Source organism: Numenius arquata, chromosome 4 (genome assembly GCF_964106895.1).
Source record: "Numenius arquata chromosome 4, bNumArq3.hap1.1, whole genome shotgun sequence".
In the NCBI taxonomy this organism is placed as follows: Eukaryota; Metazoa; Chordata; class Aves; order Charadriiformes; family Scolopacidae; genus Numenius; species Numenius arquata.
Window position 1 is genome coordinate 65,000,443 of NC_133579.1, and position 144,179 is coordinate 65,144,621.

A 144,179-nucleotide genomic window follows, 5' to 3' on the forward strand; every position below is an offset into this window, starting at 1 on the left:
CACAAAAGCAGGATGCTGGTTCTGAAAGGGGCCCTTTCTTCTCTGCCTTAATGTTTGCCATGTGGTCAAAGAATCCTCCCTTGTCTCCTGTTTCCTCAGGCTCCAGTTAATTTCCTGATGTCTCTGGCAGGCGATGGGCAGCTTGGAGCAGGAAGTTGGTAGAACCCAGTTTTAAATCCATGCTTTCAGTTAGGAGCTGTTAGTATGTGGACACCTAATTAAAGTAATAATAACATATCAAACATTTAGCTTGCACCTTTTCTTAATCCTCAAAGACCTCAGCTACCTTTGAGATGGAGCACAACATGCTGACTGTGCATAATAACGTCACAGAATGGTTTGAAAGGAGGTGAAGAATATCTGGTCCCTGGAAACTGCAAGATGGCATAGTAGAATTGTAGTTATTTCAATGAGACAGACTAATGCTCCAGAAAGGAGAAACTGCCCTACTGACAGTGTGCCTGAAGAGAGAGGCACAGAAAATGACTGCTATAAAGAACCTGGTTTTTTAATTGCAGGAAGTTTTTTGCTGTGTAAGCCCAAACTGAACCTCTTTAGCCTCAATTTAGCAGATATGTCTGCTGGATGTGTTTAAAACAAAATAAATGCAAGATATAATTCCTTTTTCTTTCTATTTTTAACTAGTCTGGTTTGTTTTTAATGAGATGGTTGGGTCCTGAATTATTTTCAGGTTGGATCACCCTGGTTTATTCTGGGAAGAATGACCTTTTGTCAAAGAGGCTGTGGAAAAAGTAGAATACCCTTGCTATAGAAATATTGACTGTGATCAACAGGGGTACAGGGAAGCCAACTGATTATAAAGACCAGGTGAAAAAAAGAAACTGCAGATGGAAGATAACTGCTTTCCCAGAATGTCTGTGGTAAAGGCTTTGTGGAAATGAGCAGTGGGTGCGCAAACGTGTGCCTTCGTGTAGGATGAGACTAGTTTGCGTGACTGGGTGCGGATCCAAGTGTTAAGAAGTGGGATGTTGCACCCTGGGAGCCCCCTTGCTGATTGGTTTATTACGGAATAGTCTGTAGTCTGGGTGGATTAGCTAAAATCAAGAACAAACCATCCTGAAGGAGTTGGCTTTTCTGCATCTGGAATCACGCCACAATCATTTCGTACAAGAGAATCAGTCCTATAGTCATGGAGGGAGTTTTTTCAAGATCTCTTGTTCCCAGCATAGCTATTGTGCTCAGTTGATGGCCATTAAACCAGAGGCTTATTTAATTTTTATAAGAATTTTCTTGCTTGAAAAAAATGAAAGTTATGAGCTGAGTGCCCTATATTTGCTACTCCCTAAGTGGAATACAGAGATGAAGGAGGGAATTTTGGTGATAGCCAACTGCTGATTGAATGAATTGCTTTTAGCAGCATGGAAAAAAAAAAAGTGTGAGAACACCGTGAGCTATTATTTTACAATTATCCTATTTTTGCCACTGTGGGCTTCTTCAGGAATCAGACTCTGGGTAAAACACTTTTTTGTTGTTGTTGTTCCTGTAGCTGCTGGATATAAATACACACTTCTTTTCCAAAATGTGGCTTTCCCCTTATAGCCAATCAAGAGGAGTGCATTAATCTCTGGTTTTGGTTGCACCTTTGTTAGATTATATATATATAGGGAATATCACAGTGGTTTGGCTTCCCTGGTTGGTGAGAATGAGACTATGCCCTTTCTTACTTTGTTTGAACTGGCTCTGAGATGCCAGTCCCTCTTTGACCTTTGAGAGTACATGGGTTCCTACCAGCCCTTGCTAGAGCTACTTTGCCAATAGTGTAACAAGCAGAAGACTTCTTTTTGTAGAAATGTCAGCAGAGTCTTACTGTTACCGTTCTATCGAGCGGTGGTCTGCTGTTGGACTGGGCTAACTTTTTGGAAGGGGGAAGAGACAGTTTTGCCTTGTGATGCATTTGTTTTTGAAACAAGCAAAAACTCAATGCCTAGAAGCTGGGCTTTAAAGCACATAGTAAAGTTCAGCCATCACATAGATCAAGATTACTGGGTCTGTGCTCAAAAATATTAGAGGGTTTGTCATAAAAAAAAGTTAAGATAATTTATATGTCTAATACATTCAGATAATGTATTGAAATCCATCTTCTCTGTTTTTTTGGCTGTGTTTGGAATCAGAAATACCAAAATACCACGAGGGAGTCTGCTCTCATGTTACTTCTTGCCAAGCCAGGGTTGGAAATACTCAAAATTTCATGAGAAAGGGCTTTCTCTAGGGAGTTCAGTTCATTTGTGCAGACTTGTGTGGTGCTCAGATGGTTTAAATCATTTAGATAAGGATCAAGTCTTTCAGATGTTTGACTGTCTCCCAAATCTGAACCTGTTTGAAGGGTGGATCCTCCATTTGTGGTCTTCCTAAAATTGAATACCAAGTTTATCAATGCTGATATGTACCTTGAGCCTACTGCTGCTTGTAGCTGAGATAAGTGAAAGCAATTTAGCCTTGAAGGCAGTGGGAGAGGACCCTTATGCTCTGTGGACTGTGGTGGGACTTTGAGGATGTGTAGCCATCCCGGCTGTACCCACTGTGCTGATTCTTCAACTTGTGTTGGCTAGCAGTGCATTTGCCTTCAGCTAGGCTGACACGGAGCTGGAAGCATATGCAATGGCTGCTACTTCATGGAGTATTTGAGTCAGGCCAGTATGCATCTGTTGTGGGAACAAATGAAAAGCAAGTACAAAAATCTTTTCTCAGTTTGTGTCACGCTCTGTGGTATTTTCTGCCTCCTCTGCCAACTGATCCTGAGAACACATGCTTTGCCTCTTTCCTCTAAACTCTTTCTTTTCCCAGGTACCGAAGTACGCTCCTATTCCTCCTCTTCCTGCACTGAAACAATTCACAAAACCTAAAATCAGGAAGGAAAAGAAAGAGTTGTCATACTTGGCAGGAAAGGGAAGCAGCACCATAATGTTTCTAGTTGTGTCAAACATATGTTATGTTGTGCTGGCACAGAAATGTGCAAATGCAATGCTCAGTTTCTGGGTCTTTCAGATTTTAGGAAGTACTTCATATAAGTGGAAATGAATGAGTCTGAGATTTGGGGTCCTGATTGCTCTGTTAGGACCTGATCCTTATAGCAGGTGTCCATGCAGGCTCAACCAAAAGGAGTCTTCCATGACTACTCCCTCGTATAAAGCTCAAAGCTGCATAAACATGGTCTCCACAAACTCCTGACTGTCCACTTCCATTTTAGAGTACATCATGCATGGGAAACAAAGTGAGTTTTTTTTTAAAATCAGGAGTTACCAGGACTTACCAGGACAGTGCCACCAAAGATTAAAATGAGGATCTTCCTACAAGTTCCTCTGCTACTGTCAGAAGTTATGGCTTTAACGATTGCTCCCTTTTTGGAAAACAATCAGTTGTTGATACTTTCCAAGCTGGTGTGATATTGCCACTGTGTCTGTTCAGTGTGTGGTTTCTCCAGCTGCAGGGCTTACCCTGTCTTTTACAGCAGCTTGCTCACCACAGTCCTGGTACCAAGCAGGTCAACATCACGAGAGATTTAGCTGATAAGGTAAGGCCAGTCACCTTTGCCATGCATACTCAGTCATCTGGATCCAAGGTATCTGTGAGAACAAACTGGTGGCTCGGAGCTTCCCTCCCCCATTTCCAAGATCTTAGTCTTAAAAACCTTGGAATTGTTTGAAATGGGAACTCAATAAAAGTTACACAAAACAAAAAACTGAATTGAAGTTTCCCAGCATACAATGGGAGCATAAAGACTTGTAGACCTTTAACTCCTTGGTCTGACTGCCTGGACAAAGCAGAGAGAACGTCCCCCAAGAGCGAACTCCCTTCACTTGGGATCACACTTATGTTGCAATTTACTCTCTTTGCACTTTAACTTTGCCTTCAGTTGCACACTCTGATTTTGGGGGAACACTTAAATCAAAAGATAAATTAAGTGCTTGCCTAAGTTTTATTAAGGTTGATGGGACTTCAGCATAGGTTGTGCCAACTAGAGCAGGAATTAAGCATGTTTGATTGGGACTTCTTAGTAAGAACTGAAGGAAAAAAAAAACTGGAAAAGAATTCTTTTTCCATGCTTCAGATTATCTTCAATATTCACACACACATTCGAAATAAACAATTAAGCAGTTATGGTTTTCTTTTTGGTCGTTGTTTTAAAGATAGTGCTAGCACTTCTGCTTATCCTTCTTGGTGGAAGATGAAATATTTAAATCTGAAGTAATTTTATAAAGCAGCTTCATCAGAGCTTATTTGTTTATTACAGTGTTCATGATTGTTGTGTAAATAAGATGAGGAAGCTATTTTTGGCTCTGCCTGCTTGTCCTCAGAAGGAGTCATAAGATGTATACACCGAGATGGTGACTGAGTGCAGCTGGAGCTCCTGATAAGTCTCACTTGATGTGAGCTGTATGAGGGGATAATTACCAAGAAGAGGGTCAAAGACGAGACCTCTTACAGAGTGACGGACTGGATGGCATACTTCTGATTGCAGCAGCCAGCTCTGCAATAAAGTGATGAAAACTGCCTCATCCTTTTCAGTTCCATTGATCACTGAGGTGCACTTCTGTCAATCTAACTAGGGCTTCAGCCTGTGCCTTTCTCCTTCCTCTATTTTGTCATAGCCTAGAAAGTAGAAGCTGCTCTGAGGCAGGCTTTTTGCTCTTAAACAAGACACACAGGGTGTATTTTTTTTTTTTAACTCCAAGGTAACTGGTGCCAATGACCTGCCCTGTGACACAGGGACAACAGAGCTCTCTAGTGCTGCCTGTTTGCAGCTGACCTCAGTGAACAGACTGCACTGAAAAGGATGCAAAATGAGTTCTGCGGTTCTAGGGTAACAAATGCAATCAGGTGCGAGCCCTCTGCTAGAGTCAATGGCGTGTGGATGTTGGCGAAGGCCTCGGTTTGCCTTTCTGCTTTGTATGTTCAGACCAGGGTAACACAAGTGTTTTATTTACCCTGAGATAACAAAAATTTGTACACCTGTTTTCTAGCAATGGAGGAAATACCCAAGTGCAAACAGGGTGAACTGCAGCAGAATTGCTAGATAGAGGGTGCGGGAGCTGTTGAATTTGAGGTGGATTTGCTCCCTACTTTGCTCAGGTCATCAATGAGTTAAGTGCCTGGGTAAGACGGCAGATGGGGGGAAAAAATTACTCCTAAGAGTTATATTCCATTCATATCACTCCTGGGCAAAACATCTTGATTTTGTTAGCTGTAGTTCTTAACTTCATGCTCCAAGTTGGATTTGTTCACAGCTTTTTAGGTCCCTCAGTGTGGCTGTGAGTTTGTGGTGTTTGCTGAAGCTGTGATTGCATTAGGGGAGGCTGGAAGGGGAGAGTGTGGACCATCATTGGTGGTCTGTAAGGAAAGTCAGCTACTGATTTCATTGAACCAGTGTCGTGAACCCAATGCAGTGGAGGTGTGTGATGTTCTGGGGTAGCAAACGTAACCAGGTGGGAGCCCTGTGCTAGAGACACTGGTGTGTGGATGTTGCCGAAGGCCTTGGCTTTCATCTTTCATTTTGTGCAGTCGACGTTGGATGCCTGCTCCCGCTGAAGCTTGAAATCGACGCTTCGGGTTTATTTTCCTGCCTCCAAGGATGTTCGCAAACTATTTTATTAATGATATGAATGTTACATACTGCATGGGCACAGCTGACTAACATAGGCAGTAAAAATAAAAATGAAAGGGAGATTGAAGATCTGTCGCTTCCTCTTACTGTCCAAACCCCTTCTCTTTGACGACTGAAGCACCCCAGAATAGTTGAGGAAGCAGAACCCTTCTTTCTAAGAGAAGGTTTATGTGAGTGCAGAGCTGTGAAAAAGATGGGCCTTTCCTGTAAAGGCAGAAGGTCTGCTGCTAGGAGAAACGTAATCGGTATGGAAAGATTTTAATGTATTGATCTGTGCAGGTACTAAGCTTGTGGTGGTAGTTGGCATATCTAGCTCCCCCTCTGTCTGTTCCCAAGTTTACCCTCTTTGGTGATAATAGAAATATTTAGAAAGTGGGGAAAGAGTAAATTATTTTCACTGTATTACCCTCAATATTCTTATTTTATTCATATCTTTCCTGGCTCCACTTAAAGGAGTTAACCTACCAATAAGAAGTTATTATTTAGACCACAGAGGCCACACTATGTATCTTTGTAGCTTCAAATATCCACAAAGCATTCATGTTTAATTTTTATTTTGAAGATGAGGTACTGTTATCAAAGTTGATTAAATATTAAAGAATCAGTATTGCAGTATTTTTAAAATCTTTGATAGACAATTCCAAGCCTCTGCACATGAAGTGCTCTTCTGAGTGCTGTGTTTTCAGTATTAGCTCCATGGGATTTGTCCCACGCTTCCCTTGCAGCCAAGGTGATTCAGGAATTTGGGTGAGCCAGGATTCCTCTGGGCTGCATCAAGGGAAGGGACCAGACACCGAAATCTGTTTTCTGCTGGAAGGCACAGTCAGTCAACCAGGTAGGTTAGTTAAATACATAAATAAAAAGTGTTTTAAGTGTTGAGATGGAGAAAGGAAGAAAAACAGACTTCTGTTTTGACTTCAGTAGTATAGTGACAAATGTATCATTGTAAGCCTCCTGTTAACTTGTCTGCAGACTTAGCAGGGCTTCTGAACTTACCTGTTAAAGGAAGGTGGTAATGACAGTGTGAAAGGCAGATCATGGCAAGTGTTATAATAGGTGTAGACATCCAATCTTTAAGTCTTTATTTCCTATCTTAAGCACCTTAATTGAAGGATAAGAGAAATTAGAAGTCTTAAGTGACCTGTGAACAAAGTGTGATCGGTGGGAATAGAAGGGGAAGCAGATGAAACTGCAGATACAAAAGCTTTCACCTGAAATGCTAAACATAGCTGTGTTCCTGTGATCTCTTGTTTGTGATAGGATAGAAATCTTCAGAAGTTCAGCTGTCTTTCACCTTTTTCCCCCAAATTTCTTACTGAGCAAGAAAATATCTTGCGTAAAGAATTCTTTGGTCGGGGTGGGTGAAGGGAAAGAAAAGCAAGCATTTGGGATGTGGGAGTACCTTGTGAGAGATAATGCATTACTCTGGGATACCATTTAATTTTGGATTTTTCTTCGTGAAGACCAGCTGTGTTCATCAGAACAGTCACTGTATTTTGAGGTTGCCCCAGATAATCTAGGACATCTATTTGCTCTCTACGTGTAGATACCTCCCACTCCTTTTCAAAACTTCTGGAAACGTGAAGGAAGAAGCTGCTTTCTAAACCAACTTCGCTATCTTATTTAAAAGTTAGCTTGATAGGGCTGATAGGCACTCTGCTACCATCTTTTAAATTTAAGGAAAGTTTCAAGAAAGCTTTTGTAGCTCTAATACCTGAAAGACGCTTTGTTTTTCAAATGTTCCCTTTATTACATTCTGAATGGGATGCCCTTCTGTGGTACACAACCGGACTGCTGGTTTGCTGATCTAGATTGCAACCCTGACTTTTTTCCTTAGAGTTTTTCCCCAATGGTGAAGTAGGCTTGAGAAGTTGCCTCTATCTGAGGCTGCTTATGCCACCAAAGTCAGCTGGTAAGAGCTCTGTTTTGGGAAACCCTTGGTACAGACTCCAATTTGTTTCCTTTTCAGTAGGAGAATTACATCTGCTGAAGGGCCTAAACTCTCTCCCTGCCTGCTCTGCCGTAACCCCAGTGCCACGGAGAAGAGCTCGCTCCAAGGAGGAATAAACCCTCCGCTCTGCCCTATTCAAACCCAAGGGCTGCCTTTGTGCTGCAGCTTTTGGATTCCAAAGGCATTTTTTGGTTAGCAGCTCTGCTGGATGCACAAAGGGTCAGTGCACTAATAGGATACAGCACTGGGAAAGGACAGGGCTTTAAGGGACTCTTTGGAGATTTGATGCCCTGTGTGAAAGAGGTCAGCAATACTGCAGCAACAATTTTAATTTACTTGTGGAAAAAAAAAAAGGGCACCATAAAAAGAGGAAGGACACTGGAAATAAGGGTGCCTTTAAATCTTCCTGTCCCGATGATCTTAACCCCAAATCCATCCATTGCTGATAAACCTAACCCAATGCCTTTATAGGACTTAACAACATAGAACAAAATGTCCTCCTGCCTTTCCCCACCCCCTACCAATACATAGCAGCTCCTTATTGTGTGCATTTACTTTAGAGATGCTGGGGGGTGGTAGTAACTTCTTTAGAAGAGACATTGGTCTGCACCTGCTCAAGGGCTCTTTCATGTTGATGCTCGGCATAGCAGAAAAAAAGTCAGCCCTTTGCAGTGAGTGATAACAGCAACTTTCTGGTATGTTGGTGGTTTATGCTGTCCTAGAGAGAATAAGTAATTGATGACAGGTACACACAGAGACTGAGCAGCTCCCAAAATTCATGTGGGATTTTGGGAAATCCTCTCTCCCCAAGCTGTCTTGTCACAAGGATTGTTCAGCTCTGTAAGAGGCTCTTTGATGCTTGGGAATCAGGGAAATGCTGATCATCTGTGCTAGGGTGAATGACATTGGTGCTGTGGGAAACTGAAAAGAGCTATTTTGACTCTGCCTTTGTCAATCTGTGTATGGCTGAAAGCTGTGAGGCACTGGAGCCTGTATCCAAACATAACTCGCACATCTGCAATAGATATCAACAATGCTTACATGAATTTGTGCAGGAAACAAGTTTGAAATGTTCTTAGTTCATTTTCCTTCTTCCCAGCATATCAAAAAGCAAAGGGCAATATTGAGCATCATGCTCCAGTGACAGGGAAAGGATTTGGGGGAATCTATTTCTGAGTGGATGTTTTGATTTATTTATTTATTAAACAAGATTTATTTTTAACTGGGAAGTATCTTTTTGGAGATATATATACAGAAAACCCAACCAAATAGAGCCATATTGAGCACCAACAGCATCATCAAAATGTATAAGAGGGTCTGGTTTAAATCCTTCAAAAAAAAGAATAGGTCTGCCCATTATCTCTAATACTTCAACAACGTGGGCTGATGAAATCTGCTTGGAAGTGGTGGGCAGCAGTGCTCTCTGAAGAGAAAGGTGAGTAGGAGTAGTTAATTTAGGCTGAATTAGTCTGACAGGTGACACTGCCCAGTGCACAGGATACTAGTTTTGAAGTATGCGGGCAGAAGTCTAGGGGTCTCCATCCCAGCAGGATGGATGTGTGTGTTTTTTAAGTGTGAGAGAGAGGAGTGAAGTGTCAGGAATCACCAGGAGTGTGGTCCTGAAGAAAAATGTAGAGTGCTTTTTGGGTAAAAAAAAAAAAAAGGGGGCAAAGAAGTAATTTCTTCAGATTTTTCTACAATGGTCAGGGAAAGGAGACTGTATGCTTGCTTTAATAGATATGTTGACCTTGGAGACCTGTTCATTTCACCACTGATACCTCTTCCTTCTGGAACCACAACTGAAGTATTGACCAGTTAATTTCTAACTTAATGCCCAAACTGTTGCTCCTGTAATCGCAGAGAGAGCTGCTTCAGGGAGCAGAGCTTTCTGCTGCTGGTGGCAAGCCAGCTCGCCACGTAACTGGACAACTCCCAGCACTGGTGAAGGAGAAAGAGGAAATGCACAAGCAGGAGGAGGACTGGCATGCCACAACCCTGGCTTAGACTAATTAAGGTCTCCATGGACCTGCAGACTCAATCCTACCCTTGTATAGTTCTCCAGTAACATCATACACCATTGCAAGATAAGAGAAGGACCCTAGCTCTTCCAGCTGTGAAGCTGGAGTTGGAATAAAATGCAATGAAATCAAAATATAACCAAGCATCAGGAATGACCTTAGACAGCTTTGTCTCTGGACTTGTAAAAATTTGATCTTTAAATACAATGCCTTGATTAGCACAGCAATTCCAACAACAGTGCTGTGGCATTTACCTAATGGAGAGATGGTAAAGTTATTGTAAAGCTCCTCTTTTCAGTTTGGAAGCCTTGATAACCTAGATGTAAAGTCAGAGTGTTACCACAGGTTTGCATGTAAGTGCATTTGTTTGTCTTCTGTCCCATTTTCTTATGTCCTTGATGTGCCTAGTGGTACCATATCCAATTTATTTACTGGCAATATCACTGTAGTCATGGCAAGACTCTTCCTAAATGCAAGAAAGGCAGTGCTGTGCTGTTTCTAATCTTTCCAAGTTCTTAGGAAAGAACTAAGAAAAAGTAAGTAATATGGTAATATAACTATGGTGTTTAAATTGTACTGTGGTCACAGCAGTCTTGGAATTGAAAAAAATGAAGGACTTCTCTTGTCCATGCACTGCCCTCTCCATGGCACATCCTTTAATTAGCATAAATTATTTTCTTCTGTCCGTATTCTCCAAACCATGCACTTTGCTCTGCCCTGCATCCATTGGCTCTTATGGATTTTTGCTCTCTGGCCTGCAGCAATAACTTCCTTGCTCGTTACCACAAAAATCTCTATTTCCATTGTATTTGATAGAGTTTCCACTCTGTTTTGTTACCCACACTTAACAGAAAGCAACAGGCGTTGTGTTGCCTGCTCCTCAGCAAAACCATGCATGCTTGGCACACTGTCAACTTGGCAAACTCCACTTCTATGCAACATTGTGACTATGGAGCCTGTACCTTCATTTCTGGTGTAAGATGCAAAGCTGGGTCAAGGAAGACTGGAGTTGGTCATACATTTTGGTAACTGCACTGGGAAAGCTCCAGTTAGAAGTCTGCTCAGCAAAACCAGAGCTGTTAAAAATATCTGACTTGGAGGGGAGCAGAAATTCAGCCTTTGGTAGTGTAGGCTTTGTGAACAAGGGTTCCTTAAGCCTCCATGAAGATGGCTACAGCTGGAAAACCATGTTTCTCTTACGATAAACAGTCTTGTGCAAATGTTTTCAGACCCTTTGAGTTCTCCCTCTGTGGGCTTGAAATACACCCATGAGCTCTGCTTGGCTCATTTGGTTTGGCTTCCCTTTGAAGCCTAGACCCTTTGTAGATGGGCTCAGATGGCCTGTCTTGGGGTTCAGCTTCTTGAAGGCAGGGAAAAAATGGTGGGCTCATGGCCTATTCACTGGTGGTGCCAAAATGAGCTGTGACTCACACTAATCATGCAGGCTTTCCTAATCCATCCCTCCCCAGTCTTTCTTGTGTGTTTTGCTGAGCTGTGAGCTAACAACAGTGACATTTAAAGTTTTAGCATCTGAGTGAATCATCTTGAGATGAGGGCAGCAGTTCATAGCTCACAGAGGTTTGGTTTCTGAGTGTGTCTCCAGCGCAGCTGGATTGCTGATACATGCTGTACCAACACTGGGCACCATAACTACCACTAGAACCACAAATCTGTAAGACTTCTGGTATCCACAGTGCTCAGCACTGCCATGGTTTCACTTCCTTAAATCATGTCTCCCTCCTTTCTCCTGTGTGCTAGGAAGGTGTTGGCTTGTTTTGGTGGTGAAGAGGTGGAAGGGATCTGATCTCCCACCTGGTTGGGGAGAGGTGGTCCTCTCAAAGCTGAGCTGTCCTATAGGAGAGATGGTTGTTGGGGGAGTCTGCTGATCCTGGAAGTGGAAGAGGGAGTGAGTTGGTTGGTAGGGTGCTATACCCTTGGGGAACATTGAGCCCTGTGGCACCTCCTGTTGCTGCTCTATTGTGAGATGAAGTCCTATAGAAACAGGTTGGTCACTACAAAGTGAGGTCCCATGGGGGTCTTGTAAGGGAAGAGCTGCTCCTTGTAGCAGACACCTTCATTTGCTGTATAATATCCTTGGCTTTTTCCAACAATGTCGGGCATCACTCTGTTTTCTGGAGAGTCTTCTGTCATGAACCCAGGTTCCTTGCTCAGATTTACCTCTGTAGCCACGGTGGTAAGAGATTGCTGGATTTTATTGTGTTTCAGCTTTTCAGTGGTGAGGAAGGCAGTGGGAGGTATCCCCAGAGGGGATAGATGTAGAAAAAGAAGAGTCCAAGCACTATTTTAAGTATAGCAAGCCTACAGTAGTCTTGTGGTAGGCTGTAAAAGAAGATGAATTATAAAGGTGCTTTTGAAGGCTGCCTGCATCTCAGCTCTCTAGAGCTTTTTTTTTTTTTTTTTTAAGAGGATTTAATAGTTGAGAGAGATGGCCAGTCCAAGCAATGTCTGTTGGACGTTTGTTATTGTTGGGGAGGTTTTCTTATGAATCATCTGTCTGCTTTGTGTGTTTTAATTAAAATAGAGTGTCACAGTAAAGACTGAGAGCCAATTCTGTAAAAGTATATGTACGGGGAGAGGGGGATGGAAGGGATCACTCCGTGGCAGATACATATCCCTGGGGGCCTTTGGACAGCTTCGGTCACTCTAATGTATTCTATAGTTGAAATACAGATCTGGGGGCTGCACTGTGTGCCTCGGGGCACGTATGCCAGCTGGGGCTGTGCTGATGTGGTGGTGTACAGCCTCTGTCCTCTCTTTTTCTCCTCTTGCCCCCCAAATATATTTCTTAGGAAACATCAGGACTGAAATTTATGGAGAAGCTCTACGTGTTTGGAGGGGGAGAGGGAGGAAAAACCCACCCAAATGCACTGTTAGTTAAGGTTTGTTCCTTAAATATCTTGTGTTTATGTGAGAACAGTTACAACAAAGCAGGCAACATGTTTTGTCTATGGACTAACCCATGCACCAAGTTTAGTATTAGCTGCCTTTCATTCCATTTAGATAATCTGTTACTGCTATTAATAGAAACTTATGCAAGCTTCCTGGTGTCCGAAATTGTCTCGAGATAACGAGAGGTTTTGTCTTTGTATGTGAAGCTTTTTGGCTATGTTTTTTTGGGCATTGTGTTGGAAACAGCAGAACAATGGCCTTTTGCAGGGGTTGAGGATTTGCTGTGTTGGATAGAGCTGCTGGAAACCTCCAAGAGAAGAGTGCTCTCCTTTCAGGTCTTCCTGAAATGGGACCCACCAACGAGCTCCTTGCTGCCCCCAAGTCTTGCCTGGTGCTCAGCTTGCTGAAGCTCACAACCTTCCCAACCTGCCCACCTCACAGAATCACAGAATCGCCTAGGTTGGAAGGGACCTTTAAGATCATCTAGTTCAACCTTAAAAAAACCCACCAAAAAAACCAAACCACCACCAACACTAAACCATATTCCCGAGCACCGTGTCAACTCGTCTTTTGAATATCTCCAGGGATGAAGCAGCTGCCCTTGTCCCATGTCTGGCTGTATGACCTTGGTTAGCTGAAGCATTTCTAATCATGGTATTTTTTCAACCCGGCTTGTATGAACACAGCTGGCCAAGGAGGTGATTGCATGTGAAGCTGCACTGTCAGATATAAGGGGGTGGTAAATTTTGGCAGGAAGGGTGGTGACAAGCTAGGGGAGAGATGGGGTGGGGTACACCTTTTAGCCTGCATCAGCTGCGGCCAGCACAGCATGTCTAACTGCAGCCAGAGCAGTTTGGCAGTGCTTACAAACCCTGCTAGTGAGGCTGACCACTAATAGAGCTTATAAAGTCAGTCAGATTTTTGGCAATCTTTCAGACCACTGTGTTCCTGATGGAGCTTTTAAACGTCTCCTAAAGAAGTATCCAGCATTATCAGAGAAAGCCCCGTCCTCTGGAGCTGGGCCAGGACCCATGAATGAAACAAAGATGATAGCTCTGAACTGCGGCAGCTTTGCTGGGGGGTGGGAGGGAAGACCAAAAAAACACCTCCCAAACCAGGACTTCAGAAAATAGAATATATTTCTCTGTTTTGAAGTCTCACATCACAGAAGCAATGTTTCCTGCCTACCTCAACATACTTCTGGTAATGTGTTCTCTGCAGAAAAACCTTCAAAAGGAAAGCATGTTTTTTTTTTGATGAAGTTGTGCACCAGGGTTGTTTCTTTATTTTTGAAACATGCATGAACTCAGGAGGGATGAATCCCTAAGTGTTTTTCATTCCTGAGGATTTACATTTGTTGAGATATAGGAAGAGTAACCACAAGAAGATGCCAGTGGTAAAATACAGGGTAGAACCCATGTGTCATGGTCCCAAGCCTCTGGGATAATCAGTGCAATGGTTTTGTATGACAGGGCCGCATTATAGTAGGAAAACCGATCTTTTCAGCATTTTCCCTTATGTGACAGGTCGAGTCCGTTGGTTATGATACGTGCGTGGTGCCTGCTGACAAACTGGGAAGCTGTTCTGATGACCTGTTGTGCAAAGAAAAATGGGAGCTCTCAGCACGGTTGCATTCAGCCTGTCTGTGGGGAAACAGCCTAAAAAGAGGCTGGAATAAATCGGTTCCAGTGCAGGCTCGCTCAGAATAACTGTCGGGGAAGTGGTTGAACGCTAGTGCACACTTTCATGGGTGCAGGAAGCTGTAAAAGTTTAGCACAGCCAGCACATGAAGGAGCAATATAATCACTGTCAGTGCATAGGAGAAATAAACAGATAAGAGAAAATGCTAACCAGTGGGGTTTTGGGTCTATGTGTATCTTCTATACTTTGGTGTTAGCACAGAGCATTACTGGCAGTCTGTCACTGGAGTTTAAGTAGGATATGAGTGCTGTTTGATTGCTTGAGTGAAAACATTTTGCCTTTTTTTTTTTTTTTTTTTTTGGCAGCTACAAAAAATCTTGAAGCCAAAAACCTTAAAGGATTGCACAGTGTTCAACCATTTTATTTGCGTGTGTGTGTGTTCCCCCTCCTTCCTCTGGTCTGTTTATGTGAAATACTGGCAGAAGAGTAAATACAGAGAAATATACATATATTCTTTTTATTAATTCTTGGCAGGCTGCTTACAGAATAGAGCACGTTTGAGGTGAATTTAGATGAGTACGTATATATAAACAGTATATCAATAAATTCTGAAAGTTCAGTTCTGATTTTGTAAGAGCACATTAACTTTTCTTGTGCCTTTATCTGTCTCATTGCTTACATCCATTGAAAAGCCTATTTTCCTTTCTTTTGTTATGTCCTGCCTGCAGCGAATTTGTGACTTCATGTTGATGCCATTACCTGCCACCTTTTCTGTTTTAGCAATTTCTATAATCACCTTACCTTTCTCAATATATTATCCAGGGCAAGATATTACTTACTTATGGACTCAGAGAACAAAATTGAACCAAAGTGCAAAAATTGCCAGTTGTGAAAAGTGCTCAAACAGCACCAATTACATGCTCTGCTCAAGGTGAAAAGTTTATTTTTGTTTGAGGCCCTGGGTGCAGGATTTTATTACAGACATGAGAGTGATGGCCACACATTCCTGCAAAGAGTGAGGGAAGGTCAGTGCCCTACAAGCCAGGAAGAAACTCCATAAAGGGGAACAGCAGCAAAGAACATCGCACTGCAATTACAACCTAAATACCCCTCCATTTCGCTGCTGTGATAAAACCCTCTAATTTCAGCAGCCTGCTCAGTCATCTTTGACTTTCAGGCATTATTATTGTAAAATAATTAATGACTTGTCCCAGATTCAGAAAGTGGGTTTAGCAGGATTTCCAAAGTGCTCTTTTTCTTCCTCCCAACACAAATCCCAGTCCCTGTAGAAAGCATTTCTCATTAGAGGGAGGATGGGGATTGGCATGGCATGGTTGCCCGAGATGGGAAGGTGCCCCTAGCCAGTGCTTCTGCAGGGCAGCGCTGCAAGCTCTTCTGTGTGAAAAGCTCACAGCTGTGCTCTTCCCTCTTAACTGAAGCACCATGGTCTCCCACCAATGTGCAAGGTCGTTGATTCAATGAGGGCCTGAAGGAAGGGGGCATGTCTGCGCCCAAGGTGAGATGGTGGAGGCAGAGAAGCCCAGATCCTACCTCCAAGAGGTGATGCCCTGGGCCCTGCTAGCTCTGCATGAAGCTGGGCAACAAGCCCCAGGTAGCACCATGCTTGTGCTGATGGAGCAGAGTGCAGCACTGCTCATCGGGCACTCCCTGACAGGGAGGAACTTAAATTTGATCCCTTTCTGTCAGGCAAAGAGTTATGTGTGTATTACAGACTTTCAGTACACAGAGTTTGGGGCATTTAGTCCATACCCAGCAGTAGTGAGTGCTCGTGGCAGACCTCATGAAGTTCACTTGGGATTTCAGTATTTCTGCTGACTTCTGTGTGAGAGCTACTGGAGGTGGCTAAATAAAATATCAAACATCTCCCTCTCCAGCCCCAGTAAAATAAAAGAAAAAAAATAGAATTTTGACTTCAAACTTTCTCGCCTGATCTTTGCTACTCACTTTTTCTGATGTGCAGGCATACTTCTTCTAAAAATAGGAAATCTCATTGTGTGGGAGGTGTATTTAAACAGTGTTCTTTAGAATATAAATATTATTATTACTTAAACTAACCTTGCTGTAGAGAAGTTCACAAACTTGTCCTAGGCAGAGGCTGCCTGCTGTCTATAGGAAGTGTCAAATGCTTTCAAACATGGGCTTTCTGGGGACATTTCTGCAATGGGATGCCGTGTTGTAGCTCACAGCTTTCTGTAGGAGGCTGTTTGACACCTTGATGCCTGTGAATTACAATGGCCTTCAAGGACTCTGCGCCTTACAGGCTCTAGCCATTACAATGTTGAGTTAATAATTAGTTTTTAAATACCACAGTAACTTTCATTTGTGATATAGATAATTTGCAATCATACGCTGCTTTGGATGGGATGAAGCTTAAATTGAATCTAAAATGAGGAACATCACTCAAAACAGACTGAAGGAGCTAATTATTTTATTAAAAATACAGCTGTGCTTGCCGTTTTAATAACCTTAACAGATCAAGGCGTATGTGCGTGGGGAGGCCTTTAACTAGAACTTGTATTACCATGAGACTGTAGCCTTTGATGTGTTATTTCTAGTTTATCAAATGGCTTGGTAGTGCTGCTCAGTTTATTTAATGCCTTGTTTGCTAGCGTTTGATTAGGAAGTCAATAATTAATAAATGGGTGGTAAAATTAAGTTTAGAGTTAAGAAAATGTGTTTGACAAGGTGAGATAACAAGCAACAGGGCTCTGCAAAACCTTGTTTGACTGTTCCCTGTTCAGCTGCCCTGCTGAAGCGGGGGGACTATTTTGTGTGGTTCATGTCAAATTTGAATAGCCGAATACCCACCATCTTACTGGGTACTCTGGGATGGGGGTCTTCAAAGGTGGGAGTGTGCGTTCAGGCTCTGAGGCAGAGGAGGGAACTGAAGGTGGGTTCCCAGCCTCCTGGGAGATTGCTTGAATCCCTGGACTGTGGGACGAGAGGCACAATATCATTCCTGTTTCTCAGATGTGTTTTCCATCCCTCTTCATCCTCAAAGACGATGTCTGGGGGTGTGTGGGGTGGGGTGGTCTGAGGAATCCAGCAGGAGCTGTTCCTCAAGCAGAGGAGCTCACAAGTGAGCTGAAACTGCATCTTGTGGATCACTCTGCTTACCTCCAAAATTTAAAGAAACGCCCCTGGTGTGCTAGTAAACCATGCAAGCGCTTAGGTTACAGTACAGCAGTGTGACTAATGTGCATGTGCATACTTTGCATACAAAGGGTGAAATGTTAGCAACAGGGCTGCTTTGCTGTTGGGTGTGTTTTCATTAACTGTGCCAACACACTTGGGACTGAAATGATACAGGCTGAAATCAGTTCAGGAATCACAACTTGTCCTTTGAAATATGGATAAAGTCTCCAGAGAGTCATCCTCCTATGAGAGCATATGATAGAAAAGATCAACAAGTCCAGCTTGCCTTTTGCCCTTTTGAAGCATTTTTGTAGAATGTGGACCCCCTTATTTAGTGAACTGCTTTAAATAGAGTAAAACACAGGCCTGGGCTCCAAATTCAGAGTGAACGAGGTATTTCTGTACTCTGAAAAAGTTTTGGCTGCTTCTCAAACACTACATCTCATATTTGCCTTTGTGGTACCTTTTTCCAGATAAGGTCAGGACCTGAAAGCTAAGCTGTGCTTAAAGAAGTTGTGTGAGTTATGTAGAGCTCCCTAGTTTGGAGAAATCTGTTGAGATGAAAATTTCTCACCAGATTTTGAGTGTTTCTGACATCTGCCAGTCCTGGGAAAGCCAGTGTTAGCCTTGCTTGTGGTATTCTGTCAGCTGTGATTCCAGAAGCTAATAAATAATGGGTTTAAATGGATCCAGGGTGCTGCATAAGAGGTGTAAGGCAGTGCAGGTTTGGTCAAGGGCCTCAACCCTTGGGGGTTTCAGTATGACTTCTAAACCATAAAGCCAGGCTAACAAGATTAGAAATGTCTATTGGAGCTCCAAGGCCCCTGCAAGCCGTTTTACTGTGCTCTGTATTCACCTTTTACCTGGGCTAGTACCATGTGAGAACTGGGAAGCTACCTGACCTGTCCAGAGATCAGCTTTTGCAGTGACTAGAGACCGGTGGGAACAATACAGCTTTTGAGGGTGTTGCTTTGTCACCTGAATGAAAATCCATCCTTGATGAGTGGGGGAAAGAGTTCACACTTGCAGTGGTGAAACTCGTCATCAAGGGTTGCAGCTCCCTTAAGGACATGCTTGGCACTGATTTTTATACTGATTTTTAAACTCATTGTGGCCCACCCAATTGTCCATCAAAAGAAATGCATGATGTGCTTTACTGCACATAAATTCAGGCTGGGGGGTGGTGAAGGGAAGGTGAAAATGTCACAGTAGTGTTTACTTTGGTGTTGCTCTTCTGCTCCTTCCATGCAATATTCCACACCCTGTTTACAAATCTTGTCTGATAGATAACCAGCTCTGCTCTTCTACTGCTCAAAGGAGCCCATAGCTGTAACAGCTTTCCTGTGTCCAAAATGGTGATGATAATGCCTGATGCGTGCACGGGAGGGGACAGGGAAAGGCTAAGCATCACTAATGCTTGATGCCCTAGTCTTCATTTTTCAATTGCACCACAGATCTACGAACTGAAGGCAGACGTTTGCCCTGTAGTTGCAGGGGAACAGAGAGCCTGATGGGACACTACTTGAGAGATTTTGCACCCATGAAGTCATGAAAGTTGGCTGGGATTTCTTATTTGTGTAGCAGTGGAGATTTTAAGTAATGGGGAATGGATGGTCTTCCTTCCTTTGGGGTTGGAGCAAATGCAACTTTAACTTTGGTAAAAATCTATCAGAGCAATTGAGTTTCCCTGATGCATTTATCTCAGTAATTGATGTGACACCCTGCACTAATGGATAAACGGATTGTCTTTGTATTTCTGCAAAGAGAATGTGTCACATATTGAATAGTGACATTGATATTCTTATCAGATGTAAGAGTTAACACTTCTTTCGGTTAAATGTAGTAGTTTGACCTCTGAGAGCTATTATCTTCCAGGTTTGTAGGTAACGTGTCACAACATCTTTCTGCATTTTATTTGTTTTGAAAGTTTCATTGTAACCATATAGGCTGGAGAATTTCCTTTCTTACATGAAATCCAAGGTGGATAGGAAGAGCTATGCATCATATAAAAGTGGGCTGTCAGTGTGGTTGGGAAATTGTCACAGCATGAGTATGGCTCCATGACTGTAACACGCAAAAGGCTCCTGATGTTCCGTAGTAAGGCCCCCATGTGTAAGCTCCTCTATGGAAAGGGAGGACAACTCCTGCTCTGCTGAGCTTAACATTTAAAAAGATGAGCTAGACGAAGTGCAAGAGGAAGGGGGGGCAGGCAGAGGGTGTAAGTTCCTCAAACGCCATTTTGCTGAGCTGTGTTGCCTTTCTTGTGTCTGTTGTTTCTAAATTAAAGGATATCTGATGTTAGCAGTTGTGATTCCCTCCCAATAATCACTGTTACAAACGTTGCTGGGGTCTTGCAGGGTATTTATGGCTTTCCTGGGAAACACCCAGGAGAATTACAACGCCACTGTGGAACGGAGTGATAAGAAAAATTCTGAATACGGTTTGCATTCAGAAAAATAAAAAATAATGAAAACTTAAAACTAGCACACTACTAGTGCTGATCTCGCCTTTCATTTAAGCAAGAAAAAACATATTGAAGAACTTTGGTAAAAAATAAGGTCCTGGGTCCTACTATGACCCTGTGCTGGAAGCTGTGGGGTCTGTTTTGAGTTAATGGTGTGAGTTAACTTTCAACCAAAAAAACCAATTTCAGCTGGTAGATTTACCAGGACAGGATGTCAGCGAGGAAGGTGCAGTCACTGATGGCCCGTCTCATTTCTCAGTCAGTGGAGATGTGCAAGGCTGAGATCAATTCCAGGAGAAGAATTTAGGCCCATCCCCAAAGACTGCGTGTCAGATGCTTCACAGAGAAAGAGGAGCAGTCAGAGAGGGTCTCCCCACCAACCCACCTTCCCAAAGGGGTCCTGGAGAGTGGTGTACTTGTGCATTACTCTTACAGTAAGCGTGCACTGGAGAGGCATGGATGTGTCCAGTGGTACAAGCTCATAGGGTATGCCACACAGTGTAACATTACCTGTAGGTACACAGGTGCATTAATGCATACATGCATAAAAGAATAATATGTAAATATCCAGCCAGATGGCTAACAAATCATAGACTATGTAAGAAACCGCTGCTGCCCCTGGGACCTGCCATTCAGGGATGGTACCCTCTCCCTCTTCTACTTGAATCATTCCACTTTGTGTATATTTTGAGGCAAATTCTCAAGTAGATCCAGGATGATGAAATAATAGCAGCTAATCATGGAAATATTCCCATCATCCTAACAGGGAATAGGAGGCAGTTCTTGGGATATAGAGTCCTTGAAACCCACTTTAAGCAAGCTACCACTCAGTGAAAACACACCTCTTTGAAGATGCAGCCCAGCTTTTATATTGCCTTGCAAGAGGCAAGCTAAAGATCCATGACACTTCTCAAAACAAAAAGGCAGAGAATAACCCGTCTGCCCTGCCCATCAGCTTCTCAATAAAATTGATTCTAGATGTGCAAGGTTTTCTGTGCGCTATTGCTAAGTGCATAATAGCTGCAGTATGCTAACTCATTATTCCGTAAAGTGCTGTGAAATACCACGATTACGAAAGATGCTACATAAAACCAGCTTCCAATCTAGTCAAGTGACGGTCAGATGACCAGGCAGGCTGCTGTAGTACAGCTACATGATCTGCAGTCCAGTGGTTTTATGGCTACAAACGTCCCTTAGACTTGTTTGCACGTGCCAGAAATTACAAGTGCCCTTTCAGGGTTTTTTCATGTTATCTTCTTTTGATTCCCCCCCTTTGTTCTTGTATTTTGGGGCACTGAAATTTCAGATGGTTCCTGCTCTAGATACTCAGCTTTATCCACATGGGTGCCTATCACTTCTCAGTGAGAGTCAGTTATAATGTAATTTATTTTGTAAAGTACACTGGCTGTTGGCCACTGGGTAACCAAAGGTGAAAGGGAGCAAATGAAAAGCAGATTAGAAAGCATGTTGTGTGTTGGGGGAAGGGAGGCTCTAGTGTGAGGGAAAGTGAATAGGGGACGGTTCAGAGAAGCGAAAACCGAAAAAATAAGGCATGCACATGTAGCTCAAAGGACTTCATTACAGCTAATTTAGGAAGATAACAAAGGAGCGATGTCAACACAATCCAAATGGGGGCGAAGCACAATGGGAAGAACAGAGACAGCAAGAACAAATAAGAGTCATAAAATGGACAAATGTCTTCAAGTCTTTAGAGAGTATGTTTTAGTGCCTCTTCCCCTCCTCCTTTCCTGTTCTCCAGGAAATGTCTTACTAATAAGAGGAGCAAAAGGGTTGGCAAGTTTAATAATGCCCTCAAGGTGATGAAATGTTGGTGCTTGACAGAACAAAAACTTGGCCATCGAGTTCTCCAGCTTTGTTTAACCGTGAGCTACTCTTTCTTTTTAGTGTCATATCAAATCTGGTGACCCACATAGAGCATTCATTGTGCATAAGATAAGATATCATAAATTCACCATTAGGAATGTAATTACGCTGAGTGCTCGGAAGGAAGAAAGGGTCCCTTCCCCATCCCCACCTCTTCTTTTTTCCCTGGGGGACTTTCATTGTAGAAAAGTAAATATTGCAACTGGGCTTCTGCGGTTTACTCTGTAGAGTCCATTTAAGGTGGTGATGATTAAGACGTGTGTTCGTAGCACTAGTCAAGAAGACTGGGCAGTTTCAGCAAGAGGGAGCTGTGGAGTGATGGCACCAGGGCAGGGGACTGACAATTAACTTGCATACAAAGATGAAACCCATGAAGACCCTGCGTAGCTATGAACAGTGAGCTTTTTTCCCCAGTTACACCATGTCTGATACATTGCCTCAAACCAGACTTTTTCTCCCTTTCACAATCACAACAAGGTCTTGTTCTTTGGCATGCATAACTGCAAATATACGTGTCCAAATTTAACATGTAGGAAACAGACACAAAGATTTCTAAACTGACCCGTGAAGGCATGCTATAGTGGGTTGTGGTGTTTGTCATCTCCTAACCTTCCTGCATGGGGACCTGGCTGGAATATGCAAGAGCCTCTGGTGCTTCTACTCCCTTCCCATGAAAAATGGAGCAGAGGAAAGGAGAGAGGGGCTAGGATTGTGCAGTGCTAAGTGGCATCAGGGTGGAGCTGGAGGGTGCGTCTGGGCATAGCCAACATCCAAACCACTCATCTTTGTAGATCAGAGAAGTGTACAGAGCCCTGCACTAATATCGTACAATTTTGGCCACTCTTTGTATTGGTGGGGCTGTTGTTTTGGGGACAAAAATAAGCTGGAATGAATGAGCAAAGCCAATGGTAACCTCTGATTAAACCTTAATTCAGTAAACAGCAATATGACCGGTGTCAAGGCTGTGCTTTCCACTGGCCTAGAGCAGCATGCTTCCTCTGATTTCAGTGGGGAAATGTTGATTTAAGGTGGGCTGGCATCTCCTGCCCTTTACATGTTTGTTCAGAGGGCCAAGGATTCAGCTGGTAGGAGCTTCCTTGTGTCGGTGAGCCTAGGAGTGCCTTGTTGATGTCGACGATACCCTATGCAAGAGCGCTTAATAGCGGATGAATGTTGGAAAGATTGTGGATTACTTTGTTAAGCAACCGTGGCTTGTAAGTAATGTGGAGCTGACCCTTCGTGACACTTGCATGACCCAGAAACAAAGCAGCAGGCAGGAGAGCCCTGCAGTAAATGAACAGTGTTTTGATATTTTCTAATAATAAAACCTATGAAGTTAACCTTTGCGAAGTATAGTTAAACTTAATTTATTTTCAAATGTGCAATGTTTTCAGTATGTTTGTTTGCACTGTAACCTAATTTTCCACTTCCTTTCCCTTGTCATACAGTTTTTAGGCCAGGAATGCGGTAATGAATAGAGAGAAGAATGTCAGTTTAGACCGTAAAAAGCCTCTGTGAAAAAGCCTAGTAGAATTAAATAGGGAATGATCGTCTGTCTGTAGGATTTCAAAGCCCATGTCTCCTCTGGTTTAAAGCCACAGGATTGCTAATAAAGGATCATTTTATACATGTGGCCTACTGTGCTTTGTGGTTGAGTGCACTTTCAATAGTACCACTTTTTTTTTTTTTCTTTTTTTAAAAATAATTTTAATCTTGCATGGAGGTGTTTGCATGTATCCCACTCTGGCTGATTTAGCTCGTAGGACCACTGCTCTATTGGGGTGCAGGCAGCCTGGCCCTGGGGCTTTAGTGTGTAAACAGACCTTCTTCCTCACTAGGATTCTTGTTGGGCTAAAGCTGGGTCCAAATTATCTGCTGGATTATGTTATCTTCAAAATGGGAGGAAGCATTAAGTGGCCAACTGGATCAGCATCAGAAGTTGGCAAGGAATCTCTCTCTTTCTCATGGTTGAATCCCAGCTACTGGGTCTGCTTGTATGTAACCCTTGAGTGGATTTAAAACTCATGCCCAGAGGCCGAGACTTGTGATCTTCCATATATTTAACTTTTTTTTTTTTTTTGCTTTACTCTCTTCTGTACACATGTATGATTATCGAAGTGGAAACCATGGAGGCCGACTGTGCAGTGTTGTTTTTTTTTTTTTTTTTTTTTATCCCAGCTGCTAAGTGGCCCCAGTCTGGCCGAGCAGAGTGGAAATGCAGCCAGCAGTGCTGGGCCCTTTACTGGCTGTGTATGGGTAGGCGTACGCTGGAGATGAATCGGGGTCAGTACACTGTGATATGTTAATTTGCCAATAATCATTATAAGTAATAGCTTTACTGATTCATGAGTTCCATAAATTGATTAGTCCCTCTGTTAATGAAGAGCTCTAATGCACTACATACGTGATAGATCATTCCTTTACTTTATGACTTTATCTGGCCCAGGGAACCTGAGCGCACTGGTCTGTGCTGGTAGGTACTGCTTCCGTTTCCTAGTGTGCTACTGCACAGATGCGAGCATTTAGCGTTGTACGCATCCTACACTGGTTTCTGCACAGAATTAGCTGAGTTATTCTTCGAGCTTTCTGATGCATCATGGTGGAAAATCAGCCTGGTTCCTATCAGATCTTCTTCACCAAAAACTGGGCTGATTCTGCACTCAACTATGGAGACCAACGCACAAGAAAGTCTTGCTTGTCAAGCAGCCACCTCCACTTGGAAGAAGGGCTGGTGGCTTCTTAATCACTTTTCTACTCTTATAAACTCTCTCTTCTAGTAAAGAAGCAGTGTCGCATGAGCTAGCTGAGTTTGGGGATGGAACAGAGAGCTAGCCGGGCTGCTCGTCCACATGGGGAAAATGGAGACTGTTGCTGTGGAGGAGCGGGCTGAGTCTATATCCGCTCTGTTACTCGAAGAAGCAACCACTGTTCCCTCTAACATGTGTGAACTGCTTCAGTGTGTTATATTGAAGTATGCTCCAGGATGCCTGAACAGTGGCAATGCCCTTTTCAAAATGCCTTTATCTCCAGGGAGAACAGGGTTACTTTTTCTTTTTCAAATGGACTTTGCTTCAGTTATCCATGCCTTTGTCCCTTTGAGATGTCGTTGCCATAATACACTCTACATGGGACTATATGTTGAGCCCACTCAGAAACTGAAGCTAATGCAAAATGCAGTGACCCGCTTGTTAAGTAATGTTTCACACTGGGAACACATCACGCTAATGTGCCAGGATCTGCACAAGCTGCCAATACGTTTTTGGATGTTGGTGTTAACCTATAAAGCTATAAATGGTTTGGTACCTAGCCACTTGGGTCAGGAGAGAAGGCACGGTGCCTTTATTAATTATACAAGCCTCCAGCTGAGAATGAATCTGCTTAGGCTTCTGGAAAGGGTTCACACTGGGCATGTTCAGAGGCTTAATGCAGGCATTAACATACCCTTACATTGCATCATTTAATTTGCATAGCAACTCCTAGGTTAGTAGCAATACCTTCCTGTGCACCTACCTTTGATGTTGCTGCTGCCACCCCTAAGGCTCTTTGTAGACTTGGCAATGTGGGCTCTGGGCTTGAGACCGAAGGGCGGTTTTACCCATCCGCTAGATCAGGAGAAAGCCCCCGTGTGGGCCTAGCAGAAAGCTCATAAACTGGGACACGCCAGTGTCTGCAGAACTAGCGAACAGGAAAATAGATCATGCTTAGTCAGAGGTACTTTCTGAATATGTCTGAGTCTGGAGAAAAAGCTGCAAATTTGGTGTTGGTTTTAGATTTTGATCAAAGTGGTTTACGGTTTACGAAATGCCCTTCCTTTCCAGAGCAGAACAAGTAACCCACAATATTCAGCCATTACGTCTGCAGACAGATCTGCAGCTACTTCCTACATTTGTCTGTGGTGTTTCTCATTGGTAATTACAGTAATATTTACATCTCTCTGCTTTTTTATGTCCTTTGTCAAGCTGATTAGAGGAGGCACAAAGCTGCCCTTTCATTAAAAAAAAATTAAAAAAATAAAACCAGACCTCATTAGGCAGCTTGCTGACATCAACTAAATTGAGTTTCACCTCGTATCAAAATTTTAATAAATAAGCAGCGAAGCTCAGTACGTTGCTCTAACATACACACTCCACTCACACAGCTTGCCTCATGCTTTGTACAATGCGGCTTTTTCCTTTTTAATGCAAAACAATACTAAGTGAGTCAAGGGGAAATGGCATTTCATATTTAAGCCTTTCTTTTTCCCCAAGCAGACCTTAAAAAAAAAAATAAAATCATTTACCTGGTATCCAATCACTCCGACTATACTATTTGATTCTGCTGTTGTACATATCAGAGCCTTAAATCTAACATTTTCTTTTGCAGTACTGCAAATGTGAAGTGTGATTTACATTTGTTTTTCTTGCAAATTAGGAATAGCATAAAACACAGGCAGCTTTCCTTTCAGATGCCACCAACTCTATATAGAGTCAAGCTGGAAAAAGCCACAGGAGCAAAGAACGGGCGGGGAAAGAGAGTGACAGAGGATGTTTTGGAAGTGTAAAAGGCATCTTTACAGCCAACAGACCAAAAGACCCTTGTTCAATCTGTATCTCACTCAAACATTTATGACAAGAGTTTACACTCTTTTAACTTCTAGTTTTTCTCTTAGAAACCCGTATTTAGATAATTTTAAAAGCCTGCCCCTGCCAACTGCTTCTAGGACTGTGCCAGGTCCATGCTCTTGATCTCAGGCTGTTTTAGTAACTAGCTTGGGGTTTTAAGCAGAGCTGTAATTTGGGTGGTGTTTATAGATACCAGCAACAGCCAAGCGGCAATCAAAGCAGCCCAGTCAGGATGTCCCGGCAGGGCTGTGGGTGCTGGGGGCCAACAGAAACAGGCGAGGGCTGGTGGCAGCGCCCCAGCCACCGGCGGCTGCTGCTGCTGTCTGCCCACACTGGCAACAAGAGCTGCTCGGTGACCGGCGCTCCCCACCAAACCCTCACAGCCGCTGCCCTGCCTGGGAGCTGCCTGTCTGGCACTGCTGCGGTACAGACCTGTGTCCTCGCTGCCTCCCCAGCTGGGATTTTTTTCTCAGTTCTTTTGTTTTGTGCCACTTCCCCTCCCTGGTTTTGAGGTGGTTGCTTACGGCATGGGAGCAGCATGTTCAAAACAGGTGAGGAGCCTAAGTGGCTGTCCTCAGAGGCTTTGTCCTTTTTGTCCTTTGTGGCTCTGACCTCAGACCCTCAGTAGGAATCGCCCCATCACATGCTAAAATAAATGTGACAAAACGATGCTGTTGGGCTGGAGGTGCTGCTAAGGTTTGATAGACTTGAGGAAGCAGCAGTGCTCCATCGCCATCTCTGGCTTCCCGCCTTGTGGGGCTGAGATAATCCCAATTGTCCAAACTTTCTGAGCCAAGTGGGCCCACTTGAGATCAAATCCTTATGAGCCTGTCTAATCAGCCCCTTTGCCTCCCTCTTTCTCAGCATTTTCTATCACTGCCTCTTTACTGCAGTGCTGGGACATGCTCCCTGTAGAAGCTGAGCGCGAAACCTGTGAGTGACTTTAGGGGGTTTCTGGCTGTAAGCTCAAGGTCTGAACAGATTTGCAGCTTCAAGCACTTGTGCCAAGAATTGGGTTGCTTTGATCAATTAAATTCCCTGGCAGTGAAAGAATAATAATAAAGGTTAGGGGGGCTGTACTCTGAAGCTCTGTCTGCAGAAGAGTGTATCTTCCCACTGCCCTTGAATAGCACCAGCAGGCCCTCCTCTACCTCTTTTATGGATTTAATTCTCTTTGGGAAGCTAATCTCACCCCCGCTGCCCCAGCACAAAACCCAAAGTGGCAATCTTGTGAAGCACAGAAAAGCAATTGGGGGAAACCTAGCTTTTTATGATAATACCCGGGGAAAGTGACTTGCACCACTGCTCTTAAGAATGCAAACACGCTCCCACACAAGCACGGGATAAACAGCACGGCTTGTACCTTTCAGCAAAACAGAAACGCGCAGTTGCCGGGGCCGAGGGACTCTCCCAGGGAATTGTTCGCTTGCCAGCAAGCTCGGCTTTGGTTATACCTAAATGCCTTCGAGGTGGGGAGATGGTTTTTCTGGAGTGTAGGGGATGCTATGGAGGGGAGGAATGAGCGGGTAGGGAAACATGAGCGATGGGCTTATGAAAGTGGTGGAGGATGACTCTTGCCTCCTGCCCAGTGCCACTGTGGTTGTTCATGGCAAGGTGTCTGTACGTAGCACTGTCAGCTCGCTTGAGTGGGAACTGCGAGCCTGGAAACTTTCAGTCTGAGTAGGCTTTGCTATCAGGTCAGGGATTTGCCTGTTTCCTCACTCAGTTTCAGTGTCTCTTTATACAAAAAAGATGAAGGTGACGCCACTCCCAGATGAAAGGACAGTGTTCATCTTTCTCCTCTAGCCTTGGCACTAGCAATGTCATAGCTGCACAGTGAGCAGATGACCTCTCCAGTGGAAAGCCAAGGAGGTCCAGTTTATGGTGCAGGTACCTTCATCCGATGGCAAGCTGCTCTCAGGGGAAGCTGTCCCCTGCAGGCCCCATCTCTGTGCAGCTCTCCTGATGCATCCTTTATTTAGGGGGCTGTGTTGGCCAAGACACTTTTCCTCTCCTTGTAGGGCCAGTTTTCTGTGCTCTGTGCTCCTTGACACAGCCTCTGTAGGGCTGGATGAGCCCTGGTGCTAAGGAGCCCTGGTGAGGACAAGTTGATGGGGGAGAGAAGCAGACCAGGCAGGGACAACAGGGAGGAAGGCTGCAGGACCACCTTGTTCTTCAGCAGCTCCACCTCAGATGGACATACACAGATTGTGACACTGCATTCCAAGCTGCATTTAAGCAACCTTTTCCAGAAGCCCCACATCTGGGAGGTGGGCTGGGGTAAAGGGGCAGTGATCAGCAGGCAGGGCAAGGCAGCCCTGGCTGTGGGTTGTCCTCGTGGTGTCTCTCACTGAAGTGGAGTAGCCAAGGTGGCTCCTGAGACACAGCTCATCTCCTTTCCCCATTCTGCAGCATGGAGTGGTCTCCTCACCCTAGGTAGCTGGATATCATTTCTGTGTGCTGGCTGCCAGAGTCATTTCAATTTCGCTTGGTCTATTAAATCACCTGTCTCAATGCTGTTTGTCTGGAGATCAAATTTGGAAAGGCAGCAGCTGGAGGAAAATTAGAGCAGACAAATGTGTGTAAAAATGTATCCCTCCAACTGCTTTCATCACAGGCAATTCTTGACTAAATGATGAGGCTTAGGGCTATAAGTATCTCAGTTGTTTCAACTGGAGTAAACTGAAACCAAGGTCAAGTCATAGCTGGTTTGTGTCCTTTTCCCTTCTAATCTTCTACATTTCACTATGGTTATTTTATTTGAGTGTCTGCCACTTGCTATTTCAAGATTCCGGCAGTATGTCTGCTCTGCACCCCTGTTTGCCAGCTAAAATATTTCCACCCTGCTAGTGGACATGATTACATAATTTTAGATGCACTAGGGCCTGAAATTATTGGATTTTTTTCCCTAGTACAAATGAATGCATGTAAGCTGTTTATTTTTAACTTCCCCTCCTGCCTGTGAACTCCAGTAAAGGGAAATTAATTTTTCATGATGGATGCTGGGGGGGGGGCGGAGGAGAGGAGTGGAATAAAAGGAAAGCATCTGAGTGTGAGGGCAGCAGAAAAAAGCAGTGTGCTAATTTCCTGGGTGATAGTGTGATATTGTTCCACCTGTTTCTTTAATTACTAGAAGTTGCTGAGCCTCATCAGCTGCCTTGGCAGCCCCAGGAGGAGAGGAAGTGCTGATGGGGTCCCAGCCGTGCAGCTTTTCAGGCTTGTGCCAAGACTATGCGCGGAGTCAGGTTCCTCCAGGATCATTCATCCACGAACGTGTAGGTCATCTGAGCTCCAAACTTACTTTTGAAGATCAGAAGTAACCTGTGTGATCTCTTTTAATCTATAAAAACCCTTTCTCTGAATCATCGCTTTAGGACCAGAGTTTATTGAATTCATAGCAGTGTCTTGGTTTCCTGACATCTAGTAACTAGGCATATTGAATACTGCATTATATAAGGATTAATTTACTTCAGTCTCTTCCACCCCTGAAAATCCTACATTTTGTCTCCCATACCACCAGTTATCCTGGAAAGGTTATTTCCCAAAAAACTTTGTAAGGTGAAACTAATTTGCTCAAAGGACTCTTGTATTTGCCCGCATTTGAATACAAAGTAGAAATGTGTTTTCTCTGCGACTTCTGCGGGGTGTCCAGAACTAAGGGCATCTGAGCCCGGGGTGTGGAGGTGTGTCTCTGAGCCTCCAGAGCTGAATATAATTGAAAGGGTTCAGGTTTCCAATTCCTGCTTTAGTCCAACTTCAGTGTTAATGTGCAGGATGTGTGATGATGGCCCTCAAAGGCCTCTTTACGTTCACACTTGCAATCTTGATGTCGTATTAGCACAGGCTTTTCCCAGTATTTTATTTCATGCTTCCTTCACTGCAAGCATTTGCTTCTTGTGGAAAAGCAGCTTGGGTGTCCCCTCTCTCTCTTTCCGCTTTAATAGTCTCTAGCTTGGGACCACTGCTTCTTCAACAACTTTTTCCTTTTTTGATGTGCCCTCTGTTTTCTCTTATTTACAGCAACTGCCATGCTTGGGATTCTCTTGTTCGTCCTCTCCCTCCTCTCAATTTCTCAGGACAAGCTGAAAATGAGATTTAATGGGCCTCCCACTGTTGTTGCTCTTTTGAGATTACTGGGATCAGATGTTCTTCTCTTGAGAACTAGATCAAAGAAAATGAGAGAGACTAAAGACCAGGATGCTCAGGAAGACGATGGAGAGCAGGGATAAGGCAGGAGAAAAGTGGTTCTTAGCATGTAATGCAGCAGTGCAGGGCATTTTTGGCTTTGCTGGCTCCTTGCCAGAGTTTTACAGAAGCGTCAGGGCCACTATGGTATGAAGAGCTTAATAATTTTGTTACAAAACCTTTCAGCGAGCCCAGCACCACCTGAATGTTTGTAATTTTTATCAGAATTGTCTTAGTCTACTAGCTATAAACAGCCCACTAGTTTTAATGTGGGATTATTTGGCTGACCTATCCATCCCCATGTTCCCAGAAATCCTCTCCATATTAATTGCATTTCACTGCTGGGGACACCTGTTAGGAAGGGCACAGCTGAACAGGCTTTTAATACTTCCAGATCTCTGATAATACTCCAGTTAAACCCCTCTTTCTTGCCCTTTTTTTTCTTTCTTTTTTTTTTTTTTTTTTTAATCAAATAAGAGAGGAACTGATTGGACTTTCTGTTTAGCAGCCAGCTGAAGCTACAGTTTCTTCTCCTCTCTCTAGCATGAGGTGACTTTGCAGCAGAGGAGCTGATGGTTTTGAAGGCTGTCACTGCAGTGTCCCTTTCTTCCTCTTCCACACTGATGGAGAAGGGTCACCCAGGGACCAGTATGCCATGTTGAAATTCAAAGGCCTGATTTAAATTCTCTGTAACACCATAGCTTCCATATGACCATTTGCAAGCTACATCCTTGCACCTGTGGTGTAAAATGCTGACACAGGTCTCCAGGAGAGACAGGGGAGCACTCAGACACCGCCATGACAAGGATTTCGCTTCCTGACAGGAGCTGGTTCATGCAGCTCCACGTGTCCCAGACGCTGGTCCTGCTACTGCAGCTGGTAACAGGGCCCAATGGGTAGGGAGGAGAAACCTTACTACTGGGACCGTGGGTGGGCGGCTGGCTGCGGGGGCGATGGAGGAGAGGGCTCGAGGAGGTGGAGAAAACCTCTTTGTGGCTCAGGCTTTCAATGCAGGAGGGTTGTGTTTTTGTTGGTAAAAATAATTAACATGGTACGTGTGGTTTTCTTGTTGGTCACGAAACTCAAAGAAAACAAATACAGTATGGCAAGGACTTTCTTGTTTTGTTTTTTAAGTGCTGCGTTTAATCCCCTTATAAATGTGAGAGAAATCCCACAAAATTCTAAGTGTCTGAAGAAGGAGATAAGCCCTTCATGCTGTTCAGTTCTACAGTGTTTATTCCTTTTCCCCTCAATTTTCTTATCATTATCGGAGAGAGGTGGAAAGCTTTTGTCAGAGTTCTCCTTTAAAGAAAAAGATACTATTTGAATGTAACCAAGTCTGAGCACATGGTGTGACCCAGGGAACAAGCAGTATCTGTAGTTTCTGAATTTTCTGGCTCTTGTGAATGGTATTAGGATCTTAACATGGCTCTTAGACTACTCTGAGAACAGGATGACTTCTATGGAAATCCACTAGACAAGTGATTGAAAAAACACCTTTTCAGAAAATTACTTCATCGTATATGAGATTTATTTTTAAAACTAACTACATGGGAGTTCTTGGCAATGATGGTCTGTACATCTGATGGTCTAACTAGCATGAAATAGAGCTGCTGCTCTCATTTATATACATTACGCTATCTGGTTCCTCACTTGTGGTTTGGGAAAAGCATGAATTTTCAAGTTTTCCTCATGGGACTTCTTTGGCTTCTTTCACTTTACCTTTCATTTTCTTCCCTGCTATGTAGAAATACAGGATGATTATTAAACGGCTTTAGGAATTCTGCTGTAAGAGGCAAGAGAACATGCAGCATCATAATTTTTATTGCTATCATCGTAGTTTCTTATTCTCTTTTTAAGAAAGCACAGCAGCAAACGTTTCTAGGGAAGATCATAACACACATGCAGTTTAGCTGGGAGAATTAAATATAGATATTGTTCTTGGTGTAATATTTGTCAGGCAAATCATAGGGTGGTACTTATACATATCTTTGCGTGTGTACAGTTAGCAAAAGCTGTTTGATCCAATTATCACTGCAAGACTGTAATCTCAGGGTAAGACCCCATGACAAACTTCCAGGAGTCTTAGAGCATCCCAGTTGCAGGGAGGATGCAAGATAACTGTGGTGGGAGAGGGGATTGTCAGCTGTGTTTGCTTCAGTGGGTTTTTTGCATGCGGGAGAGCTCTTTGTGAGACAGCTTCAGCCAAGCCCTGCAATTCCATCCCCCTCCCCACCAGCTCCGTTGGGGAGAGCAGAAATGGTAAGGCAGATCACAGCTTCAGAGGCTTCCTTGTGCTGTTCCTGGGCCTAATGACAGGTAGCCAAATTACTGAAGGCAGTGGACTGCAAGAGAAATTAGAAAGTGAGCTGGAGAAGATAAGAGACACATCGGGAAAGGATGGAGGAAGGATGTTGCCCTGGGCACAGATGCTGGCGGATGTGCCCAATGTCGTGTAGCCATCAGTGGCAGAGATGGGCCCTGAAAGCCACATCCTGTACCATGCCTGTTTCATCAATGCCCACTGAGCCTTTAATTAGCACCATCACACGTACAGATGGGACTAAATGACTTCTCAGAGCGCAGCTTGCCCTGCTGTTGTGCCCTGCCACCAGAGCAAACACCATTTGGCCCCGTGACCAGCCACAGCCCCTCTGGCCCCTTTCTAGCCCCTTGCACACTGACAAGGACATGGCCTGAGGCACAACCTTGCTCCTTCGCTTGGAGAATCAGTGGGGAGGTTTTTGGTGGCCACTGTCACTGTCCACTTTACATTGGTCTATTCATGGTTGTTTTTCAGTTAAAAATACCCAGGTGACTATTTTTATACAAAAGTACACATGCCTTTCCTTCCTCCCTCTTCTAATTATTAAGTGCCTAAACCATATTATGAGCTATTTTTTTTTAATTCTGTGATATTTTTAAATTAAAGATAGTTTCTGAGGGAGGCAAGCAACCAAAAATATTTATAGGTTATAATCCATCTTGGTAGGCTCATTTAATTTAATTAGCTGTAATGTGGGAGTTCAACCCTTGTCATCAGGATAGAAATAAGTTTACTACTTTGTATTCTTTTTTATTTCTTAAAAAAAGTCTTGTTTCTGTTTTCCTTTCCTCTCTTCTTTCTTTGCATAGTAAATATATTATTAATGCTGTTCCTACGCTGAGATCTCATTCCCTAAGTGCTAAACACCCCGCCTTCTTCCCCCACCTTCTTCTTCTAGTTGGGATTTATAATACACCCTAGGAAAAAATAGGTGCTGACTGTGCTGTGAACAGTGCCCCTTCATTATAAAGCAGCCCTTGCAAACTTTTGGAAAATGGACCTACTGTGATAATAAATCTTCCCCCTTGACATACAGCACTGAATGTGGCTCTGACCACATAAACTGCTCTCCCCATGATTCTGGGGCTGTTCACAATGACAACCATTTATAAGCCAGTTGGCTTTACATTAATTAATTCCCAAGTCATTCACAAATAGCAACAATCACCTCAAAGTGCAGGCCTAGGAAAGGACTGGCATTTTGTAAGGGAGATCTGTATATAAAAACTTACCACGCTCACAATAGGGAACAAACCCAGCCCTTGAAACAACAATGGCTTTCTGCTTTTGGGCTTGGGGTTGCGGCTTCTTTCGGTTCAGCTCGTGGTGGTTTATTTACTCCGGGTGCTAATTTCTGATGTTTGACTTCTTTCGTGGAGAGCATCAGCTTGGCATCCCGCCCCAAGTGCAAGGTAGCCCTCCCTGCACTATTGCTTGCAGAATGAGGCTGGGGAAAGCCATATTGCTTTGGAGAGGAGCTCAAGGATCCCAGGAATGCCAGGGAAGGATTTGGCTTCGTGACATCCTCTGCCAGATTGCTAGCTACTTCTCACCTGGATTTCAGTTTCTGCCTGGATGAGCTCTGCTCGTAGCCCTTCCCGTATGGATTTTAACATCAGACGCTAAAGTTTCATGGCTGAGACATTACTGGGAGTAGTTTTAAGAAGCTGTACAGGAGGCATCTCGCTCTCCTTCCCTGTTACAGCTTTTAGGCTTTTAAGAGAAGTTTTTTTTCAGGTGTGATTTACTTGCATACCTTGTTTCCCATGGGGTGCAGTTTCCTGTGGCTGCTCATGGCTACTCCTTCTGCCATCTCCTTCCCTCAACGCTGGTCCACTCAGCCTGCCCTCGTCTTTGTTTCAGCTCCCCTTCCCCGTGCCCTGCTCAGCTTCCCTGCCTGTGCCTACGGGTTGTTCCCCTCAACTTTGCTTCCCAGGGGTTCCTCTCTGGCCAGGTGAGTTGCTTGTTGCCACTCAGCCCCTTCCATCTCCATTGCCTTATCTTGACCCTTACAGAGCTCCTTGTGTTTTGTGTGGTGGGTGTTTTGCTTTGCCTAGGCTGTAAATGTGTAAGGATGATACACTTTTAGGTGGAAGTCAACCTAGAGAATGAAATCCTGCTGTGTTGGAGACAGGAGTGGTTTTTTCATGGTTGGTCATCCAGTGCTGTGCACGTGGACCTTCACACCCCTCCCTGCCAGCCCCTGCTGAAACCACAGCCTGAGCTGAGCTGCCAGTGCGACTTTAACTTGGCTGCCTTGTGGAGATGCATTATGGTACAGGCTTTAAGGACACAATTACAAATGAGCTTCACAGGATGGTGCCTCATCCAGTCCATGGGATTGACAGTCCTCATTCACTAACCAGCTATTCAGTAGTTTTTCTTCATCATTTTCTAATGGGGGAGGGAGAAGCTGATCCCTTAATTCCAACATCCTATTCAGATACTGCACTGAAGACAGAGTTATTAATTTCCTCAGAGGGTTTTTGCTGTCATTCAGCATGACAGTATCCTGAATGCTTAAAAAATATTAATGGATTTATTTTCGTAGTAGAACCATGAGATGGAAGAACATTGCTTTCACATTGTAGATGGGAGCAGGAGCAAAGAGTGCAGGATCAAGGTCAAAGCGAATGTGAGGTTTAGGCATCTAATATTTTTTTTTTTTTTCCCTTTCCTTCCCTTCCCCAGACTACGTTCTGTTTATCACCTTACTCCTGTGTCTGCATTTCATACAGCCCACTGACTTCCATTTGGCTGCCATTGCTCAGCAAATGGTTCTGCCAAGTTCAGAGGAAGTACTCTGGGCTCTGCATTGGTGAAGGCCTACAAGCCGCTTGGTCCGAGACTTCCCTGGTCCCACAGCAGGCAGATGTAGCTCCCCAGGTCAGTGTTTTTCTGCTCTCCTTTCTCTTACTGCAGTCTCCAGTCTCAGTCCCCCCTTTTGCGACAGGCGAGACAGGAGCAATACAAAGAGCAGTTGCCTTTGCTGCTCCATCTTTGTTCTTGCTGAATGCCTCCAAGCCGGCTGAGGCAGAAGTCCTGTGGAGAGAGCGTGGTAGGTGTTCATGAAATTAAGGACCTCTTGCTCTACCAAACAAAATCCCAGTTCAGTCCATTTTTTTCTCATACTGTTCAGGCTTCTCTATAGCTATGATCCACGAGCTCTTTGTGCGAACACGTTGTTTGCCTCCTGCTTTTTCTTTCCCCATCTGGTTTCTTGTCCCAGTCTTCTGACCAGCCAGCACTCCCATTTGATGTGATAGCAAATTCAAGAAGTGGCAGTCCTGCTACTGTGTTTGGTTATGATATTGATACTCAACTTTATAGGTACTGTGGGACCTACAGTCTGCTAATATATAAATTAATTCCAACGTAAAATTAAGGTTCCCTGCTTTTTATGGGGGTTGGTTAGGCACACAACACAACAGAGCTTATCATGGTAATGGTACTTCTGCTGGATTCAGCAAAGATAGTGCCATAAAAATAAAACACATTGAGATTCATGAAAATCTGTCTGCATTCTGCTTCCAGTGAAGCTATTCAGGGCCAAATTTTCAAACATCAGCTTCTAGTTGCACCAACACGATGAGCCCATGCAAAATACAAATACGCGCACGTTAGGTTCTTACACATGCGGGCAGTGCCCATTCTCGCTGAAATGTGACATTTTGAGAACAGATGTTGCAAAATACTTGCACATATTTTGTGGGAGCAACAGTGACATCTATCTCGCTGGAAACATAGCTCCCATTTTTACTTTTCGTTGCTTGGTAGGCCGTTTATCTTGTTTCCTTTGGCGCTGGAAGTCTTTCTCATGCTGCTTTCTGTGTCTGGAAAATCTGCCCACCTTCTGCATGCCAATCACACTTCTTTTTCAGACCTCTCCTTCAAACTTCTCCTAATCCATTTTATGCTGATCTTACTGTCACTTTCTCTCCAACTCAAGTCTGAACTGCCTCTTACAGTGAGTTTTAAGTGTGTGTATTTATTCATAGTGATTTGTGTAAGGCTAAGTTGGTGCCCCTTCCATTTTGAAGTGAAAAATTAATTTTATATAGTTACTGACTTAATCCATGCTTTCATCTCCACAATGCAAAGCCCTTTGTGTGAATCGTCCAATTTTTGTTTTAAAGATGAGTTTGTTAAAACATAGAACTTAAACAGTCTGCCCAGGTCAAAGTTAAAAGGTAGCAAATCCATGGGAAGAGTACATGTCTTGTGGTCACCAGACTAGCAGTTTTAGTGCTGAGTAATGTAGTATTGGCACGGCTTTGCCTTTTTCCCCCAGAAAAAATGAAAGACAGTAAATCAGTTCAGAAGGTATGGTTTATTTTGGCTTCCCGACACCACAAATGTTATTTCTGAAATAGTGATGGTTAATTGCTCAAACTCCTCAGCTGTGCAGGCAACATTGGATGTTTCCATGTAAAGGGTGAGGGACAGGAGCTGGCAGGGGGCTGGGAAGAGGAGCTCCTGGAGGAAGCAGGGGAAGGTGAACACAGCCGGGGCAGGGATGGAGCATGTTGGGGGGCTCCCTGGTCTGGCTGTCGTGGGCTGGGAGAGACCTGTGGGTTGTCATGGTGGCTGGGGACTGCCAGCCCTCTACCCCCAGTGCATCATCTGCCTCCCTTGCTCTGGGGCATTGGCACAGGCAAAGAAGGATGGGTAACACTACTAGGGCATTTTGCTGGCTTGAAAATTGCCATAGGCAGTTGCTTGCTTTGCCTAAACCTCTTGCTAGGCCTGTTCTTAGGAGGTGTGACTCCTAAAACTGTTGTATGCATATGTACGCTTTCCCCTATATACTGTTATTATTTAATCTCTGTGTAGCCTTTCATTTCTGTGGCTTAAGTTTATGAGCATTTTATTTTCCATTTTCTGCTACTTTTTCAAACGTAACATGAAACTGCAGTCATTTTTAGGCCTTCATTTTTAAAATTATCTCTCATCGTCATAATTTACTGCTCTTAATGATTTTTCTGACATGTTTTAGTAGTAAGATCCAGTAAGTATTCCTTTTTTTTCCTGGATGCAGTTAAGTACATTATACAAGACACTATGGATAATATTATCAAGATTCCAGAAGTGTAATGTTCAGGAGAGTTTCCAACAATCGATGTTATCTGTCATCTCGGAATATGCATCACTTAAGGATCCTTTCTATGGAAAGGGTGAGAAGAGATGTTCATCCAGGAGGCATTTGTCATATTGTCCTAGGGTTTCTGGGAGCTCCTGCAGGGACCTGGAGGTGGCTGCCATCTGCCTGTTTTGATGGGTAGCATGAGGATCCAGATCAAGGCTGTGCTGGAGAAGAAAACCTCCAACTGTTACCGTGGCCCTGGCAAGGCACGGGCTGTGCTCTCTGTGTGCCTCCTCCAGATGCTGGACATATGGGCCTGCCCTGAGAGCTCCAAGATGGTTTGGCTTAGTTGGTTGGCTGAGGAGGCAGCTGGAGGAGAGAGTATGGAAAGAGACTTATTCCTCTTGCAGATAACAGCCTTGCTGAGCTTGATTGATGGATGCTGTTCTATCTGCCAGACATAAGCTAAAACTTAGGAAATGGAGCAGAAATATGCAGCTTGGGCAGAACAGTTGTGTATAGCAGGAACGTGCACGCTGACGGTGTGGGCAGCACTTGTGCTAGGCTGCCACCGTGCATAGGCTTCCTCACCAGCACAGCCCAGCGGGTGCGGAGCACCTCAGCCACTTGTACTAGCCAGCAAGGGCTCAGGGCCATGTAGTAACTGTGCCCCCACAGGCAGGGAGCTCTATGCGCTCTGGCCATGTGTATTGAGGGATGAGATTTCTTTCCTCTTGTTTATCCAACCCTTTCCCTCTGCAATCCTATTGCTGCAGCACAGGCCCTCCATCTGGTCCTGAGAGCAAGTGTTTCCCAACTGTGCCTCTGAACTGATGCTCACGAGATCCAGGCTCTGATCCCCTTGATTTTTGCGAACTAGCTGCATGGTGCTGGGCAACCATCCCCACCCTACCTGATCATCCCAGTTCTTTCTGCCTGCCTTGGACTTGCTCCACACTCATCATATGCTCCCAGCTACTTACTGGGTGGTGTCCCTGCCTCGTGATAGTTGTGAAAGGGTCTAAAATGGAAGTTATTGTGGTGATAAAGATCTCATCTAGCTAGGGTAGTTCATTGTGTGCAGGAAACTGGCTGCAGCTGGAGCACCTTTTTGCTAATACAGTCTGCATTTTCACTTTGCTGTAATTGTAAAACTCTATGCTAGAGTCTAAATAAGGCTGGAGCTTGTACACTTTTTAAGACCGAGTGCTGCTGCCCCATTGCTGTTTGCCATTGTCTGGAACCCTGACACCCTGGTCTTCATCAATGCCTTTGGAAGCTATGATGTAGCTAATAAAATTAGGAGAGGATGGAATTCTTAAAACAAGCAGAAATTGATACACTTTGTTGAAGAGAGTCATGGAGCTTGTCTAATAATATACCTATGATGTATTAATCAAGAGTGTTTCGATTTAAGAAAGAACAGTTGGACTTTTTTTCTTCCTCTTAGAGGTGTTAATAGACTCAAAGGTGGAAGAGGAGACAAGGGCACAGTGGAAAAAAACCCTAGCAAACTCGGGTGATGGTAAACGAAGCAGGTTACGTTAAAGACAATCTCTTCTCTGCTGCTTGATTTTTCTTACTCAGCACAGAGTGCACCTGTTTGTTACAGACGAGCTGAAATGAGCCTGTGCAAGTGATCAATGCACAAGCTGGGGAAAATCTTTTGAAAAAAGAAACCTTTTAATGAAGAAGAACATAGACTTGACAAATGCATGTGTGCTGAGGCATATAACACGCATCTGATGCAACAAATGTTTCATATGTCTTCCTACCTTCTAAATTAAGTTTCTTTTCAAATCCTTGCTTTGTACAAGCAGCGGGTAAAATAATGTCTTTTGCTATTTAATGTAAATGCTCGCCTTTGGTTTCTTCACAGTGGATGTGTCCCCCTCCAGCTAATGTTGATGAGCATTCCAGTTGGCTTCAGAGCAGGGAAGCTACCTGCTAGGGAGTCAGGGATAATGGGACGGTCTTTGGATTTTAGGAGTGGTCTTTCTGGGTGTAGATCAAAGGCTTCCAGCCAAACAGCATCAGGAAGCTGTGGCTGCTGCTGCTTCTGCAGTAGTTGTTTCATGTGATCAGGAAAAAGGCATGCACAGGGCACCTGGTGCATCCCATCTGCACAGGAGAGGAAGACATTTGCCCTGTGGCTGTCAGGTCACCACACTTTGGCATACAGAGGTGTAAAAAGTTTTTGTTCTCAGAACTTTGTTGTTTTGTGCCTTATGTAGTATCCTCTGGAAGAAATTCAACAGTTTCCTCAGTAATGGTGTGTCATAAATCAAATATCCATAATGGGGGAAACAGATGTAATTTGCAATCAATTTGCCATTTTATGAAAGGGCAATGAAATACTGGTATCCCATCTGAAAAATATTTATTGAAGGTAATGAGAAAGTAACCAGTGGGGATGTAGGGTGATTAAATAGGGGACTATGAAAATTGCTTTAAGTTCTATAAGGGAGAGAATGATACAAACTGCTTTGCTGAACTTTCAAAACCACCGTGAAGAGTTTAATAGAGAATAGAGTTCTCTTGCAGAGCTCAGAATTTCTTTAGGTAATTTTCAAACTTCTATACAGTGTCATCTTTGTTCTCCGTTTAGCTTTTTTTTTTTTTTTTCCTTTTAAAAGAGAATTATCTACTAGTATAGCAGCATGAAAGCCAGTGGGTTAAGGAGGTATGATATCATGTGACTTCTCTGTTTTAGTTGAACTGCAAAAATCTCTGGATTCTTAGAACTATGCTCAGCTCAGGTGGAAGTGGGTGCAAATAGTGCAGTAGAAACTGTATGTATCTACTAATACAAGTCAGTCATTTTGCCTGTGCAAGTTAGTGTTTGAATTCTCTTAATACTGAAGTTTTTTTTTGTTTTTGACTAGCGTACTTGTAGTATCTCACTTTCACGTAACTGCTGAATCAGAGTATGGCATCAGGTGGTCACTGCTCAATTCAGCACAGGAATGCAAACCTCCATCTCCAGTATCAAAAGCCAGTACCCTAACCAGAGGAATAAATGTACATTTACAGTTAGGATAAAACACCTGGTAAAATATCTAGGATCTGATTAGAAACACCTCAGCAACATGAGACAAGTATCTCAATGATGTTGGGTCAATTTTTTTTAGAGAATGTTCTGAGGCTAACTGAATATCAGCTTCAGTCCTGATAGAGACCTGGTATCATATTCTGTATTGGCAGATTGGCATGCCCAGTTGGATCTCGCTTAGCCTAGCACTTGTATCTTTGATCCTTGCTTGTTCTTTTCCTGCGATTAGTGCTCCAAATTCATGGATGTCAGATGTTTACACCCTTTGTCACCAGTAGATGTGGGATAAGAGCATTTGCCTTTCTCTTGGATGCCTGTTGGACTGTCGTAGGCTTGCTACCAGGAGTTTGGGCTGGTCTCTGCTTGTAGTTATCTCCTCTCTAGTTGGAACTCTAAGGAAAAGCCTGTCTCTGTTGGTAACACCATCAGGGACTTCCCTTATTGATGCCAGCTAGCTTGATACAAAAAACTCAATTGTCCCAGGCCAAACGCGGGACACCATAAAGTTTCAATCCAAAGCCATTCTCAGACAACAACAGGAAAATATGTTTTCTAGGTATGGTTCACAGCAACATAATTTGGATAGGTCCTGGGCTTACTCAAGTCTTTGATGAAGAGCACTTTGAAAGCAGCAATAGCTGGAAAATCAAGCAGGTTGTCCTCTCCCAGACAGGGCAATATGGACCAAACACAAAGCACATACCCTGTGGTGGACCTCTAAGAATGCCAAAAATAATAATGGACAATTCCGGGCCACAGCAGTGCCAGAAACTGGATCTGTCTCAAAATGTGAACATTGTGCTGTTATACAATAGGTAGTTTACAGGACAGAAATTGGATATTCCCTTCATCTAAAGGCTGGTGGGTTTAGGTCGTTTGTTTTTTTTTTTTTTTTTCCTAAACCTTCAAGAACTACTAAGAGGCTCTGAGGAACAGAGAATTCCCACTGTTCCCAGGAGTCAGGCTCTTTTTAAATAACAGGCACCTGAAAAGAAGCCTTGGGAACAGAAAGAGCCTAGTCCATAGGTGTTTCTTTGCTACCCTTCACATGTTGAAGGGTCAGGGTCACACATCAATGCGAGCTATCCCTGACTATTTTGGTTGCATCCTATTTGGGGACTATGAGGCTTTATTGCCAGGTTTTGGGAGCACCGGTAACTGGACATGGTGTGCCCCTTACCCCCTGTCATTTGCCATGTCCCCAACTAGCCCTGGCTTGCAGATGTGTGGATCTGAGGATGAAACATGGCTTATATTACAGCTCTTACTTTTCTTCCCTTGAAACACAGCTCTGCGCACTACTCTCTTGGACTGTGGTCCATTCTGGTCCTCTTTATCATGGAAAGCTTGGATCTTGCTCCCTATACCATCTCTAACTGTGCTGCGGGAAGCTCAAGACAACAAGCACTGTCAAGGCACTGTCATTAACTCCTATCATTGTTTATTAAATAGAAAAAAGCATGTAGAAACGCATACCAAGGCAGATCTTCATCTTCATCCTCTACACACCTCCAGGAGGTGTTCATCAATCAAACACTGACCCTCTGGCAAGATATCAAGGGTGATAAATTTGAACTTCCACTCAGCAAAGTGAATCCACACCCCTTACCTGCTGTGTTTCCCAGGAGAGCAGGCTTCTCAGAGGTTGTGGCATCACTCACTGCCCCTGTCCATAGGTTCAGCCTGTATTATGCAGAGGAATGGCAAGGGGACTCTTGCTCAGCTGAGGTAAAGAAGTACTTTCACTTGGCCTGGTATGACATGAATCAATCTCTCATTGTGCAGCATCTGCACAATATGCTGGCTCTTGCTTGTCGTGATGATAGTCTTCACAAACTGTCTCTGCCTTTTTCAGTTGTATCTTATTTGAGGTTATGAGTTAGTAGTGCCACCCTGGCAACAACTGGCAGAACTTGCCCTTACTGGGGAGAAGAGCGACTGATGGTGCTCTCTGTGATACCCAGCGAGGAGAAAGGAGCTCTGTCTCCTCTAAAGGAGAGAGATAATTCACCACTTTTATTTTCTGTCTGGAAAAAAACACACCCTCTCTGGGAAAAGCATAATAGCCATGGCCACGAGCAGGTACTGTAGTGGGAAGGGATCCCAGCACTCACTGGAGGAAGTTGAGCTGAAAAGGATCAAAGACAATGCCAGGTGAGCACTTGCTGGTGCAGAGCAGGATTGGAGTCATCCCATAATCTATGTGATCATATGAACAGGTAGGCTGTTTCTGAGAAGAGGCAGGAACTCCTGGAGATGAAGACCTTAGCTGCACAGTCTCTCCTTGGATGCCTTCTCTCCTCAAACTCCTCATACACTCTCTGGGATGAGCCACTCCACTTTCAGTCCTGTTGAGTGTCCCCCCTCAGGAACTGCTGAAGCCTGCAGCTTGAGACAGGGAAGGCAAAACAAGTAATGAGAGATTAAGTGCTCCTGGAGACCTTCCATCACTCCTCTGAGTTTCTGATATCGCAGGTAGTCTTTTTTGGCTATTCACTTTAAATAGCTGAGCTGTGCTTAAAGGCTTGCTCTGCTCAGTATTGCACGAAAGCCATACGCTTCTCAATGCCTCCAGGCATGCCTTATTGGCATCTCTGGAGGGCTGGCATCTCTGGGAATCATGAAGGCAGGGTCTTAAAGGATGGGAGGGCAGAAAAGACTATTAGTCCCAGAGCTGAGAAAATGTTGGTCACCCTGCCAAGGCTGTCAGGATCTGTAAATACCAGTGATCAAGGCCAAGAGACGCATATGCGAGGCTTTGTTCCATTCAAAGCAACTAAGCAGCATGCAACGGTTAGGCACCAGGCACTATTTGGCTGCCTGGGTTCTCATGGGGGTGACTCTCCGTGGTTTCTCTCCATGTTACTTAGCAGCACAATGGCTTTGCTAATCTCCATGGGTCCAATGCCAGAGTGAAGTCATTTCTCTGCTCTCCCCCATGCAGCACAGATGAAGAGCTAGGATGGCCGTGCATTTTGCTAGGCCATCTAGAGATCCCCATGGGTGTGTTTTTCCACTGCTAGCTTTAAGAAGGGTAACGGAGGTTGTCCCTGAAGATGTGCTTCATCACCAGCAAAGACAGGATGAAGTTGGTCATAGGTGCACATGTAATGGCTTTCATGCAATGGGTAAATCCCATGAAAGTGATGTTTACTACTGCTTCATCCTTCATTTGCAGGCAGCGTTGGCCGAGCATGGCTCTACACTGCATCATCTCAATGGTGGCTATTCTAAGAGCCCTGAGGGGCACCACCATCTGTGACTGCCCCTGCCCAACACCCCCCCTCAAGTTTCCCCTACCCTGCTGCGGTGACCGTGGCCCCAGGAAGCAGCAGACATGGGACATGTGCTTCATCCAAGAAGGGGTCAACTGGAGACATGGTGCCTGGGGTGGGTCCAGGCTACTGTGTGGCACTGCCTGCAAATGGTGTGTGGGGAAAGGACAGGAGAGGCAATGCTGGGAAGGCATCCGCTGCTAGCCGGCAAGCGGCATCTCAGCAGCGGCTGGTGGCTTTTCCCAGGGCTGAGGTGACAGTGGAGGTGAGGAGCAACATGCCAGCAGCAGTTCCAACTGAGGTGATGTACAGCTTCCCCATGACTCGGGGCAACCTTTCTGCCGAACCCTGCTCCCTGGCTAGCTCTGCAGAGGCTGGCAGTTGCATGTGGCAGCCTCCCTGCCAGGTGGCTGGCGATGAGCGGTCCCACGTGGTTTAGGTTTAGAGAGAATCCCCTTTTTGCATTCAGAAGGTCTTGTTTCTGGTCCCAAAGTGCCTCACAAAATGAATTGTTGTTTTCTGGCCAGCCTGACTAGGAAACGCGTCTCATGCAGTTGCTGGGAACTGGCAGAAAAGTCCTGGTCTGCAGAGTGTAAATTAGGAAAATGTATTCATATTCTCATGGATTTTCCTTGAGAAAAAGCCAGAAGTGGGAGTGTGTTAGAGTGGTAAAACACAACTCATGACAACAATCCCACTGAGAGGGGGGTTGTGTTTTTGTTTTGTTTTTTTTTTTTTCTTTTTTTTAGTCTGGTTCCTTCTAATCGTGGTAAGGAGCAAACACATTCCTCTTTAATTTTCATTGGCAAGGTCTCCAGGACTGTGTGAGTGCCAATGCATGTGCTGTGACTGGTTTTGCATTTCCTCCTCTCTTCTTCCCCTCTTCCACCTCCTCCTTCATCTTACTGGTATTATGGCCAATCCCTCTGCAAATGCCTCTTTCACAGCCAACGTAAGTGCTCTCCCTCTTGTTTTTTCTCCCTTCAAAACTCGTCTCTATCTCTTTTGGCCAGCTGCAGCCTTCCTTGAGCATCTTCTACCTGACAAAAGAAGATACCTTTGATAGTCAGGCACGACTGTAAAGTTGAAACACATGCTTGGTTCAGATACCGATGAACTCTAATTTACCTCAATTCATTAGCAATTTTTAAAACCACAGTTAATGGAAGACAGCCTGTAAAATAATTGGAAGTAAGTGCTGAAGGAGAAATACTGGGGGGAGGAAGGAAGGGAAACGGCTTACAGCAGGAGTCTAAGCCAGTCTTTCATCTTCAGGCCAGTCCGGTTTTGAACTCTGATGGGAAAGGTCATGAATTTTAAAATGTGTCTCGCAGCAGACAGCTCTAATCATAAAGCTAACACTATCTGCAGTGCATGTCTGACCATGTGAGACTAGCGGCTGACTGAAGAGGGAGACTGACTTTCAAGAGCAGGATGCCGCTTTTAGCAGGGAAGTGTGGGATAAGCAGAACCGATGCCATATCTGTCAGTGCTGGCATGAAGCACCCGGCTTTCAGGTGGTGGAGGGAACCATGCTGTTCCCAGCAGGGTCCCTGCAGGGCTCGCTGTAGCAGAAATAGTAGATGGTGTGTTGTTTGCCTCTGCCGGCTCCTCCAGGATCCACCGTTTCCCCTTCCTGCACTTCCTGTGGTTTAGGAAGTATAACGCTTTACTGCTTTAGCTCACAATCCTCGTTCTTGGTTTTAATGCAATTTCCAAACCATTATGCTCCAAAGTCTGCAGAAGCTGGAGCGCTCACTGCAACTTCTCTTGGGAATTGTCTTTCTGCCATTTGCCAGGCTGTGTTTGAAATCAAGGGATGCTAACGTTTTGGCAGCACCTTACAGTGAATCTGACAAAGGAATTGTGGTTGGTGTCTATCTCCATCTTAATTTTTTTCTTAATTGGATGCTGCTGAGGTTCAGACAGTTATTTGCAAGATTTGAGAAAGCACTTGATTCTCTCTCTGACTTCATCTGCATTCTCCAAAATCCTTCCGCTGTACATCAACCACATCTTGGGCTCTGCTCTTCCTAGCACGTACGGAAGCATGGTCTGCTGGTGTTAATCACCACGTGTTGTCTAGACATGCTGAAAACACTTAAGCAACTGTGACATCTGTTTGGTTGGCCTGTGTTGTTGGGAAACTTGACCTTATTATAAACAGTTTTCAAATCCAGGTTTCAACCATGATAATAAACCTGAAGCGCCTTCACGCAATGTGACCACATCTTCATGGTCAACATGCTCTCTGAGGAGGGGTGGGCTCACTCTGAAAGGTTAGGACTTGGGACAGGGACATATGGATTCAATTTTTAGGTCTGGCATACGCTTCACGTCTGACCTTTGCTAAGTTGTACGCTCTCTTTGTGTCTGGAATAAAATGGCAATGGTAATACCTGGGGTCAGACTGATATTCAGATTGTGGCAGCTAATTTGATCATTACCTAAAAATGTCCCCATGATCTCAATGTAGCTCAATGCCTTATTGTATAATTTTAGTGTTGTGTGAACAAGAGCAGGAGTCAAGCTGGAATTTCTCTTGATTCTGCAGCAGAAGCAAACTCCAAATCAGGGATTTTTAGTGTGTCGTATTGCAATCACTAGGTTTTTCAGTGCATGATGTGGAGCAGAATTTTCAAGAGCATCTGGTCCTTGGCTGCTAAGTGTTTACATTGCTTCTGAATATGGGATTTAGGGCTCTGACAGAGGATCTCTGGTAGATTTAACTGTTGCAAACATTATCTCCTCCAGCACCCCTGCCGAAAACTGCTGCCTCTTTTGCTCTTGGTGCAGAGCAAGAAGAAATCATAGTGAGGAATAATGTCCCATTGTGAGCTTGGTGGGGACAGTGCTGTGTTCTTTTTGTTCGTGTATCCTCCAGCAGTTTGTTATCACCATGGAAAAACCTAAAGATTTACTCAGGTGCTGTCCCTAAGCTGCTTCTGCTGTGAGTCTGGTGAGTGTTCAGTGGTGTAGGAGTGATGATGCTGTGTTCATGGACAGGTGACCTCTCCCACAGCTCACTGTGAGAGAGCTGGGCATCAGGAGCTGAATAACCACCAGAGACAATTTGGGAAGCTCCAGCTGTGTGTTGGTGTAACACAAGGAAAAAGTCAGTGCTGGGGAGCCTCTAAGTGGGGCTAGCTCTGGTGCCCACGAGCAAGGCTAAGTTTACCTCTACATCTCTCCTTAGTGGGCTGCTGGTGAGTTTTCAAGAAGCTCTCGGCTCTGAAGCGACTGCCGCTGGTGTAAGCTGCCCTGCTTGTCTTGCATCCGATTTGTGATTTCTGTGGCTGTATCTTTTACGGTAGTGTCTCTAGAAGTAGAGAAGTATAACAAGGTATTTATTTGCCAAGCCTTTTCTGTTGTGTTTCAGCCTCTCCTCTCCCCCTCCCCTGGCTTATCACTGGTGGAAGCTGGTGTAAAGTCCTTTGAACGAAGACATCAAAGGACAATTGCATCTCTGTTCTTTAACCAGGCTTATAAAGAGATTGTGATAAAGGACAACAATACATGTCAGTGTTGCCCAGTTATTGTTCTGGGCTTTGTAGTTTTATTAGGAAATAATTTCTCACCCTGTGTGGCTTCTGGTGAGTTTTGTTTTCTGTGCTGCTGGATTTGATCTGCCCACTGAAAGACCTGCCATAGAACTGAGAGTTTTGCCAGCTGTGAGTTAAGAGGGAGACATGATTGAAAAAGTTCAAGCTCTGCTTCCTAGCAGCCAATTTACCATCTGTCTCCCTCTCCCTCATGCCCCTTTTATAGCAAAAATGCAAACAATTTGTTTGACCTCTGTTGAATCTGTACAACTCTGGGCTTTTAAAGTGTTGCTCTAACAAATAAAAACCAAACGTGACAACAACAGCAACCACCCTGGATTCAAAACCAATAAACCTAGGTAGCAGCAAAGTCTGTTGCCAGAGGTGGTAAGAAGCTATCAAAGGCTTTCTTCTTCATTAATGCATCCCTCCTTCTCTTCTCCCTTCACTCCACCTCTGGGGAAAGCTGCAGGTAAATCTGAATCCTGTCTACCACAGTGTGTGGCTGAAAATTTGCCCCTCCTCCAGGCAACAGAGAGAGTGAAGCCCTCAAATGTGATGCTCAGTGTGAGGAGGCAGGATGATGCAGATAGGTAATTCCTAGCACCCCACTTCTTCCATCTCCTGGTGGCGTGCCTCCCCCCTGCCCTTGACTGTGCACCAGCTCTGGGGCTCCTGAGGCACTTCTCTGAACTGGCTCAGTTTGACGGTCCACCAGAACGAGATGGTCCTCAGTGGGTCTGGTGAGCTGAACCCGCTCGTGGAGGTCTCTGATGGGTGCTAGAGCTGATGTGAGGAGAGGGGGAGAGGAGCCAGGTCTCTCTTTTGGTAGTGGTGAACTACTAGCCTGGCCCAACTGCATGTGGAAATACAGAGGGGTGTTGTGTTACGACATCATTGCACAAGCGGTGCGATTGCCAGCATACGATAATAGCTCGCTCTGTCTCCTGAAGAGTCGTCTTCTCAGAAGCATTGTTGATGCTGGTATAAATTGGCATGGCTCCAACCAATGTGTCATTTGTCTGGTAGACTATGAAATGCTGTTGCAAAACTGGCCTGTGTTTCAAGACTTTGTCTTGATCATATTGACCCAAATGGAAATCCACGCTGCTAAATGACTCATTCTTCCTATTCTTCACCCTCAAATAGGTACTTGTACCCACCATCCACATTATTGAAAAACTGTTTGGGAAAAAAAAAAAAAAAAAAAATCACACTTCAGTTTTCCATGCTTCAAACAAAGCCTATGATGTCCCCGTTCCAGCCTGCTGAAGCAGGCTTTGCTTTCCAAGCAAATCTCTGTAGGAAGAGATGAGAGCTGGTGAGAAAATCACCTTAGTGCTCATGTGTTTCGCTGAGGTTGGAGGAGGGCAGCGTGACATTCTTGCACAAAACATTTTCTATTTCAGTGTATCTTAAGTAGCTTGGAATAAGAAAAGAAAGCCGTTTCTTGGGTTTACTGAAACTAAAAAGCTGTCATGTAATTGGGGACCATCCTGGACAAATAATGGGGTGGCAGGGGCCTAAGGGAGGAAGGGGGAAGAAAAGGGTTTAGTGTGGAAAATGAAGCTCGCAGCCAAAGATGGACTTAACCTGATAAGTAGGCTTGAAACATGAGCCGAGATGCTAATCCCCTCAGGACAAATGTGAATCCTCCTTTTGGGGGCGTGGGGGTGACTTTATACCTGCTTTAAGAACTTGGAAAAATCCTTTCTAAAAACAGGCAAAGGGGGCTTTCCATTGTCAAGGAAGTCACTTGATTATCACAAGATGGTGTTCTTTACTGTGATGTACTTCGGCTTACAATTTTTGGATGAAGTAAAAATATTGTCAGTAAAGAATAATTAGGAAAAAACCCAACAAAATAGAACAAAGTTACAGCAAGAAATTCTAGAAGCAAGGAGTAAAACACATTTTTTGCTATGGCAGAAGCAGAGAGGTAAGGCAAATGTGTTGCAGAAGAGCTGCCTGAAATGTAGGAGATGTAAGGAGGAAATTCTTTCACCTTGGTTAGAGGAGGGCACCAGATAGAGCTGTACTTGAAGATACAGGGAGTGGGGAGGAAGCCACCCAAAATCTCAGAGATCGTGGGGCATTTACTTTGAAATGGTAGGGAAGGTCACGGCAACTGAAGACTCCTGGGATCAGCAGGGGGGCAGTAGAGTTGCCTGACAATGTGATCACCGTCCTGAAAGGATGCTTGAGCAGGAAAGTACACAGGGAAGCAGATGATGTCAAAAAGCAGTTACAGCTCTACAGTGACAAAGCTAGGCCCTTAGCTTTGCCACAGAGAGTACAACACATACAGGGAGCAAGGAGCCAGGACCCCCATGAGGCACCAGCAGGGAGACACCCTGAGATATCTCTGTGAAGCCACTCGGAGGCACAGAGAACACAGATTGCTTTGTAGGGGAAGGGAGAGGGTGCAAACAGAGCAATGGACTGGACAAGCTGGGTGTCTAGATCATGTGCGTTTTTAATCTTTCTTGACTCTATGCTCTCTGCTGGAAGCACGATGCAAGATCAGACTCAGTGATCCGCACCGGGCAGTAAGAACTCCAGAAAAGTCCCACTATCCTGCCCTACCTCTTGCTGTGCCCAGTGTCTTGGCCTGTCCAGACACAGAAATCTTTAGTATCAGCCTGAACATTATTTTAATGAAGTTTGGTTTGTTTTTCTGAGCTTACACAGCAACTTTTGTTGTTTCTGGCAATGAAATGTTTGAGAAGCACCTGAAGGGACAGGGATTCGGTGCTGCCAGGCTTGCTTTAACCAGCCAGGGTGGCGGTGTGGGTCTGAGAGCAGACTGACCACACAATCCAACACAGACACTCCCAGCCATCCTCTGGCCCCCAGTACGGCATCTGCAGGGCTGGAGAGTGATGGGGTTAGTCCTGGCGAAGCTCCAGGCAGATCTCTGGGGTCCCAGGGTGTTAGAGCCCCTGTGTAAATGTTAAGGCAATCCAAAGAGACAATATCCAATCCAAAGAGAAATATCACTATTCTCATCTTACAAATGGAAACTGAGACTCAGTGCTGAGGTGATTTTCCCAAGGTGAGGAGGTGGATGTATAGCAGTATCAGAAGTCCCTCAGTAACCTCAGTCTTGGTCCCACTCACAATCTCTATTTCTCCCCCACCCTTTGCACTTTGGTGTACAACCTGTATGCGTTGAAAGGCCACGTGAGCAATTTAACAAGAGCTTTCTCTCAGGTTTTACTCTATCCTAGAAAACCATGAACAGCTGTCCCATGAATTTCCATTCTTCTTTACTTTAACCGGGCACAACAAACCCATAGCTTGTATACTCTTCACCATCTGCAAAGGGAGTGAGGAGTAGTTCAAGAGTGGACCTTATTTCATATGGGGACCCTCCTTTTTCTTTTTCTTCTTTTTTTGCTTAGTTACTTCATAAACTTTAGTTCCAGTTACCACTTGGCTCTTGGTGGCATTTCCATATCACAGCGCTGTTGCTTCATTCCAGGTTTTCAACAACGGAAATATATCATGGGATTTTGTTGTAATGCAGGAAATTGCCTTCACATTAACAATCTGCCACTTCTGTAAACAAGAAATCCACTGATGTGACATGTCAGCGCTCAACAGGAGGAGTCCTGACTACCTTAGCAAACCGATACATTCCTCAATGGAAAACCTGGGTGCTAGGCATACCTACGTAATGACACAATTGCCTTTGCTTCTTTTTAGGGCAGGGGCTAGGTGCTTGCTCAGGATAGTTGGAGGCAGAGGACATGCGCTGGAATCCCTCTAAGCCTGCTCTTTAAGTGCACTTTGCTACCAAAGTTCCCTGAGGTCACGGGGTTGTGTGTGGGGATTTTTTTCCCCTCCCTTTAATAGCGTTTTAATAGCAGTATGTGTATTGTAGATGATAATATAGCTTTTCTAGCTAAGCCCACTTGTCTCTCACATAGGCCGCTTATTCTCGCCTGCTAGCACGGCTGCTTTGACTGCGTGGTGACAGCTGTGTGGATATATGGACTGTGGCAATGGGCTGGCAGCCACTTCATTGTCAGCTCCCCTTTGTTCTCCCAGAAAAGAGGAGGCACAATAGGGAAGGTTTCATCCACATGTCAGACATATGAGGGACAAAGGGATGATGGGAACGGACTGAACTACACAATCCAAGTCACGCCGAGAGGCGCGCTCTTTCAGCTCAGTTTAGCAATGTTGCGGTGACTGGACATTGTGAGGGTTGTAATTAGCGCAATTAAGTTACAGTAAAGCTTCTACGACACCTTAGGTTTTGCAAAAGGCCATTCCACATGGTGGGTTTTAAGGGACGCTTTGCACCTGAGCCGCCTCTCGAGTCGGTGGTGGATGATCAGCATGGGAGCAAGGCAGGGTTTGTCGGAAAGGCGGGACCTTTCCTTGGAGCAGCTCGGTCCTCTCGGGAGGAAGCAGAAGCTCTCTGACACATTCAAGTCCTTAATCAGGTCTGAAGCAGAGAAGCAGCAGACATCAAAGCGAAATCCAGGTTGAGAACGATTGCTCTGAGATTAACTGGAAATGTTAATCAGCTAAACTGTCTGAGAGAAAATGTGGTTGGTACGTGAGGAGCAGAGGGGATGCCAGTAAAGAGTGACGTGGTAAGGTGGCTGTTTCCTATGGGAGAACCAGAGGGAAGAAGTAATTTATAGCCTGAGGGACAGGTTAGTGGGAGGAGAAAAATTATTATCTCATAAAACTCAGTATTTCTTTTTGAGTCTGGACTAATATTTGGGAGGCATATTAGCCCTGTTGCAAGGTCTTCGTTTGAAAGTGTTATACTTCATACAGTGCACAGTGTTTCCTGAGAGCTTTCACCCGCCACAGCCAAATAAGGGTCATCTTAAGGGAATCCCCTTCAGACCATCTCCCCAGACCAGTTTACACAAGGTTTTCATGGGATGCCTCTGCCTAAAATAAGAAGATAAGGTCACCAGTTTGTCAACTGGAACTTTTTGGATGAAAGAGGCAATAGAGAGGCTTGGTTTTGCTTTTTTTTTTTTTTTTTTTAAGGAAGAAAAAGCCTGGTTATAATTGTGAAACTGGTGTGACGAGTGTGGTTTTGCAATTAGATGTGACTTGTGTAACAATTACCCGTGCAACCCTTCACAATTAGGCAAAGTTACATTTTTGTCTGAACCAAACAGAATTCAGAATATCCTATCAAGATTTTAAATTTTGTCCTTATTTGGACCAGAAAATATTTTGACAATGTGAAAAATCTCACGGGGTGGGGAAACTATTTCCTCATGTTTTTCACCAAGGTGAAACCCCAAAGTGGTTTTTTTTTTTTCACTTGCTCTCTTTTTAATTATTTGCTATGACTTAAAAAAGAAAAAGTTATTTGGAATTTCTCAGAGCTTTGATCTACGTAATCATGTATCTCCTACTGTTGTCAAATAAATGTATTTAGTACCTGTACTGAATTAGAGAAACTACAGCTAGTTATATTTCAAATCTATCTGATGGATTATCAGTGGTTACAGGACAAGTTGGTTTATCTGTGTATTGCTGTCCCAGTATTTTGAGAGATCACTGAGCTTGGTTCACAGAGTTTCAGTGAACTGCAGGTGAAAGAATTAGTTCACTGAAGTTCCCGTTTTCCAAGTTTCACGTGAAATCCCAAGCGTTACATAGAGACTCTGAGGCTGTGGCCTCCCACAAGAAAGCACACAGGAAAAACAGTTTATTTAGGAGAAGGTGGAAAGCTTTACTCAGGTGCCAGATCCAGAACTGTTGCTCTTAATTGTGTATCTCCAGCTACCGAAAGACATGGAAATTCCTATGATAAAGTAATTTTTATTATGCGTATAGTGGTAAAGGCTGAAGATGCTGCAATAGGGTGTAAACCCTGTGTGCTGTTACATTTTGTGATCCTTAACATTCAGTTCTCTCTACCCTTTCCTTGCTCACTGGTAGCCACAGGGACCTCTGCAAACAGAAGTTAAGAAATACTCTGCCAGGAGCACAGCTTTCCCATGTCCCCAGACCATGAGCTCTACCCAAGGTGGCATCCCAGTGGTATGGGATCACTGTTCAGCTTTTAAACAAAGTAATAGTTTTATTAATCTTGAGCGCCTGGCTTCAAAACAATATCCCTTCTGCTTAGCTTCAAGAGGCTGGGGATACGTCACACAATTGAGTATTTCAATCTTTGGATATAAATTCTCGAAGAGCTGTGCTGTTAGGTGTAATGCAGGCAAAGAAAAGGGCATAAATATAGTAACAATCACACTATACTATATTGTTGCAGGGAGCTAATATGAAACAAAAATGGATTATGCAGGAAGTGTGTTACTGGAGATACTACTTTCTCATGGAAATGTATTTTTTAATAAAATTACATTTTTGATGCCATTTATACTGGTGTAATGCTAACGGCCTCACTCTGCTTTGGCATGAGATTTTCTCCAGTCTGTACAAAATCCCTGTGAGATGAGAAGCATGTGAGGTGCCAAAGAGGGGCTCAACCATTTTGAAATTGGTGTTTGCATTTGTGAGTTCAAAAGTATTTGCTGCTTTGCAAAGAAGAGAAGAAATTTTTAAAAACTGCAGTTGAAAATGTCTGAAAAATGTGCTGTAGTCAAATAAAAAAAAAAAAAAACAAAAAAAAACCAAAAAAAAACAAAAACAAAAGCAAAAGAGATGATATGAAAAGTAGAGGCGTTGGAAAAATAGCGTGAAAATTAAATCCTAGTGAAAAAATTGCATGTGCCTAGATGCAGAGGATGGCCCAGCAGATCAGCAGTGGCGTGTAACAGGGATGCTGTTTCTTACCCTAACCTCCAGCTACCTCTGAGACTGTTAAGTCCATCCCTTGGACAGTGAGAGAGGTACCTACTTGTTTTTTGTTGTCTGTGCATTGGTGTGGCGCTCCCTGGCTGGCACAGGGTTGTACCCATGCAGGGGAGAGCTGTGGGAGAGAGAGCTGCTCTGTCCTCAATATGATCTCAGAGGCTGCTCTGAAAAAACACCTTCAGTTTACCCAAAACCTGTTTTCAGCATATTTTTCAGGCTAACAGTGACAGGCATCCCACGTGCTGGCAGGCAACCACTTCTGCCTGCCCAAAACCGCAAAGAATTGTAGGGAATTAGGGAATTTGTTGTCTCCCTTGATTGCTTTTCCGCACTCAGGCTATACATAGCAGTGTTAGCTTGGGGTCATTTAAGGCTCCTTCATGTCACTGGAACGCTTTTCTTTTCCAGTATTCACACGGGTGACAGTGCAGACAGGGTTCAGTCCACTGTTTTACACCAAGGTTTAAGGTACGTTCACAAATTTGTTGCTATTGAACCTTAGTCCAAACAGGGCAGAAAATGAGCTGCTAGGCTTGGATCTAAATCCACTGGGTGCAGCGACCAGAGTGGGACTCTGGCCTCTCTCCTTTCCTTCTACTCTTTCCTCATCAAAGCCCTGGTTCACTGAAGCACTTGGAAATGTACTTAAAAATAAATAAAATTTTAGTTTGGATATTGCAAGGATGTGTTTGAATTCCAATAGTTTAGGGAAAATTAATTCAAGTTCTTCAATTTAGGTTAATTTAGGCTCTCTCGCGAGCAGTGAGAATTGCATAGCTGAGTCCTACTACAGGTTTTGTTTTGTTGATTTCTATTTTCCCTGACCAAAACTAACTAAATCTTTGTTCTACCTCTGAAGCAGAAAGCCTCTTTAAAGTGTGTGTGCATACTTGCACTTTCTGTAATTCTACTTAGAAGACATAATTGCATTTATTTTTAGACACCTAAAATAAGACAACTTTTCTGTCTTTATGACTTTGTGATTATTGTTGGGTATCAGGAAGACATTTTTCAAGTGTACTGTAGATAACATGCTCATCTCATGCTCACATTTAAGATGACATGCTCATCTTCCTCCTGTACTTTAAATCACTCCTCAAGAATACATATTTGTGAAAAAGATATTTCATTGCATGGAGAAATAATCCTTTCCAGAAATGAGAATTCCAATGACCTACACAAGAAACTCCTATTAAGCAAAATGCTCTATAGATGATCATTCAGAGGAAGCTACCCTGAAAATGAATTGTTCATATTTGAACATATTATGGAATTGCAATCAAATCTGATGATATTCAAATAATACATTGTATGGCCTAAAAATTAATGTGAAGTATGTATTGAAACAGACATCTACATGCCAAATACAACAGTGAGTTTTAAAAAATAAATACTCTTTAAATGAATATAAACAAACAGCTAATTTGGTAAAATATTGCTGTGGCATTGTAACTCGTTAGTCACATATATAATTCTACAATTTTTTAAATTTGTCTTTTAAAAATAAATAGCTGTAACTAAAATAATTCATTAAGAGTAGATAGACTTAAAATATGTGGCTCTGGTTTTTGTCAGTTTTATACAAATGAATTCCCAAATACCTTGCAAATTGGTTTAAATGTCTAGAAATCGGTATCTACCTCTGATCTGACAAAGAAATGCTTGTCTCCCTGCAAATAAATACTGCCCTTCTCAGTATCTGTCCCAGTCTAGAAAAGCTTGCTTTTGTGTCAGGAATTTCATTCCATTTCTAATTCCGAAGTGAGCTGGGTTGACGAATCAAGGGCAGACTTAGAATATTATGGATTTTTTCCACCTTGGTTGATTAACCTCATACATTTTATTTGAATAATGTCTAAAAGCTCTAATTAGTAATGACTAATCTGCCCCCCAGATGCTTGCTATTGATTTTGCCTGCAGTAAACTAATCTAATTGCCCTCCTTATCAGAGACGTGGTGGGTATTGAAATAACCAACTCATCAGTGGGCCTATGAGAACCATCAGAGTAGCAACGAGGAATGGGGTGACTCTGTGGGGCGCTGGAAAAAAGCCAGGCCATGGAGTTGGGTAAAGAGAGGATTTACCCTGGGTGCTGAGGTAGTGGGGAAATAAGTCTTGGAGCGGCAGCGCTGCTGTCAGTGAGGGCTTGGACATCATCCTGCTCCCATATGAAGAGAAGAGTCAGAGACCCAGACAGGAGATGAGAAGCGTGGTGTGTTGAGTATCGTGCCAGGGGAGAAGAGGGGGCTTAGCTAACAACAATTCACTGATTAAAATGCCTTTCAGGTCTGTGTCTGGGTCTCAGGGGGCTTTAGTGCCGCCCCCAAAATGATAGTGTTCACATAACTATAAGACAACATCTATTATTGCTTCCTTTGATAGCATTGTGTTTACGGAGGCTTTGATATGGTCTATAAAAACTAATGCACCATTGAAACTTGGCTGTTAAAAAGGGAAAAGCAAACTCTCAGCCTAAAAGCAAAGTGTTTTCTTTAATAAAATGTGAAAGCCCCTTATTTTTTTTTACCTATTTGTAAAAATATCTCAAAATAGAAGTTCAAGCAGATTTATTTTACATTCTAGTAGAGAAAAAATGCTATTTTCTTTTTTGAAACTGCATTTCAGAAGTGATTAGTCAATAATGTGGACTTTTTCTGATGTTTAAAATGATGTGTCAGTATGTGAGTTATACTGCAATGGATTGTTTTTTCATTGATAGCTTCAAGTGGATTGAAGTTTCTGGTTTTACTTAAGTTACAGTAGGATAGGTTTATCTATTTATTATTCCTGTGAAAATTATATTAATAAATTATCCTAAGTAGCTCAACCAGTTTTTTCCCCTCAAATAGTCCTGTTGTTGGTTTGTCAGGGCAGTAAGCTATCACATTCCTCTCAGTACCTATTCTTTTTCTTGCAGCTTTCTGCACTGAGTATGTGTTTTGGAAATAATCCAGCCTGATCCTACAAATCCTGTTTGTCTGTGTGGTTTGTTTTACAAGAGCACTCACATGAGATAGGAGTGCGGGGGGCTCCTTTGCCTTTTTTGCCTGAAAAGTCAATAAATGATTGGCAGATCCTGACTCACTTTTTGCTGCGTGTCCTTGCACTGCCGCGCGGTTTGGTTGCCACAGTTACATCCAGCCAACATCACGAATACTCTAACACTTACCTCTACCGCATCTTTTCTGTGTCTTCTGGCAAACTGCTTGGATGAGGAAAAAGAAGGTTGCCTTTTTAGTGTTACTGCTGACACAGTGTGATGTTTGTGCTCCGTGGTGATTGTCTCCCTTGGTCCAGCAGCTAGTCCTTACTCAAAGGGATGCTGCCAGCTTTAGAGATTTTCACAGAGTCGTCATTCTTGGAGGCTTGGTTTTCACTTTGATGAGAGATTGCTTTTCTGTCTGGCTTGTGGTAGGTTTGGGAAGGCACCTTTGTCTTCTGTGGGTTTTGTTTCGGGGGGCAGTGCGTCATCAGCACTACAATGTTTGCCAAGAAATGGTGGTGGTATTAATGTGTTTATGGGGTCAGATGTTCATTACATCTCCAGATACAGCAACTAGCAATCTGTGGACCATGACGATGATATAGGAGACACCAGTGGGGAGCTAAGGAAAGGCTTAATAGGGACAGGTTACATGGACCACATCAACTGATGTATTTGAGCATGACGGAAGCAGGCCCTCAGGAGAAACTTAGGCATGGAGACCTCTCACTTTAGGAGACCTTGTGAAGCACAGTGCACTGCACTGGTTGCCTGTCCAATAGCTGGTGGACGAGGGATGCCAGGGGGCTTGACTAAGGGGGAAGAAGGAGAAACAGAACTAGAAAGCTTTGAATTTAAAAACCGGATGTTTATGTTTGGTCCAACTACAGATAGAGAGTGCGCAGTGAGGTTTGGTGAAGGGAATTTTAACAGGCTTAAATGGAGATGAAAGTGAAACAGTTCTGGCAGTTGTCTCTAGTGGGGACTGAAATGTGATGGTATCTGCAGAAGAGACCCAAAGATATTTCAGGAACAAGGTAGAATAAATGAGGGCCCAAATGAGAGACACATTTGTGAGGATGAAACCTGAAGGGTGGTTTTTGGATGATATTGCTGAAGAAGCAATGAACTGAAGAAGCATCAGGGTTTGGGATATGGGCAGACTTTTTGGAGCAAAAGAGGAGTGAGTCAAAAATGGCTTTGGAGGAAGTTGGAGCAGGAAGGGCTGAAGGAAGCAGATAAGTGGAAGTTGACAGGAAGATGTGTGATACAGAGGTAGAGATGTTTAAGGGATTATCCTGGTGGCAAGAGGCTGTATGTATGAATCATCAGCCTAGAAAGCAGTATCAAAACGTATGAGGGCAGGTGAGATTTGCCAGAAAGGGAGGGTGAAACGAGAACAGTAAAAATCCTGGAAAGATAAGCACGTTGGAGAGGACAGCTTTTCAAGCGCCGGCATCAATGCATTTAGCGGTTAGAAAGAGGAGAACTTGATTGGTATCTCCTGTTCTGAGCATAAGGAGGATTGCTAATGAGTAAAATATTTCGAAATGGAAGAAAATGTTGAAAGCAACAAAGTCAGTCATATTCTGAATGAAGCCAGGGAGTCCTGCCAGAGAAACGGAGGAGCCAATGCAGCAAGTTGTCTCCTTGGTTATTCTTCTCTCTCCTTGGCATTATGCTTGCTGTTTGTGAAGGCTCCTTCCAGGCTGCTCGATTCCAGCAAAGGAAGCATGAGTCGAGCCCTTTCGCTTGGATGCAAAACCCGGGCAAGCCGGAAAATTGCAGAAACCCTAGAAGTGCCGCAGAGGCTGGAAGGGGCTGATGGTCGGCTGCGGTGCTGTGGAGTTGTTTAAGGCCTCTGATGGGAATTTTCCCTCTTTCCACAGTATATTAATAGCATAAAACTCCTGAGCTCTTTCGGGATCTCTGGAAATAGATAAGTAGTCGGAGTACGTACTGACAGCATGTATGCTGATTGAGTAGTGGTTTAGTGTGTTATGCATGTTTATTATTCAGCTTCCACCCTGTGATTCTGTGCCAGAGGAACAGAAAGAGCTGCTGCAGCTGGAGAGAGGAGGGAAGAGAGAGGGAGAATGAGGGGGACAGGATGAAATGAAAGAGCACAAGGTACAGAGGGAACAGGTAGGGTTGGTTAGAAAGCAAAAAAGAGAGTCTGGAGAGTCTTTGGTGTGAGAAACATTAAAAGCCCAGCCAGTGGGAGCTAAGGGAATATAAAGGAAAAGTATGAGCTATGGGAGGGAAATACGTAATAGCACTGCAGAGGAAATTGAATTTATTGTTACTTGGTGTGGGTGGCTATATTTCCCATCCCCTTGTCTTCACTTGGCTATAGCTCTTCTGAGTAATGATGCGACCTCAGCCAATGAGGATAAATTCAGGATCCGTGGTGTTGTTAGAGCCTGTTCCGGAGGTGCATTTCTTGCCTTGTTTTTGAGAATTAGGATAGTTTATTTTAAATAATGGGAGTAGGATTTCACTACGAAACGCTGCTTTAAATAAACTACAACTTTGTGCAGTGGATAGCTGTAAAAGAACAGGCCAGGCAAGAAAAATGATGTATGTGAGGAGAGGATAGCAAGGAGAGGGTGAAATTCTGAAAAGAAGCCTTTGTGTTTCTTTTCCTAAGCTAATAAATGTTTTGCTGGTAACCATATTGCTTCTCTGTGTGGTCTGGTATGCCATTTGTTTTCTCTTCGCAAGCCATGCTGCAGGGAGTGCAAATTGAGCAGTGAAGTCAGTTCTGAATAGTGTAAGAAATGCATCTTGGCTTAGATATTTTCAAGTGTGTTCCCTCCTGAGGCTGCAAGTTCTCCGGGGTATGAATTGGGGCTTTTTTCCTATTTGAGCTATTTTGAATGATCTGTTTATGCTGTCCATAAATAAAGATCTGCGATTCCAAGTTCTGCAGGGAAACGCAGGACACCCAGCATTAGGCAGTGAGCACCTTAATGTCTCACCAGAACAGGCTGCAGCAGTTTTGGGCAGATTAGTGAATACTTCCTTCCTTCTACCCCAAAGTAAAACCTAACTCTGTTAATTTTGATCACATCACTGCGGACAGTGACAGTCTGGGTCCTGCAGTCCTTCATATTGATGCCTTCATTTTCCTTTTTGGCCTCCTCAACTTTGACATTCCCTCCATGCAAAATACCACTGCAAATATTTATCTTCTGAAATCTGCTGCTCTTTTCACGTCAATCTCCTCATCAAAACCCACCACGGTTTATATCCTTCATCATATCAAATTCAAGTGTCTTTGCTACTTGTTCTTTATTTCACTGCCCTTTCCTAATTCAGTGTACTGATCGGCCTTATTTGCCTCAGGAAATCGTGTTGTCACTACACATCTGTTTAAATTTTGAACCTCTAATAATTTCAGACAATTTTGAAAGAATCTCCAAGATCTGATGCTTTTGCAGGCATTGTGTAAACAGGCAACTCAGTGAAGGAGAGTCTGTGTTACTGATGTTATGGAAGGAAAAGGGAATCAGACGGATACATCTTGCATGTGACAGCTCTTACACCCCATGCTTCCTCAGTTCTGGTGCCTAGTCATTAGCTTTTTCTTTTTCTGACATATGACTCTCCCTTGCCACTTGCACCTTGCCTTCCCAAATTCCTGGTCAATACGCCTCACTGCGTCCTTATATCATCACGTTCCTCAGTAGAAGATGACTTTCCTGAGTTGATTTGCTCCATGTCCCCCCAAACTGTTCAACACAAAACATTTATGGCAGGTGAGGGGAGATCACAGCATACATTTAACCATCACCTGCCAATGTTTCCACTCCTTCTTTCAGCTTTCTCACTTCCCTGGCTTGCTCCTTTGTTTTTCTGCCTTTATATACAAGTATGTAGCAATTCACACGCAATGATGTATATTTTAAACAGGTTAAGTCCCCTAGCATGGATCCAGTTATACTGAAGCACTTTCAGCTGTAACCTAGGCCAGGCTACAAGAGGGCTTTGACAGCATGGCTGTACACTTCTGCGAGCTTCACTTATTATTGTTTGTTCCTGCCTCAATATTTCCAGCATTATCTATCTATCTGTTTACATATATACTGCTTGCCAGGTTTCCTGCATCTGCTTTGCTGTATGGCCACCTTGGTAAAAAATAGAAGCTCCAAGTGAGGTAGTTTTACTACAGCAAATGCTGTCTGGACCAGGGACCCTGTATCCGTTTGGAAAAAGCACTTGTATATTGTTGGAGGAAGACTGTTCTCTTGTCTCACATGAGCACGACTAACTTCCCTGTCCTCCAGACAAGGGGATCAACTTTTGGACAAGGCTAACCCCCACTCTCTCCAGGTTCTCCAGAAAAAAACACTCCCAAAATCAAGCTTTGCTATATTGACCTGACTCTTGTGCCTCATTGCCTTGTGCACATTTATTCATTTCAGCAATAGACGCAGAAAAGGAAAACCACTTAGATAGCTACTGTGAAAATGAGTGTATTAAACCACTCAAATGAAAGGACCATATGGAGAAAAGAGATGAAACAGATCCCCCTCCAAAAGGCTATTATTTGGTTACACCTCAGAAGGAAATAGTGTGCCAGCTGCTGCTATAGCCCTGGAGGAAAATACATTTTGCAGCAAGGTGGAGGGGGAAAGACTAATGGAGTCCCTTAATAAAAATGGACTTGTCCATATTAAGGAGAGGAGAAGTGGAGCACTGGGTTGGAATGAAATCACTGCAGCGTGAGAGGCTTGTGATTTTGCTGTTTGTTTGACTCCTTAGTCCTGCAGCTGTAGGAGCTCGGTGAGTTGTGTGGTGGGTACTTGTTGTTCAGCACTTATCCATGCTTACAGAAAGCTCCCAGCACCTCTGGAAGCCTGGCAAGTTCCTTCCCCTAGTTTTAGAAATAACCGAAGTGAATTGCTCAAGGTAATACAGAGCATAGCTGCGTTGCACAGCAGGCGTAGCAATACGGCACGCAGCTCTTGGACAGTTTGAAAATCCTCCCAGCGCAGAGCGGTGCCACGTGAAGGGGGTAGCAAAGGTCCAGAAAGCAGTAAAGCCAAGCCTGAGTGCTCAGGTGAGCTACTCAACAACGTGGCAGCACTGCTTCCAGTTCTGGGTGCTTGCTTGGGCTTTTCTCCATGATTTCATGGGGGAGATATCCCCTGAGACCCAGCTACAACCTGCAAAGCCTCTGCTTCAGCCACTGGGCAGCAGCTGCCTGGCAAGAGGATGCTGACGCTACCTGTTCATATGCCTCAACACCATGGACATTGTGCCGGTGCCACCGGGTGTGCAGGAAATGGGGATATAAAGACATCAGTTTCTCCTTTTTTTTGGGGCAAGGTTGCTATTTCATAGGATCTTTGAGAGAAGGAGATTAGATGGACTGAAACTCATTATCAGGGCAAGAGGGGGGAATCCTTCTAGTGATGAAAGAGACTTCAGTGCATTCCCATCCCCACTGGGATAAGGTTATGTTATGATGTTATTGTAGCAAGATGTCAGATTGGTTGAAAATATCCACTGCAGTGCAATTTTGCAAAGCCTTGGCTTGGGAAGCAGTACTTGGGGTATGGGTTGTGTTTTTTTTTCTCTAGTAAGTCCATAAAGAATAAATTCAGGAAGTTTCTTTAAAGTGACAAACTGTCTAATGTAAATGTGTGTTCAGCAATAGGAAAGATGAGCCCTGGTATCACGCTGAAAAGTGAAATCTAACTTCATAAAGTGTTTCTTCAAATGTAATTTAACAGAATATATGCTTGTTTCTTCTGAAGCGTCTAGGATTTGTATTTATGTGAGACAGTGTAGCATATTTTTCCCTAGAGGATAAGTACCAAAATGCAAATAAAATAATTTAAAAAAAAAATCACAATCATTTCATGAATACTTCTATTAAAAAAAATTAACAAATGCCAGACAACCTCCAAAGCAAACAGCCAAATACTGTAGCATATGTTTGTGTGTCCGTGAAAGTGTCAGTATTTTCCAGCTGCTGTTAACTCTTTCAAATATGAAATGGCAGCATCTCAATCCTTTTACATTCCTTTTCTCCTCCATCCTTCAGTAAGTACTACTGCCTTGACCAAAATGTCTAGTGGAAAATACAACTAATGCAGACTATGCTGAGCAGTAGATAAAATCAGCCAGAATTTACCTATCAAAGTCACGCGGTTTCAAGTCGACACAAAGCTCTGCTAGCTCACAAAAAAAAAAAAAAAAAAAAAAAGAAAAAAAAAAAAAAGAAAAAAAAGTGAGGCAGATCTGAGGGTGAGGGAAGCTGCAGAAATTCTACTTCCACAGCCTAAATTAATGGGTAGAGAGTGAAGAGATGGCTGTGGTTGTGGGTTTTTTTCCAACCAAGAGGACAGAGTTGCTTTAAGGTGATTTGTCAGGTGATAGTCTTGAAGGGACTCTGTTAAGTTTTTAACTTATTCTCCTTGCTCGTAAATTCCATTAATATCTTTCTCACCTGGAGGCAAGTGCAGTGAAATTCTGTAGTTATTTGGTGTCATTCAGTTATGAAGGGTCTGTAAGTGTGTTATTAGACCAACCTATTTTTTTTAATGTTTTCTTTTAATAGAAGAGAATTTTTTCTACATAAATGACTTAGGACTTTAGTGTACATGCTCTACTATAATGCATAAAGCTAGATAAACCCCACCCCAACACACACTGAGCAAATATTACTACTCTAAATCTGAAACTATCTGAATTTGGCTGGTGTGAGTGTGTCAGCTGAAGCCAGCTCCTCTGTGATCAGTCTGCATTGTGCATTTCGGTGCATTCAAGACAAGCTGTAGGACCGCAAAGCTCCTGAGATTAAAACTCTGGACATTTCGCATTCATGAAGCATTTAATGTGCTTCGATTTTTGTCACTTGGGACATAATGCACAAACTAAAGTCAGGGTGACCCTATGGGCCAGGTTCCTACAGAGCCATTACAATGTATTTGTTCTGTAATCCCCAAAACTAGGAGGGATTTATACAATAGACTAATGGCTTCAAAGGAGTCAGTAGAGCCTTCTGGATGGAAAAGTCCACTTTTTAACCCTTGCACTGCTGGCTCCTTGCCAGGGGCACCCACCAGAGCAGGGGGCGAAGCCCCAAGGCCCTGGTGGGGAGGAGACACAAGGCTTGGTGTCTGGGGTGGGGATGGCGAAGCTGTGATGGGACTTGGGAGAAAATTGGGTGTTAGGATGGGCCTCAGGTGTTAGGACCCACACCTGAGCCATTCACACCTCTGTTCCCAATGCTCGGGATAGTTCTGTAGAAATCAGTTAGAACAGGCATTATCATACCCAAGTCTAAACACCTTCTCAAGAGCCTGAGAGGCCAGAAAGATGACTTTTTTAATTTCAGTTTGCATGGTGCACAGTGCTCATCCTTATAGATTTTCATAAAACCGTTATGAAATGGTATTGGCTTTTTTTTTTTTTAAACAAAGACGGACTGCAAGGTCAAGGCAATGCAGAAAATTTCCCCAGCTCCAGTTGGTATATATTTTATCTGAGTAAGATTTCCAACATTTCTCCCACTTGCTTTCCTAGGTAGGTCTAATAATTATGAAAAGTGGGTTGGTACCTGAGAGACTGCTATCCTTTATTAATCTTCTTAGCAGGTGCAGCACTGATGTAACTGGGAGAAAACATCCAGTACAATTCTAATAATGAACTTTTGTGTCTTCCCAAAAGGTGCTTCTCCTCAGATGGGCTTGCTTCACATTGTCCTTGATCCTTTAAGGAGATGATCTGTGCACAGGGCACACCAGATGCAGCTAGACATCTTGCGGTGTAGAGATCTTCCTTGTAAGTAGTGTTCTGAGACCGGCACCTGCACCCTTGCTTCACTGATAGTGCTGCATAAGCGCTAGCTGTTACTGAGGTCAAAAAACTCCTGTGAAAGGTACTATTCTTCAAGTTTTGTAGTGAGTGAAATAGATAATGTGTTAACTATTGCTTGGCCCAAGTGAAACAAAAGGGTATAATAAGAGCCATATGTATACTAGGAATACAAGTTACAGGATTGTCAATCTACTTATATAGTAAAATTTTAAAAAAATATCTTGTTTTAAGAAAAGGTAAAGCAAAGAAGCTCGGAAATTGAAGGTTGATACACCGTTCAACTTCTGGTTCTTTTATTTTTGCCAATCAGTCTTTCTACTCATAACTTGGAATAATTTTCAGTGTGGACTCTTCTTTCAAAGGAGCACTGTGTCTGCTTTACTCTGCCAGTTCTCCTGGCAATAACAAAAATTGAAGACCTTAGTTGTCAAATGTGGTGTGCGATGATCATATGTGAAAGGGTTAGCCAAGACAGCCAGGAGAGGGTTACCTTCTTTACTACCGACACTGATTGAGTCCACACTTTGGATCAGTCCTAGGGCCTTCTTGGTAGTGGTACCCAAGTAGCTGGGATAATTGTTGGTCAAGTTTTAATGTGCTTTGAGATCATATTACATTCAGGACTTCTGGTATGAAATGACCAGTTTGATTTTTAGCTGAAAGTCTGAGATTAAAGTGCTTCATCTTGAAAACCACACAGCTGCATCTTGCTAGTTTGGCCACAGTCATAATTGTAGGTAGGACCTGGGTGCTTCTGCCCCAGCACTGGTAGTTTGTGGAAGTACTGCTGCCTATGGTAGGAGCATTACCATATAACTGTTACCAGGGGTGAGTTTTTGACGTGAAGGTATACTTTGGGCATAAACGCTTCAGAATGATACTGCACCAGGCTGTTGCTTTCTATGTGAGCTTGTTTAGTTGTAGCACAATAGTTATAGCTGGATATTTCATATCATAGTTATAGGCTACTCACAGTCAGCTGCAGTGTAGGATTGTGTTTATATCAACAATAAGGCAGCACACTGGGTGGAGAATTTTATTACTTTACTGTAACTTTCAATAATGGACCAACACCCAATATCTTTGTTTTAGATGCATGTCTAAGGAAATGTGACAACTGCTTTAACTGCTCCTCCTGTCTTCATTAAAGACTGAGAAGCTTCAAGGGTTTGGCAGTTGGGATCTTTGTATATACCTAATTAATGATTTATGAGGGATGTGTTTTACCAGAGTGCACCTTCCTCTACCAGCAGACATATGTAATGTATATAAGCAGTGGCTATAAAGTCTTGTCAACTACTTTTCTTTCCTTTTTTTTAATCGCTGTCATGATATTGCCTTAAAGCTTCACCTGAGACCGGAGCCTAGCTGAGTCTGGTGCAGGCATGAAATAAAAAATGGTCTTTTTCTCAGGAAATGTACAACCTGAAAGGCTAAGTAAGGCAAGCATTGCCAGGAAAAACCCCCAAACCCCTCAATTTCCAGGGGAAAGTTAAAGTATAGATCTTTTACAAAGCCACACAGGAAATCTTCCTCTGGGAGGGTTATCACATCTTATTGTGCTACTTCAGGATTACTCTTAATCTATGAAGAAATAAATAATGATGGGTTGAAGAAATGGCTCCATACAAAATATAACATAGGTGCCTTTGACGCTTGGAAGTAGTAGATGTGTAAAACCTCTGATGACTGGGGAGAAGACAGTCTGTAGGTTAGAGCACCTCTCTGAAGCTGGCAGACTGGGAGCCAAAGGTTGTGTTTCCCACCTGAGCTGTGGACCGGCCGCTGTGTTCGGCGTGCCCGGCTGTGTGGTCTCCTGGGAGCTGTCTGGCTACATGTCATTTTCTGTGTCCGCCAGCTACATCACAGATCCAAATGCAAAATCCACTACTCAGAGACATTATGTGGATTTGTGACACTACCCGTGGGACTTCAGATCCATAAACCGATGAATGGATTACAATGAGGCATAAATATAGTATTTTCATGGATGACATATAAGACTACTCAATTATTGTTCCTGTCATGTAAAGGGAAACTGTACCCATTTTTCTCATCCCTGCACACTGAAATTTCAAAAGAAAAGAAATGTCCAATGCAAAAGATTCAATTTCCTAGCTCCCTGCCTTTTATCTATTAGCAATTTCAAAGCTTATGTTTTCCATTTTTAGGTGCTTCCTATAATTAGTTCTTTGCATCTCTAGAAGATTATTTTATTGGAAATTCATTTGACAGAAGCATTTAGAGTTTCTGGACTGAGCAGACTGGTATATTAGTCTCTGAACGGTGCGTGTCATATCATGTGCTCTCATTTATGTCTGGATTGCGGTGCCCAGAAACAGTTTTGCCTTCTGCTTTGCTTCTACGCATTCTTTCTGTTTTTGAGAAACTGCTGCAACTGCCCTTTGCTTGAGACAACTTTCATATCGTAGTTGTTCCAGGATCCAGCAAGATATGAAATGTCTCATCTAAAGACTTCATCCTTTCTATCAGACAGTTTTATGGGCGTGGATGCTCCATAATAGAGGGAACAATAAGGAAAATTGAGTTTGTATATTGTTACATTTTAAGACTGAAATGCCATCTTAATTGTCAATCTGTCCTTTTTTTTTCTTTTTTTTTTCTTTTTAAAGCTGCCCAGGCACTAAGAACCCTTTTGATATACAAAGTTAAAATCATAATATCTCGAAATAATGTTTTATTAAAGAATGAATATATGTGATGTTTGTCCAGCAGGCATTTCTAATGTAGTACATTAAATCCCTCTGCATACTGCTATAGGTGCCATAGAAAAACACCAGCTCCTGTAGCAAGAACTATGATAGCTCTCCAGCACTGTGTCCTGCGCATGTTTTACACTGCAGAGGCAGCTGTCCCGTAACATTCAGCTGATTGTTTGTCAGGGGCAGTGGGGTTTTTTTCTGAATTTGAATTTTTCCTTGCATTTGAAAGAAATCTTTCTGGTTACACATGGAAATGTGGGTATCTGAAAATAAATATAATTATGTTGCCCATACTCAGTCCCCCTTAGGGATTGTGTCTTTCTTTCTGGTTAGCAAAGTTTTAGGGTAGCTGTAGTATGCTCTGAAACTAAAGCAAGTTTCCTTAGGAGGAGCAAATGCAGCATTTACATTTTCCTATGTAGGCTGAGCTTTTTAGTTGAATGTTCCCTGCTTCTGTTTTTTCCCCTCTCACCTCTGTATACACTTGCCACAGCCACAGAGTCTGTTCGGTGCTTTTGAAAGGGCAGGGTCAGACATGCACTGCTGTATTTATAACACTGGGATCACTGCAGTTTTCAGCACAAGTGCCTTAATCATCCTTTCATGTAAAGGGGAAGCATCTGGTCCTAAATGTGCGCTTTTTTGCCCCTTCTGCTACAGTGCAATACGGATGGTTGATTAAACCACCCCTCCTTTTTCCTGGCAGCAGGGATACAGTGGCTTGCTACCTTTGTTTCCACTTGGGGCCTCTAAATGGGGCTGTATAAAGGGAATAGTAATAAGGAAGTCCCAAGGCTTCTGTCATACCCTCTCCCCAAATTTAATCTGCTCCCAGGCCTCACTGCCCAAGCTGCTTTTATATGCATTTCTGGGTCTTTAAAAAAAAAAAAAAAAAAAAGAAGCGTGTGCATTAGAAGAGGCTAGGAACGCCAGCAGGAAAGCCCCGTGCTAGGTGTACTTGTCTTACAACACCCAGAATGGTTTAAGACAAAGGACCCAACTGCAAAAGGAGCCTCTTTAGCCTGTGGTTTATCTTAGCTTTACCCAGATACAGACATTTGCTATTTACTTTACACAGATACAGACGTTTGTTCTTTGCTTTACACAGAAACAGACATTTGATATTTGATATTGCAAGTAGAGCCATGCCAAGTAAGATCTTCCCTTTCTTCTTTCTCCTCAAAAAGTTTCAGAATAATTTTATTGCAGCTTTAGCGTCTGAAAATTTAAAATTTAATGAAGTTGTATTTAGAAAAGAAGTATTGTTGCAACATGAAATATTTAAACATAAGAATATGTTGACAGAAGATGTGATTTTTTACTTATAAATTTTGACCAAAGAAATTAATCAGAAATGAGATGAAGCCATGGAGTGATCCAGTCAATGGGCATTTTGTGGTGGGCGTCTTTCTATTTTTTTGGTTGTGGCCTTCTCTGAGATTGTCTGAATAAACATTTCCATGTGCTCTTTTGGGAGTTCTCTGCTTTTTCTAAGAAACTGATGACCTGAGAAGCCTGTATCAGCAACACGACTCGCGTTTGCAGTAACTTCTTGCCATTTGCACTATCTTTTAGCTATCCACTCTGCAGTGTCTCTCTTTCCTCATCCCTCTGCTAGGTGTACTGTTATTCTGTAAATCTTTAGACAGGCATTTTGCAGAAGCAATGCTAGTCATCCTGTGTATGTAAGGTGATGGAATGGTTTGCCTTGATGCTTGCTCGGGCTCAACTTCCACTCATACATGAGGAATCCATCAGCACTTCTAGATTTCCTTGTTTATATTATGTTGAAACCAACAAACCAAGACATGGATATCTTTTCATCAGAACAATCCTTAAGGAGGTAGCTTCCAAGTTTTCCGAGTGTACTGATCCCCTTGGTTTTTCAGTGAAGGTGCAAACTGCTGTACAGAGAATTTAAGGCCAGTGGCAGCGGGTTTGTGCAGGGGCCCCAAAGCTTTGCAGGTGGTTTTTCACTCCCCAGAGGCTGAATTGAAGTAGGGAGAAATGGTCCTAACAGCAAGACAGCTGCAGGCAGCACGGTCTCCTCTTAGGAGCAACTGGGCTTACTTTTGAGCTGCTGCTGCTGCTGGGTCTAGGACAGCTCTTCAGTCTCACACTCCGCACTTGAGTCTCAAGTTGCATTTGTCTGAGCTGTGGTGGAAAGCTGCTTTTCACCTCAAAAGTCCAGCAGCCCTTGCAAGCCCACATCTGACGCCACTGTGACCAAGAAGGAAGGGAGATCTGAAAGCCTTGTATGCTGGCTAATGAAACATATATGAAGTTGAAGCTGGTGGCGCGCTGAGAGAGGCTTTCAGCCAAGTGAAAGCATCACTCCTCCACCAGACTTCTCTGACCACGACGCACACATCTTCCTCTCCCTGCAAGCCACTCAGGACCTCTCAGGCTCTGGCAGCTGCAGGGGATTTCGGTTCTCTCTGCAGGTCCCCTGTCTTTCCCTGTGAATGACCTGGAGCGGCATCCTGCTTTCTGCCTGCCCCTGCCATAGGTGACCAGATGGCCTCTTGAGAAAATCCTGCCTGTTTGCTGGCAAAGCTCCTAGGGAGGCATCCTGGCTCCGCTGCTGCTGGTGGTAATGTTCTCAGAGGACAAGGTCAACCCGCACCATGTACCTGATGGTCCTCGTCTGCCTGTGCCTTCATAGGGACTTGTACCTGCCCTGGGCTAGAAGAGACCATACTCTTGATGGTCTGATGTGCTAAAGGCATGGCCCGCATCAGAAATTTCTGTGGCATTGCTCCGTGGAAAAACCCTAACGTAGACATAAATGTCCTTTTACTGGCAGGACTTAAGTGGCTCTGGAAACCTTTGCAAGCTGGGAAATTAACACAGGGCGGACTTTTTGGTGGTATAAACTAAATTGACACCACTTGAGTTTTAAGCTCAGGCTTTCTTATTTCGTGCAGACATAGCAAATTATGCTCGAGAGTGTTTCATTTGGGACGGCTGCCTCCTTTTTTGTTTTTTTTTTTTACTACTTTAAATACAAACCCATTGAGGCAGGGACTCCTGTGCCTGAAAAGTATCATAGCATTAGAAAAAAACGCTACAGCAATGAGTAATTTGGTCACTCATCCACTACAGGTTTCTAGATCTGGAAGATGTTTCTTACATTTCCCAGCACAAGAGAAGAGGATGCTTTCGTGCTGTTTTTGTGAATGTTGCACACACTGCATTCCTCCTTGTGTGGGGAACAAAACCAGAACAGGATGCAAACTGCTTCAGATTTCTCCCATTGCTGACCTTGCTGCCACTTGTGGCAAAATGAAGACAACAAATCCTTGGAAATCACCATGTGTGTGTTTCAATTTTTAATTGAAACTTTTTAGCTGAGCTGAAAGGGTGGGGAGAGGGAAAAAACAAAACACCACACTTCCCTCTGCTCCCAATGAAAAGAAACTAGAGCTATTAGATTCACTTCAATTGCCTCACCTGACCTGAAATGAACTCCCTCCCTCAGGCCTGTAAGAAAATTCAATTAAAAGGTCCATCTGTGAGGCAGCAGCTGAAGGGGAATTACTGTAGGGAGGTCCACATTTTCATAAAAAAAGAACCCCCCCCTCCCTCCCCTCCTTCCTCTTCTGTCCCTGATTAGGCCTGTTCCTAACCGCTAAACCACAAGTCCCCCCAATTAACTAGATCTGACCAAGTAGTTTTTATACACTCCATTCAGATGTAGAAACACTATAGATTTGGTACATCCCTTAAACATCACGAGGTGGGAGAGGGGGGAAGGAGTGGAGGACAGAGGCTGGGAATCGGAACAGCCTACCCCAATTAAGCTGGCTGATGCAATGGGATTAATGGCTGCTAATATGCAAAAGGCTCTGCTGGCAGTGAAAATAACCACCATAAGGCAACAACAGCGTGCAGTGGCTTAAAAAATGCAGAGGTGACAGGGAGAAAAAGCTGGCTGCAAGTACCCTGTCTAGAAAGCCTTACCAGCTTGCTTGCAGCACCCCTACCCCTGGCTGTGCTCTTATGGTCAGAAACTTGTCCTAGATGAGTGTCCAGAGCCTGGTACGTTTGGTGCATGGTATTTATTGTGTTACTCATATTAGAGGCATGCCGGAGAGCCTGGATGGGGACAGGGAAGCGTGCGCGAGAGACCCTGGAGCCCCCGTAAGTGCCCATTACTGCCGAGAAGGGCGAGCACCAGCTCTTCTCCCATGGGCTGATGGTGAGTTGGGGCTGTGCCTTGCATTGCCCTGCACCCCTGGGGCCGCTTCCATCCAAGGGGAGGGCAGTGAGGAATCAGGAACTGACATACTCTGTAGTTTCTTCAGAACACTTTTTCAGGTGCATTGTGCTGGGGTTCATAACCAATAGCCAAGCGTTTCCCCGGGCTCCTGTGTGTGTCTTACTTCGCACTAGTGGAAATCCTGACTTAGCCATGACTGAGCATACGTGCGCTCCCTATGCACTGGCTTCATTTGTGCTTGCACAGTGCATAATCAATCACTTTAAAATATCTAGCTCCCAGTCCATGCTTCCCTGGTGTGGTGCATATTGTGCTGAGTTACATCAGTTCAGCAGGATTCGTTCGAATATCGACACTTTGTGCTCCCATCAGGCATGGCTCTCGGAGCAGAGCACAATTATAAACCTTCACGCTACCATTCTCAGATATGCTTATGTTGTTGTTTGCTTAGAAACAGAGAGAGAACAAATCCTTCTGATGTAGTTGGGAAAAACATATCAACAATTCATGACGTGAAAGAGGTGTTAAGCATGCTATTCTGTTTTCATTTTTGTTAAGTGTAAGACAGTGCAGAGAGCCTGTGCATTTGCTTTGCAGATATTTGGCATGTAAGATATTTCAGCCTGCGTGGAACAGTTTGGCAAATTGGTCCTTTGGTATCTTTATTGGCTTGTTTTCACTTTTTCATTAAATATGTAAAATGAACCTTGTTTTACTGCAATATCAACTGAAATTCTATTAAAAAAATTATAGACAGTTCAGACAATAAAAGGCCTTGTAAATCAACCAGAGATTGGTTATCTGCTCAACAAGATCATTAACTGTGCACAGAGGGAGACAGCTGAGGCAGGCCGCTGGAGAGAAGATGCTAAAAATTAATTTCACAAGGAAACTTAGCCCTGCCAAGTTTGATTTGTTTTAGGGACACTCCCTTAGTTTTATTATTCATCTTTCAAGGCAGCCTTTGAAATATCTGCAGCTTGCGATGAAGAGTTTTTTGGTTTTTTTTTTGCAATGCGTATTTCAGCGAGACATCCAAAATCTCACTCATACAAATTGTCACAGCTTGACAGACTTGGAACCTTATAATGTTAAATCAAGTCCTAGTGGAGGTGTGTAGAGGAGTGTGAAATAGTGTTACTGGCTGTTCCTATCCTGAATGCTTTGCACTGGAAACGTTGAATATTGTCTTCCATAATATGCCTATAATTAATATTGCGTATGGCACCCTCTATGCAGCTGCTCTGTGTGTGTGCGGTGTATGGAGTTTTTTTGCAAAGCTCTCCAGCTGCTTTCAAGCTGTTCCTTTGAATCTGCCACAATATTCACGTCCTCCTCCCCCACCACACTGAAGGACACTTGGCGATTTGTTTCTCATCGACTCTTTCAAGCCCAGGTATCTCTCATGATTAATTGAGAGTCAAAGCTGAATAGAGGTTGGGTGAAGAGAGAGAGGGGGGGAGCAGGTCAGCTCTCAGTGGGCCAGATTTGGAATGAGGGTCTTCAGACATTAGCACCCTTTGCCCAGAGCTGTTCAGGAAACCTTGACCAAATGTCTAATGTCTCCTTGCCCCTCTCTCCTTTGTGTAACAGGGAGATGGGAAAGATGACCTCTCAGAACTGATGTAAGAATTATTTCCCGAGTGTGGCAAAGGGATTTAGGTTCTTCAGAGGGAAGCAATGTCACCAAACACTGAAAAATTAGAGCAAGTATAGGCAGCCTTATATTACAAGGCTTAAAAATGGATAGTTGAATGACTTTTTTCACCTTTCTTGTGACCTTGCCTTTGGTTTTGGTTTTTTTTAGTCACCCACCTGTGTGTGTAATCATCTCATAACTAAAAAAGTAGTACTCCTCCTTTATCAATGATAAATTTGGGATACATCCTTAATGCAAGGGATTAATGGAATATCCTTCAACAACACGAGATGAGATCTTGAGGAGCTGAGTGATAGAATGTAATGGCATGGGCAACCACTTAGGGGCTAATAAGAATTTATGTTAAAATGGAAATCCATCAATTGTAAATGACAGAGAAGGAGAAAGACAAGACTGGCCTATTAGTCAATCACAGAATGTCAGTGAACCTCTGAAGTGATGTGACCGGGGGGAAAAAAAAAAAGGCAAAAAGTGCAAAGATGTGTCTGACATTTTCGGGGAAGAGGGGGAGAAGGGGAGCATTAGTCCCCTGGGCTCATGGAGGCTTTGTCTGGTTCTGGTCATCTCCACTGGCAAAAGTTAAACTCAGACTGGAGCAGAGACAGGCTGCTTGGGTGCCTGGTAAAACAGGGAATTTATCTCCCAGGAGGCAGTTAGAAGAGTTGAACTTGTTCAATCTAGGAAAATAAAATTTAAGCCACTTTTTGTCTGAAAAGATACAGGGCTCAGCAACGGGAAGAGGAGCTGAAAGACAGCATTGGGATCAGGATAAAAGGATGGACACAGATGAAATTTAGCTTCCCAGCTATGCTACAGAGAGGCTCCGGAGCAACTGTCCTGTAAGAGTTAGAGCAAATGGCCTCATTGGTTTTAATACGGAACCAAGTTGCTTAAACAAATGTGGTTACTTATGTGAGGTGGTTACTTTGAGGTATCAGAGGACTGAATCCCAGGACACTGAATGTTGCTTTTGGAATCTGTTTTTCTGTGTAGGGTGCCAGTAATTCATGTTACTCTCAGATGTGCATGTGCACACACAGAGCAACCTCCATTTTCTCCGCAAGCCTGCATTGACTCTTCTGGTCTGCAGTGCTCGAGGAGCTGCTGTTTCTCTGGTCTTTGACATCATCTGTCTTTAAACAACTGAGGCCAGACCCCACTACTTCTAGGGTTATTTTCCTGTTCCCATTGCAGCCTGAGAGCAAGCCGCTTGGCCCTGGATGCCTGCTTATATCACTTTTATCATTAACTTTCTTCCTTAACGAAGGCAATCAGCAAAGACCCCACCTTGGTTCTCGTGCCAGGAGGATCCCCAAATAAGAGCATGCAGAGTCTGTTGGCCCTCCTTTATGTCAGTCTTCCACCCTGAAGCCCCCTTCCCTCTTTCCTGGCACACCAGACACCCTGCAAAATAATGAGGCTTAGGTGGCTGGTGTGCTGGGACAAGGGAGCACCCTGAGGAACCAAAAGATTGTGTGGTTACCACCTGTCTGGCTCCTCTGTTGTATTTAACCATACGCTTATGTGCTAAGCAGAGATCTACGTCTTGTTTACATGGATGTAGAGCGCCAGCTACAACCTGAGCCCTCTCTGCTAAGGGGGCCTCCAGGCACTATTGCAGCATGAATAATAAACGCTCTTTCCAAAGGACAGTGTCGCTTCCCTTTACAATGGTTGCGAGGGCAAAGTGGCCTGTGCAGCGAGGCCAACTCATGGTTTCTGCCCCACTGGCCCTTTCAGGAGGCGGCAATCACTTTGGAGAATGAGAATGGCAATTTAATGCAATAGGAGGAGAGGGTAAAATAATAAGAATCCTTAAAAAAAATCAAGCAAACACCCAATTATCTTGCAAAACATTATCACGTAATGAGAGCTGGCAATGCTGTGGAAGGTATTACCTAAGAGCAAATTATTGGTACTCAGATAGGAAAGTTAATATTATTTCATTACAAAAGTTAATTTTCTCCTTTTCACTTCGCAAGATTTCTCTGGTTGTTAGTAGGTAACGCTAAGGATAATCTTCAAACATATTTTTTTATTGGAGAAGTCATGTTCTAAGCCTGACAAGGTTCCTATGTGTCTGTTTTTAAATACATTGCATTCTCAGGGAGCGTATCTGACTACATGTGAGGAAGCACTGACAACCAGTGCTGAAAACATGGCTTGGTACCAGCTTTGGCTTAGCTGAACCCAAAGGTGAAGTATCAGAAATCACTAGTTAATTAAAAAAATATAGTCCTTGATTTGTCATAATACAAATGGGGCAGGTGCTACATCGTGTAGGGTTTTAGCATGCCTCTTCTCTGCCCCTTTGCACATCTGAGTGAAATATGTAGTGTTGTCCTACTGTACATAACAGCTTTCTGCTAAGAGGAGGGATGAGCAGTTGGCATGGATTATGCTGCATGAATTATCTGCAGCTTCTGTTGTCTTTCATCAATATCTGCATGGCCATGAGCATCGAAGTGTTTGCTTCACTCTTCTTACCTGTAAAAGTGGGATTTGTAACTTCTCTGATTCACACGTGTGGTATTTGTGAGGCTTACTTCGTTACCGTTTGCAAAGCTCTTTGAAAGTACAAAGCTCTATGCAAATATCAAGTTGCTGACTTACATATATCCACTAACGTAGGAGCACTTTGTGCAGATAATGTTTAATTAGATATGTGAAATAGTGCAATAACAGTAGGATTTTATACGTCCTAGGATATCACTCCCTGTGCTACACATAAATGATGAGGTCAGAAATTACCATTAGAATTATCTAATATGGCTGTTTGAATAACAAGCCATAGGACTGTCCTGTGTTTTTTCCTATTTAAACTACTTCAGTGCTTTGCAACTTCTTTTTCAGTTTGTTTACCTTTGGAGAATGTCCCTGTACAGGCACAGACTTCTGAATAGGGGATTTTAAGCGCTCTGATTTGCAGTTATTTCTCGCTAACCCTAAGGAGCTCATGGACTAGAGGTTTAAAGCCATTTTACTCCAACACAGAATTCAGAAGAAAGCTTTGTCTTGATTTCCAAAGTAAAATTCTGCTATTAAAAGCTGTGACCACTTTTCACATCAGCAAGATTTAGCCCTGTATTTCTAATGGAAAGGTTTAGAAAGAAGGATCTGAACTTTCCAATACCTGCATGGGGCTCCCTCAATGATTCAAATTATGCTTAAAGTAAGACCTTTTTTCCTTGGAGTTTGCATGTTTAATATGGACTTGTCTTTTTCAGTTGTGCTTCTTGTGTTTTAGTACTTGGGTTGTATTTATTCGACTTTGGAGTAGGCTCACATATGGGTATTAAGAGCTGCTGTAGATCTTGTATGCTACAAATCAGAGGGTCAAATTCTTGCCCCAAAGAAATCAATGACAAAACTTTCTATAGATTGGAAAGGAATTACGATTTCACCCATTATGTTAGCACAAAAGTGACATTAAAACAATGCTAAAATAAACTGTGGAAGCTTTTGCCTGGTAAGTTTGAGTATTTGTTTGGATTCGTGGTCCATTATTCAACCCTAATGACCACTATTTATTTGTTCAGTCCAATAGTCTAAATTTTTTTGGCACATCCTTATTTTCTTAATGCCCTAAGCCTGAAAAGAGGTACGTGTGTGGTCTTTATTACCTACATGCAGTTGTGTGGTCTTTCACGCTTATACCAATTTATCTGTTTACAAGATTAAGCCTGTCATAAATATTAGAGTTGAGCTAAGGAGCTTACATTTGGCTAGGTAAAAACCTTACTGATCCATAGATTGTTTGGGTTTCCGTGTTATCTGAACCTACTCACCAGTTGCGAGATTCACAGAAAGTGTCTGGGTTTTACCTTTTTTTTTGTAAGCAATTCTCATTAATAAGAATTAAGATCAGGAATAATAACAGCACGACAGCTGTGGTTCCATGTCTGATGCTGTGAAATGCCAGCCTCAGTAGCATCACAGTCTAGCTCCGTGGCCCAGAATTTAGCTGTGAAATATTCAAGATCAGAGCAGCTCCAGTATTTTGGGCTTAACTACAGCTTTGCTTTGAGCCCCTGGTAAGAAGCCATGGGTGAGAGCATGACTTTAAGAGCCTGCTCCTGTTTTACGTCGTAGCAAGGCGTGAGGTAGTTTTGATAGCCTCAACGGGGCTCAATACTTTCACCTCAGTGTGCTGTATGAAGATGTAAGGGACAGTTTATAGTTTTGCCCAAACGTGATACTGTTGTTTAAACCCTCTCTCCCCATATGAAGATGCGTTTATGCTGCCTGAAGACTACAATAGCAATGCAGGAAAGTGAAAGCTCTTTCTTGGACCATTTTGACATAGTCATCTGGGTTTTATTCCATTGTTCTTTTGGTGGTGGGATGATTTTTATTTTATTCTTTGAGACACTTTTTGTGCGTGCGACAGCTATAGAAGAGAAATAATTAAATCAAATGGAGCAAAATCCCGGCAGATCACCCTTTCATCAACCATACTCCTTGGGTCAGCGCTCCCAGTTTATGAGCCAATCAGGAGAAAAAAAAAAAAACTCTGTGCAAAAGATGCAGGCTTGTTTTGTTTTGTTTTGTGTACGTGGATAATTCCCTGCAATAAATCTTCCCGCACACCATCCCTTTCACTCTCTGATGTTAACAAGACCGGGATCTGCGCGTATACATACACACATTGTCTGTCTTGAGCTGGCAACGTCTTGATAAGAGGTTCATTATAATCCACCACTGTCAGAAGCAGTTCTGAAATGATCTGCAAGGCGAAACATCATGTATATATTGAGGTTGGCTTTTTTTTTTTTTTAATTAAATAGAAAAAGTGTCAGGAAACTTTCTTCAAAGGTGCCAGGCAGCTGTTTCTTCTGAGGCATGTTGTTCTTTTCTTAGGCAGTGGATCTTTGATAACTGTCTCTCAGCACCCTCAGAAGTGTTTTCCAGGTTAGGAGGATGAGAGGGAAGGAGATGGCAGTTGTGATGCCAGTGGCTGATAAAGCCAGAATGCAGACTAAGCCTTCAGATCAATAGGAATGCAGACGGCTGTAACACCAGACTGCCTGGTGTCAGCTTTAATTTCGCTTCCTCTGCTGGCTGCACCCAGCTTCCAGCCCTTGGAGTCGGGGGAGACCTCCCCCCTGTTCCCCAGGCACCCCTCACACAAGCAAACCATTCCTAAGCACAGGAAGGGGCAGGAAAGCATCTCAGCTACTGGCCGAATACCTGTGGTTGTTTGCCTCCCTCTGGTCTTTACCCCAGGGGTGACCATGGGTGCTTTTGCCATTCTGCCCACTCTTTCATCTTAACGCTTCCCCAAGCACCTGTGCCAGGGCACAGGACACTGAACTAACACTGACACAGGCCACCTAAGGATTTAGCCCTCTCTCTTCTGATGTTTTATACAGAACAAGATTTTATACCAGTGGGTCTGCTGTAATTTTTTTTTGCTGGGGGGAGGGATGGACAAGCAGTTTTCAGCTTTAACCAGATTTACAGGGGTTGGCTGTGCAGCCAGCTTGGCAGGGCGCACCGGCTGGTGGCACAGGGTGGCCTGGAAGGAACAGCTGGTGGGAGAGCAGAGCAAGGCAGGCTGCCCTCAGCACACAGATGTCTTGTTTTGGTGCCACCTGCGGGCTCTAAAACTCCCCCTTAACGCACTCCCAAGTGTGTTAAATTACCGTAACTCGGGTGTAGCAAGGACTCTCTTGACTTCCTATATGGCTGCAATGCCAACTAAAGATGGATGTGAAATACCTTTTTTTTTCCTTATTTCTCATGCAAGAGAGGCTTTGTTTCTGCTCTTTATTAAGTTCTTGGATTTTCAAATCAACAATGTCATCCAAGACAGGGTTATAAAGCAGCTAAATACTGAAATTCATTGACAGAAAGGGTGAGGAAAACAAAGAGAAAGAAGGAAGTCTTCCTCTAAGGCCCCAACTTTTCAGTTCCCAAAAGTTTACAAAACACTTTATTTAACCAACTTTGTTTATTGAGCATCAAGGAAGGGATGCCTGCAGGGAAAACACGTAGCACCTGAATTTATAATATAAAACTTAAATAGCAGGAAAATGCAAAAAAGCAGAAGGCACACTCCCCCAAATCTTCCTGGTTTAATGCTGGAGACAAATACAACTTATATCCCTGCATCTCATTTCTTCGAAATTCTGAGGGGGTGCAGGTATAAGCATTTTTTAAATCAATTCTAATTTTGCAGCTGGTGAGTCTACTTGTAATCAGCACAACAAAAGTCCAGCATTCAGGAAACAGTCTCCCAGTTAGTTTGGGAATTCTGAATTTGAGTGCAAAATTTGCAGTGTTACCAAATTAACTTTTCTTATTGCTGTTTTACTGGACTCCTGGAAATCTTTGATTTCATATTAATGTGTGCGTATGCATATACATATATAGACATGAACTATATATATAAGGAATCGAACAGCACCTTAAGGGTTTAAGGCCTCTTCCCAGACTTACTGCATATTTTTTTCTGTATTCTCCGGCATATAAATGTTAATTTTAAAATCAAATGCAGGGAAAACACATATCCTGTTGTATTTTGGACTCATCTGAACTACAAAAAAGGTGCTTAATTGTTGAGTTAGCCAATATGACAAAAGCATTCACTAGTGGTATCACAGTGTGATAGCTCGACTACCCTGTGAGAGTAGTCGGGGTTGGAGGTAGCTGACCATACAACAAGCTGACCTCTGTTGTTGCATGTTGTGGTAGGCATCTCAAGAGGTGCGTTTCTCCTTATCGAAACTCATTGAGTCCACAGGTAGAGAGGAAACAGCAGAAAGAGAAATGTGAAATTCTCTCATTTACCTGAATGACTTTTAAAGCATAGTTACAGGTATTTACAGGTCAATATTGTTAACCATTTCATTGTTGATCATTTTACTAGGAGCTTTCAATAAACACACTTATTCATCTTGGCCAATCTTCCCTGAGACTATTTACCTTTCCAGCCTTGAGCCACAGAACTTGAACAGACAGAGCAATTCTTGCCAAAAGTTTCTGATTTAGTACATTGAAGTATTTGCAATTGCTAATTAAAAAGATTAAGGAATAGTTTTCTCTGCCATCACTACAAATTGTCACTGCAGCACAGGCTCTTTGATTTTTTGTGGGCACTCTATAAAATTTGGTCCAGCAGGAGCAAGGGTAATTTGATTTAATAAGCTAATAAATAATTTTGAAATATGCTTCCTGCAGGTTATAAAAACAGAAGGGTAGAGCCATAACACAGGAAAAGGAAAAATTACGCACATTAAAAAAATACTGATTTGGGAAAGAAATCCCTACTGACGTGACCAGAATTCACTAGGAATTTCTGTAAGCTAAAAAAACATATTCCCTTTTATCTGGTGGCAAAATGCCTTCTGCAGCAAGGGCCAGGGACCAGGTACCCTCGACTACAGCAGATAATAAGCTGTGTGGCTTCTTTTATTGAATGAGCAGAGAAGGGAGCAATACAAATGGTATGGCTTCCCTTGTTGTCTAATTTGACATTAATTTTATACTGCCTCTAAACTGATGATTTCCAGTGGGCTGGCAAATAGATATAGGAATAAATTAAAATGCATCATGGAGGGATGCCAAAGTCAGAAGTGGAAGTTAGAAATTTTGGCAGCTGAAGATGTCTCGGCTGTCTTCTAGGACCAAAGCAAAATGAGAGACATGCAACCCCAAATTCCCAAGACACAGAAGCTGCATGCTTCTGCTAAAATAACAGGCAGTGACATCATTAACAATGTTGACATTTAAATTGACATAATTAAGTTATTGAAGTTAATAACCCATCTATGTAAATACATGGCTGATGCTTACCTCTGACACTGTGGTTCCATACATAGTGCAGGCTTACATTCAGCTCACATTTGGAGGCCTCATTTGGATGCATTGAGTCCTTTAATTTCATTTAATAAAACGTGAGAAGCCGAAGACTGGTTCAACTGCTTGGTGGCGTTCCAAAGTAAATTCTCTGGTAAGAACATGGTAAGATGTACATGAGAGCCTGAGGATACCTCTCCTGTAATAAGCACTCAGGTCCAGCTTTGGAAGAGTTCAGGTCCACCAATCCCTCACCTATTCTTGATGTGTCCTTGTGAAACATAAACCAGGCACTTGCTTTTTTTCCTTTTTTTTTTTTTCTTTTTTTTTTTAATTCATCTTATGCCAACCCTGTAGCAGTTGTCCTCAGGTGCTCACTGCTCTGCCAAGCACAGGTCAAAATTATGGAGCCCAGGCATCAGAACATTAGCACTAGCAAAATTTCAAAATTTGGAAGTCATTTGATCAGAATCCTGCTGTGCACGTTTTGCTCATATTTGTGAAAAATTACGCGTGTTAACTTACTGCTTTTGGGTAAGGATGCAATTAAAGAGGACAGTATCATTTGGCACCAAGCTGTACCTTGAAATGCCTCTAACAGTGATCATTTGGAGCAAATCTGTTTGAAATAAGAGCAGTGCTCTTGGCTGTCTCCATCTGACTGTGTGAGTCTGTCTGTCAGAAGGAACAGACATACTGCATTACTGCTAGGGAAGGGAAGAGGAGGGAAGGGGGTGGGAAAAGGAGGGAGGGGAAAGGAAGGGAAGGGCACCCTTTGACATTTAATAATAACTCATAAAAAAGCGAAAGTGTTTATTTTTTAATTTGAACTCAACAGTTTTGTTATAAAATAAGCACTTCTTTTTTTAAATAAGACAAAAAATATAACAGAGATTTTGTTTAGTCTTGAGCAAAATTATTGCAGTCAAACCAACAGAACTTTTTTTATTAAAGAAAAGGTTCAAACTTGGCTGTTTCTTCACTGTCTTTTCAGCATCCCTACCAAGTTTAAAAATCTGTTCTTTACTGAGCTCTGTCAGTACCTTTCTCTGCATCCTGTTCGGCCAAATAGATACCAGATCCTAAAAAGCACGACAACTAGTTTTAAAAATGATCTTCCAATAGTCTAGGTCAAAGTTTCAAGAGGAACGACCCAAGCAGCTGGCATATTTAAATTTTTGATCTGAATTTTGGACCAGGCTTCTCTTTTGAACTGGTGCGGGTAATTTTGGTGCAGTGTTTTCATTCTGCTATAGATGGTTCACACTGACTCAGGAATGGCACATCATCTTGAGCTTATTTGAAATTGTATACGAAAAAAAAATCTGTAAATGTTTGCTAATCAGATTTTTGAATGAAATTTTTGAAATCTGCTTGATTTGAGGAATAGCCTGTGACTAGCTGATTAACAGAAAAGTTTTGCTTACATACCTGTGTTACACTCCCTTTCAAAAGAAATATGTCTATTGCAAGCTGGATCAAGTTTGGGAGATTCCACCTCAGGGAAGATGGTAATAATAAGAGATACTTTTCAATATTTGCTTTATCTGGCAAATTGCTAAATTAATGACCACAACTGCAGAAAACTGGCATTAAATAATTTCACTTTTTTTCTGGTTTTGTTTTTAGTTTAGCTGGAAACAGAGTTGAAATGCAATTTTTATTAGAATGCATGCTTCAGATTATTTCATGCTTTACCTGATGAAGACATGCTGTTATGTGAAATGCTCCCGTCTATCAGAACGGAATTAGGTAATAACGTTTTACAAGGATGAAGGCATTACTTAATCCTGAAATCTCTTACCACATGGACTGTCAAAAGGGTCTGCTTTTCTTATCTCATTTGTTGGGGAGGCGATTTCATATGGAATTAATATTTTCATTTGCTTTGGGTGTGGGCACATTTTTTTTGTAAAACTCAGTGTCTATGTGATGACAGAATTTATTTAATTCATTATTGCCACATATTGAAGCATTTTATTTCAATTCAGTAGACTATTTTTGTTTCCATAAATTATCTAGTCTGTTTCTCACATAAATGATGGGATGGATGCCTCTGGTGTTAAGGAAGATAAAAAGGGAAGGAAAGATGTATTTGAGATTACCTTTAGTGTCATGCAAGTTATTACCTAGCAGTCTGAGAAGAGTTTACAGAAGTGTCTGATAAATATGTTTGGAACAAGCCTGAACTTGGAACTGGCAGGGTAGACAGCAGAGTTGCACATCTAGCTTTTGATTTTACCCATTTCCTCAAAATGCAGATGTATCACTTAGGGCAGAAATCCATCATTTCCCAGTCACTTTCTTAGTTTAATTTGTGTTGAGCAGACAAAAGGCACCGTTTTATCTCTTCTGCATAATGTTTAGTGTCCTCGATCACAGCTTGTTGGTGTATCATTGGACTTTCTCCATGTTTCGGCTATGAGTTGATGGATCTATTGCCTTTGTTCATACCGTTGTGAGCAGAGAATGTCCCCCATGTTAGAGGAACTGGCAAGTGGCAATAGAGAAAGTTTGTGGGTTTGTTTTGGTGGCATCCATGGTTGGGGGACTAGGAAGATCTCTCTTTGAGAGGACCTCAGTGATGGGAGAAGGGCGGTTTGCGTGTGTTGGATGGGTAGTTTGATGTCATTCTCTCACTGAGTGTCCAGTAGAGGATAGTGGGGGGAAGTTTAGCTGGAGTGCTCTGTACCAGAGGCCATGTCCCTTTACCATCAGTTCAGAGTGTGTTGCCACACAAATAGACGTTTGAGTGCCCCTCTTGGGAAATGAAAGGAAGCATTGACAGGGTCAGGAAGTATCAGCAGATCAGAGACAGGAAAAGCCAGATATTTTTTATGAATTTATCTCATCTTCTCCTGAGTCCTGGTACTAGCGATTCCAGGTACTGGAATATCTGGCCAACTCTGAAAGAAGGTTAGTTTGCCTATTATAAGCATAGAGAAATCCTCTGGAATACCTCCAGTGATCGGGTGGAAGGTCTAAAGTCCAGATCATTCTTGGTTTATAACCCTCAAATCAAATTCCAAACAGATCTTTTCATCTGTTTGGATGAAGCAGAAGCTGAATGGGAAATTTTTACTATAACAGGGATAATGCCTTTAAAAATCTTGGCTGCAACCGATGGTCTCGTTCTTTCTGAAATCCGGTCCCAAGTAGAAACATATTGCCTGTTATTTATTTCCTTAAATGTTAGCATTTGCTTCTTTGAAGGGAAGAGGAAGACAATTTTACCTTTAATTAAAGAAAAAAGTTGAATCACTCAGCAGCCTTACGATGGATTAATGTTACTGCGATTTCACCAGAAAATAGTTTTGAAACCCAGCTTTTCATTTCTTCTGAGGGGCAGCTGTTGTCTCGGAGATGCTTTACTGGCTTTCCTAGACACAAGAACTGCATTGCAAACAGAAGGAGGTAATCTTACCATCCAGGTGAAAGTAACATACTTCAGGGTGACAGGCACACCTGGTGGTACCTAGACCAAATTGCACGAACAACCATCTAAATTAATTGTAAGAATTTGGTGTTTGTACATATGCATGAAAATCATACATTCTTCATTTGTTAAAGGGACATTGCCAAGACTGGTAGGCCTAAAATTAGCTCTCCAGCTGTGTTTTGCTTTGCAGGCACGTGCATGTCTGTTCCGTTCCTGGAAGCAGCTGGGTGTTGAAATCCACAAGACACCTACTCTGTGTGAAATGCAGAAAGAACATGTGATTTTTCAAGATTCCCTCCCTCTTCTTTTGTTTGTTTTTCCTTGCTTCTCCCATCCCTTTATGATGACCATCTTTTCTGGCTAAAGACCAGACCTGTTCAAAGTTTCTTAGTGTTACATTTGCTTAGGGGGATGAGAGCCTGAATGCTGAGGCCCGGTTTTCAGCCACCAGTCCAACATGCCAGCTACAGATTGTAAACTGCATAGCCTCCTCAGAGTGTGCTCAGTGTTAATCTCCAGCCTGGATCCGTGCTTCCCCTTCCCCTGGTATATGAGTCCATACCAGCATCTTCTAAGTGAATACCCAGCTTGATGCTGAGAAGGCAACATGCAACTGGAAGAGGGAGGCACGTGGATTTCCTGGTTACAGAGGAACTTACCAGAAAGGTATTTTTGTCTAGCCCATAGGCTTTCCTCAGAGAAGAGACAAACAGATCTCTTAGACTCAGGAGAGTTGCTTTTTAATGGCACTTTTAGACAGCTGCAAACTAATTCTCAGCTTCTGCATTTTGATTCCATACTGTTTGAGCTGTTACGCTTTTACAAGTATTTAGAAATGAGCAACTCCCTTTTCAGTGCAGAAATACGATTTGGAGATAATATCCTAAGCAGTATTCTAGCATTGTCCGTGTCTCTTGGGTGTGCATAGCAGGTGACACCTCCTTCATCGATGCACATTAGTGAGGCTGAGTACAGATGGAGGGCAGCATCTGAGATGGGTAGAGAAGATCTGCTGTCCCAGTGGTGCCTTGCTGTGATGGGTTTTCAACTCTTTGTATGTTCAGAAGACATTTGGAAATGAGTGTGAGCCTGAAAGTGTTATGCATGACCCAAAGGCTCTCCTTGGAGCTAGTGCAAAGTGTTTCTCTTCTCTCTTCATTCCTCTCTAATGAGAATATCTGTAAAGTAGCTAAGGCATAGAAGGAACAGAATTTTTCTTTTAAAAGTGGAAGTTTTTCAGACTTTGTTCATAATAGTGGGCCAGGCATGACTGTCACTGGACCTTGTAAAATTAAGCATGATCCAAATTTTGACTGCTAACAGAACTAGGGAAAAAGTAGGCAGCTCAAGTTGGGTTGTTAGAAGACCTATTTGCCTTTTGCCTAGCCAAATAGGAGCCAAATTGCACCCTTGACAAAACCTTAGGGTAACTAAATCACTGTGGAACCAATTGCAAAGTTCAGTTACAACTTTATGGAACAGAATAAACATTGCGCACCTGTAGACAAAGTACGTGGGAGGTTTTTTCCCTATACTATTCCTGAGTTCACTAAAAGCTTATCATCTGTTTGCTTAGCTGCTGGTTCAATTTAGGATAATATTTAACTCTCATAGAACCCAACCATTGATGAAACTTTAACTTGAAAATCGGTAACTCCTATTGCTTCCAGGGGAAATGGAGGACGATGGCTATCGTGCATTGTTCTTCAAGTGCTTTACCAATAAATAGTTTTTATGAAAGGCTTGATAAAGTATCTGCTATTAATGTTGTCCAGATGGAGAAAGTGAATTCAGAGAAATGGCAAACAGCCTGCCCATATCTACAGGGAGTGTCAGGCTGTGCTTCTGCAAGATTGTAGGGTGTCTACTGCTAGATTGAAACCACGGGAGCCCTATGACAAAAATTGCTGAACCAGGGTTTGTGTTTGTTCCTGGATTAAATTTGTTGAAAAGATCCAGAAGGAGGTAATTTTCATGTGCACTTTGCATAATCTCTACTGTCTTGTCTCTCACTATGGACCTCCCACAGTCAGCTCAGTGGTCATCTCAGCTGCCCATTCTTGCCTCCCTTTTTCTTCTGTAGATTCAAAGAAAGATCTGTGTTCCTGGAAGTCCTGCATGTGCTGTCTCCTTTTTTATATTTAAGCTCAAGCCTAAACCATCACACCATGTAACAGTCTATTTTTCACAAAAGTGCAAATCCTATGAGCATCCTACATGGATTTTGCCTTGTACACCTAGGTATTTTAATAACCTAGTGTTGTCGCTGAGCTGAGCAAACATGCGAGAAGAGAATGGTTTCCCCTTTCCCTATCACAATCCAAACTGGGCCTGCATGAAAATAAAAGACCTCACAAGGTCTTTTAAAAAGGCTTAAAAAGCCTAAAAAAAGGCTTTTTTTCATCAGGTTCGGATTGGCGGTGCCTGAAGTGATGTGATCTATCATGTTATTTCTGTGCAAAAGCCTCAGCCCAGACAGCAGTGGTACTTATGGCAGTTCAGAGCCTGAGCGTGGTCTCAGAAGGAAGCAGAGCGCAGTGTTCATGACTCTGGGACTGTTCCGCTCTGCCAGCAGCTGCCCTGCACCCCAGGACAGCAAGCAGGTGCCTTCTGGGAGGAGATCCTGCAGCTGAACGTCCCCTTTGCTTGGACATGTTTTGCCACTTCCAGTAAGGATGAGTGGTCTGAGGATGAGAGCAGGGGCTTTTTGTGGGAGTTGGCCCCTGAAGGGATGAAAGCAGTTGGCAGGGGCAAGCTGAGACTAAGCAAGCCAACAAACTCTTGGATACATTCAGGGCTTTCTCTGCCTCCTTCTTAGGGTTTGTATCTTTTTTGTGGTATGCTGTCAAGTTATGATCACTTTCTCAAAAAGCAGATCTCGCATTGCTGACTAGGAAGGAGACTAGCCCTTCTTGGGGGCTCTGACCAAAGCAAAAGACTACTACTCTACAGCCATGTCCCAGGCTGAGAAGCGTATTTCAGCCAGAACCGTATGGCTGGAGTTTCAGGAAACTAAATACCCTTGCAGCAGCAAAGTTGAAGAGTAGTCCTTGCTTACTTTAATTTTGTACAGTAGCTTACAGCTTGCAGGCTTTCCCTTGTCCTTTAAATAATCACTAAGTTGAACCTTGGCTAGTGCCTTAGAATTACTGAGCTGCAGCTGAGGATAACGAATTCTTCTCCCCAGATATTGACAGGGGTGGTGGTATAATCTGATGAACAGACATAATCTGTTGCTCTTGTTCAGGACCTCAGTTTGTCTGAACACATTGTGCAGTAGTGGGGCCAGGGCATGTGGGCCTGGGCCCCCTATTTTGGGCTTGGAGGTACTTTTGCAGACTTGGTGTGCCACAGATGAGTGCCATAGTGTCACATGGAAGAGTTGCCTGGGAAGAGTCAGAGCGGTAGGCATCAGGATTGTCAGCCATGGCTGATCCACCTCCCACTGTGTCTTTGCGGGCTGTGCCAGCACAGCTTGCCTTTGGCTGTAAGTAGCTTTTCTCCACTCCGCTCAGAGCTAATGGCAAAGAAAAAGCTACTTATCTGGGGAACACCCTCTCCCAGGAGCCTGCACGGCACAAATGGACCAGGCAAGGGGAGAGGGGTCAGTGACATGGCAGAGGGAAGTTGCTTGTCTGCTTGAAAAGGAAAACAACAACCTATTTGGGGTATTTTTGCTGAAGGAGGGTCTCACTCCACTTTGAGGTGGGCTACAACAAAGAGAAGGTGGCTAATATATAGCAGAGAAAGCATGGAAACTGAGAAAAGCTGATGTGATGAAGAGAGCTTTGGCTATGTGAGTTTCATCCATCTTGAGTTGGAGATCATCTGGGGACTCCACAGGATGTAGTCAGAAGGTATTTACTGAGCCTAGAGGTCACCTTCATTGATGCGCCAACACCCAGGTGGAGCAGGAGGGACAGGAGCCAAGCATGGCTGGTAAGAGACCAGCACTCAGGGACCTGCTTCACCTTGACGATTATGGCCACAGATGCATCTCTCTACCCGTTTCCACCCCTTTCTAATTTTTGAAGTGACACATGTGGTCGTCTTGTTGTATTTTAATAATTCTGCCCTTTGGGGGAGAGAGGGGTTGATGACTGTATTTCACACTGTATTCAGCAGGTAAGCAGCCATTATAATTTCTGGGGCCTTCAAGGCAGTGCTTCAGGGTGCCACGGCTCCTGGGCTGCCAGAGGCTCTTGGCCCTGCCTGCAAGAGAGGAAAAGCTGAAGAAAATAGGAGATTAGAGCAAGAGATGCAAAGAAGATGTTGTATTGCTTTTAATCCAACACATGTACAATTTCATAGCACAGCAAGCAGCAATCAAGGCTTCTGCATAAAATTCTCTCCCAGGGATGTCCCTTGAGGTCTGATCATTTCAGCCCTCATGGGCAAATAAACAAACTGAAGCTGCTGGAAGAGGTGTCTGGAATGCTGTTTGGGCTTCTGCTTCAGCCCCACACCATCTGCTTCCTCTGGCCTTGCAAATAGCATGCAAGGCAGAGCAAGGTCTTCACCAGGGAAGAGGGGCTGGATGTCCAGCTGAGGGTGAAGACCTGTGGTTTCCACCATTCAGGTAGCCTAGCTGCTTGCACATTCTGCAGCCAACTGGCATCTGCTTGGGTGGTGAGTGAAGCAGATGGTTGGTGTTGGTGGTGAATGGCTTTGAGAGAGAGCATCAGCATATGTCGCTCACCGAAGAACAGTAGTGGCAAGATAATTCTGCTAGCTTCTACAGGGCCAGCCCCAGAGGGTACCAGCCAGCTCAGGCAACGTCTATCAGGCCTGCGTGTCCCACACTATGCTGGCTCCAATGCCTGTGGTTATCCTCTGAAAAGCCCCAGAGATATGAGGCTTCCTGCTGAGTATGTGCCACTCCTCACTGGGGGAGGAGAAGGTGGGGAAATGTTTTTCATCCGTTGTGGTGATGCACCAGGAGAACCCCATGGAAACAAAGCCTGCTCTGACCTCCTGCATCCCACCAGGGAGGGACTGCATGTGCCAAACACCTCCTGAGCCGTCCCATGTGAGGCTGACTTCCTAATCCTAAACTCATTATTTGCAGCTCAGGGGTGGAAGCGTGTGGCTGCCAGCTCCCAAATGACTGGTTCAGCCCACTCAGGGCTCTCTGATCCTCTTGTGGTGGATTGCGTCTTCCGCCCCACGTAAGAAGTGAGCTCACCACGAATCAGGCTGAGTGTGGCTCTCTCCCTCCCCTGGCAGTCCTCCCAGATTACAGCATGACCCTCAGCTATGAGTCACTTCTTTTCTCACAAACCCAGACGCTGCGCCGAGCGGGTGGTTGCTCATCTGCACCAGCACTGAGAATTTACTGCAGCGAAGCGAGTTTGGCCTGCAGTGACTCCTTCTCCGCTTATGACCTTTCTGACTCTCACTGGTCCTCCTGCATAGAGCATCTTTGCGCAACTGCTTCCTTAAGCATGGACTAGCAGCACTGCTTGGGAGAAGAGAGATAAATGCCACGTGGGGCTCTTGCAGTGCCAAGGAACAAGTGACGGTCAGATGCTGGCCATGTGGTGGGGCTTTCCAGGGACTTGTTTCTAGGGGCAGTGACTGGCTGCTCGGCCATTTCCTGCTGTCTATAATCAATACTTTATATTGGGCAGAGATGCTGTCGGTGTGAGTACTCCCTCCATGCATCAGCAAGGATGAGGAGAGTCAGCATGACCCATGACCACTGCCCCCGGTCAGTGGGGCAAAGGCAGCCAGGCGGTGGAGTGGGTCGCCAACCTCTTGCCCTTCATGAGACACGTGTGCATGCTCTGAGCCTGCCGATTCCCAGTTGCAAGCTGGAGAATCTCATTTTGAGGGCAGCGCCGCTGCCACCTTTGGTACCGGTTTTACAGTATCGACCTGAACGCCTGCTCTGGGGCCAGAGGGATGGGTGGTGTTTGGCCAGGGCTATCCCAGGTGCAGACAGGGTCTCGGGGGCACCACGCAGCCACGGGGCTGGAGACCTGGCTCTTGCCACCTCTGCCAGCCAGGCTGCACAGCCTGACCAGTGAATCAGCACCGTCGTGATGCACAGTCACGAGAGAGCTGACTCCTCTTTGGAGGGCTGCTGGGATGCCATTTTTGGGGAAAAGCAACTTCAAAGCACTCCTCCTGCTCTCCGCGAGTTTCCGTATCTATGCGCTTCCAGTGCTTTCAAAGGAGGCAGAACTAGCCCGAAACTCTTGTGTTTTGCTTCAGTTTGTTTGTTTCCTCTCTCCGGAGCTGCATTTCTCCTATGTTGTCTGGTTCAGCGTTTTGCCAGCTTGGCTAAGTATCTTGTAAGGAAATCATTTATAATAAAGCTGGTATGCTGGGGTTTATCATTTATAAGTGTGGGTCAGGGTTTAGTTCACTGTGTTAAACTCTCCATGCTGCATGTGATTTTTCAAGCTTTGTCAGGAACAAAAAGTTCTGGGGATGTGCAAAGCATGACTGCATGGTTTCCATGGAGACTCTGCTAGTTAGGCTATGGAAATCCTGAAAAGGCCAGAGGATGACTGACAATACAAGGTCTTAGCGGCTGATCTGAAGAGCCAGACTGAATTAATGAGATTTTTCACAGAGAGTTATTAGCAAGGCTAGCACGGTATGGCACTTAGGCCTCTTTCGTTTTCTCAGCTGCAGTCTTGGAAAACAGAAATGGAAAGATTTAATTGCTGTTTTTTAAGCCCTTTTAAGATTATTTTAACCTATAACATTTTAAGGATGTAATGAAAAGCAGGTTTGTTTGCTTTTTTATCATTCGGTTACTGTTATTACTGTGTTTTTTGGTGACAGTTGCCCTTTATCTGCACAGAGATTGGAAATTCAATAGTACTTATTACATTGAGCAGTTAATTCCCACATACTGTGAACACATTACTGTTCAAAGTAGGTTATCTTGAGTTCCATTTAGAGCCAAGCGCGAGATACCATGTCAGTGGCTTTATATCTCCTAGGGCTATATTAATTATTTATTACTGACTGCTAATACAAACTGTTAACTCTGGCTAGTAGTAGTTGGTTCATTTTTCCATCACTTAATGCTTCTTCCCCGTGTTTCCACCTACCCCCTTTCCACAGTCTGCGCAGGCTATAAAGTCCTGTGTAATTTTGCACCCCGGAGCCGTTTTCAGTCTGAGTCGCTAAGTTTTGATCAGGACCCAACTTCCTTAAAGTTTTGCAGGATCTGAACTTGAGGGATTTTGTTGGATAGTTAACAGGTGGATGGTTAATGGTTAAAAGGAGGTGTCTTTGCCTGTGGACTAAACATGTGCCGTTTCTGATAGGAGTAGCATGATCGCTGCTTCATTTTCGACCGATACAGCAAAATGTTCAGACGCTCTCCTTCTCTCCCTGGAAAACGCTGTATCTGCTGAAATCAGCACAGCCGGTTCAGCGAAGCGGCGTGTTAGGGACTGCTATTTCTTGTTGGTTTGCACAAGTGCACATGCCCATATGTTTCTGGGAGATGTAAAACCATAATGTTGCTGCTGAGTAATCCACAACAAAAGCACATGCGGGCTGCATTCCTTGGATTCCTGTACAGTAGACTAATCCACTTAATCTCGCTGTTCGCTTCTCTGGCTGGAATTTCACAGTCTCCTTTGATTTACTGGTTTGTAAATCTCTGATTAAGTGCTTTGGGGAGGGGGGGGGATATCATCTCTGAAACCCCCTCTTTCCTCTCAAATGGAATGGACATGTGAAAGTTGAAATAGGGGTTAGTTGGTCTTTTTTTGGTCATAATTTTGTCATCATATATTTTTTTAAAACCGTTTATCTGTAGTTTTCTCTGTTCTCTCAGCTCTTCTGTGCATGGGCAATGTCTCTTTTTGCCACATGGCAACATTTCCACTCCCTGAGCTTCACAAGTTTCTCACGATTTTTTTCATTACCAGTTGTGTTTTCAAACAAAAATGCTTAACGAGATGTGTGGAAGCGATTTTCTTTTCTGTTAGTGCACTGATACTTATTGACAAGCGCAGAACACAGGAGCTAGACGCTGGTTCTGAAGCAAATTGTCAAAAACCTGCTGCTTTAACAGGCTGTCGAGGAGGCACTCGTATAGTATGGGTATGAATGCGAGATAAATCCCTAGCTAAGCAGGCAGATAAATGAAGGAGCTTGGCTTCAGAAGGTACCCAGCTGATACAAATATCAATTTAGGACCTGCCCTTGAAATATAAAAGTATAAGTAAATAATAGAGGTGGCTCACCTGACTTAATGAGTCATAAAGGACAGGAAATAAAACACTGAGCTCCCGAAATAAACCCTTCATTTAAAACAATAAATTACCACGACCTACTGCGTCCTCAGCCACCGTGAGCGCCCCGCTTCGGCGGGGGGCTGTGACCGTGGGGGGCTGTGGGCACCGTTGGCCTCGGGCAGAGTGGGGCTGGCAGGCAGGGTGCTCCCCGCAGCGGGCAGCCGCTCCATGCTGCGCGGCTCCGACTCAAAGCCAGCCCTTCCCCTGCGTGGTGCCAGCCCAGCCGCTGGGATGACTCCGTGCTGAATCGTGGGGGCCCTTTGCAGCTCAGCGGAAAATTCCTCCGCAGCCCCACAGCGTCTACAGCGGCCTCAGAGGGGGAAGAGCTTTAGGTCATTGCCTTCCTCCCCCCTCCACCCCCAACCACGCATCCCACCGAGCGGCTTAACGGGTGTCCCCAAACTGTGCTGCTGGTGGGCAGGACCTCTCACTGAAGCCAGACGTAACTATGCATCAAGAAATTAGTCAGAAAGGGACTGAGGAAGTGAGCAGGCTAATAAACAAGCACATGGGCTACCTGACAACGCAGCGTTTGGAGTAGATTTTCTCAGGCAGAAAGGATAAAATCTCCCACGCTCTCCAGGGCTGTCCAGAGCCATTTACAATTAGATCCAAATTGGGCTTAGGCAACAGATTTAAGTCTGACTTGAATTGCCTAGGCTTGGGTCCGAAGATGCCAAATCCTGCGAACTAACCTCGGCCCAAAGGGATGAGAACCGCACGAGAGCAGCCTCTCTCACAGCACTCCTGCCATCTGGGCCGGTGCCAGGTCCCAGGGCGCGGAGACACAGCCTGCTCCCAGGATGGACCATGCTGGTGGGATTTCAGCTGCATCCAAATGGGAACTGGAAAACAGATTTCTCTAAACTTTGGCTGTAAACCAGAGCTAAAGCCACCGGGGCAGAGTCAGACCCCTGGGTATCAAGCTGATCTCATTAAAAAACTTGGAAGTTCTTCTTTCAATATTTTGGCTTTAGCACGCCTGAAAGTGCTCAGAGGAAGTGTCAGGAGTGCTGTGAATCTCACCACCCGTACCATTAACCTCCTACAGCCAATGCAACCACAGTTGTCCTTTCGAAAGAGCTCCTTGGTAGGATTGCTGCAGCTGAAAGTCAGAAAGATAAGAGGCAATGGGCAGTCAGCAGGAAGAAACAGGGTCTTGCCAGGGTATTCCCACAGTGGATTGATAAGAAGGGTGATATCCAAATGCCACCTGAACTTTGGTTTCAAGATGTAGAGCAGATAAGTGAACCACAGTGACTCAAAGGCAATAAATCTTCTGTTCCAGACAAAATTAATCCAAGGCTGTCACAGGAGGCTAAAGAGGAAATTTGGAAACCCCTTTGGAGTGAGTGTCTGCCAAACTGGAAACATATACATTGTGCTATGACCTGTCAGCTTTCATGAGCCCATGCTGCTGGGGTGAAAGCCAGCCTTTCTGGCTTTCTGTCTCTCCCAGGGCAGACAGTGCTGCTAAGAAGGGATAATATAGGAGCTCACAGAAAAGTTTTCTTCTAACCAGGCACATGGCTGCTTTTAAATAAGCATAGGTACAAGCCAGGGAGAGAGAAAATATGAAAAAGCATGGCTCTCTAAAAGCTAATGGTAGCAGAAGTATCATCCAATGAGGTGGTTTGTGAGCAGAGCAGCAAATCAGCAGTGCCAGCTCTTCCATTTGTTTAGTTAGGACCTCATCCTGGCTAATGCTTCAGGTGATGCTGGCTGGTTTAATCAAACCCTTTCTCAGGTGTGCCCACACTTAGAAACAAGCACTTGCTTTCACAGTGCTGAGGCCGACCTGCATCAGCAAAGCTCAGGAGAGAACTACTGTGCCATTTCTATGAGCATTTTACAGCATCCCGGCTTTCTGTCCTTCTAGGGATCTTTCCTCCTAGCATTAGATGAGTCTTTGAGCTCTGTTCGCATCAAGGCAGCTGAACAGTTTGAAGCCACTTTCATGACATGCAGTGTTTGGTGGCAATATGGGTTTGGCCGGTCGCTGCAGTGTGACTGACCAGGTCTTGAGGAGGTTGTGAGAGCGGGTGTTCATAGACCGAAACTAGCAGCCCGCCACCTCCCCTCACTTCTGTCTGCCGAGCAGCACCCACCCCTCCGTGGCTGGGAGGTGGTTCACAGCAGGAAGGTTATCTTTGCTACTATCAGGGCTAGAGGCTTTGTTTATTTTTAGATTACTCTGTAGAGTCTGGACAGAGAGATGAAAAGAGCCAGCCTAAAGGGCTCTGTGCATGCCAGACTGTCTTGCTTACGCTCTGACTCCAAAAACAGAGGACAGGGAAAATGTGAAGGGATGGGCTCAATCTAGCCAGATTGATTAAAGATGTCTCTTCCCCCACATTTTGAGTGGCGGATGTAATACGGAGGTGGGCTCTGATTCATTTTGGTGCAAAGGCAGCGAGGCTCCGACAAATCCTCCACGTGAGGCAAGCTGGCGGATGTGGCGCTGAAGCGGAGGAGACCCACCGGCACAGCCTGTCGTTCTGGCAGCTCCGCTGAGAGAGCCACAATTCTCATCTGAGAAGGGCTAAAATACCTTGGGGAAGTTCAGATTATCTTGGTGTGCCCTTTGGTGGTGGTGAGCTGTGAAATGGAGGTTTGCCTCAGCCTTGGTCTATGTAATGAAGAGGGAGAAGCCTTTTCCATCATCCTGCATTATATGTTACGGGGAACATTTTAAAAGCGTGTGGTTCATTGTCCTTCAAAGACCGAATTTAAAAGCGATCTGGAAGGATTGTCGTTGTCTGTCAGGCTCCTGCGTGTCAGAGCTCACTGGGGGTAACGAGAGGGAGCCTGGCAGCTCTGAGCCCTTTCAGTCCTGCCCCTAAGCAGACAGAAGTGTGGTGCAGGGAGGTGAGGAGAGAAGAGCGACCCTCCCAGCCATCCCCTCAGGTGTGGTTACAGCAGCTCTCTTGCTGATTGTCAGTGAATTTACTGACTGCTAATGAAGTGCAGGGAGAAGTGCTTTTCAGTGACATCCATACAAAAATGTATGTCACTGAAAACCACTGGCTATATTTGGAAAATTTTTTTCCCCACCAGATTTAAGCATAATCCTGAGTTGGTTTGGGTTTTGGTTTTTTTCTTTCTTTTTTTTTTTTTTTTTTTATGACTATATGTTGTTGTTAGTTTTTTGCAGCAGTGAAGTTAATAAAGATGGATATCGGCAACAAACTGTCAAGTCCTGAGCTGGAGAGATTTTTCACTGAGTGAAATAGACCAGGGAAAATAAATAATCCAAGAAGTGGTAGAGCTTGTAAATATTGACATGTACAAGCAAGGAAACAGAAGTTGGGGAAAATAAGAAATGGGTTAGGGATTGCTATTTTTCAGGTTATTGCTTGGAAAAAAAAAAAATCTACATTTACCTGGCGTCCTGTCTGGGGAAGAGGTAATGTTTTTCAGTTAGAAGAGAAGATTTTAAATGTTTGAAGGGGTGTATTGCTGTTTCCCCAGGCCAGCAACTCTGTTTGAGGGTGAGCCTTCCTTCCTTCCTTCCCAGTGTTTGGCACCAAGATCTGAAATAGTCCTTTTCCCCTGTGATGTCTATAGGAATATCCATGGAAGAGAAGAATAAGAAAGGAGGAAATAAATGCAAGGTGAAAAGGAGAAGAGATCAGAGGGACACCACTCTTTTCTCAGGTTCCCCGCCAGAAAAGAGGTCTGATAAAGATCTCTACAAGAACACTTTTTCTCCTGTGCTGGGGTCCAAGCCTACTGCCCGCTTTGCCAGTGCATTATTCGGCCTCAACTTGCACAGAGAGAGATGCGGAGCTGCGCAGGTCCCACTAGCTGTTGGCCACCCTCTTCTGTACGGGTGACAATTTTGTCTCCCTGGAACCTGCCACCATGGCATGTGGTTGCCACACACCAGCTAGCTAGCTAAAAACATCTTTAAAACACTTCCTGCTTTGTTTTGTTTTCCTCTTAAGAAGGTAGAGGAGAGAGCTCTTTAGAGCTCTAAAAAGTGTACTAGGGCTAGCACCTGTAGTTTACCCATTAACTGCTCGGTTGGGTAAATGGTTGGTTACCCAAGTCTTCCTTGCCTTGAGGTAGTCAGTCATCTTTGTGACCGGAGGAGGGCTTGCATCGCAGCCCTGCCCATACCCACTCTGAAAAGCCTCCAGACCTTTGAATATTGCTGGGCAAGCCGGAGATGTACCGTTAAAAAGAGGCTTTTTTGCAATCTTTTAGAGATGGGATATCTTGTTGTTCCTCCCTGTTGTAACATAACAGAGTGCCAATGGGTGCAAATGGAAACTGTGCAGTAGGCAGTTGTGTTTCAGCCACTTGTTACAGCTTAGTGGTCAAGTTGCTATAATTATGGGAGGTGGAAATGAGGTTATTGGGGGTGGTGTTCTTACAAGGCAGGCATAAAATTCTAAATAAAAGTGTTTCCAGATACTCAAGGAAATTAATGGGAGGGAAAGAAGAGTGGTCTTTAATTATTTCAGACCCAGACAGTTAAGGCAGATGTACATCATCTGTCTTCGAAGAATGTCCTGGGGACACAGCCAAGACAGTATTTTTTTTTTCTCCTATCATTGCTGATTTAATATCTGCACAAGTGCACACGCAAGAGGATGATACAAAACTTGCACTTTTCAGTTCAAGTCCCTGTAAATTACTCCCCCTTGGAGATTGTTAAAAATGTAATGGGGTTATTGTAGCACATGGGAATCAGTACTTGAATGCATGTGCCAGGAAGGCAAAGGTGGGTTGACCCTGTCTGTGTTAAGTCAGGGAAACTATGGGGCTCAGCCGAGAATCTAGTGGAAATAAAAAGAAAAACTAATTCCAAGCAGGCCCCAGTGAGCATGTTTTTATCCAAAAAGCAATCAGAGAGAGGAATATGACCTACCAGATGGAATTGCTGAGGCAGAGGTGAAAGTTAGAAACAACAATAACGAAACACGATCAAGTATAATTTTGATAGAATGAAGATATTAGAGAGAAAAGGCCCCAGCAGGCCAGTTTGGCTCATCTTGATCCCAATATTTCATCTGTGCTCAGAAGACCCCTGGAGAAAGCCATGTCACAGCACTGTTAAGATGTTGAGGCTGAACCAGGCTGAGGGCTGCAGTGCCTGCAGCCGTGCTGGGGGACGGAGGGGGGCAAGGTTCGCTGGCAGCAACCTTGCTAGGCTGGTGGGCCAGGTAGCTGGGAAGGGCTGCTGTGCCTCTTATCCTTACCAAGGCCCTGGAAAGCAGAGCTGAGGGTGCTGGGATTTGAGTCACACTCCGATTTTCCCTGTCACAATATCCGCCAGCATCGCCCATACTGGCTATTGGGAAATTCAGTGGAGAGACACTAGACACAGACTTAACACTCAGCTCTTCTTTTGCTGTGAAAAGCATTTTTAGTGTCCTAAGTGAAATTTAGACCCACTTCAAGACTCTCAGTGCTCCCCAACAGATATAAGAGAGCCTTAATGCAAATAAGAATCAGATCCACTGTGCCTATAAATTCCAGTCTGTCACTTAGAGCCCTTAATGGTCAATAAATTCACAAGAAAAATTAGAAAAACAAACTGGAGGTGCTGTGAGGAAAGTATGCTGGAAAGAGAGGAGCATATTTTTAAAATTTGCCAGATGTTTGGTTTGCTGTTTTGCGCCATGTGGCTGGCTATGGGTGCCTGGGACGGCTGCTGGCGGGGCTGCGGGAGCACGGAGGGGGAGCGGGGAAGGGTTGTCTGTGCTGGAGGCGGTGGTGGGAAGTGGAAGAGTGAAGCTGCAGCAGTGTGCGGAGCTCTGTCAGCTCTGTAATAATGGGGTTGTCTGCTTGGGCTTGGCTAGATACCAAGTCAAGGTTTTATGGTGTGAGTTCATCTGCTGGCTTTTCCCTTTACGTGATGTAATGCTCTCCGTGAGTGCGATATTTATTATCCCAAGCTCTGTAGCGGGTATGTGTAGTCGTGGCCAGTCTCAGAAAGTTTGGAAACAGCTTCTCGAACTTATTTGCATCCTTTTGGCTGACCTATGACATAATCCGAGGAGGGTCGGTGCTGTGGCTCCCTCCTTCACGCTCCCCCCTTGCCCTCTCCCTCCTCCTCCCTCTCCCAACGGTTTGTCAAACTGTCTTGCCTTTATCTCTTCTCACAGGCTTTGCAACAAGTCATAGGGTGATTTATGCCCTGATAACTTCTGCTTTTAAATGCCGGGCTAAGAAAAGCAGCCTTTGCAAAAACAACTTTCGCGGAGGTGTGGGGAAACCCGCCCGTCACGGGGCTCAGCAGGCGAAAGCGCCATCTCAGCAGAGGTGCTGGGAGAGCAGGGCTGAGGGCCGCTTCTCTCCCCGTCCTCACCTGGTGCCCAGGGGAGACAGTGGTGAGAGGATGAGTGGGAGGAAAACCTCCCCAAGCCTGGGCTGGCGAGTTCCAGCTGGTGAAGGAGCACAGGGTGTGCATTGCCCGTGTCCCTTGTATCTCCCGCTCGATCTCCCCTGCTCGGCTCCCTGCAAGAGTTGGAAGCTGATGTGCATTGTGGGGGCTGGGGAGGGGGCCAGGGCTGTGTGCTTGGGATGTTGGTGGGAAGGTCTGTGCTTTGCTAAAGGAGGAAAATATTTTGTGGCTACGATACCACTTTCAGCATTTTATTACAAGCTTCCTCAGTGCTGGGGCTATGAGGCAGCCGGGGCTGAGGCAGGCAGCGAGAGCTGTGATCCTGCTGCGCTGGCCGCAGCGTTGGGCACGCCAGAGCTGCAATCAGGCTGTAGCTCCCTGCCCTTCATTAATTTCTGGCCGTGAGGTTTACCCTAGACCTCCCCAATGGTACTGCAGCTGCACCAGGGAGGCAGGCAGCAACCTGCCCCTACGCGGCAGGGCTGGCAGCATCTCCGGTGTGCTGGGAGCATCGGCGCTGGCGTGGCTGACCTGCCCTGTTCAATGCCACTGGGGACTTCAGCCTAATGGCGACCCACCCTGGAAGTTCAGATGTGGGCACAGCCATGGGCTGTAGGCGTGGACTGTATTTTTGTGTTTTAAGCACTGTGGAGTGAAACCTTAAAAGCAGTTCCAACTTCAAAGCACTGTAATTACAAGACTAGAAAGGTGAGGTGGGCATGGGCAGACAGGGGAAGAATAGGAATATGTTTGCAAGATCTAACATATTTTAATTGTTCTTGCTAGGTGATTTTTTAATTTTAATTTTATTTTGCAATGAGGAGAGAGCTTTTCCTCTGACTGCTTGACTAACGTGTGTCTGAAACCATTATGCCTCCCTGAACAAAAACAAGCAAGCCATGCTGCAACTAAGGCTGGCACGCTGAGTTTCCTGAGGGGGAGAAATCACAAACAAATAAAAATCAGGTGTTGAAATGAAAGCTGAATCCTTACCTTAACTGAAACCTGTGCAAGTAATATAATGAACACAGAGCAATTAGATTTAGGTAAAGATTTTTTGTAATTACTTTTTTTGTGTGGTGCATTTGAGCATTTTTTTTTTCCTTCCAAAGGACACGGTTGTACTTGCCTAAACTCCTAAACAAACTAGTTAGACCTGAGCAAAACGTTCATGGCAAAATATGAAATAGTTGAAACTTGCTTGGTTTCAGGTTTCTTTACAATCTCTAAACTCAGCCCTGGTTCACTGAGAGGTTTGCTAAGGACCATGAACTTTTAGAGTGAACATGGTCTGATTTATGGGTCTGCATGAAAATCCATGTGAAATTTGCCTTTCACATGACCACAATGCAATAATATCTCCTCTCCCCTCTCAACTCCTTCCTGCAGCAGTGGATAAACACTGATGTGTTTTATCTCCCGTTTCTGCATCAAGGCTGCCCAGCACAAGCAGCATTTGGCTTAATTCTTTATAAATCACCAGTGGTGCTAACGACAAAATGTTCACAGCTCTGGGGTTAGTACTCGTTAGTTTGTTGCTGCTACCATGAACCAGGCAGGATGAAAATGATGCTGATTTTGATTTATTTTAACTTGAAGTGAAGACTGTTGTGCACATTTTGCTCCGGGTTATAACAGCTGCAAACAGACCAGGGCTACACAAAGGCCTCTCGACACTCTGTGAGACATGCCAGGTCGTAGGAGGGCACATCGCTGGTGCATCAGCTCACGTGCTTGGGGAAGTGCCATGGGATGGAAATGGCTCACCATGCGGGGCCACTGGGCTGCTTGCCACAGTGCAGGCCTGTGGTCCAGTGCAATGACAACCGTGGCACATCCAATGCGTGTAACACCTGGGAGGGGTCTAGGAGGGGGTGAAGAACCACTGTTTTTGTGCTCTTCAGGTGGCTTTCACAGTCAATGTCTACCACAGGGCCAGGTCTCTCTATGCTCTCACTGCAGGAATAGTGCATTTTTTTATTAGGGATAAGGGATTCCCCAGCCTTTCTTGTTTCCTACACACATGTAAATGGTTTGATATTGACTTCACATTTGGATCTCCTGTTTCTCCACTTCCAAACTGTGTGTAAGACTTTTTGGTCATCTGCAGCCACCAAGACTTACCTTGAGCTCAGGACGGTCCATACCCTTTCATGGGAAGGGCAGCTTTTCCCTTCTGTGTTTGCACGAGCTGCTCCCTGCAGCAGCCTTTGAAAACGCAGCCACTTCTCACGCTGGAGAAGTAGTTGTGTAGTGGACGGTCTGTAGGGGTTTGAGAGCAATCTGCAGTGCCAGCCACAGGGGATCTACTTGCTCAATTATAGAGTGGTGTAGATGGCCCACGGAAAGCTCCCATCTGGGCCATGTTGCCAGAGAGGAAAGGACAAGATGCTGCAAGTGAAGAGACAGCAGACTGCAATGGCTTCAACACCTCTTGAAAGACATTTGACATTGGAAATTCATTGGAAAAATAGCGTGTATTTAGGAAAAGGTCAAGTCTATCCCCAGCACACACCTGATTTCCCCTTATTGTAGGGAAAACACCAGAGAAAGAAAAAATTGTGGGGTTTTTTTAATCACCACATGCCTCATATCAAAACTAAGTTGAAATTTACTTCTCCAACTTGGAAATACCTTTTCATTTTTCATTCCAAATTAATTTACAGTAAAACAAGTGTGTCCAGTTGTAAAACTTGAAGGGAAACACTTGGAAATCTCCCAAGCATTTTGACTGAGCAGCTCTGACTTTTCTCTTCCCCTTTTCCCCATCCTCAGATTTTTGCTTGTTGATTTGTTTTTTCCATTCCTTTGTAAGGTGGGATAAATATTAAATACAACAGCAATTCCAATGGGACCAGCAACGCGATTGTCACTTGGCTGTGCTCAGTGGCTACCCTGCAGCTTGTGTATCTGCCAGAAGGATCGCTGCAGAGTTGCCTGGCCCGTTTCCCTCCGTGGTTTGTCCGTGCAGATGATGTGGGTTAACCTGGGAATCAAGAAACTGGAGCTGATCCTAGGCTTCTCCTGCACTTCTGAAGAGCGCAGATGTGCAGAGCTTATAGGCCAGCTCACAGGTCATTCCCCTTATTGAGGATCTTTCGTTAGGCTGGTCTTACTCTTGATATATAGCATTTCTTTTGTTTCAGAGTTACTTATATTACTCCACTGTTTATCACTTTGTGGTTTTATTTTATATTATCCCTGGCCCATAATGACTCATCAGGCTGTGAACACATATAACGAAACTTGAGCTCCATTTTTCTGGCAGAGCTGCAAACAGAGCTCAGTCCACGAAATTTCCAGCAGTTCTCCTGATCCTGTGTGCTTCATAAAGGTGTGGATCGATAATTCAAACCAACATCTCACCTGCTCTGAAAATACAATTGCTTTGAGGGCAAATCTGGCTTCAGAAATAAAGGCTTGTAAGATTGCAGGGGGGAAAAAAAAGAGCAATTTCAGGGCAGAGTAAGCTGTTGTTTTGTTTGCGTCTACCCAAAATACAGGAGTGTTTTATGTCAGAGGAGCTTTTCCCAGTGGGAATGAATGAGAGACTGTAATGGATAATAAATGCTGGGGGTCAGGAGGTTTTCAAACTTCTTTTGCAGCATGCGCTGGCTTTGAATGACTCACAGGCAGCATGTATCACCTTCCCACCTCTCCCATAAATGAAGCGCAGTGGCAGAGCATTTAAAGTAAAACCCAGAGGGTCTAAACTGGAGGTTCAAGCCTTCCCTTGGCCTCCAGCTGAAGCCCTGGAGATGACCTGGCTGCTTCTAGGTGTCTGCTTGTTTGGACTGGGAGTCAAAGGGACTGGCAGGGATGTGGGCTGAGCATGCCATAAATCCTGCTGGTCTGTGAGGCTCGCTGGCTTAGGAGGACCCTTGATCTTTAACACACAGCTTCCCTCTGGCTGTCACAGCTGTTACTGGCTGTGAGAACGTGAGAAGGGATTTTGAGAACAGTGTTCCCAGCCACTATCTTGAGAGTTTGGATGCAGGAGCAAGTGAGGACATCCTCACTTGTGGGATCCTTCAGGTCCTCTAAAGCACCCAGCAAGGTCCCTGATGAAGATCTCCGTCAGGCTGTAAGCCGCAGTTTGGGAATGCCTGTCCTATGGCATCAATAGACTATGTCATATATCTTCCCCACCAACTTCAGCATCTGTTGCGCTGCGGTACCTTGTGAGACCCACAGCCATGCTGTCCTTCCCTCACACCAGCTGAGATCAAATCCTCCTGGGTGGATCCTTACACACATCTCAGCCTCACAAGAGCTCCAGGGGACTCAGGGATGATGGAGAGTCTGATACCCTTGCACAGGCCCAATGGTGGGTGACCAGGTAGATGTGTCAGTCCTCCTGGATGCCTCAGGTGTGATCTTTTCCCTTTCCTTTCCTCTTCCCCTTCCTCTTTCCCTTTCCTTTTCCCATTTCCCTTGGAGGAGAACCATAACAGGACAGCCGTCTGAAGCCAAGCCCTCATTTGGAGATGTCCAAAATAAGTAGTCACTTAAAAAAAAAAGAAGAGAAAAAAGAGAGCACAACTTGATTTTTTGCTTCCTCCTGCTCCTGACTGTTAAGTGAGGATAATAAATGCTTTCTCACTTTCCAGAGCAGTATGACACTAAATATATTTCCAAAGGTGTCTCATGCAACAAGGATGACTGCCACAGGGAGGAGAAAAAAAAAAAAAAAGGCTAAGGCTTCTTCATCAATTTGTATCCCCTTTCTGTAAACTCCCTAAACAGCTACTGAAAAAGAGCTATCACTTCAAACACCAACTATCAAATAGGAGGAAGAGGTATCCCCTCCTCTCCAGCGATGCAGGTGTGTTTCCCTCGTAGCCTGAGCCCCAGGGCCAGCAATGTCTCAGCTGGGGCTACCCGTTCAAGGCAGGGGAGGGGGTCAGCCTCCAGCTCTGCGTTCCCCTTGGGTAGGGGCACAGGTTAAATAGGTCACCTCATGGTGGACCTCTGGTTCCTGTGACATTGCAGACAGCCAGGTAGGTCCTGTCGCAGTTTTGGGGGGGGTTCTGACAGCAACATACCGAGGCGCAGAAGCCTACAAGGTAATAGAAAAGTAGATCCCCCCCTTCCCCCCCCGGCATCAGCTGAATATCACAGGAGATTTGTTAAATCTTCAGATAGTTTTTCCTCTTATGGAGAAATGCTCAGCCTCCCTCTGCCGCTCTGTAGGTGCGAAAGCCTCCTCTCTCGGCGGGGCGGTGCTGGGTGGGCGAGCGATGCCAGGCGGGCGGCAGGCGTGGGGGCAGCCCGTGCCTGATTCAGCCCAACCTGTGCGTGAGCAACCCCGCTTCCTCTCACATGGCCTCCACGCATGCGAGGGAGGGAAGGAGGAGCAGTGCCGAGATGGTGATGTCTTACTAAATGTTATATTCCTCATCAGATGGCCCGGTGAGCCATCTTCGAGGACTGCAAATTCAAACTGAGAGAAGGTTGCTACATCAAAGGATGAATAAGTAATGAAATAACCCTTCCCTCTTCCCTGTGCAGCGTTTGCAACCACAGATCTCGAAGCATCCCAACGCTGCAGAGGCAGGCAAGCGTTAATTAGCCTCGCTTAAGAGAGGAGCTGATAGAGGCAGGGGGAGACGTGCTTCTGCAGGCTCCGTAGATGTTACCTGGAGGTAGCAGAGGCGCAGAGACGGCTGGCCAAGGTCTGGCGGCAGCCTCCTGCCTGCAAGTGCAGTTGGGGAACATCTTTGACCTGAAACAGGGACGTTTCTTTGCGCAGAGAGCCTTAGGGGCCGCAGGAAAGGGCAGTGGCTGGCGTGCCTGCGGTGTCTCCTCGCCACAGCTGGGGGCTGAGACCCTCTGGGTGCCCTCTTTGGGGCAGCAAGGCCATGCTGAGAGACCTGAATCACCATGCCACACATACCACAGGGCTCACTGCTTGGAGGGTGATGAGAGTGTGGACTCCCGCCACGATGGAGTACCGGCGGGCGCCCCAAACAAGGGCCAACAACTTGACCCAGGACACTGCCCTTTGAAAACCTGCTGCCGCCGCCGCTCGTTTTCATAGTCCTTTCCCCTACGATAGTATAAACAAGCTGTCATCTATTTTTCAATGAAAAATACTTTTGCTTGGCTCGGTTTCATGTTGCGCTGTTACTGTTTGCTGTCGCGGAAGCTGCTGCAGCTATAAATAACCTCACCACAAGCTCCTCTCGTCCGTAAGCTCGAGTGCTGGCTTCGGAAGAGGCGGGCGAGATTAGGATCTTGTTTTGAAGGGGAGACTCTCCTGGCAGAGGTGACAGGCGGCTACCATCACCGGGGCGCTTGCACCCCGTGGGCCCGAGCCTCCGCCTGGCTTCCTGGCAGAGGGTGGAGGGCCCAGCTGCCCCAAGCCACCCGGGTGGTGATGCTCACGCCGAGAGCAGAGGATGAGGGCAGCAGGCAGTGATGCCCCCTGCTTCCATCTCGCGAAGGGGGGAAAGGGGAAAGAGGGAGGCTGGGCCCCGTTTTGGGGTAGAACAGTGCCAGAGTGACATCGACATCCTCCCTGCGTGTGCCCGCATCTGGCTAGATGGTTGCAAGAAGCCCCCAGGCTGCTGAGAAACCACACAGTGGCCATCGCAGGCGGGTGCTTCTCAGGCGGCTCGCTCAACCTCTGGTGCCAACCAAGCGTGAGACACACCAGACAGCTTTCATACGCTCCCCTCTTCCTGGAAGCATTTGCTTTGCTGTCCAGGGCTGCTGTTTTCCTCTGCCTGCTCTGTTCGCTCTGCTGTCCTGCCTTGGCCTCGTTCGTGGTGACGGCTGCGTCCTCCCCCCGGCACGCTGCCGCGTGTGGTAACTGTGTGCCTTGGGCAGGGGCCACGGTGTGACTTGCCCCGAGGTGGAGCGATGCGGTTACGCTCGTCCGGCTCGTTGCCCACACCGGAGTAAATGCTCTGAGGTGATGATGCCCTAGATCGAGCTGGGAGCGAACTTCAGAGACGAGAGCTGGTTTTGACTGCGGGCTGAATGAATACGGTGACTCATCTCAGTTCCTAAAAGCAGAGAAGTATTTGTTTCCATACAACAAGAAGAGGCTTTACCTTAACGTTCAAGGTCTCTGGCTGCGGTTTCACATTTATAGCCGGCTGCTGCTGAGCGGGGTTGGTCCACCTCCCTCTGTCCTGTCCCCAGCCTTGTGATGTCCTGCCCCTGCCCTGGTGCACGTCTGACCCCCGCAGGCTGCTGACGCAGGGAATTTGACCAGGGAAAAAAATCATCCCTTTCCTCTTTATTTTCAGCAGGCTTAGTTTTCTGTCAGTTTGGCTCTGGTAACAGGAGCGAGGTGAAGGGGAAGGTCCTGTGTGGTGGACAGCCTTTGGTCGGCTTATCTGGGGACACTCGCTGTCCCCAGACAGCAAGCCGGCACCGCGCGGCTGCCCCCCGCCCCCAACTTGGGCAAGGCTGGCAGAAGGCACCGCTCCCCCTTCACCCAGGGCTCGGGCACAAGACCAGAGAGAGAAACAGGCCTGCAGATTTATTCCCAACTTCCTTTTGTTTTTGCGATACTTTACTTTCCCAGCCAGACAGGATGGGAAACAAATACCGCCAAAATACTACGAGAGAGGCTATTCTTGAAGTGTTTATAGCCCAGCCTCACTGGAGAATGTTTGGCCGCCTCCCAAGGCAGCCTATTCTTGCTGTGTTTCCAAGCCAGTTTCTGAACTTTTGGGTGCTTACCCAAACAGAAACTGGACTTTTTGAAGTTTGCTTATCTCTGTTTACGAGGGCCTCCTGCGAGGGTGAGTCAGGGGAGAGCAGCTGAGGCCAGGGGTGCGAGGAGCCAGTGAGCGGAGCAGGGAAGCTGTGGTGAGCTTCGCTTGCGCCGCACAGGACTGCAGTACCCCCGTGTCCTCCCAATGCCCGGCTCTGCTCTGCCCGAGTCGATGATCGGCCTGGCTGTATCTAGCAGATCTCTTGATGGCAAAAGGCTTTTAAAAGCCCTTAAATTCCTCAAGCATTTTTAATTTATGAAACTGAAGGTCAAACTGATGTGAGCGGGCTCCCCAGTTCAAGAAGGACAGGCTGGAGAGGGTACAGCAGAGGACCACAAAGATGATGAGGGGCCTGGAGCATCTCTCTTATGAGGAAAGGCTGAGGGACTTGGGTCTTTTTAGTCTGAAGAAGAGAAGACTGAGGGGGGATCTGATGAATGCCTATAAATGCTCAAAGGGTGGGTGTCAAGAGGATGGGACCAGTCTTTTTTCAGTGGTGCCCAGTGACAGGACAAGAGGTAATGAGCACAAACTGGAACAGAAGAAGTTCCATCTGAACACGAGGAGGAACTTCTTCACTTTGAGGGTGGCAGAGCACTGGAACAGGCTGCCCAGAGAGGTGGTAGACTTTCTGTCTCTGGAGACATTCAAAACCCGCCTGGACACATTCCTGTGCAACCTGCTCTAGGTGGACCTGCTTTGGCAGTGGGGTTGAACTAGATGATCTCCAGAGGTCCCTTCCAACCCCATATCATTCTGTGATTCTGTGCCTAGCTAAATGAGGAGGGAACAAGCAAGTGCAGTTGGAGCTTCAGACCAGCACTCTGCTGCAAAGGGGTTAAGCTGACATTTTTTCCACACCTCTGCAAAGTAGTGACCGGCCTGTGCCACTCAGCCTGGCTAAGAAAAGCAGCTGCTGCCCCTACCTTTCCCTACCCTCTCTTTTCCAGACGGTCAACTGTTACTTACTAATCTCGAGGAGATTCTGCCTCCTTAGTGCTGGAGAATAGCAAGTGTTTGCTAAATTCTCCCAGTTTTTCTTTTTATTCCGGGATGTTTCCTGTGATGGTATCTTGGGATCTTTCTGTTTGCTTTCAGATACAGAGTGTGAGAGCTGTATCAGTTTAGAACGAATAAAACTCAAGCCAAAATATGGGTGAGAAATGGGCTGTTCGTTTTAGCAAACAGCTGTGAATTTGCAATCTGCAACAGTACTTTAAAACAATAGTAACTGTGAGCTTGTTTTGCATATTTAAAGAGAACAAACCAACTAGGATAAGTTTAAATGAAATATATGCTACTATCGTTAAAATTCTGATATATTAAAAAGTTATTTAATTGCATGCTACTATCCAATATCCTCAGCTGCCACTCTCAATTACTGACATTATTAGTCTAGTGTTATTCTGTTCAAAATGTAATCAAATATTTCCATTAGTTTTGGAGCAACCTAATCACTGAGAAAAAAGATGTTTGAGAATGCACTGAGTGAACACAGGGTTTTTATTTTATTAATTGGCCATTAGGGCAAACTTCAACAGTTTGTAAGTATCAAGTGATGTCAATGCTATGTTTGTTTAAACTCATTGCTGTTTGAACTGACGGAGCAACAATAATAAACCCCTTTGTTTTTAGGTAAACATTTTTTTCTCCTACAGGGAGCTCATTTTGTTTAACATGTGCCATGAACAAAATTCACTGTGTTGCTCTTAGTAAAAGCATGTCTGTTTAAATCAAGTAAATTAAATGTAATTCTTGAGATTAAGGAGAAAGCCGCTATCTTTTCATTTGGAGCAGCTTGTTTTTTCTAGTTGATTTTGTTACAGTTTTCCAACGTTATGTAAACAAATAGTTTAATCAGGAACAATAGCAGGGGAATCTTAACTTTTCTATTTCCTCTATCAGTAGAAATAAATAACATATGTAATAAAGATACTGTAATTGTGAAACAATACCATACAAAAGATACCACAGTGATTATTTTCAATTTTGGAAATGTGGCATGAGCCACAAAGTTCTGAAGCAAGGGAGCAATATCACAAAGACTTAAGCGTGGAAACCAGCCCCACTGAAGTCAGAACAGCAATCAACAGGCATGTTGCAAAAACTTCCTCTCTGCAAAAACTCCTGTTAGGCCCTTGTCATAGTTAAGAAATCGCAACTGACGTTACAATCTGCTCCCGGTTCCTTGGGTTTGTCTCTCTAACATGAGCAACATTGGTTGCCTATACCCAGGCATGAGTGTGAGTGTGTGCACGTGCACACGTAGTCTGAAAAAGACACGAGTGCTTCTACCTCAGGGAAGAGATGATGGGAATAGATACGTGACTGATGTTAGTCATGTTGCTTAATGCGCTGGTGGGAGGCAACAAGATACTGCTCAGATAAATGCCATGCAGAAACCCATGGATTTGAGCAATCTCTTAAGTTTTGCTCTCAGCATTTCATACGAGGTTTGCAAGTAGATGTAGTCAGTGAGGTCACTTCTTGTGACAGTAGGAAGAGAAATGGATCGCTCTGAAACTCTTTGAAAATCTGAAGTCTGTAACCCAGTTCCTGCCTAAATTTAGCATGGTGCATTGTGTGACAAGACACTGACTCAGAGCAGTTAGTCATATGCTTAAGTCTTTGTGAAGTTGGTACCTTTCTGGTGAACTTCTGAACTTTTGCCTTATAAGCCACCTATTATTATTTTGTGCATGTAGCTTTTCTGAGAAGGTGATGCTGAAAGAAATTTAAATAGAAAACCCTGTTAATGTTCTCATGCCCAGCCCTAATACATAATTTCTGAGTATACTTCATTGCCACTTAAACACTGTGGTAACTCATAGCTTTATCTACAAGTTCTTGAATAAGTCAGCTCCTAAATTAAGTAACCGTTTCTCACAGTGTCTTGAATGGGAGGGGAAAAATGTTGTGCTTTTTAAACCTTCTGCGTAAGTGGTAAGCAGGGCCTGTAAACTTGGCATATGCTCCAAACAAAAAAAAAAAAAAAAATAACATGGAGAAGGCAGTAAAGCTTTTTTTTCCAAAGTTTTCCTGTATTTGATTTAAACTTTAAAAATATCAGTGTCATTGATTCTGATGTCCTGTGATTTTGCACTAAGGTTTCAGAGATGAGTTGCAGGCTTTCTTGTCTCATAATCAGGTGAAGTGCTAAATCTCTTATGTGGATGTTTTTAAAGATAGGTGTTATCGTAAACAAAGATGGAGGCTGATGAAAAATTGCTTTCCCTCTGATTCTTACAGTACAGCCTGTTCTCCAGCCATCCATGGAATCTTACGGGAAATCAGAAAATCTGGTTTGCAAAGCAATAAAAACATAGCACATTCATTTTTTCTGGCCTATCGAACCTCTGAAAGAAACAGGAATTCAGGTTTTCTCTAATGCACTGAGTATGGTGTTTTATTTTTGAGATTTTTGTGTTTTATTCAAGTTAAAGGTTTCCCCTTAACTGAGGTGTCCTTAAACAAATCCAGACACCCTGTGTCCAGGGTATGCCCAGGGTGCTAGACCTCCCTCGCTGGAGGGCACGGCAGAATCTGAATAGCAGCTGTTTTGACTTGTATGCATTAACTCTGTCTTTGAAAGACATACGCCGCGTCAGCACTCTACTATTGCCTTCCATCAACTTGTTTAGAGATTAATCTTCCCTTTTGACAAAGGTAATTTTTAAACTTCAGAGCTGGGCAGTCCCTCTGCACTGTGATGTGATGCAGAGGACGTGAGCTGACGCCAAACAGCAGTGGCTCCAAGGAACTGCTGCTGGTGCCTGGGGACCAGGGGAGGAGGGTGGCATTGCCCAGGCGTGGCAGAGCTGCCATGGCCCCCACCCTGAGCGAGGGCAAGCCAGGAGGGAGCACGGCTGGGAGGACTTGGGGACGCCTCGGTGGAGCTGAGCCACTGGCTGCTCTGGGAGGAGCAGGCAACATGCCTGGTAAAAATGCCCGAGTGCTGCTTGAAGCTGCATTTTCACCACTGCATTATGGAGGGAAACAACAGAGAAATGAGGGGCCCATTTCCCTCAGGAACCTGGTTAATTGGTTTTGTTTAAAAAGGAAAAAAAAAAAGGCAAAGTGCTGACAGGGTATTGTTGGCCGGTGTAGATAGGATTTAAATAGGTTTTAAATCAGCTAACAGAGCAGCATAGAGGTGAGGTTCATTCCCTTCTACTTTGTGTGCCGAGGGAAGGAGGGAAAGGAAAACAGCGGAGTAAAACTTACTGATAGATTTTAATCCTTCCTGGATTTACTATCAGCTAGGCTCCTGCTGCTGTTTACCCAGCTGAGGAGCGTCTTTAAATGGGTGTCTCCATTTGCATGGATCTCTTCCCATTGTGAATAAGGCAATGACTAGACAATGAGGCTGTTACAGAAGAAAGATGAGCTGGCTGCAGCCAACAAATCTTGCACTCTCCATTTACAGGGCTATAATTATCCAAAGTTTTAAAACACAATGCTATCTGCTGAAAGGGACCATCTGGGTGAAGACCAAGACATCCCAATTAAATGATTGATAAGCAGTTCATGTACCGGAGGAGCACACACCACCCCTACACTGCAGTTCTAAAAATGCCACTTGCGTTAACAAATGTCTTTAAGGAGTTTGCGTGTAGTGTGTACTGTGGAAGGGAGGAGATCAAGTGTGTTTATGTGATTCAAAATAAATAAGATCAGCCTCAGGAGTGCAGCGGAAAGCACTCTTAGAGCACTGAGATGAAGTGGAGGAGCAGCGTCCGTTTGTGCTTTGCAGTCTCCTGTGCGAGGGCAGCATCGCTGACCTGAGGGATGTTACAGGGAAGTGTTAGCATCAGAGAGGGGAGGAATGGCAAACCTGTGCTCAAGGGAGACCTTTGCCTGGGCAGGAGAGCAGGTTGTCCAGCAGCCTGCAGTGGTGGATGAGTGTAAGCGTGAGGCTGGGATGGGCGCTGCAGTGTTGGAGGAATCTGCACTGATTTCCTCCATCCACCACACACTTTGTCTTTGGCCTTGCCCAGTGGTTCTTTTTTCCACCTGCAATGATAGGAAGTCTATCTGCCCTCCTGTTCTTGACCCACCTGTCTTATTTAACTTGTAAGCTTGGCTCGGCTCTTGCAGCTCATACATGATGCCCGACTCATTAGGACCAGCATCTTGTTTGGCATTTCTTAATACCACAGCAAGAATGAACACGGTTTTGTCCCGTAACACCTTCCCAGTGCGCATCAATTCTCCTTTGTATCTCTTCAAAGCAGTTAACTTGAGCCCTGGGCATGTGTACGGTCAGAAGTCTGACTCAGGGTGCCTGCAGTAAAATAATGTAACCAGCTGCAAGCTGATTTGCTTTACAACAACTGCCCGGTGTTACCAATAATAGTCCCTCCCTTGGCTATAAAGCTAGATGGGGTTTTGTGTGATAATCTAGGCTGTCCACAAACCTTGCCTTGATTAGTTCTTTTAATTTGCAAAATGACAGTGTCTTAAGATATTTTTTAGAAATCCGGGGATCTAAAATTTTGCCTCTGAAGCCTGCATCTTATTTTTAGTGCCACTGTGTCTAGCCACACCTTTTAGACTTTGATCTGGCCTTTGGCCTCTCTGGCTGAATTTCTCTTTGGCTATTGACTCTTCTCACCTCCTCCACCTATTTTAAGCTAAATAGTTTGAGCCACGTGTATCTTTTACCTAGATTTATTTCTAATGCTTTTTCCCTTGGCTTTTCTCTGAACCCATCTTGATTTACCAGCACAGTTACCTACATATGAGCATTTAGATGGTTTGTGGCCTTCATTCTCTTTGCCTAGAGAATACATATGATGGCATTTTTCATCAGATTTAAATGCAATTTTGCTGGGTGTACTGAGTGACTTGTCATCTTCATTTGTGCATTACTTTCCCTAAATCTTCCACTTATCTGCAAGCTTTTCAAGTCAGCTTTGTTATCATCTTTTGTTGTCTTGCCTGTCTGGCAAAAGTCAAATAGGGCAGGGCTGGGATTCCAGCTGGGTCTCAGTGGAAGCAAACCCACTCACTGACGTTTTCTCCATTTATTGCCGCTCGTGAGACATGTTTATCTCACATTTCAAATGAACTGTAATAATTTCCATTGTTCTAAATTCCTACTGAAAATATTGGTTTGGTGTTAAGTCTCATGGAAGCTAAAGTGTGTTATATTACACCAATACTATTACTTTTATAAGCCAAAATTACAATCTCACCAAAACAAAATTCTAGTTTAGTCAGACAGTCTGTTTCATAAACTATATTGGCAGTTTTAATTATCTTCCCATTAGTCCTTATAAATTGAATCTTATATTGGCTTCTCCATTATTTCATCTGGGCTGTCAGGACTATAGTTAGTTGGGTCATTTCATTGACCCTTTTATAGTACTAATACATCCTTAGCTTTCAGTCTAACTTCCTTCAGTGTAACAAGGGTCCTTGAAAATTTGCATTACATAAATATTTTGAAAACAATCAGTCAAATCCCCTTCATACCATCTCACCACAGGTGGTAAAAGTGGACATTCTCTGTTAGATCCAGGACTCTAGAGGGCTCTAGAGCTGCCACCGTCTTTTAAAAAAGTGATGAGATCATGTCACCTTGAACAAGAGGTCTGCAAGTGCAAACGTCCCCAGAAACCACTTTGCTAAAACAACCAGGAAGCAAGCTCATGCAGTGTAACCCTCTACAAGACAGTGCCCAGATGTAGTTCAGGGCTCCAGGACTGTCCCCAATTTGTATAGAGATAATATTGGTCAGGCTGTGCCAGGGTTGGTTCCCTCTGCCCCACACATCCTCCAGTGCTATCCCGAGGGGCTTAGCATCTTAAAAGTTTGGTCTGACATGCTTTGATGCCTCACCGCTGTGTATACAGCACACACCCATGCTGTGAAAATACTGCTCTGGAAGGCAGCAACACTCCTGGCACTACAGACATTTTTGAAGTAATTCAGCTTCCCATATGCACACCCCAAAGTAATTACATCCCAGTGTTAGAGGGACTCCACAAGGTGCCTAGAAGAACCATGGGGCCAGTCCAGGTCACGCAGGTCCCTGGCCTGTTTATATGTGCCAGTAGAGATGACAGCTACTGTAGCAGCAAATTAAGTTTAGAGAAGGCAAGTTTTTTGGAAGCCATGTCCCAAATCACTTAGGAGCTTATATGTCAATGTAGTGGACTGCCATTTTACCCTAGGAACCACCAGAAACCAAGAGAGTCCTCAGACCATGACTATACTGTACACACCTTGTGTGAAACAAGGCCTGATGTCGGTATCAGGTGCTAGAAGATGTTTCTGAACAATGACTGAATTTAACAGCCTTTTATGATGTATTGCACTAGCTTCGTCTGCAGGTGACAAAGGCATTGATTAAGTGTCATGAGACCAATAAAAAAAGATCACACCTGCTTGCCAAGCCTGCTTGCCAGGTGTAAAAATGCAACCTCATTTAGAGCTGAGGCTTCAGTGCTTGAATCAGCTTTAGGAAAACCCCTGTGTCACAATCCTAGAAAAACATGTAAGGCCTTCACTTAAGGAAATAGGTTTGCTGCAGTGTCTCCTAGGAGCTGCTTTCTCCACCTACAGGTGCCTTTTTCATATGCAAGATACAGCTGTTCCTGTCCTCCCACCAGTCTTTCCTCTCAGCCTCACTGAGCTGGAAGGACATCAAGAACCATGCGTTCTTCTAATGATGGAGTAGGCAGGTGCTGCATCACACCACTTTCATCTTCAACTTCAGGCCTGTACATGTTCATGGAAGATATGCTGTAACCAGATAGAGCTTACTTTGCTCCTTAAGAAGATACTGGGTGGTAGTCTATGGCACTTCTGTTAAAGGAAGTGAGGCTCAATTTTCTTCATCCCTAAAACTTCTGTGCCTCTCAAAAAGAAAGGAGAAAAGCAACTCTAAAGTCAAATGAAAGGCCAGCTATACCTCACTGAAATATTAATGCTTTTGCTTCCTGCTTTATCTAAAAGAAACCTTATTTTCTTAATTTAATACCAGAAGTAGAATGGTCAATCCAAGTGGCTTGTGGCTGTTACAGAGGAAAAAAATATTTTCTATGTTGATTCAATTGTTGGATCTTTCTGTTTTCCAGTGGTGAAAACATTTGAAAACACGGAATATTCCTTATAGTAAGACATGGACTTATATCACATGAAATTACTCCATGAAATACTTTTCTGAGCAGATAGAGCATAGCTGGGCTGGAACTAATTTTTTTCTAGGCTGTTTTCCCAAACCTGCCTCGGATCCTCTCTTTTCTCCAGCAGTCTGTGATCTGGCCTGTTTTATCTAATCTGATCTATCTCGGCCTTTATGGCACTCTCATCCTTTGCTTGCCTTTCTTGCCCCATGAGTCCCACTCCTTCAGTCAAGAAAAACCTGGGACAATGATCAGATTAGACAAACAAATCTGGCATGCCTGATAATTCCAAGGTAATCAGCCTGTCCTCCAGCTTGATGGAGAAAAATGCCTTCCAGGCTGGGTCCAGAAAAAAAAAGGAAACATCTTTGTGTCCTCCATCTCCTTTGGACAAGTTCTCACATGGCTTGGCTACCCCTGGAGACTGAAGCAACAAGCAGGCTGTGAGACTTCCTGCTGTGGCATGCTCTTATTCGCCCTGTTGCAAATTTGCCATCAACTAAGTTCACAACTGGACCTCCTGAAACTTCCACCTGGCAGCAAAGGCTAGCGTTGGCCAAGCATGTGAGCTTGTCTCCCTCTCGTGGTTGGCCAGATCTGGGCTTACTCTGGGGTCATTTCGCTTGCTTCAGGGGTGAGAGCTGAGGCAGCAGCTCCAGGACTTCAGCTGGATCTGGGATGGCCTGTGTCAAGAGCAGGCTTTCTTGCTGGATGGCACTGGAGCTCATGAGGACTTCAGGTGCTTGAATGCATGTAGTTATGACTATGCAATGCTTCAATGTAATGTAGGTATGACATCTTAAGTGACCAGTCCCAGAAAGATTAAAGCTTCTGGGTTTCTGCCTGGAAATGGTGCCTGGCTAGAAGTGGGCCATCTATCAGTTGGCTGTCCTGACATACACCTACCAAGCTTGTTAGTCAAAAAAGGATCACACTTATGAATGTGTCAACCTGGCCACCCCAAAATCATGGGGATGATTGCGTGTGTGCTACTAAGAGTGTGAGCATGTTTCCACCTGGAAATCCCTTTTACTTTTGGAGCTGAAGGTCCATGTTATTTGTAATACATGGAAAAAGCCACAAAAAGATTTCTGGGAGCCACAGGCAAAACCTGAGATGACAGTCCACTGTTTCTGAGCTAATTTTGTCATGTAATAAGCCAAGATACTAGTATTTTAAGAAGAAAAATATCCAGCAAAATTTCCCAGTTGATCTGTTTCCTTTCCTACACCCTCCAGCATACATATGTGACTGGGGAAATGAGGCACCCAACAGTTTTTGTATGGAAAGGGTAGTATTACTACCAGTTAATTTAAAGGCCAGTCACTGTTATCAAAAGTATACTTCAGACAACTTAAAATATTCTGACTTCACTGAGTGAAAGCAGGGAGAGGTGTACAGACTATCCAGTTCATTGCTGGGCTGTCAGAGCTGAGGTTTATGATGGGTGTAGAGCACCTTGCTGTTCATCACTGTATTCAGATCTCGTTGTCCACTAAAAATGAAATTGTGTAAGAAGAAATGCTGGCACAAGATGCTGTAGAAAACAACTCTTTTGTTGTTTTATTCACCAATTATTATTTCAGAGACAGGACCTTATAACTATGGGTCCTCGAGAATAAAAAGTAACAGATGCACATTGGAGCAGAAGCATTAATGTTTGATTTACAGCACAGAAGCATTTTCCTCTGCTGCCAGGTGTCTCTTAAGTCTGAGCACTTCTTGCTTTGTTAGATGTATTCTCCTGTAAACACTTTGTTGTTGCTATTACATTTTCCCATGCTGAAAGTCTATCGCAAGGACTTTTTTTCTGAGGCATTGGCAGATGGCAATTAGCACCCTTCATATTCTTTCTCCATAACTTCAGCAGTTTTTTGCCTGCATCCACTTAACAGCTCCAGGCATGCCAAATCGCACACTTTTGGAGGACTTGTTGCTAGTAGCAGATCTTTGATTCTAAATGCCTAAGTAGCGTCTGAACTATATTTAGAGCAAGTACACGCCTGCCTATTCATGATCTTTTGTGTGTAGCCTGGACAGCTCGGTGCCAGTGTGCAGCATAATCAGCTTCTCCTTTAGTGTCGAAATTCCACAGCTCTTCAGAGAAGAAGGGTGGGGGGGAAAGGGTGGTGGGCAAGGAAAAAAGGATAGTAATTAAATATGACTTTGGAAAAAAAAATCCGTGAATAGCAAATTAGCCTTGCTGTTTTCCTAATGTTATTCCTCTCTTTATAAAGTCCCAGCCGTGTAATTATTGCACACTCATAACTCCCATAGACTTTCTAGAGAGTTGTACTGTATTGAGCAAGGCTGTGAGCATCAAGAAGTTGTCCTCCTTTTCCTGGACTGCTAAGAAAAGAACGAACTGACTACAGTTCCTGTTTAAGAGGGTTTCCATTAACTTATCAGTCAGGCACCTCTTAAAAAAATTCTAGGTAGTTGTCCTACATCCCTGCACTGGAAAGACATTTGGAGTAACACCACCAAGCCTACAGCAAATGTAAGACGATATTGGTGTTCTTGGAGTTAAGTCTAACCACAAAAATCCTGATCATTGCGCTTATTTTTATCTGAACCCATTGGTGTGCCAAAACATGTAGGTAAAGCCTGAAGAGCTGGGACTTGAGTGATCACCATGGGCAAAAAAATTTCCAAGTCAGTAATTTGGCTTTGGCACTTACTGACTTGTATAAATCTCAGAATTTACAGATTCCAAGCATCTTATTTTTCTAAGTCTATTTTGTAGGTACTTAGTTCTGCAACATTAGAGCAAGATGTCTCTCCTGTGAGACACAGACAAATTCAACCAATTTGATCATGTAGTGATAAATAAAAACATCAAACCTACCTGCTCATTCACTTAGATGAAAATAGGCAAATTTGGATTTAGGATTGACTATACCACTAACTTTTGTCTCACTTGTGAGAATGTCTCCATCAAACTTCAAACTCAGCACCTCTTCACAGGGAGACAAACCATAAGTATTTTCCTCAGTAAACTTCTTAAATAATAATTGCATCTTCCCCTTGAACTTATGTTACCGTGTAAAGGCAATAAAATACTGACAAGACAAGCCTTTTTATATGTCATTTGTTACCAAAAGAAAAATAATGTATAAAGTCAAAAAGGATCCCTGCTCTGGTTTGTCGTTGTAAAATTTTTTGGCTAGCCGCAGCTAACTGGTCAAAGTGAAAACTCGAACCTACTCAACTGTTCAAGGTGGGTGGACAGAGAAGTGGGTGAAGAGGTCATTCAGTCACTGATATCCAACTGCAGAGTATGGGCCCATCTCAGGAAAGCACACAGAGGAAAACCAATTGAAATGTACATACAGTTCTTGGTAACTTGCACTACTAAATAAGAGATTGTAACACATCTGCTTGACTTCTTCTAAATGTATTTGCAGTTGATATGCTTTGAGAACCGGCATGGACATTTCTTTGCCTATGCACCGTTAGTTCTCTTTGAATGAAAGGTGATACTTTTTTGCATGTTACTGGTTGTTACTGTTCCATTAAAATGGCTCCATACTTCCACCGTTTCAGTGGTAGCACTGCTGCTAGAGATGCAAGCTATGCCTGACCTCTTCCGGCACAGTGGATTGTAGGTATCAGCATATGCCAGAAATACAAGGTGCTACGCCTACAGCTGTAACAGACAGCTGAAGTTTTTAATTCCCTCTGAACAGATGTGTGGGGTTTTCCAGCGTAAGGTTGGGGGGAACAACCTGAGTTTGCACTTTATACTAGAGCCATCTTACCATTTATCCAATAGTTGTCACATTTGCTTCATTGGAAATTGAAGCTCTGGGAATTAAAGAGGGAGGATTTCTGTCTAGACCTTATTGTTGACAGTCTCTGCGGGACACGTCCAGCGTCCTAGGGAAGGAGGTCACTTTCTTGAGTGCAGATGGAATAAGGCTGTAACATCTCCTGCTGGCCACGTGCCATTTCCCTTCTGTCCTGCTTTGCTTGAGAGGAGTTCAATTTCTGTCTTCTCTGAGTTCTTCTGATAATATAATCTTGTTTGGAAGAGATAAGTATAGCCATTTCACTATTAAAATTGACTGTGTACGATTTTTTTTTTTTGCCTGAGTCAGAAAATTGGACATGATTTCTGCAATGTGCTTTGGGAATGGTAGGTTATTGATTAATTCTCTGTCGTACAGATTGTATTTGAAAACAAGACAGGTCTATAATTCTTTTCTTGACTGACATTTCGGAATGAAATAAATGAGTTTTATTTGTGTTTTTGGGATGAACTGTTAAGTAGAAAATGTTCTGGTGTTTTCCCCAGGAAAAGAACTAGAAATCCGCAGCTATTAGGAGAGCAATCAAAATGGTTTTGCTTAAGTCATGCATGGCCCAATCTAAAGTGAATTTGGAGCCTCAAAATGTTGAAGTCCATGGCTCAGTCTCATCAAGCATAATCAAGAACAAATGATGAAGTCCTCACCTTGATCTGAATGCTAGGAAGGTATTCTTAGTACTGCGTGAAACTGTCCATCCGACGCTAACCAGGACGGTAGTACAACACCAGCAGTGGTTGGCAGAAGGAACACAGAGCACGTCTTGTATTCCCTGTTGTGTTTCTGTGTCAGTTGAGGACTGCAACATCTGTGTATGCTTTACACATGTAAGTTGGGTTTTTTTTTTCCTAGAAATTGTAAGTGATGGAGGTTGGAGTTATACGGCACAGATATCTGAACAAGCCCAAAACATTCAGAAATGGTTTTCTAAATGTACCCAATGCACGGCATTATCTCATCTTGAGTTTTGCCTTAGCGTCAAGTGTATTAGCTGCTATTACGTAGCAGTGTTGCAATTGTAGCAAAGCTCAAAGTTAGACTTGACAGAAGAGAGAGGTGATTTTATTATAAAACAAACTGTTTTTATGTGCTCACACTCCCCTACTCACATATTCACAAACATTTTGAACTCTTCAGGGGTTTACAATTAATAGGAACTTTCATTTTGCCATCCCTTCCTACTTCTGTGAGTCATGAGGGTTTACTTGCAGTCTTTTGTTTCTATATCTGGGTGTCTGAAAGATCCAACCTTGTTCTTCATCTTCATTATCATCACCTCTTAACTGCTGTCCCTCTTTTTAGGCAGTCCATTGTTTCCCCTACCTGGGTCTCCTCAGAAGCTGCACATGGATGTGCTGTGATTTTGATGACCGGCAGAGCTGGGTGCCAGCAAAACCTTCTGTCGTTCCTTCTGGTGCTTTCCCACCTCACCATTCCCACTAATTCTCCACAGGCCAACCTTAACACTTCTATGACAATTCTCTGTGCTTCTGTGCCTGTTTTGAGTTAGATTTTTTCTTCTTCAGCTACAAATTTGCACATAATTTTCTTTGGTAGTGCAATACTTTTATGAAATAATGATGAATTGCTCAATGGCTTCTAGCATTTCTTTAACACTATGCTAATAACCTGGACCTCCAAATTAACTATATCATAGGAGGGAGTGTCCTGGTCCTGATAAAAGGAGTCATAAAAGGTGACGAGCCCTTCGCAATAGTAGATTTGCTGTTCATCCTTCTGCGAACTGGCAGGAAGTAATTTGAATCGAGCGAGATTTGGAGATCCAAATCTGAGGATCTGTTGTCTGAATGGACTTTTGTCACCCAGAATAATATTCCCTGGCATCCTTGATAGATGGTCAATAGGTAAGTGATAATTGAGGTAGTGAAGTTGAAAATGCAGACCTTCATGAGCACACTTTTTATCTCCTGGTCATCCTCAGGGCTGACATAAATGCTAAATGGACACCCTTAAATAAAGCTGAACTCAGCAGTGGAAGCCACCGGTGTCTGAAATCAAATGCAAGTAGCAAAAAGTTCCCTGAGCCCACTCAGCTCAGGTGGCACTGGATACCCATCTGGAAGGAGCCGAGCAAACAAAGGACCAGCTGCGTCGTCTGTCTAGAGCGGGGCTATATGTAGGGCTTTTTGGAGCAGAAGGAGGGGAAGTTCATCCATTATTAAAACACAGATAATAGAAACTTTATGCCCCACTGATCTTGCATTAGACAACATGAACTGAAAGATGAGGTCTCTGCTAATTCAGTGCCTGGTACTCCTGAGACTGGCTCCCATGTCAGGGGGGAAGCAGACAGCACTTGTCTGTCTTATGCTGCCTGGTGCTGATCCCAGCCACCTGAGAGGTCACTGCTCCTTCCCTGATGATGGCCTCCTGTGACAGCTTCACTTTGCTGGAAGAATAAAGCTGTCAGCAAGGAGGAGATGAGTACCTACATGAGCCAGGCCATGGCTAAAGGATGTAAAATCAGGCAAAATTAAATGATCTCTACTCATACCAGATCAAGCGCTTAATGTAAAACACATCTCCGACCCTCTCCTTCAGCAGGCACTCTAACAGCACTATTCTCAAAACAAAAGTGTCCCACAGACAAACTTCATCCTTCCCAGAGGGTTGGAAAAAGATAGATGTGTTTACATTCACATCTTGAGGAAGGCACTAGGATGCCATGGGTTATTCTCAGTGAATAAGAGCATGCTGGAAAACTCCATAGTTAGCCTCTCTCTCTGCTGCCCCTATAACTTGATAAGATATAGGCCTTTTTCCTATTAAAGTGTAGGCTTTGAGAAACTCTACCCCATGTATAGCTACAAACAAGTAGAGGAAAGAATGCCAAACCTAATGGGGCTAGCAATCCATGTCCGATGGAAATATTTGATGTGAGAAAATCTGCTAACACCCCCTCCCTCCAAACAGAGTGTTCAGGCCTCCCTGCCTTGAAGTTTCTCAAACCAAACAAAACGTGTGTTTGGGACAGTCTGTAACCATGGGGTGTTTGTGATTCAGGGATGGTTTTTTATCATTTTATGCAATGAAAGACCAACAAGTCTTCTCAAACTGAACCATTCCATTCTGCCCTGTGCAGCGCATGATTTGTTTTGGTAATCTGTGATTTTGGCTGAGGTCCCAAACCACTGGCAATGCAAGTCCTTAGCAGCTGACTCTTTATGGTAGTTTTGGATACCAGAAGCTTAAATAATGAAGTCCGTATTTTTTTTTTTCAGTAGGAAAAATAAAACCATCTGAGTGGTATTTAAAACAAAAATAGATTGAGAACTTCATCTACTGCAAAATTTGAAATGTGTTTCACTTATTTTGAATATTTTCAGATACGCTGGTTTCAATTATCCAAGAAAATACGAGCCTGATGTTCAGATAACAATATTGTTCACGTATTTCTGAGGGCAGTAGTAAGAGAATTAGAAGAAAGCATCTACTTGTTTTTATTTCTTATTCACAGCTCTCTTCTAAATGGCGCAAGTCAAGCTTTGAGGGGGGTTTCACTGAAGTGTTGCAATCAGAGACATTAATTGTACCCAGTGTATACCCCATTAGAAGCAACTACTATTTGAAGCATTTCAGGATGTAGGAACAGATCTCTCCCATGTGATTAGACATAGAAAGCCTCCCTTGTTCTCTCGGAGCCATGTAAAATGGACTCCCACTGCTGTCAGAGCATCCCTGAACACACACTTTTCCTTCTCAGGGAAGTGTAATGCCAGAGAGCAGGCATCCAGGGATGTGTCTTTGATTTCAGGAGAAGCAGAAATAAGTCCCGTTGCCCTGGTGGGTCCTTCCTCCCCTCGTTCTGTATCTCACTCAAGTTCTGAAGGGTACAGTGTTTTGAATAATTGGCTTAATTTCAAGGTTCCTTTCCCACCAGTCCCCCCCAAAAGTAGTTTGTACTTACGCATAATGACTGCGTGACTATTGCTCTTTTCCAGAATGCATTTCTAGGTACTTCTCAGAGCTCTGATTCATCTGCACTTCTTCTACTAATGCATGAAATGATGTGGCCATAGCCACGATGTGTTCTTTCTTTCATCCTTTACCCAGTGGGAGAGCTGCATGGGTGGAGGTGAGTTTTGCTTTGGGTTAGAGAGGAAAGGGGGACTGGGAAGATTTTATCTTTATGCCTTTCTTTTCCTTTTGTTAATATTTATTTGTAGCGAGTCAATTTTAAGAAGGCAAAGAACTGAAAAGGGTTAAGTCTAACGCTGCTCCTTAGTCTCTGGTAGAGTTTATCCCTGAGTGTTAGATGGCCTCTCCTAAAAGTCTCTTGCACAGTCTGTAGCTTCCCCCAGGAGGTAGACAGGGCAACACAGAGAGGTGCAGTTCTCCTGCATCTGCTCCAGACAGATTACACTCTGACACTGAGCCAGAGCCCTGAAAGGGATGGTTTGATTAGGTATTTTATGGCATGTGACTTCACAGACCATCCAGCAGGTCTGGTCACTTCCCCTAGCCAATGTTGGTAAGAAAATGTGCTATAACATTGAGCAAAAGCTGTGGTTTCCAGCAGGTCATTAGGTCTGTGGTCAGCTGCAACACATGGCGGTAGTTTCTATGTTATGTGGCAAAGGTGTGTTACTCTCTTTACTGGTAGATGCTGCCTGAAGACTAATAGAGTCAACACTGACTCTGAAAACCTCCTGAATTACCAACTGGCTCAGCCAGGCATGCACAGACAGCGACAGAAGGATCAGCCCAGCCACCTGCACCCAGCTGGGTGGAAGCTTGCTGTGGCCCTCACACTGTCAGCAGAAAAGTCTGTTGCCTGGCTCCCTGTGGTGTGTAATGGGTTGTCTGCCCTTGGTGAGCCCTTCCACCGTCCTCAGGGGTCAGCTGCAGGTGGCGACAGAGGGGAGCGTGCTTTACTTCACATCTCTGGAGAATGTTATAATGATCATTTTCAGCCTCCATAATTGGTTTTACACTCTGTAGGTTATTTCCGAAGGAGAAAAAAAGGTTGGAAAGTATTTAAGACAAAATAAAGGTTAGCCTTGACCAGTGGAGAACTCTTAAAGCAAGGGGAGAAACATCTTGACAGGCTTTGTCAAGGTTGCCTATGGCTCAGTGCAGAAACAGAGGCATTAGCAATGGTAACAACCTTGTTCAGTCTCTGTTCAGTTCATTCCCCCAGTTCCATCCTTTACCTCTGCATCTAGCAATAGGGTGATGGCAAGCAGATAGAAAGCAGAGCAGAATATCTCCTCTTATTGTCTTCACCTTCTAGACGAAAGCCCACAATGCCTGGGGAGTTCACGCTGTGGGTATTCACCTCCAGCCAGTGCCTGCTTCCCACAGCATCGCTCACCAGCTCTTTCTGCAGACAGCCAGGAAGGGGTGGCATTCATCACTGCCGTGCAAGGAGACCATCTTCGGTGATTCTTGTCAGCAATCCCCTTCACTCGGCCTGCAGCTGAGCTCAAGCTATTCTTTCACACATTTTTTTCATTTATGCAGGTAAGGGGAAAAAACAAAACAGATGAAGTAGATTCTTTTTCCCCAGATAGAAAGGTGATTAACCAACACCGGTAGTTGCCAAGCAGGTGTATACCTCAGAGATGACTCTAGTGTAGAGAGAAGCTGCCAATATTGCCGGTTTGTCCGTATTTTCAGTATTTTCCATATGATTAATTAAGGAGAGACTCTTTTCCGCGTGCATGAAATTTCCTTTCATAAACCGGTGAAGTTTTTCCACAGACTGAAGGCCAATTCTGATCTCACTTACACCTGTGTAAACCTGGACTAACTCTACTGGAGCCTGTCCATCTAATCTAATCTGCCTGTTTTCAAGTGTGCCAAGCATTAGGGTATCTGGGCACCCGTGCTTGTCCCCAGACTTAAACCAGTGTCGCTGGGTTCAGTCTTGCTCACCATGTCCTGTCCTTCATATATAATTTATCAGCCAGAATGATGTTAGGTGATTTGCACTCTGAAGTAATCATCACTCGGGCAGCAAGATGATGGATAGGTGGAGGGAGAGCAGATGGTATAAAAGATTAATCAAAAAGCGAGAGTCCGTGCCACTGCCGGTCCACAGCTAAAGATCCTCTTGGGTGTGAAAAATGCTAGAATAATGGTGAGGTATTTGTCTCCTGAATTTGTGCTATTACTAGGAAATCCTTCCACACTGCACAGGGCTGAAAAGGCTGGTAGCTTTTTCGGGAGCCTGGCGGGGCAGGTCTCACCCACAAGCACAGCTGCATCGGGGCAGCTCAGCCTCCGTCACACGCTTCGGCACAGGCTGCCTTCTGCTTTTACCCCTCTTACATACCATTTGATCCGGCACAAACACAACCCACACCCTGCACCATTCCTCCCTGGCCATCATTTCCTATTAATTAGTACCACTGCTTTCCACTCACAGGCCCCTCTCTCCCTTGTCAGATCACCCTTCCCACCTCTCTGCCTCCTCCCTGGCCAGGTGTCTCCTTCTCCGTCCCATCAAACCTCTCCCATCTGGATGGGGCAGGTGTCAGTGCTACTGCTCTACTCCCTCTGGCAATGACTTTTTCCATACCCTTCTTGCAGGCAGTCCTCCTTCCACCAAAGATGCTTCACCTTTCCCATTTTCATTTTCTTTCTCTGGTCATTTTTTCCTGCTCTAGCTTCTTCCTGATTCATGTTTTCCCTCAGGCACTTTAGGTTCTCCTAGAAGATTGGCCATGCACCCTCCAAGAGCAGTTGAGTGTGAGGAAACATGACTTTTGCTGCCGTAAACCAAGTTGGGCCAAATGCCAGGCTGGAGACGGAGCCAGGCCAAAAGGAGGAAGGACAATGGTTAGGACAAGGAATTGGGAAGCCAGGCCCATGATCAGCCTCACTGTCCCCACTGCCACTATGAAAGGCAGGGCAGAAACAGAGACTGATGCTGTGAAACTAGACCTGGCCATGAGATTTAGGCAGGACCAGAGGGGAACTGCTGAAACTGGTAACAAGAAAAAGCTGTGAGTGATGTGGTACACTAGACCTCAGCCAGTGGGGGCTGAGCGTGGAAAAATAGAGGGGAGAGGAAAGTGTGGATCTCATACCTATGGCCCTGACTGTTAAGTCATCAGCAAACACTGCAGCTGCTGCTTTTTCTGCAGCTTTAGGGCAGTGAGAGGGTTTCCTGCTTTACTCTGGACATCACTGTCATTTCAGTTGCTCTCCTGCAGACTCAGCACTGTGGCATGCCTGGCTGATGCCTTCAAAGGCTGTCTTCACAGCACGAAGTGCAATAAACTTAAGACTATTACCTGTATTGGGCCACTCATTGCAGCTCCGTTGGAGCTGGTAGGCATTAGTGTGAGCCAGAAACGACTACACCTCAAATTTGTTTTAAATTAAAGCCTTCGGTTTTGCAGGAACTTTTTATTGCCCGAGGCAAGAAGAGGGGTGGAACGGTGTTCCACTCTTCCAACATAAACCCGAGCTGGGCAGACCCCACCATGTGCTGGCTGTGCAGTCCTCCTGCAGCGCTTCCTGTTCAGCTATTTAATTTGGTTGCCATTGGCCAGCTTTAAAACCTGGGGGTTTAATGTGCTGCAAATTGGTGCGGCTCTACTGAAACGTGGTTTTCAGCCTGTGGTCTGTCGATCCCTAGGATTGTGGGCTGCTTCGAAAGAGTTTGCAAAAAGTAACTAAGAAAAGCAGACCCTACTGTCAATAGGCTGAAATTGCCAATACATGGGCCTTTTTCTTCCACTAGAACCATTTTGAGGTACGAAAAAATGAACACAACTGGAGACCGTGAAAAGAGTGCTATTTTACACTAGCTGAGCATCTGTCCCTGCCCATTCATTGAGTAAAAACTTATTTTTGAAGAGCTGATCAGGGTATAGCAGGCAAACATTAGAGCTTAGGCTCAGTTCTGTGCATATTTTTTAAAGGATTTTGAAAGCAGCCTAAAATGCTGTCACATACACTATATATCTGTTTGTAAGCTGGCCTGGTTGAATAGTAGGGGATAGAAAAATGCTATTGGAAGCGTTTGAGCATGATATTTGGGAAAACTGTTTTTCCGCACATTGCTTCAGGAAGCCTATCTCCATCTCTCCTAAATGAAAAATGAGTATTTGAAGTAATGTTTTAATATGGTTTTATTTAACATAACCTCAGCAAAAAAAAAAAAAAAGGCATATAACCTCTTACTAACTTCAAAGCAGTAAAAGATCTTTCATTGAGTTCCAGTAGTGTCACATTAATTTATCTTTTTCTGAGTTCCATGAGTTTTGTGTATTACATAAGTAAGCACAAATATGGTTTTTGCAGTATTTTTTTTCTTCTCTTAGAAGTGGCTAGAAGATGCATATGCTGTTTCACTAAGGATTTTGAGATTTAATGTTGTTCTGCAAAGCAAGAAACCCCAAGAAATACAAGGTTTTTCAGAACAAATATTCAGGATGTCTGAAGATAAGACTTTCCTTAAAGATGTCTAAGCAGCTTCCTTGGAAACTGTCACATATTTTCTTGTGCTTCTTCCTAATTGTAATTGTAAAAAATTACTTGACTTTGTAAAGCATTGTGATTTTACAGAACTGTACGTTCCAGCTGTATGAATACAGCTCCATACAAACCTCTTTGAACAATTCTGATTCATTATAGTGCTCTGACTATAGCACAGACAACTGTGAGTGATTTGGAGCTAAATTCAGGTACCTAAGAGAGGCTGGAGCTGTTTGGATCTGGAATCTAAATTCTGTTTGCGATCAACTCAGGTTATTCCACTGATATTCTCCAGCATGCAGAGAAGAAAAAAAATCTTTCTTGCAGCAAGTCTATGAGCTGAGTCCTGCTTGCCAGTCTCAAGCAAGTTCCAGTGACTGCATTAAGCTACAGGCACGCAGTGAGGTAGTCAGGGATCAGCCTTGTGTGAGGAAACTGTGCTTCTTTCATGAATCTGTGTTTCTTCCCTCCCTTAGTTAGCAGTGGGTTGCGACTCCCTGCTTTGTGATTTGCCCCAATCTTTTCCATGCCCAGACTTCAGGGAGAAATGTGGCCACCCTATAGCCAGTCATTAATAAGTAAATACACTTTTAAAAAAAGCAACTGAAAGATTATAGGAGTAGCAGAACCTGATGTGCTCTGCCAGACGAGGGGAAAGCGAGCAAGGCTGCTGCAAAGGGAAAACCATTTTGTAGCAGTGATTCCATGTATGTTCTGTCTTTAACCTTTCCCCTCTCTGAATATTTGCCATGTGCAAATGACATGTGTTTCACATAGATCTAAACCATGCCATATTTTTATATAGATTACCTATGTGTAGCAAGTACAGTCTGTGATGAAAAGCAGAGGTTTGTGTTAGTTCATATCAACATATGATCTCAGCAGTATCTAAAACATATGCTACTTACCATAGCATTTGCATGTGCATTCATATGTTTTTGTTACACTTGGGTTATCTTAAAGCCTTAGGGCCTGCCCCATTTGCAAATGTTTGACTTAGATGGATGCAAAACCACTATATGAAAATACAATTGTGGAGGAGAGGAAGGGGGACACTTCAAAAATATGGATTATCTTCCTCCTTTCCTGTCAGTTCTGTGTCTGCATCTGTGTTTATATGCACATGTTGCTGTCACACATTTACCTGGATTCACTTTCAGGACAAACACTCCTAAGGCTGCATCTTGCAGCACCATATAAGGCAGTTCAAAATAGGGAATCTAAGTTTCTTCTCTCACTTGAAATATAGGTGAGGATTGCTGTTTTCCTGTCTCCGTACCTGAACTTTTTCCACTGTCATATATGCACCTTCAAGTAAATTCCCCCATTATGAACTGGTCTGTCCATGTGCACATGAATATTCACTTTGGAGGTTACAGTGAGGCAAACTTACAGTCTTTTCTCTTCATGGAGCAGATGCATTGACAGTTCATAAGTTATTCATGCTCATTGCCCTCAGGGATCCATATATATAAGCTAGAGAGATATATTGGGTGCCTGCATATCTCTTATGCCTGCCTGTCATACGGCCCCCATAACCATAATCATATCCCAATTCATGCTGTATCATCATCACAACATGCTTTTGAGGAAGAGAATTGCAACTCTTCCTGGTTTTCTCAGGGCAAAAAGGGCCTCGGGGGACTTGAGCTGGTTGCCCCACATCTCAAGAAGTTCATCCTGGCTCTCTCAAATCCCAGACTAACTCTGTCGTCTGTTGGACCTCTGTTACCTTCTGTGCCAGGATGTGTAAAATCTCCTATCAGACAATTATCCAACAGAAATCAGCAGATCCCAGCTTGGCTGCTGTAACTCCAGCTCTAAGCATCGACCTTGCTCTTTTCTTAAAGGAAGGCTCTATGTTTAGTATGTCTCACTCAGCTTTTGCCTCCCCTTCAGCTGCCACTGAAATTTGCTTGCTGGTACTGGGCAAGGGGTGGGTCACAGGTTTTAACATCTCCATCACTGGACAGAGATATTGCCATCAATTGTTCGGGTTCATTTGGTTTGGTTTGCATTTTGTAACAGCTTGAATGCATCATGCAAAACAACTGTACGCTTGGGTGCCTTCTTAATACAGATTCCGTGTTACGTGCATCGTTCCCTGTGCTTTGTTTACTGTCAGATTTGCCTGCCCATCTAACTCAGCTGTGGATGTCCGGCTTCTAATTTATATAGAGCAAGAGATGTACTAGTTATCTCTGAGCCTAGCTTGGCTGCTTCTGTGGAAAAACTCTAGGGAAAGCTGTGGATGCACTGCTGAATTAATCAGGAGGAGGAAGTGTTCTTGGAAGAGGCAGCACTTCCTTTCCATGCAGGATAAGACATGGCCAGATGCCAAGGGTGGGGAATGGGGGCACGATTAAAGATCTAGATAAGGGAGGAAGTTCTTTTCCCCATAAAAGATGAAGCATTTTCCTAAAACTTGATTTCTTATGCTGCTTGGAAATCAAGCTGTTTCGCCCTTTTTTTTTTTCGTTTTTTTGTTTTATCTTCTGCTTCAGTTGCAGATTTTCCCTCTTACTCAGCAGTCCAGCCACTGGGAATGAAATTTCCTTCCTCTTTGAAGCTTGCAGATGCTAGATTCAGAAAAGGGCAAATGAAGGAAGAGTGCAGGCCGTGCCCATTTTGGCTGCATTTTTGGTCAAACCCCCCCAGGCGTGGATGACGGAGAAGAGCACCATGACCCTTTCCAGCTTTATTCTTGCTATTACACCACTGACATCATCAGAATTTGTTTCACACTCAAATTTAGCCTCATCACCATTATTTACTGAAGATCAGTAATTCGCAGATGTATACATGTGTGCATAGGCGCGCACAGACACACATACACGCACACACAAGAGGGATTTATGGAGATGGCAGCGTGTTTCATGACTCCAATCACTACCAGGTGTTTAAGTGTAATAGGGTTACAGCCCGTCTGATATTTATACAGCAGCAGGACAAGACTTCTCCTCACCCGCCGTGTAAATCCATTTGACTTTGTAACTGTATGACCGTAGATCTAATGATGCTGCTTTTTCCCACCCCCCCACCCTCACCCCCCCATCGCCTTGCTCTTGCTGCCTGCCCGGATACATTTCCTTTCATTTTCATGCAGAGTATGTCACCATTTCATAACTCAGTAAATCAGATCGCTCTTTTGATTCCTCCCACCAGCACAGCTGTACATCAGAGCAGAGTCCCATGTCCCCCGGGGTGGGATGCCTGCTGTGGCAAATGAACAAGGAAGCCACCCCAGTTCTGCACTTCTGTTTACTCAGCCTCTATGTAAAAACACATATACGTGGGGTTTTTTTTAAAGCGTGCAGACATCCGCCGGAGCTAGCATTGTTTTCATTGATTGCTGCTGCTGGAGCTCTGGAGGCAGCAGTACTGATCCATATGGAAACAAGGTTTCCATAAATCTGTCAGATTTGAATTCTCTTGCAGAGCCTCATCCGGTCGCTTGCTCCTATTTTCTTTTCCGTGTTTTCAATTCCTGATTGAGTCGAGTTCAAACAAGCCACTTATTTGGCAGTACCCTTGAAATAAAGGTCTGGTTTAATTGTGCCTCGGAAAGCCTGGGAACATAAGGTTTCCTCATGCGCTTGGAAAAAGCATATTCGCAGGTACATGTGCATCTGCTGTCCCACGTCCTCTGGCACACACGGGGTAGAGCTCTCCGGCATACCTCTTTTTAGCATGCGGGGGCTGAGTGCTTTTCAAAGCCTGGGATTAGACTCTTTCTTCTGTTAAGGAGTGGCTATTAGCATTTGATGCCTTCTGTCCTGCCTGCTGCTTTTATGCTCCATTGGCGCTGGTTCAGAAATGACATTATCATGGGATTGAGCGGCTCAGGGGATTGAAAACGGGTGGCAGAGTCTTTTCCCTCCCGGTCAGGAGTTCATCGCTGACCTGCGCTAATACTGGCTGAATGACATTAGCATCTGAAATGAGTTAGGGATCTCCTTTCTAATCCCTACCAAACACATATCTCGCTGCTCCCCAACACAAAATTTTGCTTTACCGGGCACCCTCTGAGGGCCCTGCAAAGATACCACAGCTAGAAACTGTCCTTTTAGAGACAGCGTCAAGGCAGACTGGCCAGGTGGTGTGAGCATAACATGCAGATGTGTTCTCCACTGTTGTCCCCTCTCTATCTGTCACCAGCACCAAAGTCACCTTGCGCACCTTGGGCTATGGGGGAAGCCTCATCATGACACTAGTGAGGGACACGATGAAGAGTAACTATGGGAGACTATGCTAGACTGAGAGGGTTGTTTGTAAGAGGTATTTGCAAGTTAACTAAAATGTCTGTGTCCAATAAAGCAAGAGACTTTAGACTTTCACTGCCCATTCCTGTGTTTCTGAGGAAGGTTATCACTGTGAATTAGAAGGAAACGATGCTAATTCGTTGTCACCTTTGGGGATCAGAAGATGATGTGGCGATAAAATCAAAAAGGACTTTTTTCTTCAGCTGGAGCAAACTGCGTGAAAGAGAATTTGCTTTCCATATGATACAAGATGCTACATAGATACCACATGCCTGACCTGCTCTAAAACCATCTGTCATCAGCTCTAGGCAGCACTCATTTATCTTGGTGGAAGAGCTCCTCCGGTTGGTTTAGTGGCCTGTCTGTTTATGTTCATAAGCCTAACAGCACTGCAGCTGGCTCAAGCAGCTTATTAGTATTGTTTACTGTACTTTGTTGTTTAATCAGAAATACTGATAAGCAATTTAAAACCTAGGAGCTTTTGGAAGCCTTTCATGTAAGAGTGGCATTGGCATGGAAGTACAAAATCAAGACTTGCAAAGATGCAGCTGAGGGCTCTGTCCTTCGCTCTTCCCCTCATCTTTGTATTTTCCCCCTCTGGAACGCAGAGCAGCCTTTGAGTTCTTCAGCTGTGGTGGGTTTATTATATGACCTTTTTATATCTAAGGGGGTTTATTAATTTAATTTCTACAAAGCATTCATATTTCAGGTTCCCTTCTCCTCTGGCAAGCATCAGGGTGTTAAAGCCCATGCATCCTGCTGGGGCTCATTCCTACAGCTTTTCTGCCCTCCCCTCCTCTCCTCAGCACTGAGCATTGAATCTAGAGCCAAGCTTGCTTTCTGGCCCATTATTATGGAGTTTACTGTGTCCACATGTGGGGACCTACTGAATACAGTCTGTCATGAAACCTGTCACTCTATATGAATCAGCTGGTGGGAGAACTTGAGGAACCACTGGACAACCATGTGAGCAACCACGTTATTAATTCCTGGCACGCAGGAAGGAAAGAGATGGAAGAAACCCAAAGGCTTTCTTCAAGCTGTGTCACACATGGCCATACATGGTATTGCTACCCGGGCAACACCATGGCTATTTGCCTTCCCCCTGCCTTTTTCTGTAATGCTCTCTCTCCATGTGCAATATTTGCCTCCCTCCTTAGTTGCCATGCTACTGTTCCTTCCCTTTTAATCCCTGCTAAAGAGTCAGTTCTCCTGTGATTTCCTCAGGAAATGAAACAAACTTGAGTAAGTTCTTGAGTCCTCTGCCCACCCCCTTCGCCTTTCGTATTCTGCACGTCTGCCTATTAGATTATAAGTGATTTGTAGAGAGGCTTAGCTTTAGCTGGAGTCTTGTACATTGTCAGCTTCATTGTCGTCAGTAAATGCACACTTTACCCAGGCTTCTTGCTTTCTTCTTTTACTTTTAAAAATGAAAAATCCCTTGAAGCTCTAAAATAAAACTACAAATCCACAAAGGTTTAACTGCAGTGCCTTAAACAGGTGCTTTATCCACTGTAAAGTTTGAACTGTGGATTTGTGACAATCTAACAGCAACGCTTTGTCCACTGGAGAAAGCCTAATTGCTCTCCATGATGGCAAATAAATCCATGGAGATTTTCAAGTTAAAATTCAGATTTCAGACTAGCTGTGTTGTATGATGCACAGCACTGTCTCCACAACAGAGATTTGTAAGCACATCCAATTTTCTGGACAAAGCAATGTATTGTCTCTTTTTATCAATATTTATTTATTTGTTTTCTGTAATTGGGACACCTGTTGAAAGAACATTTGTGTGTTCCAAAATGGAAAGCAGATAATCTGCACTGTGAGAAGTTGGGGCGTCACTGACAAGCTGGTGTGACCAGAGAGGAGATGCCATTTATTCATCAGGATGTTAATCTTGATCTTGGAAGATGTGCTCCACTTCAGGTTTCCTGTATGAATGTGAAAAAATCCCTTGTTCATCAAGTGTCTTTGGGCACTTCAACAAGACTTAGGTTTCATTTGTAAGAAGTTTGGAAATCTGGGCCCCGGTCTCTCCTTGTCTAAGTTTCCCATATGAAAAGCTTGCTTCGTCCAACTTGAACTCGGTTCCTGACTGACTGTCAGGGTTTCACAGTAAAAATCAGACTTTGCACTGAGGCAGTGCTTTGTTTTAAAAATCACCAAATGTTGCTGGTTTAGGGTCGTTTTGAAATTCTGCATGATAGCAGAGCAGCTTGTGAGAATACGTTTAGACAGCACAAATCCACCTTGAAGCTGAATGGATGTGAGGACGTACCTAACCATTAGGCTGACTCGTGCCACTTGAGGCAGCCGAGGCTAAAGCAGAGACCTGGCAGTCTGGAGACCTGGGCTCTCCTTTGCTCTGCGGTGGAACCGAGATGACTCTGGGCAAGTCTCTTTAATAGTTCCTTCTATTCATCAGCAACTTTACATCATCTCCAAAGAAGGTGGGAGGGTCATGGTGACTGTGGGTTTGGGGCTTACCTCCAATTTGTGCAGAGCTCACCCAGGCTTCAGCCTGCTGTACATTTTTGCATGAAGAAATTTGGTTTTGTCGTAGAGCTGATGGATATCACCCATGCGCCCTGCCATCATTTTGGAGCAAATAACAGGCTGGCCTGTAAGGGGAAGGCCGTACCTCCAGTTTGTTGAGGTGCATGGAGTGCTAAAGGGCTGACATGCAGAGAGCTTGCCCTGCTAATGGATCAGGATTTTTATAGACAGAAGGGATATGCTGTATTCGGAGTGGTAAATCTGTAATGACAGACGTTTGTTCTATATTTGTGAATGACCTGATTTGGCATGCATGCGGTTCATTCTCCTGACAATAATGGAAACATGGTGTGAGACAGAAAGAGAAATAAAGCTGTGGTTAAAGTGAAGCTATAAATTTATAAACGTTTTGGTTTAAAGTATTTCCCCCACCTTAATTTCTCGCCTTGTTTAAAAAAAAAAAAAAAAAAGCAAGCCTCTGTTTGAATAGTCTTTGAAAAGCTTTCAGCTCTCCTCCTCCTTCTTTTTCCTCCTCCCTCACCTCCCTCCTAAGCTCCAGAGATGAGTGTAAGACATCTGTCAAAGCTGTGGTAACGGATTTCTCCTGATTTGCGGGGACCTTAGGAATCTGTCAGAGCATCCCTGGCTGCTGCGGTCGGTCCTGTCACTGGGCAGTAGCTGCCCTGGGAGGCGAGAGTCGGGCACCGCTGGGAGACAGACGACTTTGTCCCAATGCTAATTTGTCCCTGAACCAGAGAGAGGGGAAAGGGGGATTCCCCTACAAAAAGAGAGAGTTTGGAGGGGAAGACACAGGCAACTTTAGGAAATATTAGCAGAGGCTGTCATGCCCTCAAAGAGGAGACCTTCTTGCTTTCTGCTCCATATTTCTCCGTCCCTCCTTCAGGAAAAATTCCTAAACTGCTTTGGCTCAGTACCAACTATTCCTTTGGCCTCCCAGCCAGAAAAGCTCACTGGGGATGGAGAAATTGCCGTACACAATGGTTTTGAGAACTAATAACACATGCATGTGGTCCAGCCTTGAATTATATGAAATATGGTGCAGAGCTTTCAATCCTGTTTTGTCAGAGGCCTTGACTGCTTAAAAGCCTTCCAGTCCCTCTCCTGCCTCTCCTCCCTCCCCCTGAAATAAAATAAATCCCACACGTTTTCTCTCAACTTCCAGCATGTGTGACCGTAATTGTGTCTCAGATGCTGGCAGAGCGCCCGATCTGTCAGCCTCACCCGGGGATGGGGAAGGAGCGAGGGAAGGATGCCTGCTGGATCCGCTCAGCTGGGAGGGGACGTGGGGGCCGGGGAGCTTGCTCCCCCGGCCCCATGGAGGAGTGGGAGGGCAGGATGCTGCCGCTCGCCTGGGACGCGTGGGGGCAGGTGGGGACCTGCCTCGGTGCCTGCTTCCTTCTGGGGGAACTGCTTGGGGCCGGTGGGTATAGCCAGCAGCAATTAGTTAAATCAAGGGGCCAGCTACAAGTGAACTAATTACGTTGGTGCATTGTACTCCACAGCCTGTAATTCTTCTACCCCATGTTAGTACAGATGGGTCCTCCCTCAGTAAATGAAGACACTCTCTGTGTTAGTCACACTGCTGGATCAAGGAAAGCACGGCGCTGGCTTTGCAAGCGAGTAAGACGAACCTCCTCAGTACCTGGCCCTTTTTGTGTGATTGCTAGCACAGCTATTTATGCTAGTTAAAAAATATAAAGCTGTGGATCACACAGATCTCCAGAGAGGATAACTCTTGGAAGTTGTGTGGTGCCTAGGGGAACAGTTGTTATCTGTCCTGATCATGACCCCTAGGAACTGATGTGAGAGAAAAATCAATTTAATTTTGGAAGAACTTACCATTAAAAGACAACTCATGGAACTTAATTGCTTGAAATAATTTGAACTTGAAGTAAGCACAATTCTGGAAAATCTATCAGAGAGAGCAGGAATATACCAGTGGGGGTAGCATCTTCCTCTACTTCTTAAGATACTCAATTTCAATGGATAAGGATTACAGGAAGCTTATGCTGTGGTCAGCAATGAAATAATTAGCCACTGTTATCATTAAAATGTCAGTAACCATATCACATGCATTCTCCAAGTGAACATTACTGAGCTGTTATTTCCAGGCCCTTAAGCCAACTCCTGTCTCTGTTTCCATGGTGGATGCATTTCCCTCCAGATTGTCCTCAAAAATCAGGTGGAGGAAGAAGGATGCAGTGTGAGGGGCCAGGATGCAGCATGACGCCATGGCTGGATGGGAGAGCAAGTGAGCAAGGAGCAGGCATCCACTGGAAGTTTGCTGCATGTGCGAAAAGAGAAACAGCAGGAGAGATGCTGGAGCCGCTGGATACTGGAGCCTCCAGTCCCTCATCCTCACACTTAAAAGTTCCAGCTAAACAGGACTTAGTCACTTTTTCATGCTCCTGCTAAGAGGATAAGGGCTCAGCTCCACAGCACAATAGTATTTATCAACGTACGTTTCTGCCATCATCACTGGCATTTTGCCTTGGTTTACTATGGTTGCAGTAGGTCCTGGTTGTACACAAGGACACCGTTATGCCAGGCACTTAAAAAACACTGATAGCCTAAAGAGCTTATATCCTAAGGGAATACCTTTTTCCCCATGAGGACAGCCAAGCAGTGGAAGAGCTTACTCATCAAGGCTGTGCAGTCTCCATCTTCAGAGATTTTAAAGACCAGATTGGACAAAGCCCTAAGTAACCTGGTCAGATCCCATAGCTGGCCGTGCTTGAGCAAGTGGTTAGACTGGAGACGTTCTGAGTTCCCTCACCCTGAATTATGATTCTATGATCTTTATATGGGGTTGTTTATGGGTTTTATGTTAAAAAAATAACACTGTGCTCTATCTGTAGGCAGGTACCTGCCTATGAGCTAACTTGTTAATGGCATTTCCTCCTGCGCGGTGCCTTCTGAAGGAAATATGCATATGGGTGTAGGCAGTATGGTTTCTTCTCATTTGCATCTTAGTGACCAGGGAAGGTCAACGTTAATTATAAATATTTCTTAGGAATATTATTTTTTAGCGGTTTGGCACGTTTTTCTTACGGTCATTAAGTCATTACTCACTGTTCAGTCACACCTCCGACAGTGGTTGAATACAGCAAGGAATTTATTTTTTTGTCCGGTGCAAAGTATGTTTTTGCACAGCCTTTTTTGTTTCATCTGATGATGCTATTTTCTTTCCTCATAGATGGATGCTTCCTCCACTCTTCCCCCTTCCTCCTCCTCACTTTCCCTCCCTCCACATGCCTCCAAGTGCCAGGATGACAGCTCTAAGGCTGCTGGCAGTCTGTTGGCTGTTGCAAATCAAGGACTTTAATCACAGCATGATGCCATCATGTGAGCAAATATGATATTGATGGTGTTTGCTAATATGCTATTTTTTAAAAATGAGAATGTTAGAAATAAATCTTTTAGGAGGATTTTACATATTAATGCTTGGTAATTTGAATATGCGCTATACTTTTTGCATTTGGAATGTTTAATTGATAAAGATTATGTGGATAAAGATCTATAATTAACTGATAAACATTAAAACATTAACAGATAAAGATTTATGTTGTTCCTGAGGAAAATGATAACAGTTTTCCCTCTTGGGTGCGCCCTTTTAAGGAGTGGTAAAGGAAGAAAAATAGAAATGTGGCATTTAGCGTGTCTTAAATGTAACATGCTTTATTGTGCCATTGCTAAATTAAGGTAATTAAACTTTACACAAACTTTTAAAAAATTATTTTCAAAAAAGAGAGCAGTTAATTTCAGCCTAATTGTAATACTTTATTTTCTGGGAAACTATTCTGGATCAAGAATGATTCTGCAGTTTTCCTTCTCTACTTCTCATCCAGAACTCTATAGAAACCACACCTTGCATAACAAAAGATCAGAGATTAAAGGCTGTTCAGCCTTTTTTTGTCTTCATGAGGCTTGCCATTTTCTGTCTTTGTGAGACTAAAAATTTGCTCGTATATGAGGAAGTCCATCAAAGGTTGTCTAAAACCTTGTCTAAAGGTTGTATGTGACAGGAAATACACTAATTTTACAGGCAGAGTGGTTAAAAGGATTTTCCTACCAAATCAAAAGTAGAAGTAGAATTAGAGCCAAATCCCACCACTGGGAATTCAGTGAAAACATCTCCCTTGACTTTGCATCCGGGATTAGTCTGTCAGACCTTCAGAACCGCACTCCTGCTGGTCCCACCATGTTCCCACCAGACTTTGCTGCTGCTCTGCAATGAGACTGCAGCCCTTAAGTCCAAAAGACCAAGGGTTTGGCTTGTTCATTGCTCTCCATTTGCTCTTGATGGTACACTGAACCTTCCTTATTATTGTGCCAGTGCCAAATCTAGCCTACCTTTTTTAATACATCTTGTATGCAAACATTTTCAACCCCTGATGTTATCCTTTTCTTAGTTTTTTTTGAAGGCTGTTCAATACAGATATCTTGAAATAATACTCCTGCAGAACAATGCTAAGACGTAATGATCAGTACAGTCCTAATGATGTTGCTCCTTTAGCCCCTATGCACTAGGTATTTGCAATGTAGAATATATTTATGATCACTTCTCCCAGCAAAAAGAGATAGTAATTATTAAAGGCGTATGGACTGTTTACCAGGTTTTTCTTAACATGTGTCTTTTGCTATGATAACCTACTTTTGAGTCAAGACTTTTGCATTCATCTAGGTGAGTTCATTATCTTTCACTAGCTATGTTTCAAAATGAAATTTCTGCCTTCATACTTCTCAATACGGGTCTGACAGTCTTGAATCAACTACACTGCACATGGAAGATCAGCATAATCCCCTGGGGCTTGGATATTTTTTAAAAATGAAACAGGGCTGTCTTGTTAGCAGAGGAGCAGTGTGGTTTCAACATCCCAGGACATGCTGCTGCCAATCCTTTATCCTCCCAGAAGGAAAGAGCAGGCATTAGCCACATCCAGCCATCATCATCCTCACCAGTTCCCTTTCCCAGCACAGCCCTGCCTAGGAAGGCCAGCTGTGTCCAGGTAAATGCCACCTGCAGGTCCCAGCTCTTCCCAAAGGCATCTGTGGTGACTTCTATGGTGTGACATGATAAGTGTCTGCCACTGGTCTCTCTGACTGCATGCTGACCTGCAAAGAGAAGGGCCCAGCAGAATAACTAGAGTTATGATAATCGTGTGATTATATCCAAACTAGTCAAAACCACAGTCCCAACATATCTGAATACAACATGGGCAACCTGCCCCCGGAGCTTTTGCTCTGTGCTGACAAGGAACCACAACTCAAACTCCTTTGTTTTTTTTCTTAATACAAAAAAGTCTTCCTTGCCTTGAAACATTATTGTGGCAAGACCATTTTCCGTTAATTTCACCTAGAAACGTGGGGGTTTTTTAATTCTTGGTAACCGGTGCCTTATTTGGAAATCATGTCCAAGGCAGGCAGCTATGTTACTTTTGATCTCCCTACTTGTGCTTCAAAACTGCAACCTATTTGGGCATGCTCAAGTTTAGCTTTCCCTGGCTCTGCAGGCTAGTGTAACTTCAGCTGGAGAAATAGCTTTAGGAAATGTTGATTAAAAAAAAAAATAAAATCAGTCATACTGCTCTGCTAATGACATTGGCCATATTAATGGCACAGACTGCTCATTTTCAGGCTCTGTTGGAAAGATTACCCAGAGAGGTGTTACTCTCTCAGTACAGTGTCAGATGTCACCCTGTGGGATATTAAAGCCAAGTCAAGATTGTGTTGAAAAATGCTTTTTTTTCTTCTGTACAGTAAAACATACAGCACTAGATTGCATTAAAAAGAAATCCCTTTGCAGAAGAAATGTTAATGTGGGCTGCCAAATGGGAGAGATTTTCCATAGTTCACTGTTAATGTAAGACCTCAGCTCTCGTGGAACATGGTGTCCTCTAATGAACAGCTCCTTAATGAGAGCAGAGAATCAGAGTTTCACATCTATACGAATGACAGCAAAGTTTGGAAGGTGTTGTTTCTGTTTTTCTTTCTTTTTCTTTTTAATACAAGCACTAATTGGCCTTAAATAAAACTGGGTAGAACACAACAGATTTATGATATTTTTTGTGAAGCAAAACCAGATCTCAGGCATTCAGAGAAACAGGCTCCCCTTTTATGAGGTAATTATGATTTAGTGTTTACTGTCTCCCCGTTGAGTCTGTGGGTTGCCTTTAAAGTGGCTCTGGGATGAATGTCAAAAGTGGAATTTACAGTCAAACCTTTTCAATGTGTAAAATGCAGCAGACATTTATTATTTTCCTAAGTAATATTTCTTCTCTGCCTCTATGTTGCTTTTTTTTTGAAACAACACCTATAAATTGTCCCCAGTGGACAGGTTGCTGCATCATCAGAAAATGGTTATTTTGGAAGAGTTTGGGAAGGTTTCTAAGAATTTGTGTATTTCTTCTAGTAGCCACAATAGTCATCTTCCAAGGTTCACTTCCATTTTCCACTTGGAAATCAAGTTGTTGTTGATTTAAAAGGATGTAAATTAAGTATAGAAGGTGACACCTTCACACAGGCTTGCCATTAGGTTCGCTTTTTGTTTCTGGGAGAAGACTTGGGAGAAGGCTCCTTTCAGGGTTCAATTTCACGGGGCTGTGACACAGTCCTGGGACTTGAGTGGGAGCTCAGTCTGCCACGCAACACCGGGCCAGTGATATCATTCTGGAAGGGCAACTGGACAGCTTGCTAACAGCTCTCAACCTGAGGTCCTAGGAAATAAGGCAGTATCTCTCCCTCTTGCACCCTCTGCTATTTGTCCATTGAATTAACCTGCACATTCAGCAACCCACCCTAAGAGCAGGCAGGAGCTGCGTGCTCAGCAAGCCCAGCACCTCACTCACATCTGTGCATCTCTCTCATAAGTCCCTCTGAAAAAAGTCTGCACACTCCTGATTTCACACATGCACAATTCACCTTTTAAGACCCGACCCCTTCCCTTCCCTTCCCTTCCCTTCCCTTCCCTTCCCTTCCCTTCCCTTCCCTTCCCTTCCCTTCCCTTCCCTTCCCTTCCCTTCCCTTCCCTTCCCTTCCCTTCCCTTCCCTTCCCTTCCCTTCCCTTCCCTTCCCCCAAATTCAGAAACATCAAGTAGGGTTCAGGAAAAAAAAATAATTACAAACAATGAAAAAAATAGGAATTGCAAAGAACTGTGATAGTGTGGCAGCACACACCATGTATTTCAGCTGCAGTGCGAGATGAATTGTGGGCTACATGTGAATTTGGCAGAGCTGCAGGTGTTCAAATCATGCATTTGTGCAGTCTAGGAGATTTCTTATACAGTCTTCCAGCATACAACACCTCCAAAATCCCAGTGGCATTGAAAAAGTATGTTTCAGCCCTAACAGAAAATGTCAATAAAAAGTCCACAAAAGCTATTATCCTTCAAAATACGGATGGAAATACAAAGAACATGGGCAAATGGTGAATCTGCATCAGCTCTTGGTTGCACATAGCAGAGGATGAATCTAGTGTAAGATCAATAAACCAAAATACTGACTCATTAAAAACCAGGACAAAACTCAAGTGGTTTATCTGTGAAGATAACCGGTTGTATGAGGAACCATTGATCACAAAATGTGTTCAGTGCAGATGGAGGGTGAATATCAGAGCTCTCTCCCACTGTGCTCTGGTATTATTTGGCAGAAGTCATAAAAAATTTACACAGCATTGTTATACACAACAGCAGGTGGTCAATATAGCTGAAGGAGGACTCTTATGGAACCCATACCACCAAGAACCTTTGTCCCTTCAGGGGAGAAGTGAATGCCAGGACTCAAGGCTGCAAAACATAGCCCAGATTACATGTTGTGGGGTGATGCTGCAAGCACCCACCCACAAAACCCAAGGGCATTGAAGGTCTATGTGGGCCACATGTTGTTCACTAACTTTCAAATAAAAAGACAAGGGTGGTTTCCAGTATTTTCAGTATTACAAGCCTCGGTGATCCTCAGTAACACACTTACCCATGCATCTCACATTCAAGTAGCGTTTTTGCCACCACCCCAGTTATTCAACCACCAGCTCAAGGAGCTATTGCTAACTGTAAACATTTTATTTATGGCAAACATTGATGCAATTACTTGGAGGGATGGACAAGGCAAACAAGACACTGGTCAAGCAAGTTTTGGAAGAGTTTTAACATCTGACCTGTCTTGGAAAACATTCTTTCTGTGTGTAACTGGATAACCAGCAAGACGATTAATGGTGTTTGGAAAGCCATGCAAAAGGGATCACTCATAGCTCCGGATGGTCTGAGGAAGAAGATGATGGTGTAGCTCAAAGAGTAAGCCTTGGATGGGAAGCTGTATTTGATGAAAGAGTCAAGTACTCAAGAGTTACCTGAGGCTGAACCCACTGAAGACGAGTAGAAGAAGAGAGAGAATGCGATACAAACATGGAATACCAGTCAACAGTTAAAAAATCTTTCTAAATTATTAGAGAACGCATATAATTCTCTTTGTGTTAGAAACAGACCTGAACATGAACTGAAGCTTGAAGATAAAGATTACCAATATTATTGCAGTTCACCAAGAAATGTATAAACACAAAGGCAAAGCTATTCATTTCATGTTTTTTTAAAGAGCCCATTGACCCCTGATGTTGCCTTTCCTGTTTCAAGTGGAATTCAACCTGTTGCACCTGAAACTTGTTTACTTCCCTGTTCCTACCACACCTGTGCCTGATGATGACCCAGATGAACCTTTATTGCCATCCTGCATCACCTCCCAGTATATTTAAGGCTATCTTTCCCATCTGTCTGTAATGTGTGCATATGCTGTGATTTTTTTCAGGTATGTTATTACTAGCTTACATTTATTCTTATGTAGTTTTATCATCTTGTAATTAACCATTGCATTTATACTGTCTTTTATTTCAATGCATTTCTATGATGATAAGTGGGTATGGGGTGTGTTGGTGAAATGAGTTGAAAGATATTCCCCTTACTTCCTGTTGAAATAACAGTTTGCAAATGCTGGCTTTGCTACTATGGAGTTCCCTTAAGAAGGCACGAGTCGGTGTTGCAGAGGGAGTACTGTATGCTAATCTCAGTCTTACTGAGCACAACCCACCCTTACCCAGCACTCTTGCCTACCTCTTCCTGATAAACTGAATTATTTGAAATTTCTGAAAGTGTTGATGATTTGGGAGAAAAAAGGTCTTGTGCTCTTCCTATCTCCTTCCCTATTTGGATGTGAGGGGAGAAAACTGAAAGCTACAGTAGTTACTTGTTTTTAAAAAAATATTATTTATTTATTTCTGAAAGGGTCTGAACTGTATTATGTAGATTTAGCAATGGTGTATAAAATAGTACTAGATATGTATAAGTAGTATATACATCAGTTCTTTACTTCTGAATAGACCTAAAATGCCTACTCTGAGATGTCTGTTTTGTGCACAAATGTACATCAGGGATATTTTTGGTCACTAAAATACATAGGAAAGAAAAATCCTGAAAATAGAAAGTATTATAG